The following is a 114,407-nucleotide window of genomic DNA, read 5'->3' as shown; positions in this document are numbered from 1 at the left end:
AGACCCAATGTAGCCAAAAAACAAATAAATGAATAAAAATTAAAAAAAAAAAAAGAATTATTGTCCCATAACGGAATGGTGGAATGGTAATAACTTGGAGTCTGAAGTCTTAGACTGACTCCAGACTGACACAGACACTTGTAAGTTTGAACAATTCATTTAGTCTTCTGTGCTTCAGCTTTCTCATCAGTAAAATGGATTCTTTTTAGGGTCAAATGTGATTATGAGTTTGAAACTGCTCTGTTAAGGACAAAGCTCTGTGCAGACATCGAAGGCAGCTTGGTGCAAGTGTAAAAGCTCTCCAGCTTTTTTTTTTTTTTTTGGCTGCGTTGGGTCTTCGTTGTTGCACATGGGCTTTCTCTAGTTGCAGGGAGCAGAGGCCACTCCTCATTGCCGTGTGCAAGCCTCTCACTGCGGTGGCCTCCCCCGCCGCAGAGCACGGGCTCCAGCCACTCGGGCCTCAGTAGTTGCAGCGTGTGGGCTTCAGTAGTTGTGGCTTTCAGACTCTAGAGCGCAGGCTCAACAGCCGTGGCGCACAGGCCTAGTTGCTCCTTGGCATGTGGGATCTTCCTGGACCAGGGCTCGAACCCGTGTCCCCGCATTGGCGGGTGGACCCTCAACCACTGCGCCACCAGAGAAGCCCAAGCTCTCCATCTTTATCTCACCTAAAACACAGGAGAGCCAAGATAGGTTCATCTTTGCAGTGATGAGGGAGGGAGAGGGAAGAAGTAATGGTGGGTGGTCCCCAGGCTCCCTTTCACTCACCTCACCTCTCCCCTTTCCTTGCACACATTAAGGCTCTTTCATTTAAACCTAGGAAGGATCCTCCCTCCCTTCCTGCACTTACAACTCCCTTCACTATATTAGTTTCCTAGGGCTGCCATAACAAATTACCACAAACTTAGTGACTTTAAACAACACAAATTGATTCTCTCAGTTCTAGAAGCCAGAAGTCTGAAATGGAGGCGTCTACAGGGCCAAGCTCCCTCCAAAGGTTCTAGGGGTGAATCTGTCCTTGCTTCTTACAGCTGCTTGGGTAGCTACCCGTGTTGCTTGGCTTGTGGCAGCATACTCCCTGCCTCAGTCTTCACATGGCCTTTTCTTCTTCTCTCTTATGAAGACACTTATCACCCTGGATTTAGGGCCCATTCTAATGCAGGATGATTTCATCTTGAGATTCTTCACTTAATTATACTTAATCTGCAAAGAACTTTTTTTTCCAAATGAGGCCACATTCGCAGGTTAGGATTTGGGCATATCTTTTGGGAGGCTACAGTTCAACCCCCTACTCTTACCATATCTGTAACCTGGGGATAATAACACCTACCTGGAGAGGTTGTTATTGGGACTTGAGATTATACATTTAAACTTTAGCTGATAGTATATACTCAATAATGAGGTTGTTCGAGACAATACTGTTTTTCGTCTGTTATCCTGGCATATATATATATATATATTTTTTGGCTGCATTGGGTCTTTGTTGCTGTGCACGGGCTTTTCTCTAGTTGCAGTGAGCGGGGGCTACTCTTTGTTGCGGTGTGCGGGCTTCTCATTGCAGTGGCTTCTCTTTGCGGATCACGGGCTGTACGCGCACGGACTTCAGTAGTTGTGGCACACAGGCTCAGTAGTTGTGGCTCGCAGGCTCAGCAGTTGTGGCTCACGGGCTCTAGGGCACAGGCTCAGTAGTTGTGGTGCCCGGGCTTAGATGCTCCACGGCATGTGGGATCTTCCAGGACCAGGGATCGAACCCATGTCTCCTGCATTAGCAGGTGGATTCTTAACCACTGAGCCACCAGAGAAGTCCCTGGCATATATTTTTAATGATGTTTCCTTTCACTCTCAAAAATGTCCTGGTTTGAGTGAAAAATCACATGGTTCCCTTATTCTTACATAATTTCTAAGATCCCTTCCAGTCTTAAAATATTAGACTTTTGATAAAACTGTCAAGTCCATGCAGATAAAACTGTCAAGTCCATGACCCCTTGTCAACATCTGAGGCCAAATCAAGTTGTATAGGAGAATGAAGAAGAGGGATTAGCAGGTAGTCCAGAGCTTCTCAAACTTTAAAGTGGGTAGGAATCCCTGGGGCTCCTGGGATTGAAGATTCTTCCTAGGGCTGGGATGGGGCCTGAGAATCTGCATTTCTAGGAGCTCCCAGGTGATGCTGATGTTGTTGATGTACAGACACACCTTGAGTAGCAAGCCCTTAGAGTTCGGACAAGAGGGGAGTTTTATATTTAACTGATGACAAAAGGCCATGGGAAAAACAAACATACGGTTACCAAAGGGGAAAGGTGGGAGGAGGGATATATTAGGAGTTTGGGATTAACAGATACACACTACTGTATATAAAATAGATAAACAACAAGGACCTACTGTATACCACAGGGAACTATATTCAATGTCTTGTAATAACCTATAACAGAAAAGAATATGAAAATAGAATATGAAAAATATATATATATTACTGAATCACTTTGCTCTACACCTGAAACTAACACAACATTGTTAGTTACTTCATGAATAAAACTAACTAAATAAATAAATAAACAAGAAAAGACCGTGGGAGTCCGGGTAAGTCTCCAGGAGCCAACGCAAGAAGAATTGATTCTGAAGAGCTCCTCCTTACCTGAGGACTTGTTGTATTATCTGCATCTTTTTCCATACCCCTGCTTTGACAGCAATTGTGAATGGAGGAGTTTAGGCTACAAAGCTTTGAGCAAATGTCAATACGCTCATGAATAGGTGCCTATGGCAAATAAGATGTCATAGTTGGAGCCAAATGGCAGATATTCATTTAATTTAAGAGGGAGGAATCCACGCTGGCAAAGGAGAAATCTGGGGGTGTAGCAGATTGCTGAAGCATTTTTTGAACAGGCAAGTCTTGCATTTCTTGTCTGCAGTCTCTGTGTGAGACCTCTCTTTTCTCTCATTTCACACCTTTCTTGGGCCTTCATCATACCCCACCTTGATTTGTGTATTTGCTTCATCATCCCACTGTAAACTGCTTAATACCAGGAACTGTGTCATTTATCTGTAGCTCCTTCCCGCTATTCTGCCCCTTCCACCTGCACAGAGTTTTACTTCATGCCACACTATTGTTCAAAGCCAGCAGTGACTCCCTAATGGTCACAAATTAAAGTCCAAATATATCGAATATCTTAGGCTGGATCTTAAAGCACTCCAACTTTAACTCCCTGACATTCCAGCAAAACCTTTCTCACCTTCCCCTGGTTTCTGCAGAGCTTCTTCTTCTCTGGGCGCTTGATCACATCACAGTGCCCCACCCCCACTCTCATCCTCCCACACCTTGCCCTTTGCACACCACTCTCCTGACCTCTCATCCAAATCTCTCACTCCACAAGTTTGGGATCCAACAGGGGGATCCTGACAGTCACTGAGTCTGTCTATTCCAATTATGCATCCCAGAACTGGGGAAATAGCCACAGGGTGGATTCGGGAATTCATTGGGCCCAGTGTTAGATGCACCTGAGCTAAAACCCCATTGTTCACCTGACATTCACAAGCTCCTATTTTCACTGATAGACCAGAGTGACATTTTGGGTCTCTAGGAGTTAGTGTCACTTCAGAAATAGTGTCCAGTAATCCCTGAAAAGTCTGATTATTTCCCTTTCTTCAAAGAGCAGTCACCCTCATAAATGGCCTTAGGTCCCTTTGTGGAAGACTGGGAAACAGAATAACAGTATAAAACTTTGGCAGTCTTCAGGGGACCCGGCCCCCCCTTCTTTCAAGTGGTTCTGGGTCTGTAAACTGGCTAAAGTTTGGGAATTAATCAAGAGATTGTGACTGTTTGGGGATTTGAGTTAGACATCTGTTGACTAACCTAGAACTTTTCCACTTATACAACTGAGAATTTAGTTGATTGCCATCTATTTCTTTTGATCAGTTATTCAACGCCACAGGTTTCTTTGAGTCAGACTATTCTGATTACTATATACTTTGACTCTGCTGCCCATTACAATCGTACTCACTTTGTCTTTGGTAATTAAATACAGCCACTTGGCACCTGGCTTCTTGGAGTCCTGTTATCCTCATTGCATTTAGGGACACTAGTTGAATGGTAACAGTTCCCACTGTAAATTCTGACCTACAGAGAAGAGCAACCACAGAGCTCTTCAAAGATTCTGGGGCTCCTCTCACAAATATGTTTCTCACAGTTGAGGTAAAATGTATGTCTTTCGACCTTCCAAGGGTGAATGATCAGGTCTTACATGATAAATCCACTGTAACATTCCATCTCCCTAAGCCTTTGGATGCTTCCTCTACAGTATACCAACACAATTCTGGCATTTGAACTTATTCAGTGTAGACCACTTATGGATCCATGTTTCAATAACAAATCAAACTGTTAGAGTTCTTTCTAACCCCTTGAGCTAAAACATGAAATCTAGAATTTCTGCTTAGTGGGTCCACCTCAATAAATTCCACCTGATCCAACTTTCTATTCCTTCCACCATGCTCTCACACCCTTAATATCCATTCCCACGCATATTCCCTAGATTTCTGCCTGTATAAACTGGAAAAATCATGCAGTTCTTTTGGAGCATAGCTCACCTTCTCATGGAGGTACCTCATACTTTGTACCTCACCTTTCAGGGCCTGCCGGGACTTGAGTTTAATTACACTTCTAGAAGCAAAGAGTGACAGAGTCAGGTCCTGAGGAGGATCATCAGTGTCTTGCAGGGCAGGTACTTCAGGGGAGGCCATTACAGGTTCTTTGGACAGAGGTAGAAAGCTGCTTCTACTGGAAAAGATGACTCAGCAGAATTTAGGGGAAGAGTTCAGTGTTCCTAGCTTCATCAAGATCTGCCCATAGATGTCCCCATGCCAATTTTCAGGATCCTGTTTCTTCCCAATCAATGCCCTTACTTTTGTGTTGTAGTTCAGCCACCGAAGGATGAGACTCTAGGTTTGGTTTTCAGAAATCTTGGCCCATAGCTATAGAAGATAAGGATTTCCTTCTGGGCAGATATAGAAGCTTTCAGACCATTTATGTAAAGTTCAACCTGAGAATTTGAAGCCTTTTTCTTTTCCCTGCTGGAGGGCAGTTAGGAGCAACTAGCCAATTTCATTATATTCCTCAGTTTGACTCAAATGTTCTAAAATAGCTAAACATGGTCACCCAGAACTTTGCCCTCTCCTGCTATTGATCAGAAGTATCCAACGGCCATATTTTGGGTATCTCTTACATACTATGAAATGGACTACCAGTGCCCTCTCTAGCACTGAAAATAGAGGCATTAGTGTCTTTAAGTTTAGTTAAATTAGAAAATGAACTGCAGAAAACTCTTTCTTAAGATTCTGTTCTTCTTTAACCAGACCCACCCAGGTTATCTAGGATTATCTCCCCTACTTAAAGTCAACTATGTACTTTAATCACTTATACAAAATAATGTCACAGCAGCACTTTGATTAGTGTTTGATTAAGTAACTGAGGAGCCTGGCCAGGTGTACACATCAAAAAGACCGTCAATCACACATGTGAGAAAATAAGAGTAAAAAAGGAAAATAACCTCTAAATATTACTATAAAAGCAGTTGTGACTTCATGCACCCCCTGAAAGGGCTTCAAGGACTTCTGGAATCCCTGAGCTATCCTTTGAGAACTACTGACCTACATAAAAGTATTTCTCCAACAAAAACATAACAGTGCATGGAGGCACATTACTTACAGTGAAGCTGCCTAATACCTCATGCCGTACTTTATGTCTCATTTAATTTATTTGAATTAAATTTTATGACTAAAATAATGAAAAGAGCCAAAATTGACTAGTAGGTAACATGTTGAGATGAGGAACATAAATCTGCTTTTCCTTCTGAAGGTCTCAGTTCCTGGGAGGTCTCTCAAAGTGTGAACATTTCCTCCACTGACTGTGATTCTGGTGTTTAATGCTAGAGTGCATGTTTTTAAGAGCTTAGCCCTGAAAATCAAGCAACTAGTTCATCTGTGCTCAGTCCAGGAAACAATGAACCTATTCCAATACTGAAGGAAAAACTGACACGGTGATAAAGTCTATCGGTCTCCATGATGGAGCATTCCCAGGGAACTTTTCAAGGATAATTTTGACACACCCAACTTTTTCTTTATGGATGGCCTTAGAACCTAATTCTTGGATCCAGGATGTGACCCTCTGAATTCTAATCTACAGTCTGATTGGGAACCACTATGATAGGACGTGATATCTGAACCTACAAATGTTCAGATCAAGTCTCCAAAGTAAGAACCAATGACGAAAATTTTTCATCCCAGGGCACACTGTTATGATATAGTGATATACTCAATGCACACTTGCTAAATTGAACAGAATGCCCCAAAAGGGCAAGAGTGTAGCTTCAAGGATTATGTACATTGGCAGAAAAAAGTCTCTGACAAGAAAGCCCAGGCTCTCCTCTTCCAAATCCATTTATTCACTGGTTATATGTAAATCAGCAATCAGAAACCAGAGGGCCTTTACAATGATCCATACAATATTTTTTAGAAAATTTGAATTGATTGCCCACATATTAAACTATTCACACTAAGATTAGAATTTCTGGATTCTCTTAGAATCAGGCAGCACTGAGCTCCCATTCCTATAGGACATAACCTCTCCTGTGTACTCTATGTCCATCCCCCTCGTGGTCTTTTGTCATCACCATGGCATTGATGTGTTTCTTATAGTAGAGTGGACTTAAGGAGAAAATGACATGTACTTTTTACTTAAGTACTTACCAAAATTTTTCTTAACCCCAGCCTACTTCCTCATTTTCATTACCTGCCCAGCTTCTTTCAGTAGCTATTTGAATTTGAATATAGATAAATTTCAGCTAGTCCTGATTAGTCAGAATTTCTTCCACCAGGAATTCTATTACCCCATCACCACCAAAGCTTTAGATTCCATTATTTAGATTTCAGTGTTCATCATTATTTAGATTTCATTATTTTTTTTTCTTTTCTCTTCCTTCTTCCTTTCTTTCTTATTTTATTTTTTGTTAGAAAGATTAAAGAAGGAGTTTGATGGCCAAGTGCCCTGTGTCTCCAGAACAATATTAAGACAGAAGACCCCACCATAGAATTTGGCACCTCTGGGGAAGGGGAGAGAGATGATAACAAAGGAAAATAAAAGTGGAGGATAATAAGAATGTGGGCAAAATTTTCCATTAAGAAATGGTTCACTTAGTGAGGGTCTTCTTCCTCAGACAGTTGTAATCACTTTTATCCCCAGTAGTATCCATAACTTATCAATCTTCCCAAAATATCTCTCCAATTTTGTAAGAATCATTACATTATTATAATAACCACTAAAACCTTTAATAGATTTTTAAAATTGACTTTATATTTGAATTTTCTGGATAATAACAACGTTTTGCTCAGATGCTGATACTTTATCTAGCTACTCTCTAGAGAGAGTGGGTAAAGTACTTATCTCTGGTGAAAGTATTGCACCGTATCTACATGCACACACACATGCACACACATATATGCATGTACATAGGTCTTGCTTGTTTGGTGATTCCAGGCATGGTTTCATGATGTATAATTCTCTAACGGTATAATCAATCCCACACCGAAATTCATTCATGACTGGAAAACTTGTCATAGAGATTGATTTTCTGTCTCTTTCCTTAAAGTATTCACATTTCAGGGAAAATTTTTAAAACTTTTAAAAATAAAGAATTTTAAAGACCAAATGCAGCTCTGAATTATATATTTGGGCAAGTGGTAATAAATGGAAACTAGTATTTTAAATATTATTCAGGAACATACCTTCCCTTCACTAAGGCAGAATAAAAATAAGTAGGTTAGTAGTTAAACAGTCAATCTTATCCCAGAATTAGTCTTGGAGTCTTCCATTCTGCGTGTTCATAAGTTAAAACCTTTTCAAATCAGAAAAGTTTCCTTTAATTAATGGATTGCTGTCACCACCCTGTAATATATAGTGCTAAAGTTCACCTCTGCATTTTGAGCAGAGAGCAACTGGCTGACAACGACAATAAAAAAGAAAACAACCTGCTGACTAATTAATAGCTTCAATGCACTCTGGCCTCTGTTAAAAATAAAATCTTTTCAACTACCATGATGACTGTTATAACACAGTCCGATTATTTATAATGCTTCACCCATTACTCTTTATTTGTCCCCTCCCTGGAGTCCTGAGGAAAAACACCACCCTTATCAAACCAGAGTTTAGTTGAGCAAAGCCTGATAGAGATAATGGTGCCAAGCACTTCCTGATTGATTTCTAGGCTTCAATAATCTCCACAATTCTTATTGTTATTTTAACAAACCAAAACGTTTTTGTTTTATTTACATTTTAGTCTGTCACGTATTGCTCTCGTTAAAAGACTAACAACATATTGGGCAGGACTTCAACCTAAATGCAAAGAAAACTGGTAACCCAACTTTGTCCATGAGTAAACAATCAGGTGAAGACCATCATCTCCCCAGTGCTTCTCAAAATGGTGTCCCTGGAACCCACGGGGGACACAGACATATTCTCAGGGGTCCATAAGTCCTCTGTGAGTAAGTAGTGGCCATCCAATTATTTTTTTTTAATTAATTTATTTACGTATTTATTTTTGGCAGCGTTGGGTCTTCTTTGCTGCGCGCAGGCTTTCTCTAGTTGTGGTGAGCAGGGGCTACTCCTTGTTGTGGTGCGCGGGCTTCTCACTACGGTGGCTTCTCCTTGCAGAGCATGGGCCCTAGGCATGCGGGTTTCAGTAGCTGTGGCATGTGGGCTCAGTAGTTGTGGTGCACGGGCTTAGTTGCTCCGCGGCATGTGGGATCTTCTGGGACCAGGGATCGGACCTGTGTCCTCTGCACTGGCAGGTGGATTCTTAACCACTGCACCACCAGGGAAGTCCACCATCCACTCTTTTATTCAATATTTCTTAAATTAGCCTAAACAAACATGTTAGAGATCTGAGAATTCTCTGGTTTGAGTACCCCAAGAAGATGGTGATATGGTTCTGAATCTGATGAACTTAAAACCAGAGGAAGTATTCTTTGGAACCAGGGAAAGCCCAGCCTATGAGTCTGTCACTAAAGACCTTAAAAAGCAGATGGTTCACCTACACATGTGTGTTGAATGAGTTAAAGAGAACATCAGCTTGCTTACTTTTGATTGAAGCTTCAGCCTCTTAGATTATCCTATTGACCTGCCTTTACAAAAGTGCATCTGGGGGGCATTTTTTCCATGACTCCTACCTGGAAAATACCATGACCCAGTCTCCCCAGCCCTCCTAAAGCCAAAGCCACGCCAATGACTCCACAGCAGAGATTCTGCAAGAGAGTCTGGGAATGAGCTACCCTGAGGATGCAGGCTCTTCCCCTAGCACTCCGATGGGGTTAGAGAGGATGAGACAGAATATCAAAAATGGGGACCCACCATGACCTTAGTGTGATCATCTCCTTTTGAGATAGCTAAAATGGCCTTTGGTTTTAAAGTCAAAAGCTTGATTTGGTCGGGCTTTTGTGGCCAGTTCATAATAATCAGATTCACAGGAGACTGAGGTACAAATCAGAATGCCAAGTGCCATGTACGATCCTATATATTTTTTTCTAGTAGCCAGAACATTTTCAAAATATAGTGCCTCTTCCTTCACTGTGTCAAAGGAATGGAAGGCCAAACTCACAATCAAAAGAAATGAGAGCAAGAGAGCAGTATAGTGTAGAAAGTTTTTTCATCCAGGGCCAAGAGAAACCTGAAGCAGAATCACTGCTGTGGGGCTGAAAGATGAGTGACCACCATCCAGTTCCCCCTCTGGTCAAGCTACATGATAGCTACGTGATGACACCCAAGTCAGCCTCTCTGGTATCTTTTCTTTTCTTTTCCTGATTTCACCTGGACTCCCTGCCTTCCTTCTTTAAACAGGTTTCTCAATAGTCAGTGAGGTCACAGGTTCCTTTCACATTAGTCATTTTCTGGTCATTCTTCTAGGACGTTTACTCTAGTCACCTTCATGGATGTTCCCCACATCTCTTTGGCAACACATTGACTGGTTTTTTTTCTTTTTTTCTGATTTTTCTTTTTTTTTTCCCCTGCTACCAATGGCTCACTGTGCATGGTTTCATTCATCCCCTCAAATCATTTTTGGAAAACAGGAGAATAAGAAATCAAGAAAAAAAATGATGAGCAAAGAAATATATATATACATTATATTCATTCTCAAGGATGTTCTTATTTCCAAATTCTGGTGATCTGAGGATGTCTTATTCCATACTCTACATAATGACCTTTAAAATAATTTCCTAATGAAAAAGTCCATTCATTCAATAAGCAAATATGGAGGGCATACTATGTATATGCCAGATAGTATGATAAATCTTGGAAGTTTGAGGAGGAATAAAATAGTCCAGTGCATGCGAAGAAATTAACTATCAAGGTCCATAAATACAGAATAACCGAGAATGAATCCACTTTTGCCCCTCCTGATCCGTTCTCCGCTCTGTTATTGGAGCAGTCATTTTGAAAGCAGTCATCAGCATATTTGGGGTTATGCGGTCTTAGAGTCGTGTGTAAGGTATCAGCATTCCAGCACAGATTAGGTTGTACCAAGTCCAGGCCTCTTCCCCATTACTGTCTCCTTTAGCATAAGGTGAAGTCTCTGGCTCTTTGGCCCTGGGACAAAAGCTCTGGATCTCCTGCAAGCAATTCTTGAATAAGCCCACACCCACCTCCTCAAGGGTAAGCCCCCTTTGCTGTAACCATCAACTCTAGGTATAAATAAAATCAAGAAACATTTCTCACCACAGAAGCAGATGAGTCTCAGTATGCAGTAATGATTCAATTATCTACAACTATTTAGAGTCCAAGCACTGATTAAGACTTCCATCTAAAACATCTACATCCTTGTTTTTCTTTCAGTTCTCTCCTAAAAGCAAAGGGTAAGTATTTGCTTTACATTTGTGTAATCAAAGGGTTCATTCAGGTGATTTCCCAGAATAAAGAAACATTTCACAGTTGAGTCAAAATAAGATTCCAAAATATATATTAGTTTTCTCTCTCAACTCAAGTAACCCTTTCCCCAAGTTTTGGTCAGGACTTCCACACCCCTGATGTTCCTTTGCCTGAGCACTGGTTCTTTCCCCGGCCCCTTTCCTTCCAAACTTTTAGGTCCTTGAGAAGACTTTTCCTGATCCCAACACTAGGGGGAGTAGGTACCTTAGCTATCCTTGCTTCTAGCTTTCTATATTTTTCCTACAAAGTGTTGATCAAAGTGTTGTAATTATGTCATCATATAAGAGATTATGTCTATAATGTTTCTGTCTCCAGCTAGATTATAAATTCCATTGGAGCAGACACCGTATGTATTTTATTATTCAATGTACCTTCAGTAGCTAGCAGGGTACCTGATTTAAAGCAGGTATTCATTAGGAGTGAATTCATGAATACAAGGAAAGTATAAGGCAAGATTCTTGCCCTCCAAGAACTTAGAATCTTACTGAAGGAAGAAAAAAATCCAAGAAACACCTAACTAGCCCAACAGTCAATAATTAAGAACCAAAATGTGTTCATTCCACAAATATTTATTTAGTGTCAACTTTGATCTGGGCCTATTCTAGGGATTGAAAATAAAGTGGGAGTTTGGGGAGAGATAAATAATCTCTATTTGTATGACGCTCACATTTTAGAAAAATGGTTGATATTGATAAAAAAAAATCTATAGGAGCAAAAATAACTTTCTACAATGGAGAAACTAGAACGCCAATAGGTGGAATGTAGATGTATAGAAAAGAGAGAAGACATGAAAGGGATTGCTGTGGCCTGAATGTTTGTGTGTGTGTCCCCCCACCACTCATAGTTTTAGTCCTAACCCCCAGGTGATGGTATTAGAGTTGGGGTCCTTGGGAGCTGATTGAGTCAGGAGAGCAGAGCCCCCAAGACTGAGATTAGTGTCCTTACAAAAGAGACCCCAGAAAGCCAACACATCTCTTCTGCCATGGGAGGGTACAGTGAGAAGAAGCCCTCATCAGACACCAAATCTGCTGGCGCTATAATCTTGGACTTCCCAGCCTCCAGAACTGTGAGAAATAAATGTTGTTAATAAACTACCTAGTTTATTGTATTTTTGTTATAGCAGCCTGAACAGACTAAAGCAGGGATATAAGAAAATAAAATGTTATAGAGAAAGAGCATGATCTTGGTGGAGAGTGGAGAAGAGGTTGTGGTTTAGGGTGGTAGAAGATTAGGTGTATTACACAGTGAGGCTTTTAAACAGCAGAATAATCTTCTGCTTTAGGAAATGAATTAATATGCTAGGACTGCCTTAACAAATTACCTCAAACCAGTTGGCTTAGATAACAGAAACTCACTGTCTCACAGTTCTGGAGGCTAAAAGTGCAAACTCAGCAGGGCACGGCTGGTTCCTTCTGAGAGCCAGGAAGGAGACTCTGTCCTGTGCCCCTTTCCTGGCTTCTGGTGGTGTTAGGGGAAACGCTGGCGGAAACTGCCCGCCCTGGCCAGGCCCGATAGTAACCACTTGCGTGAGTTCTCTTAGAACAGGAGGTCCTGGTAAGGAACGCGGAGCTAACAAGCTACCACCAGCCAGAAGAATTCGGAAAAGGCCAAAAGGAGAGAGGAGACGCCAGTCCATAGGTCCTACCAACCTCCCAGAAGCCTCCCCGCTGGAATCCACGTTGGCTGAGCCATGCGTGCACCACCAGGAAGGACCGTGACTCGGAATGATTGGCCTGAGACAACCCGGAAACTAATCCCATTCCCATAAAACCCGACACTGCGAGCCACGTGGCAGAGCAGTTCTCCTGGGTTCCCTTACCCTGCTGCTCTCCGCCTGGGTGCCCCTTCCCAATAAAGTCTCTTGCTTTGTCAGCACGCGTGTCTCCTCGGACAATTTATTTCTGAGTGTTAGACAAGAGCCCACTCTCGGGCCCTAGAAGGGGTTCCCATTCCTGTAACAGTGGTTTGCCTGCAATCTGACATTATTTGGCCTGTATTCGCATCACCCCATTCCTGCCTTCATGTTCACAGGGCATTCTCCCTGTGTGCATATCTGTCTCTTTACATGGCATTCTTTTGACAATAAATATAAATCTTAGGTGATTCTTAAGTGATTTGAGAGCCACTGATGTAGGAACCTAGTAGCGGTACACCTCACTCATAAGTGCTTCAAAACATTTTCTGTGGTTATGAATCATATATTGTATTTAGTTAATTCATGTTTATAAAAGCAAAGATTTGCATTTGTTTTCTCCCTACTTCATCTCTTCCTCAGTTCTGAATATATTTGTAGTATGAAACAGGTTCCCAGGAATGAAATTCCAATTTACAACATTGCATCTCTAGGAAATAAGGACTTGGTTGACTAAAACCTTTGAGAACTGAGAAAACTCTTTGCCTGAACACTCCATTCAAACCCCTGCAGTAGGAAACTCCACCAAACTTTTACACGGCTTCTAGCAGCCTAAGCCCACTCCCTGAGGCCATCCAGGCCCCTACTGAGTTACTGTATAAAAAAGTTCAAGGCTGCCAAAAGATTTACTGTTCGTTCCAGAGAAAGACAAATACTGTATGATCTTATATGTAGAATCTTATATGTAGAATCTAAAAAAGTTGAACTCAGAGAAACAGAGAGTAGAATGGTGGTTTTCAAGTGTTGAGGGGTGGAGAAAATGGGGAGATGTTTGTCAAAGGGTGTGGGGATCTAATGTACAATAAGATAACTATAGTTAATAATAAATGCCTGTGAAAGATAAATGGGGAGAGAGTGAGAGTAAGCGGGCAGAGGCTTCAGAATGCCAGCTCTCTGACACCTGGGAAAGAGGAACGGAAGGAAGGAAGACAGTGGAGGAGGAGTCTCAGGCTGCAGGGCAAACTAAGAAAATCTCCACCAGGCTGACGGGGAGTCCTTGAGCCACAATCCCCTGTTGAAGGACTCTGGTATCTCATAAGAATGAGCCTGCATTAGTTCCTCCAACATCTCATGGATTGATTGGAAGCAGCCAGGATGGGGGGTGGGGGCAGGATGGCCACAGAATCCACAGGGGCTGCAGGTGGAGGCTTTCCACCAACTGTGCTCCCGCAGTGAGTTCTCTTGAAGGAGACCTGACTGGAGCACATCCATGGCCATCACACACTCCATTCATTTTGAAGAAACTATATAAATAATGATATGCTGTTAAGATAACTTATTTTTTCCTTTATGATGCTCATTTATTTTTATGCATATTTGTTCAAAATTTGATGTCACGAGTGCAATCATTGCTTTCCATATTCCTGCTATGATCCTTTTTATGAGAAAAATAGATGTCTAAAAATGCAAATAGAAAGGTAAAAAATGCAGTCTTTCCTTGAAATGATTTGAGTTTTCATTAACTCATCTATTTAAAATGCCACAGATATTTAACAGAGATGAATACTATTGGATCCCAATTTAAGCAAGCAAGCACATGTCTCTGAAGCATCAAACCTATAACTAACATGATTCTAATAACACAGCTAAAGTGTCTCCCTATTTTTGTTATTCTTTGTTCTGGCTTTATTTGACGACTAGTTCAATAACTTACATTATTCCTAAAATTGTTATATTGTAGTGAAAATAAATCCCTGGCTTTCATAGGAATTCCAAACAGTATGAGACTATACCTCATTACTTATGTCCCTGGTGGAAAAACTGTAATATTACTATTGATTATTACATAGACCAATGTGTAGATATGAGTTTCTCCCATTTCAAAAAAAAAAAAATACACCAATGGAATTAAAAAGTATTAATCTACTATTTTGTCTTTTTCTGTACTCTAATATTTATTTTATTATTAATTTGATGTTTATTTACTTATTTTTCCTGGCATAATTATACATACAGTTCAATATTTTTAAAAGTTTCAACATCTGCAATTCTTTTCTGGACTTTATCATTATCTACTTCATTTTGTGATTATTACTGAAAATAATTTTGTTGTATAGAGGAAGGAATGTTAAAAAAAACAACATACTTGCTCCAGGTGTCAATTACACTAGACCCGCCACTGGGAGTTTGCATGCTGGTCCAGATTATATCATCAGCCTGGCAATCCCAGTTTAGCTCTCTCAGACTCAGAATGGTACTTTCAGAAAAATTAAGAAATAATTGGCTTTTCTTGGGACTAATTCAGAGACCTTTCACTTAGGTAGCATATTAGGAGTTTACTCTTGGCTACAATTAAACAAAGGTAGAAAGAGAATATATAGGGCTTCCCTGGTGGCGCAGTGGTTGAGAATCTGCCTGCTAATGCAGGGGACACGGGTTCGAGCCCTGGTCTGGGAAGATCCCACATGCCGCGGAGTAACTAGGCCCGTGAGCCACAACTACAGAGCCTGCGCGTCTGAGGCCTGTGCTCCGCAACAAGAGAGGCCACGATAGTGAGAGGCCCCGCACCGCGATAAAGAGTGGCCCCCGCTTGCCGCAACTAGAGAAAGCCCTAGCACAGAAACGAGGACCCAACATAGCAATCAATCAATCAATCAATCAATCAATCTTTAAAAAAAAAAAAAAGAGAATATATAAAGGAGGAGACAAGATGGGAGGAAAAAAGATAGTCTAGGAATAATGGGCCTATTTTTTTTACTTAAGTCAACTGATTGACTGGAAAGCATCCTTGAGGGCCTGTCTAGGAGTCCACCCTGGGGCATGCTGACTGAGTCCTGAGGGAAAACAATTTCAGTTACTTGCAGATTGTCTTGAATAGCAGCTCTCAAATGTTAGGGCAGGCGCTTGGAGAGGCTGTTGAGACACTGTGTGCTGTGCTCCACCACTTGAATTTCTGATTTCTTAGGTTTGGGGTGGGGCTGGATAATTTGCATATCTAACAGCGTCACAGATGCTGCTACTCCAGGAATCACGTTTGGAGAACGATTGCTCTGAAAAGTCATGAGAGCTTTATCTGTAGTGTGTAATGTCTGCCTTTGTTCTTCTGTTGGCACCTCTATCTTTGTTAAACCAGGATTATACCCCTTTCCTCACCAGAAATTCTCAGTTCCACCCTTTTGGTCAATGTCGGCTCCTAAAGGAACCAAGTTGTCCAAAAGAGCTGCTTTTTTTTTTTTTTTAATATTTATTTTATTTTTGGCTGCATTGGTCTTAGTTGTGGGATCTTCTTCGCGGTGCGTGTGCTCTTCGTTGTGGCGCAGGCTCAGTAGCTGTGGCAAGCGGACTCCAGAGTGTGTGGGCTCTGTAGTTGCGGCACGTAGGCTCTAGTTGTGACTCACGTGCTCAGTAGTTGCGGTGCGCGGGCTTAGTTGCCCCGCAGCATGTGGGATCTTAGTTCCCCGACCAGGGATATAACCCGCGTCCCCTGCATTGGAAGGCAGATTCTTAACCACTGGACCGCCAGGGAAGTCCCAGGGCTGCTTTTTTGACACAGTATTTTTAGTTGGAATTGCCTTGGGATAACGACTTCGTAGCAACATTAAGTGCCTGAATGTCAGACAATGGAGAAAGGCGAAAAGTGCAGTGACAATCAGCAATATCATAAGAAATATTCTGAACCTATTTTTATATCCAGTTCTTTAGCCAGCCTAGGACTAGCCAATTTGGATCATAGTCAGGGTTAAATTATGTATCACAGATTTTTGTTCAAGAACTTGTAGTCAGGTCAAAAATCCTTGCACAAACCAGTGACATGCAGCATCTTAGACCTCCCCTGGTAATTTATCATCTTAATAAAATACAAGCAACTGATGGGTTTATTTTGACTATTTGGAAAGTACAACTGACCACTGGTGCATGTTGTGTTCTTTGAAAGCCGCGGCTGAGATGGAATTTTGCCTGTAGGGCATTTATTAGGGACCAATGAAACCGAGCAGGACCCTGCAGGGCCTTCTTGGGTACAAAAGCCCCTCCATGTGCCCCGCTTCTTGTTTGTAGAAAACTTTTAGCCTCCTAGGACTTCCCCAAGTTCCAAAGACTGCTCTCAAGCAGTTAATAATTAGAGAAGCAAGGAAATACAGAAACAAAGGAAAAGCAGTCAAGAAACAACAGTGCAGTCATAAAGCAGAGTCACAGGACTCCTAGTTCCTCCTGAAGGGACAGAGATAATAATCTGAGGCACATCTTTGAGTTGTTCTGCAGAAACTAAGACCCCCCCCCCCACCCTGTGGAGGATGGTGACGATAAGCTGACCACAAGCACGTAGACCACAGACCGGTTGAAAGCAGAAGACTAATGGTTAAGATTCCCAAAACATCACCCTGTTACTTCACCACAAATTAATCAGAAGAATGCCCACAAGCTGATCAGATACCCTGTGACCCTCACCCCTAAAAATCCTTTAAAAATTGTTGCCTTTAAAAATCCTTTCCTGGGACTTCCCTGGTGGTCCAGTGGTTAAGAATCCGCCTTCCAATGCAGGGGACGCGGGTTCGATCCCTGGTAGGGGAACTAAGATCCCACGTGCCACGGGGCAACTAAGCCCGTGCACCGCAACTACTGAGCCCTCACGCCACAACTAGAGAGAAGCCTGCACTCCACAAGGAAAGATCCCACGTGCCGCAACTAAGACCCAACACAGTCAAAAATAAATAAATAAATTTAAAAAAAAAATCTTTCCTAAAAGCCATCGGGGAGCTTGGGTCTTTTGAACACTGGCTTTCCATTATCCCTGCTTGGTGCCCTGCAAAAAATGCTGCACCTTCCTTCACCATAAGCCAGTGTCAGTAGATTAACTTAACTGCATGTCAGGTAAGGGGACTCAAGTTTGGTTCAGTAACACCAACACCTGGGAGGCTGGGGAGTGGTGTGGGGGAATAGGATTAGGCAGAAGGTGAAATCCAACCGTCATGCAAGCCTGGCAAAGCCTCAACCAAACCAAATCCATAGGAAGCTCTGGGGCATATATGACCCACAAGAGTTGTCCCTCATTGGGCCAAAATGGCCAGGCCTTTATACCCCTGCACGATCAGTTAGATGTCAGCCACCCTAGAAAGGGCAGGTCCTTGGACAAGGTAGCTTCCTGGAGCTAAGAGAAACCTTGGCAGCTGAAACAGTAAATCTTGTTCACCAGAATCATGTCTAAGTTACAAGTTGCACTTTGATGAGGTAATCACAGGAAGAACTCTCCCAGGGATTCTCTCATTCAGGAGACAAAAATGTACAGCTTAAAGTATCAGTTGCTGTCTGAATTTTGTTGGTCTGATTGTGGAGGACAAATGCCCTGAATTGTATCAAATAAATCACATAATGGTTTCTATATGACTTGGTGAGAAAATAATTAGATAACAGCTTCCATTATTAATCCCTTGTCTCTTTCTATTCTTGATGTCTCTTGGGTTTCTTTAAGGCTCTGGAAGATAATAGTAATAGCAGCTAATTATTGGATGCCTATAACGCACTTGACCATGTAGATATGTTGCAGCTGATAATATTCCAGAGGGTTGCAGGGTCAGTTAATCCAATAGCTGCAAAGTCCAATGGTTGGAAAGTCCAATCCTTAGAAAGATTTGCAGTCACTTTGATTATTTGAAAATCATATTTAGGGATTTTAAAGTCCATCGTCAGATCATAGATCTTGATCCAAAGGTTGTGGGAGAAAGATGTTTATACTGAGAACTGCAAAAACTCTTGGCACAAAAGACTCCATCCAAACCCATGCACTAAGAGACTTGACCAAACTAAATGGCTTCTAGCAGATTAAAGTCATGTCCCTGGGATGACCCTGCTGCCCGTTGAACTTCTGTCTTGAAAAGCTGAAGACTGCCAAAAGAATTTGCTGTTTGTTCCAGCCAATACCGGATGATAGGCCCCTGACTTCCCTTTCTTAGAACATTTACTAAAAAGGGCTTACAATTATAAATCCTTCCTTTGTCCCTTTAGATGTATTTGTATTTCCTACAATCCAAGAGTGTCTTTCTCAAGGACCTGAAAACTATTCCTTTGAAATGTAATCATTGGGAGGAATAGGGTCTCTGTCTCCTAGTCTCTTTGGAAGGGTAGAAGCCTAGAAGAAATGCCAATTAGCAGGCACAGACGGTTTAGGTCTAATCATATTTACATTGACCAACCCTCTTACCCTCTTCTGGTAATTTTTCACCTCCCTGCCTCTGCTCAAGCCTCCACTCACTCCCCCTTCCTACTCCCTCATTCTTCCTTGAAAATGCCCAGTCACCTCTGCACAAATTGGAGTGGAGCTGAGCTCTTTCTCCTATGGTAGTAGTTACTAAATAAAATCTTTTTTTACCACTTTAACTAATATCCAACTTTGTTTATCTTTAACAATATCCGATGCCATCTTCTTGATACATAAAATGTTTGGCATGTAGACCTGAAACAAATAGACTGCCAGGTATTTCTCCAGCAAAGATGGGTTTATTCAGGATCGGCAGAGAAATACAATTCGGGGGTCTGCAGCCATGGCAAGCCACATGCAAGTTCCAAAACAACAAGGGAAGGAGCACACTTTTATAGAGAGGAAATGGAAATTGGGAGGACGATAGTAAACAAAGCATCTGTGGCTTTTCATTTGATGAGTCCTTGCCAGGAAAGAATGGTCTTTCTTCTTGCTGAGTTCTGCTGCCATCACAGGGTGTGAGAGCTCCCCCTTCTGGTCTCCCAACTTTATTTAATTGAGGTTTCTGTTTACTAATTTTTTACAGGAGAAAGCTTTCTACTTCTGGAAGTCATCTGTTTATAGAGACCATTTAATGAGCGTCAGGATCAGATCTCCAGTGAACTAGATATCTGGGGCTCTAACTGCATCAGGCTGGTGGTATGGAGTGAATTGTGTACCCCCAAATGCTTATGTTGAAGCCCTAACGAACAGTACCTCAAACTGTGACCTTATTTGGAGGTAGGGTCTTTAAAGAGATAATTAAGTTAAAATGAGTTCATTAGGGTGGGCCCTAATCTAAATGACTGATGTCCTTACAAGAAGAGAAAGTTTGGACTTCCCTGGTGGCGAAGTGATTAAGAATCTGCCTGCCAATGCTAAGGGACACGGGTTCGAGCCCTAGTCCGGGAAGATCCCACATGCTGCAGAGCAACTAAGCCCGTGCGCCACAACTACTGAGCCTGCGCTCTAGAGCCCACAAGCCACAACTGCTGAGCCCACTCGCCACAACTACTGAAACCCACGGGCCTAGAGCCCATGCTCCGCAACAAGAGAAGCCACCACAATGAGAAGCCCGCGCACTGCAATGAAGAGTAGCCCCCGCTCGCCGCAACTAGAGAAAGCCCATGCGCAGCAATGAAGACCCAACACAGCCAAAAATAAATAAATAAATTTAAAAAAAAATTTTTTTTTAAAAAAGAAGAGGAAGTTTGGATACACGATAGATGTTTGTGCACTGAAGAAGGACCATGAGAAGACACAGCAAGAAGGCCTCCACCTGGAAGCTAAGGAGAGAGACCTCAGAAAAAAAAAAATCCTGCTGGTACCTTGATCTTGGACTGCTAGCCTCCAGAACCGGAAATAATTTCTGTTGTTTAAGCCCCACAGTCTGTGGTATTTTGTTACGGTAGCCCTAGCAAACTAATACAGCTGGGAAGCATATTCCCACAAGAGTATGCATTGGTGCTCGGAAACATAATTAGGATCTAAAATGTTCTTTTCTAGTATGTTCTAAGGCTGACTTCTCTTGGTGTATTTTCTTTTGTCTCCTGGTGGTACATCAAGGAAGGGTATGTCTGATAATGTTGTTTTTGGAAACATATCTTGTACCTGTTGGACATCTACTGTGGAAATGATACTCTGAAAATACTTGGTAAGATTGGAATGTTGTAGGAGGAATCAATCATAGTAGGAGTCATGCCAAGCTTTATGAGCCTTCCTATAAGAATTTCATATGGTGGGACTTTATGGGGATTTTGAGGTAAAGATTGTATTATCATTATGTTGGGGTAAAACTTGGGCTGAAGGGAGATTATGCTTTCTAGAAATTTTAAACTATTTGGAGTTTATAATAGATTATCTCACCTTATCTTCTGAGTTTGGGGACTCAGAATGACATGGATAATGACATCTCTGATTCATGAAAGTACCTTGTATAGTTCTTTAAGTATTTCACCTGTAAAATGAGGTGTTTTTTTTTAAATTAATAGAATGTATTAAAGGAATCCCCAGATTGGAAAAATAAAATCCATGCTTTTTTTTTTTTTAAGCAAAATTTCGAGCATGGCAGGGAAAGTTTCAGTCTGGCCAGAAAATTTACATACTATTATTCAAACGTATTCAAAGCTAAGCAATTTGGGTAACTGGAGGAAATCTATTCGTAAGTTTTAAAAATAGTTCTTGAAGTGGAGATTTCAGAGTTGCTCTATTACTCAGGTTTTCCTGAGTTATCATATGTTAATTATAGAGAAGGCAGAATAAAATCTGGTAAAATTCTTTTCACCAATTGAACCAATTTGTCCCCGTCATTTTGGGTTATTCCTTGCAGCATTTGGTTACCTGTTTCTTTGGTTTTCTTTATTTTTTAATTTTTTATAAATTTATTTATTTATGGCTGCGTTGGGTCTTCGTTGCTGCACGCGGGCTTTCTCTAGTTGCTGCGAGCGGGTTCTACTCTTCGTTGCGGTGCACGGGCTTCTCATTGCAGTGGCTTCTCTCGTTGCGGAGCATGGGCTCTAGGCGTGCGGGCTTCAGTAGTTGTGGCGTGTGGGCTCAGTAGTTGTGGCTCGTGGGCTCTAGAGCACAGGCTCAGTTGTAGCGCACAGGCTTAGTTGCTCCGCGGCACGTGGGATCTTCCCAGACCAGGGATCGAACCTATGTCCCCTGCATTGGCAGGCTGATTCTTAACTGCCCACCAGGGAAGTCCCCTGGTTTTCTTTAATCTAGAACATTTTCTCAGCCTTTGTGTTTCATGCCATTGACATTTATAAAGAGTACAGGTCAGTTAGTTTATAAAATGTTCTTCAATTTGAGTTTGGTGTTTCCTCATGAGAAAATTCACTTTTAGCAAGAATATGGCTGAACTGATGTTGTCTTCTCAGAGCGGCATACCAGGAGGCATCTGATGTTGATTTGCCTCTTTACTGGTGATGTTAACTTTCATTATTTCATTATTTGATTAAGGTGGTGTTTGTAAAGTTACTTTTCCTCCTGTCATTCATAAATATCTTTGGTGGAAATATTTGGACACTACATAAATAGGCTGTTACTCAAACTTTACCCTTTAGTTTTAGTACCTGTTGCCTGTATCAATTATGATGATGATGATGAGAGTTGCCAAAAGGGATTTTCTAATTTTGTGATTCCTTCTACATTTATTAGTTGGTATTCATCTGTAAGGAAGAGCTTTCTTTTACCCCATTTATTTATTCATCCACTCATTTGTATCACTATGGACTCAAAGATTCTTATTTTATTCAATGGGACATAATTTATTATTGTTGTTATTTATTTTGATATTTTGTCTCAGATTTGGTCAGTATCAGCCGTTTCCACCTGACCTTTATGTCAGGTTGACATGCTTACCTCATTTTTTGAGTCCATCTTTATTTTCCGACACCAAATAACTATTTCAGGCTCATCTTGTATTTTCTCTTGCTCCAGCTTTCAAAATCAGCCTTTTCTCTAAGGAGTACTAGTTCCTTTTAGTGAAGAAACAAATTACCATTAAAAAAATATTTTTAAAACAATTCTATTGTTTGTATGGATCCGGTGTTTAGACTTTTGGTAAATGATCTCTGTTAGGGTCCCATTCCGCAAATGGCATTAGTCTTAGTTAGTAATTGCCTCTTTTTTTTTTTAAATTTTATTTATTTATTTTTGGTTGCTTTGGGTCTCCGTTGCTGTGTGCAGGCTTTCTCTAGTTGTGGCGAGCAGGGGCTACTCTTAGTTGCGGTGCACAGGCTTCTCATTGCAGTGGCTTCTCTTGCTGTGGAGCACGGGCTCTAGGCGCATGGGCTTCAGTAGTGTGGCTCGAGGGCTCAGTAGTTGTGGCTCATGGGCTCTAGAGTGCAGGCTCAGTAGTTGTGGCGCACGGGCTTAGTTGCTCCGCAGCATGTGGGATCTTCCCAGACCAGGGCTCGAACCCATGTCCCCTGCTAATTCAAGAATAATTGTTACTAATCATAAGACAGGGAAGTCTTCCTAAACACGATACATTAGAAAGATTAAGGGCATGAATAAAAGCTTTAAATACAAAATTTTAAAGCTTCTGTATTAAAAGTAATTTACCTTACATGCGTGTAAAATTTAAAAGCCATCTGGGAAAAAAGAAACACTTTCAATATTTGACAGACATAAGGTCAATACCTTTAATATATAAGTACTTTTAAGTCAATAAGATATAAAACAAGAAGATATCAGCTCTTCCATTTCTATACAGTATTCTCTCAATCTAATTGCAGCCCATGTTAGGGCTTCACCAAGTGGTGTTGGTGCCACAGTGCATGAGGCTCCTGTGTCAAAGTATCTCAGAGACTTCCTCATCCCCAGGCTCGTTTTACCTCCTCCTGTGCGTTAGATTTTGGGTCCTCAGTCAAGGGGTCCCGTTTAGTCAATCTTCATCTTGATTTGTATGCCTGACTATTGCCCCAGGCCATGCCAGGTCAGGTTTCTCATTGTATTCTTTGATTTCCAGCTTTTAAAAAATTCTTCCAAACTGGGGTAAATATAGCAGACTTGTTTGGTGCATTTTATTTTATTATTTTATAATTTTTTAATTTATTTATTTATTTTTATTTTTGGCTGCGTTGGGTCTTTGTTGCTGGGCGCGGGCTTTCTCTAGTTGCGGCGAGCGGGGGCTACTCTTTGTTGCGGTACACGGGCTTCTCATTGCAGTGGTTTCTCTTTGTTGTGGAGCACGGGCTCTAGGCACGCGGGCTTCAGTAGTTGTGGTACTCGGGCTCAGTAGTTGTGGCTTGTGGGCTCTAGAGCGCAGGCTCAGTAGTTGTGGCACACGGGCTTAGCTGCTCCGCGGCATGTGGGATCTTCCTGGACCAGGGCTCGAACCCGTGTCCCCTGCATTGGCAGGCGGATTCTTCACCACTGCACCACCAGGGAAGCCCGTTTGGTGCATATTAATATTGCGAGACCAACAGGGGGTCCATTTGGTCCACCCAAGCTCCTTTTCTCAACCCTATCAATGTACACTTTGTTCATCCCATTTCTTAACAACCTCCTAAAGATTTCCACCTTACTGAGAGAGTCCCTTGATTCTTCCCTCTGCCTTTCCCCATTTTCTTGTTAACTAATTTACTGTTTTTATTAGCCTATATAAGACCATGAGGGGAAGCTGAGACAGCGAATTTGATAAGGCTTTTCAGACAGTTCCTTGATTTTTCTCATAGAACCCTATTTTTCCATGTCTGAGTAATATTCCATTATTCCCACATCTTTTTGGGGAGAGGTTTCTCTTTTTTTATTTTGGATTATAGAAAACTTCTATAGAATAGGAAAATAAACCCTCATGGACTCATCACCCAGCTTCAACAATTATCACCTATAGATTTCTTATTATCTAGTTCAGCTATGACTGTATTATCCTTTAGTATTGATTAAATCACTCTTTTTTTAATACTTTTTGTTGATGTAACATTGGTTTATAACATTATATAAGTTTCATGTGTACAACATTATATTTCTGATTCTATATACCCTACATCATGCTCACCACCAAAAATTTATTTTCTCTCCATCACCATATAGTTGATCCCCTTTACTCATTTCACCCTCCCCCAGCCCTTTCTCCTCTGATAACCACTACTCTGTTCTCTGGATGTATGTATTTGTTTCTTTTGGTTTGTTCATTTACTTTGTTTTTTATATTCTACATATGAACGCAATCATACAGTATTTATATTTCTGTCTGACTTACTTTACTTAGCATAGGTCCATCCATGTTGTCAAAAATGGCAAGATTTCATCTTTTTTATGAGTAGTATCCCATTGTGTGTGTGTGTGTGTGTGTGTGTGTGTGTGTGTGTATGTATAAATATATATGTAACATCTTCTTTATCCATTCATCCATTGATGGGCACTTAGGTTGTTTCCATATCTTGGCTATTGTAAATAATGCCACAATGAACATAGGGGTTCATATACCTTTTTGAATTTGTGTTTTTGTATTCTTTCGATAAATACCCAGAAGTGGAATAGCTGAATCGTATGGTAGTTCTATTCCTAGTTTTTTTGAGGGATCACCATACTGTTTCCCACAGAGGCTGCACCAATTTATATTTCCACCAACAATGTATAAGGGTTCCCTTTTCTCCACATCCTCACCAACGCGTGTTATTTCTTGCCATTTTTTTTTCAAAGTAAAGGATAAAAACCCACTTCTATTTGGTCAATTGTAATTATTCAGTTCAGGTTGCTCTTGTCCACAGATTTTGATTCAGCATCTTATTTATTTATTTGGCTGTGTCATGGCGGTATGCAGGATCTTAGTTCCCTGACCAGGGGTCAAACCTGTGTCCCCTGCAGTGGAAGCAGGGAGTCCTAACCACTGGACTGCCAGGGAATTCCATTTCTTGCGTTTTGTTTTGTTTTGTTTGGCTGCGTTGGGTCTTCATTGCTGCGCAAGATCTTTCTCTAGTTGCGGCGAGCGGGGGCTACTCTTCGTTGAGGTGTGCGGGCTTCTCTTGCTGCGGAGCACAGGCACTAGGGCACGTGGGCTTCTGTAGTTGTGGCGCACGGGCTAAGTTGCTCCGCGGCATGTGCGATCTTCCCGGACCAGAGCTCAAACCCGTGTTCCCTGCACGGGCAGGCAGATTCTTAACCACTGCCCCACGAGGGAAGTCCCCATTTCTTGCGTTTTTGATAATAGACATTCTAACAGGTGTGAGGTGATATCTCATTGTGGTTTTCATTTGCATTTCCCTAATAATTAGTGATGTTGAACATCTTTTCATGTGCCTGTTAGCTGTCTGTATGTCTTCTTTGGAAATTTTTCTATTTAGCTCCTTTGCCCATTTTTTAACTGGGTGGTTCCGGTTTTTTTGTTGTTGAGTTGTGTGAGTTCTTTATATATTTTGGATATTAACCTCTTATTAGATATATCATTTACAAATATTTTTTCCCATTTGATAGATTGTCTTTTCATTTTGTTGATGGTTTCCTTTGCTGTGCAGAACTTTTTAGTTTGATGTAGTCCCATTTGTTTATTTTTGCTTTTGTTTCCCTTGCCTAAGGAGACCATCTAGAAAAATATTGCTAAGACTGATGTCAAAGAGTGCACTGCTTATGTTTTCTTCTATGAGTTTAATGGTTTTGGGTCTTACATTCAAGTCTTTAATCTGGAACCCCATTCTTTAGGGGTTTTAATGGAGGTTTCATTACTTAGGCACGGTTGATTAAATCACTGGCCATTAGTGATTTTGTTGCAGCAAAAATAGAAATGAAGTTTTCCCTCTCCTGAGAACAAGGAAAATAAAGGGAACAGTGAACAGGCTGGAGAAGAAACATACCCTGGCCTGAAAGAGTTAATCACGCCTAGGTTTGTTGTGTTTTTTTTAACTGTTACTAATCTGTAGTGTCTGTAATTAGATTTGTACTTCACAAAACTAACCTATTACTCTTTAACACTATGTGAATTACATCCTGCACTCCCTTGTAGCAAATCACCCCTTGTAGCATTTGCATTTCAGAAAAAAGGTCGCAGGCCTTTATAACCCAGAGACAAACGGACCCAATTACCAATTACCCGGCTGCCTGCAGCCGGCTGCAACTGTTCTGAAGTAATGCAGGAAGAAGAAGAATGCAAGACCTTCACTACTTTGATCCTTATCATATACCCTGGCCTGGGAGCCCCACATATAAAAATCTTCTCCAATTCCCTAAGGTGCAGGGCACAGTTCTTGAGGCTCTAGCCTGCTGTGTCTTCCCTTCTGCCTGGCAGAAAAATAAAGCCAACTCTCTCTTCCTCCAAAACCTCTGTCTCCGTATTTCTGTTCGGCATCGGTACACAGAGAAGCCGAGATTTCGGCAACAATTTAAACTCAATCTCCAGCCCCTCTCACCTAAGAGGTCAGGAGTGGGGCTAAAAGTTTCAATCCTCTGATCAAGACTTGGTCTTTCTGGAAACTAGCTCCCATCCTTAAGCTATCTAGTCTACCACCCTCCCTCCCCAACAGTCACGTTAGCATACAGAAGACACTATTATCACTCTGGAGACTCTAAGGGTTTTAGGAACTCTGTTCCGGGATGCAGGAACAGAGACCAAATATATTTTTTATTATACCATTGCTATCCTAATGGGTGTGAAGTGGTATGCCATTATGGTTTGATTTGCATTTCCCTAATGATTAGTGATGTTAAGTATTGATATCTTTTCATGTACTTATTGGCCTTCTGTATAGCTTCTTTAGAGAAATGTCTATTCAAGATGTTTGCTCATTTTTTAACTGGGTTTTTTTTTTCTGTTGTCATTGAGTTGTAGCTCTTTATATATATTTTGGATATTAATTCCTTATCAGATATATGGTTTGCAAATATCTCTCCCATTCTGTAGGTTGCCTTTTCACTCTCTTGATAGTGTCCTGTGATGGACAAAAGTTTTTAATTTGATGAAGTAAAATTTGTCTATTTTTTCCTTTGTCTTTGCCTTTGGTGTCACGTGCAAGAAATCATTGCCAAATCCAGTGTCATGAAGTTTTCCCCAATGTTTTCTTATAAGAATGTTATCATTTTAGGTCTTACATTTAGCTCTTTTATCCATTTTGAGCTGATTGTTATATATGGCATAAGTTAAGGATCTAACTTCATTCTTTTGCATTTGTTGAAAAGCCTGTCCTTCCCCAGTGAATTGTCTTGGCAACCATGTCAAAACTCTTTTGACCTTACATGTGAGGGTTTACTTCCACTCTCTTGGACTAACGTTTATTTTTTAATCCTTTAGATCATTACTATCCATAAAACACAAATTACGTGAAAATCTCTTCATATTAACAGTGATTATGCTGAAACGACAGCACGAAACAATTTTAGGGAATAAACACATAATCTTTAGTTCTACACGTCTTCAATGTGTTAGTCCAATATGGCTGCTACACAACAAAACCCAGAAATATGCAATATCAATTCAATTCAGTCTGATATTTTGCTGGCTTTCATTTAAAAACCATAGCTTTACATATAGTGTGTGGAAAATTGGCAAGCCCTGGTCTTCCTACTCCCCTTACGTTTATATCAAATGATCCATCACAGTACGTTTACACCTATCATTAAATTGTCAGAACAATGTTAAAAAGTCTGTATATTCTTTGAACTGAGTCCTCAATTTTCTAAAAGCAAGCAAACTGTCAAAGAAACCCGTTCCCCTCCCCCCCACTGCATGGGACGGGACATCGCTGGAGAGATCCAGAAAAGACATTCTCTGAAACGGTCGTTAGTATTCCAGAAGTTTCAATGGGTAACAGGCAGCATCTGACACTCTGAAAACCCCAAACGTGGCACTTCCATTGTGATATTATGCCACTAGGCAATGCCTCTATTCTGTCAGAAGTGTTCATTTATCACAGTTTTGCACATATGCCAGGGTCCCTCAGTAGCCACCAAAGCGCTGTCCGTGGCCTGGCGCTGGGCAGAGGTGCCCAACACCGAGAGGGACGGACCAAGCGCTCTTCTCAGAGCCGCCTCGCCGCCAGCGCCTCACCGGAGAGCCCCAGGGACTTTCCCCCCCGCCCCTCGGGGGAGCGCGCCGCGGCCACTGCGCCGGCGCAGAGCCCGCCTCCTCGCTTGGCCCTGCCTCGCCGCCGCGCCGCCGAGGACCCGGCCCGGTGCGGCCCGCCCGAGCCCTGTCCGCTCGAGCAGGGCGGCGGCGGCGGCGGCGGAAACATGGAAGGCGAGAGTACGTCGGCGGTGCTCTCTGGCTTTGTGCTGGGCGCGCTCGCCTTCCAGCACCTCAACACCGATTCGGACACGGTGAGCCGAGAACCGGGGCGGGATCTGGCGTCGCCTCGGAAAAAGACCCGCGCGCGTGCGCGCGGGCGCCGTCCCCGTCGTCGCTGCCCGGGTCCCGCCCGCGGGCTCCCGACGCCGCCGCGCCGGCTCTGTGCAGTCGGGGCTGCCTTCTCCCGCTCCCGGGCGGCCCCGGAGGTGCCTCCGGGCGGTGAGCCTTTTCCAGGGTTAGCCCTCCCTCTCGCAACCAGTGTTTATTTCCGCTCCCCGCCCGGAGTGTCCCGCACGCCCGCATTTCTCTCTTTCAGTAGTCCCCGTTTTCTGGTTCAGCTTGGTTGTGAAGGAATAGAAGGTTCACATAGCGCTCTCCCGCTACCGCTCGCTGGGAAGGTTGCCGGTTAACTTTCTCCTAACTACCGACAGTGGTTTTCGCAGACAACTCAATTTTCCCCTGCAGAGCAGCTACTGTGCACGTTTGTTGAAATGGAACGCTTGTAAAGGAATGAGAAGTGATGCATCTAGTGGCTATTTTGGGGGGAATCTTAGTAGATGAAGAAGATTAATTTCGTATATTGGATAGCTGACTTTTGTTTGCATTAGTATCAAATTTATTAAGTTGTAAGGTCTGAGCTAGTTCCTTGTCGGATGCTTTCTGTTGTAATTTAAACATTTAAGTTTATCCTGAAATATTAGATATTTAAATGCTTATTTCACACTTTTGCCTAGGTTCAAAACCTCTAGGTGAAGTTAAGTAGTGAAGTATTTTTTTAAAAAAAATACAGTACCTATTTTTAAAAACTTTCATTTGTATGAAATTTAAAAACACTGTAAAACTTTGAGTCTGAGAAGTAGTGTCCTAGAGTAAGTGCTTAGTAACTTGCTAATACGGTTTAGAGAATATCATACTGAACAAAACCTAGTGATTTCTGCTAAATTTTGTGTCCTTCATTTTATAATAAAGGCTTGCCTTATCCAAAATAGTTTTTTGGCGCAGTCCTAATAAGGTTGGAATTGCTGCCTTTCATGTATGCCATTTTAAATACGCTTGTAGATTAACACCTAGCAAAGAGCAGATATATGATTTAAAATGTGTGTGGCTGTAGAAATTACTTCGGAATACCTTAGTGTAAACATAACCAGAGTGGGACTGTAAGTCCTCTGTAGCTTAAAGGATTAGCACTTGCAAAGTACCGTAGTGTTAGAGCGGACTCTGTTCCTTAGATCTTTTTCCTGAAGTCCTTAAAAGGTGGTTTGATGGAGAGCTGTACTCGCATTGTCTCTTTTCCAAGGGTTTGTGTAGAACGCTAGAGAGTAGAGTTCTGGATTGTTCCCCTTTGATTCCAGCAAAGACTCACATTGTGGAAACATTGCTTGTGTTCTTCTTTTAATGAAAAAACCACCATTTTTAACTAAAGAAGTTATAAAGACGATAAAAAATTCATTGTCAAGTTCATTGGGTTTCTAAATGTGCCAAGAGAAATAATTGAATTCTCTGAAACTCAAAGAGATCACCGCTATTGTGGCAAAATGCCTGCATTTTAAAAAGAACCAGGGCTCACAGCTCCTCTTTTATACAGCAGACTCTAATATTGAATTACAGGTTTTTGATATTGTGCACATTCTTAATCTAAAAGCCCATCCTGTGTCATTTCATAGCTCAGAAGCCTCCACTGACTCCCAGAAGCATGTGCCATTAATCCAGACTCCGTGGCCAGTCATTCAGGATGGTCCATTATTGGTGCTGTTCATAGCTACCTAAGATTTCCTTACAGATGGGAGGCTTCTGTTCTCAGGCTAACTGCTCTACTCCTTGTTCCTTGAACACTGTGTTCTCATTTCTGCCTTTAAGCCTTTTATACTTCCAAGAGTGCTAAAGTCACAGTGGTATTTACAATCTCTTCTACTCGTGTTTTAATCTGGTTATGTTGCCCAGGTAAACTGGAATGCACCTGGTCTTTCTTTTGTGTGTGCTCCAGCTGGTAACACACGCTTGTACGTGTTGTAAAATTCTTGGGAAATACTGGTTAGTTAAGTGACTGAAATTGGTAATTCTATCAGTGTATTCCATATACTGCTTATTTTTATCCTCATAGGAAGGTTTTCTCCTTGGGGAAGTGAAAGGTGAAGCGAAGAACAGCATAACTGATTCTCAAATGGATGATGTTGAAGTTATTTATACAATTGGTGAGTCACTTATTTCTGTGTCTTCTATTTTGATAGTTTATGCTGAAAGGGGTCAGTATAAATTACTTTTTAAATTATTAAGAAATAGATATCAGGACTTCCCTGGTGGTCCAGCGGTTAAGACTCTGCACTTCCACTGCAGGGGGTGCGGGTTCCATCCCTGGTCGGGGAACTAAGGATCCCACATGCCGCGTGGTGCGGCCAAAAACTAAAACAAACAAACAAACAAAAACACCAGAAATAGGTATGAATTTTTAAAATCAAATTTTTAATTTTATTTATTTATTTGTTTGTTTATTTATTTATTTATTTTTGGCTGCATTGGGTCTTCGTGGCTGCATTGGGTCTTTGTTGCTGCGTGTGGGCTTTCTCTAGTTGCAGCCAGTGGGGGCTACTCTTCGTTGGTTTGCGTGGGCCTCTCATTGCGGTGGCTTCTCTTGTTGTGGAGCACGGGCTCTAGGCGCGCCAGCTTCAGTAGTTGTGGCTCGCAGGCTTAGTTGCTCTGCGGCATGTGGGATCTTCCCGGACCAGGGCTCGAACCCATGTCCCCTGCATTGGCAGACAGATTCTTAACCACTGCGGCACCAGGGAAGTCCCCAAAATCAAATTTTAAAGGAATATATTGCACTCATTTCTCAGTTAAAGTTATGGCCATGCCCTAGTCTAAAGCAAGAAAGAATATGAGACATAGGAAGCAGATTAAGATTACTGTGGGGAAAGGATGAAATAGCTCCTGTGTACATGTGAGTGGCAGAAGATGATCCAGCAAAAGTAAGAACCAATAAGCAAGACCAAGAAAAAAGATAAAACAGTTCAACAGAAATATAAAATGCTGCAGAAAAGTTGGAAGATGAGAACTGAAAAAACTCAGTGATTAAATAATTGGAAACCTTACATAATTTCGGAAGTGTAATGGGGAAAAAGCCAGACTGCAGAGGGTTTGAGAAGTGGGTGGTGAAGCAACTGTAGCTGGTGGCAGCTGTTCTTTCAGAAAAAAAGGGAAACGGAGCTTTAAAATACATAGGGAGTTTTCTGATTCTCTAACATATGCACTTTTTTTCTAAGCATATATATATTTTTTTTTTAACAAAATTGGTGGTATACTTTATAAAAAATTTGGTGTCATCATTTTCTCATAGTAAATAATCCTCTAAATATTATTTCTTATAACTGCATTCTATTCTCTATGGTCTTACTCTTATGACTGTATGTGATTTTAGCTGTCCTTTAAATAAATAAATTATAATCAGAGTTGTTTCCAGTTTTTCATTATCATAAATTATACTACAGGGAACACCTTGGTACATAAATATTCTACACCTATTATAGGTAGATTTCTGGAAATGGTGTTACAATGTCAAAGGGTATGAACATTTTTAAGGTTCTTGATCTGTATTAGCAAATTGCTTTCCAGAAAGATTATATCAGTTTATACTCATACTGTACTTTTTGTTTGCTACTTTAAAAAGGTAAAAATGGAAGTATATATGTAAATTTAGTATATATGTATAAAGTAAACATATAAATTTAAACTCACTCATTAAAGTCACCTCTGGGGCAATGACTTGGTTTCATGAGTGTTTTTTCACTCACTACTACACATAATACACACATATAAATGTATGTGTATTTTTATATTCATAAGTGGGATCATACTATATACATGGATAAATATCTCCAAGATATCATTAGTGCAGAGTAGTATGAATGTGTATAGTTTGTCATTCTTTCTGATGTCTTTGTATTCCCATTGTATGAATGTACCATAACGTACTTAACCAGCTGTGGATGACTTTTTATTTTTTTGTTAATACAAAACAATGTAACAATGCACATTTTATGGTGCATATATCTTTGTGCCTTTGAGTATATCTGAAAGCAAAATTCCTAGAGGTAGGCCATTACCTTTTGGAAGAGTCACGTCATCTTAGACTCCTCTACAATATGTGAAAGTGCCAGGGTCCCCCTACCCTTATCACCATTAGGTATTATCAAATCTTTTAATCTTTGCCAACTTGGTAAGTGAAAAAAAAAAACCATTTTAATTTGCATTTCTTTTTTTTGAAGTATAGTTTGATTTACAGTATTAGTTTCAAGTATACAACATAGTGATTCAATATTTTTATAGATTATACTTCATTTAAAGGTATAAAATATTGACTATATTCCCTGTGCTGTACAATATATCCTTGTAGCTTATTTATTTTATGTATAGTAGTTTGTACCTTTTAATCCCCTGCCCCATCTTGCCCCTCCCCCTTTCTAATTTGCATTTTTAAATTACAAATGAGGTTAAGTGTTTATGTGTTTGACTTTTGGGGAGACCTTTTTATTTGAAAAGAACAGGCCTGTTCCATGCTTTGACTATATTTCTGCTAGGCTATTTTGCTTTTTCTTACTGATTTGTAATGCTATATCATAACTTAAGGAAATTGGCCTTTTGTCATGTGTTACACGTTTATATTGTTTGTAATTTTATTTTCTTAATGTTTTTCTTCTCACATATGAGCTTTAAAAGCAAGCCCTTAGTAAGTCTTTTTTCCCTAATTGTAATTGGTGTGCTGCCCAAAGTATCTGACATATTTTAGGAGTTTAAATAAGCAACCATTTATCGAGCAACTCCACTGTGCTAGGAACAGTGCTAAGCTTCAAGGTATCTGGCAAGTGCTGTAGTTGCACTTAAGTATTTGCTTAAATTATTTTAAAATGTTGGATTACTTTAAAACAGGTGGCAAGATCTACAAATTACTACATTGCTTTGGTTAATGAGATTTTCATCATTTTATTATACTGTGCCTTATCTACACCAGATTATGTTTGGCCGGTTATCAGTTAAAGACTGTTTCTGTTCAGAGGGATTTATCTGAGGGTAACATATATTTGCTAGAAGAAAAATATCTGAAGAGGATGATCACTTTTCCAATTTTTTTAATAGCCTGAATTTTATAATAGTATATATATATAATAGTATAATATCAATAACTTTATACACATATCAAGTTATTGAAATGGTGACTTCATGTAGTTTTCTTCTTAAAGATGGCCTTTGCATGTACAAAGATGCAAAGATGTCTGCATCCTTCAGATGTTTACTTGAAAAGATTCTTCAACAGCAGTTTGATATTGGGATTCCTCACCTAGATGAAGATTCACAAATTCTCCATAATCAAACTGATGTCTTTGATTTAGGTGACAAATGAAATTGCTAGTACTCTGGGTAGGATCTCCCCAAGGAAGAGAACATCATAGTCACAGGAATTATCTGAAATAGGTGATTACTGCTACAGTGATCCTGTAAATGCTATTTGACAAAATTTGATTGTTGACACAGGGACACATAAAGATGGGATGCCTAGAAGAATTTGTATTGTCTTGATGACTTTCTGTGTGATCATATGTGAATGTTTCCTTTCACTGTTCCCTACTGAATCTTGAGGGATCTGAAAGTTTGGGATGATAGAGGAAACATCATATTCATCTTGATACTTTCATGATTTGTAATGATGTCTTGTGATAGAATTTAATCTGTTTGCACAGCACCTGCAGCAACCAGAAGTTAGATGTCTTTAGATGTATTAATTTTATTGACAGGAGAATAAAACTCACCTCTTCAGAGATGTTGGACTTTTTTTCTTTAGTCTACAATTAACATTGACATATCCTTTATGAAAGAACCAGTTGGAATAACAAAAGATAATTCCTTTAGCAGCTGTTTTTTATCAGTTGGGTAAAATTACAGCATAACCATTTCAGAACTCAGTGACTATAGCAACTGTGGCTTAATCTTTTGTGTGGCCATTACTAAACCTATTTAGAAGGAGTATAGCATTCTATCAGTAGTTATGAGTGAGGCTCTGGGTTTGAATTTTGGCTCCACCACTGGCTTGGGTGAGCCACTTCATCTCTCTGCCTGTTACCTCATCTTTAAAGTGGAAGGAGTGATAACATCTGTCTCATAGGTTTGTTGTGAGGAATAAACGAGATAATGGTAAAGTACATCCTGGCATGAAGTGCTCAATATATGTTATTCAAATGATACTTAATGTAATCATAACTAAAAATTCTTTTTTTCCAGACATTCAGAAATACATTCCATGCTATCAGCTTTTTAGGTGAGTAGTAAGAGCAAGTGAATGATCCATTGTGAAAATTATTCTCTGCAAGTGAATTTTTAAAACTAACAAAGTATCTTAGTTATACCTGGTGGTACAGATTAAAATGAAAAGACTTTTTTTAAGTACCTGAAAATTCACCTGTTCATTTCAACCCTAATAGTTCTTTCTCTGTATTTATCTGCTTCCTTTAGCTGGTCTTCACTGCCTCTCCCAGGTACCAGTTTACCTTGAGGATTGCTTTTCCTTCTCCCACCCAGTCACCTCATCGCATATTATAAATTCAGCAACACGTTCTCATACATCAACAGCAGCCCTTTTTTCTTTTTATTCCAGTTTATTTTATCATCTGTTTCTTCACTTATATTTTTTAGTGTTACCTTTTGTCTATTAACTGGTTAGGTTCTTTATCTAACCCGCTTCCTATTACTTTTCCAGGGTGGAAACTTGTACTTATAGTCCTACAGATAGTAGTAGTACTCTTAGCCCTGATAGGCTGTGATATTGTTAAAAACTTTTTATTGAGGTATTTACATAGAAAAGTACATAAATCAATGATGTTTCATAAAGCAAACAACTGTAACCATAAACAACATGGTGTAGTTTTGGTGAAATAGCTTTATGATTTATATAAACCATACATGAAAAATCAGCATTACTGTCTTACAGTCACACTGTATGTACCATTTCTAAGGTTGTGTAAAAGTTGCCATGGAACTTAGTATTAAGGTGAGAAACACCATTGGTAGGTGTGACAGAAGGCTTAGTGTGGTCTTAAACCGCTGTACCAGAAAGGGGCATAGCTCCTATATTGCCTAATAGACAGTGTGTATAAAAAATATCTGTTGAATGAGGGATTCTTGGTGGAGACTCATAAAAAGTACTTTCTTGAGGGACTCTGGGCCAGCAATGGATTAAGGAGGGAAAGTAAAAAAAAAAAGGTGATTCAATACCTTCTGGAAACTACCTTAAATAATTAGACCAACTTAATAGAGTCTTAGAGCCAAGGAAGCCATCTGATCCAGTGATGAGAAACCCATACCTAGGCCTTTTGTTTATTTATGTATTTGTGTATTTATTTATTTATTTATTGGCTGTGTTGGGTCTTCGTTGCTGCACATGGGCTTTCTCTAGTTGCGGCGAGTGGGGTCTACTCTTCATTGTAGCGCGTGGGCTTCTCTGCGGCAGCTTCTCTTGTTGCGGAGCACAGGCTCTAGGCGCGCGGGCTTCAGTAGTTGTGGCACACGGGCTCAGTAGTTGTGGTGAGCGGCCTCTAGGGTGTGTGGGCTTCAGTAGTTGTGGTGCACAGGCTCAGTAGTTGTGGCACGCGGGCTCAGTAGTTGTGGCACGCGGGCTCAGTAGTTGTGGCACACGGGCTTCAGTAGTTCTGGCTCGCGGGCTCTAGAGCGCAGGCTCAGTAGTTGTGGTGCATGGGCTTAGTTGCTCCGCAGCATGTGGGATCTTCCCGGACCAGGGATCGAACCTGTGTCCCCTGCACTGGCAGGTGGATTCTTAACCACTGCACCACTAGGGAAGTCCCTCAGCCTTTTAGCTTTACAAAATTAGGGGATGGGGGAAGAACTGGCTAGTGGTAGGGCAAAACTAGAAGAATCCGGATTCTTGAGCTCTAATCCAACAGCATAATACTATGCTGTTTCTTTCTTGTTTTAAATCAGGGGTCCCCAACCCCTGGGCCCCGGACTGGTACCGGTGAGCGGCGGGTGAGTGAACAGAGCTTCATCTGCCGCTCCCCGTCGCTCGCATTACCACCTGAACCATCACCCCCCACCCCCATCCGTGGAAAAACTGTCTTCCACGAAACCCGTCCATGGTGCCAAAAAGGTTGGGGGCAACTGTTTTAAATGATGTAGATGGAACATGTTAAAAACAAAGTCTTCTGATACCATACTTCATGGAGTCCGAGCTGGATAAGCTTTAATAACCAGTTTTATGTTTCTGATACAGAGGGTGGCAGAGTACAGCCCCATGGCCTGTTTTTATATGGACCTCTATGAATAGTTAATATATTTTTTAAGAGTTAAAAAAAAAAAAAAGAACAGTGGAGGAATATGTAACAGAGACTGTCCAGCAAAGCCTAAGATATTTACTATCTGGCCCTTTATAGAAAAAGTTTGTCAATCCTGCTCTGATACATTGTTTGCAAAGTTTTCCACTGAAATACACTGTTTCCCTTATCTCAGAAATCTAGGGGGAATCTGGAAAACAGCCCATTGAAGCCTAAAACTTAAAGTCACTTAAAAAAAATTGCGCAGTTTAACATGAATTCTACCGTACAGTATATCTATTTCTACAAAAAAAAAAAAAAAAACTGCCCCCCTTCCCAGAAGCTTTACATAAAAATCAGTGCTTGCACAGAAGATGTACACTTTTATCTTGTTGTTTTATACACCCTGGTGTATTGCATTATGTCCCAGTTTGAGGAGCTCAGGAGTGGACCATCCTAGAGAAACACAGGAATAAACTCTTGTATTTAGATTTTTCATGTTGGAATAAATAGGTAAGATGGAAGGATCTGTTCGATGAGCTGAATTATCCCCCTTCGGTAGGTGGAACACTTTGTAAGTTAAAAGGAAAAAATATATTGCCTATTAGGATATGTTTTTTCCAGTTTTATGTAACTAAATTTTTTCAGTGTGTAGATTAGAATTACCAGTAAAAACCTATTACAATGAATAGTATTTGTCAAAGATTTTGCATAATAGATATTTCATCATAGAAAAGAATATTGTTGATCTTGATGAATGTTAAAAAGAGGAGAATATTATTTGCAATCCCTGGAGGGGAAAGAAAGCTGAAAGTAAATGCTTTAGAATCTTTTAGAATTATTTTTCTATTCTCCCTAAATCTTTGACATTCCAACTACAGAACAGAGGTCACTAAACTAAACCAATACCTATCCTCCACCCCCCCCACCCCACAAAACAAAAAACAACCAACTCCTAAAGCACTTCTCTTAATTTAAGAATAGCTTTTGGAGGGCTTCCCTGGTGGCGCAGTGGTTGAGAATCCGCCTGCCAGTGCAGGGGACACGGGTTCGAGCCCTGGTCCAGGAAGATCCCACATGCCGCGAAGCAGCTAAGCCCATGAGCCACAACTACTGAGCCCACGTGCCACAACTACTGAAGCCCGCGCACCTAGAGCCCATGCTGCACAACAAGAGAAGCCACCGCAATGAGAAGCCCACGCACTGCAACGAAGAGTAGCCCCCACTCGCCGCAACTAGAGAAAGACCGCGTGCAGCAATGAAGACTCAACGCAGCCAGAAACAATAAATAAATAAAATCATAAAATAAATTTATAAAAGAAAAGAATAGCTTTTGGAATTAGCAATGAATAAATTGTCTTTTTGTTATTGTGCTGCTTCATTACTCACATTCTTTTGTATGTATCATAATTGTAAAAAAAAAGTTTTAATGAGTAAATTGTGAACTAGCTATGTGAACTTACAAATACCTGTATTTAATGGAGAGTTTGTTTTGTTTTAGGTTAAAAAAAAATGTGGTACGCAAACTTATCCTTTAAAGTTCCTCCACTCCTTTTCCTTTTTCATTGCTTATGGACCGCATATTTCTACCACTTTAAGTCTGTTAATTTGAGAACTTTCTCTCCTATTTAATTTAGAACTTCATCTAACAGGCAAGTAAGTATATGGATTTTGGTTGGGTAGTTGGGCTAGGAGTAACTACAATTAAAAGTGCTAATAAAATCATTCATATTTTTAGCTTATTTGAAATGCCTTTAATTTTGGCTTTTACAGCTTTTATAATTCTTCTGGTGAAGTAAATGAGCGAGCGCTGAAGAAAATATTATCAAGTGTCAAAAAGGTATTCCCTGATTTACCTTTCTTTTTTTTGTATTATATGTATTATTTTCAGCTTGTAAAAACATGTAATACTTTGACAGAACTTTTAAGCAGCATTTGTCTTCACAATGTCCTATGTAAAGCAGGTGAGGAAAGGCTTGTTCTTTCCAGAAATTCAAAGGGGTTTCCCTGAAAGCAAAGCTAGTCATTAAAAATCTTCATCTTTTTCTCATCCTCTTGACTATTCTGATTTACACTGATCTCATCCTCTTCTACATTCTAACCATACCCCTTCCCAGTACCACGTACTCTAGGACTTAATCCATTGCTGTTCTTTTACTTAGTTACAAGTTGCTATTTGATTTCCTATACAGCACCTAATTTGGATCCTCTGTAGCCCACTTGGTGTTCAGTTAAAACTTGCTGAATGATCAAAATAGATTTTTTTTTTCCAAATACATTTTTTCTTGGTACTTTTTTCCTCTTAAAACTTTTTGAGGGACTTCCCTGGTGGTGCAGTGGTTAAGAATCTGCCTGCCAATGCAGGGGACACGGGTTTGAGCCCTGGCCCGGGAAGATCCCACATGCCGTGGGGCAACTAAGCCCGTGCGCCACAACTACTGAGCCTGCGCTCTAGAGCCCGCAAACCACAACTACTGAGCCCGTGTGCTGCAACTACTGAAGCCCGCGTGCCTAGAGCCCATGCTCCGCAACGAGAAGCCACTGCAATGAGAAGCCCGCACACCCTAATGAAGAGTAGCCCCCGCTCGCTGCAACTAGAGAAAGCCCACGCGCAGCAACGAAGACCCAATGCAGCCAAAGATAAATAAATAATACTAACAACACATTTGTTTAGCATGTTATAATTTACAAAACCCTTTAATATGATCTTAATCTTGGAACCAACTCTGTGGGGTAGGTGATAACATTCCCATATAAATTTCAATTAAAAGCTATTGGGTTCAGTTTACTTACTTAGCAAACCAAGTATCCATACAGGAAGTTAACTAGTTTTCATTGGTGTTTTCTTCATTTAAATTTTGACTAAGGGTTAAAATGTTAAGACAGTAAATGCCATAAGAGAAACTAGAGGAAGTTAAGAATTTATTTTCTTTAATCTATATTGAATAAAATTGTAGCCTGGTAACTGAATGGAAAGTAATTTAACTGCAAGTCAGTTTGCATGCTTTATAAAAGGTAAAGTGTATTCTTAAGTGTACGTTTTGTTTAATATAGGCCCCAAATCTTGGTAAATACTAAGAAAGCCATTTAAAAAAAATTTTTTTTTTAATTTATTTATATTTGGCTGCCTTGGGTCTTCGTTGCTGCGCGCGGGCTTTCTCTAGTTGAGGCGAGTGGGGGCTGCTCTTCGTTAGGGTGCGTGGGCTTCTCATTGCAGTGCCTTCTCTTGTTGAGGAGCATGGGCTCTAGGTGCGTGGGCTTTAGTATTTGTGGCACATGGGCTCAGTAGTTGTGGCTCTCGGGCTCTAGAGCGTAGGCTCAGTAGTTGTGGCGCACGGGCTTAGCTGCTCCGCGGCATGTGGGATCTTCCCGGACCAGGGCTCGAACCCGTCCCCTGCCTTGGCAGGCGGATTCCCAACCACTGCGTCACCAGGGAAGTCCCAAGAAAGCCATTTTTAAGGTTGCCAGTTTTACTGCTTGATTATGACAGTAAGATACATAATAACTGTAACCATTAAGGTATACATCTGATGTTTTTCTATATTTTCTTTCAGGATGTGGTTGGTTGGTATAAATTCCGACGTCATTCAGACCAGATCATGACATTCAGAGAGAGACTGCTTCACAAAAACTTACAGCAGCATCTTTCAAGCCAGGAACTTGTTTTTCTGTTATTAACACCGAGTATAATAACAGAAAGCTGCTCTACTCATCGGCTGGAGCATGCCTTATATAAACCTCAGAAAGGGTAAATGTTGGCCAGTCACTGGCTGTTTTCAGCTAACAGAAAAATGTACTCAATATTTTTATTGTACTTTTTATGGCTTACCAACTATTTTCGTATATTGTTGCATTAGATTGTCACAATAACCCTTTTTAGCCTTTCTTACCATCAGTTCTTTATATGGGAAAATGAAGGTCAGATAAGGAAGTTAGAAGCCCAGTATGGAATGATGACTTGTGTTTCTGGCACTGAGGATTTGCTCTTATTTACCATAAGGTGGAAAAAATATGCATGCTTTAGGTATTGGTTGCTAAGGAATATAATGTAGAACTGAAGCCTGCATACCTGAGCAGCATTTCTCTAACCTCTGCCAGGAAGCAGGGTGGTTCTTGATGATCCACCAAAATGAGTTAATAGGACTCCCCGCAGGTTATATAGACAACATTTTCATGGAGTATGAGAATGAAGTTAAAAGAGTACCAAGGAAGAGTAGTTTTATCATTCATGGAAGATGGGATGAATCGCAACAATACTGCCTTTATTTTTACATGTGGTGATCAGTTAAAATAACCATTAAAGTATTTTTTCATACAGTTATCTTACACTATGCACATTTCACAGTTTTTAAAAGCTATTTGCCTCAAGTCAGTAAATTCTGTCATGGATAAGTAGTAAGGAATGGGGTTTTGTTTTTTAATCTTGTAGGGGAAAGGTAGTCTATATACTAATTAGTAGATGCTAATCTTTCACTTTATTTTAAATTTATTTTAAAAAATTTTATTTCTTCAGACTTTTTCATAGGATACCTTTAGTGGTGGCCAATTTGGGCATGTCTGAACAACTGGGTTATAAAACTGTATCTGATTCCTGTCTGTCCACTGGTTTTAGTCGAGCAGTAAAAACACACAGGTGAGATCCCTCAGCTGCTTCCCCACTAAACTTAACTCCTATTCATTTTTTGAAGTTAATTTGTTTTATTACACAAGAATAAAAATGAAAGGAAAACTGACTAATGACCACATTACTCAAGTAAACCAGACTTTTAATTTCTCAGTATTTCCTTCTAGCGCCTGTCCATTTATAAAATACAGAAGAGAGGGGCATTGTTGTATAGCCTACATATTTTAACATATTTATTCTAAGAACAAGGAGCTAGCCTCAAAATAATAATTTTCTAAGGCAGCAGTTCAGATTAAAGGCAAGAAATTAGATTGGATATGAAATAAAGACAAAAAATGAGGCTTTAGCCAAGACTTACACTGTAGACTGCTGAGCTATAACTTTTTTGTGGGCAATAAGGGAATAATTAATGTCAGAAATAACAACACTGTACTACAGGATACTTACTAAGTGTAAACTTTATGAGAATAATGGACTAGATTTTATTTATTTTTGTGTTCCCACAGTGCTTAACAGTGTCTTATAGAAATTGAATACCACATTTCATTGATACTAAGACACAGTTTTACATTTATCTCTAATTGGGATTTTTACAAAACATGCCTTAGAATTTTCTTTTTTCTTCGTGGTATATAAAACAATGTTGCCTCTTTCAATCAGTGATGACTTCAACTCAGTAAAATAATTGACTGATCCTATTGCCAAGAAAGAACCCCCCCCCCTTCAATCTTTATCTGTTTTCACTTAACCTCTTTTTTGAGTCCTGGAAATAGTACTTAGGAGGCTAAAAAGTTTGCTGAGGTGAAGATAGATAACTAGGTTTTCTGGTTGGTTTTACTTATTCTGTAAATAAGTAGGTTGACAAAATTATGGTCCCTACAAAGCCAGTAAAAAGAATCATCTATTGTTCCTCGACTACGAATAAATTTTTCATTGTATCATTAAAATGAGTTCTGTACATTTGCCTGAGGAAATGGTAATATTTTACAGCTCTGAATTTTTTAAAGAAGATGGATCTTTAAAGGAGGTACATAAGATAAATGAACTGTATGCTTCTTTACAAGAGGAATTAAAGGTAAGTTAAAAAAACATTTAAAGGTCACCTATAGAGTTCATATCACATTGCTCACTGAATATATGTTTAGGGATAACCTGACAGTTGATTAGACATAAATTTTTGTATTAGTTTAGCTTCAGTAACAAAGGCCTCCATCTTGGTGGGCTACAAAAACAAAAGTTTTCTCTCACTCACATTATATCTTGGCTGCAGCTCTGCTCCTGTTCTAAATGTCATGTTCATTCTAGGATCCAGCCCATCTGTGGGACATGCTCTTCTCATGACAAAGGGAAAAGAGCAAGAAAGCTGGTGGGAATTCACAACAGCTCTTAGAACTTCTGCTCAGAGCTGGCCTATCACTTCCACTCACATTTCATTGGCCAGAGGATGTCATGGCAATAGGCAGGGATACATAACCCTTTTACTGGATAAAAAAGGGAGCAAATATTTGGGAACAAAAAAGTCTACCACAGTACTAAGTTCTACCTCATTGTGTCCATTCAGGTCCCTTGAGGGCAGGGAGCAAGAGTGGCAGGGAGACTTGCAATGTAAGTCTGACACCTGAGGAAGGAGACAGGGAAAGGAGAATGATTGGGTAGGAAGAGCTTTAGACTGCAAGGCCTGAAAAATTGCAGCCAGGCTGATGGAGAGTCTTTGAGCAAAGGTATCCTACAGGAATAGACTTATACTGATATCCCCACTGTGCTCAGTCGGTGGCTAAGAGCAACCTAGGGGAAGCATGACCTAAGCACAAGCACAGTACTGGACCCAAAAAGATGGCACCTGGAACTGTCAGTCAACTCTGCTTCCTGCAAATGGAGATCTGAGTAGTATATTCCATGGCCACCATACTCACCAATATAGCACACTAAGAGAAATGGGGTTAATGCATTTTACACACTGATAATATTGCACCTTGTTTTTTAATATGATAATACAGGAATTTTAGAAAATAGGAAAACATCCAGAATCCTACCATTGTAACTTAACTCTTTGCACTTTGCAATTTTCTCCAGTTTCCCCCTAATGTATACATGCTTTTACATTGTTGACAGTGATGGGGACATAGAAATTTGTGTCATGATTTTTATTTGATGTACCATTAAACATTTTCCATATTTTAGTTCTTTTTAATAGCAGTATATTTCTTAGAGCAGTATATTAGAACTCTAATGTGAAAAGTACCAACTTGGGGACTTTCCTGGTGGCACAGTGGTTAAGAATCTGACTGCCAGTGCAGGGGACACGGGTTCGAGTTCTGGTCCAGGAAGATCCCACATGCCGCAGAGCAAATAAGCCCGTGCACCACAACTACTGAGCCTGCGCTCTAGAGCCCGCGAGCCACACCTAGTTAGCCTGCGTGTCACAACTACTGAAGTCTGCACGCCTAGAGCCTGTGCTCCACAACGAGAAGCAACCGCAATGAGAAGCTCGCACACCGCAACGAAGAGTAGCCCCTGCTCGCCGCAACTAGAGAAAGCCTGCACGCAGTAATGAAGACGCAACACAGCCAAAAATAAATAAATAAATTAACTTAAAAAAAAAAGTACCAACTTGGGCTAAATTAGGGAATGTAGAGGTATGTGAGAGGAACGGTGGGCAGAAGGCCACTGAGCTCTAGGAAGGAACTGGAACTAGGAGCTTGAATGCCATCAGAACTTTGTCTCCTGGGAGATCCCTGGTGGTCTTAGTGGTTAGGATTCGGCGCTTTCACTGCCATGGCCAGGGTTCAGTCCCTGGTCAGGGCACTGAGATCCCACAAGCCGCACGGAGTGGCCGAAAAACAAACTAACTCACTCTCTCCCTTTGTGTCTGCCTGTTGGTTTCCTTCATAGTATCTACAGATCTTGCTGTTTATTCACCCACTGGCTGACCAAAGAGCTAACCTATAGCTTCTGCATTTAATCTCTTCTATTCAAGAGATTAGGATTTGCCAATTGGTTATTGTAATTATCTCTGCTTGGGTCAGCTAAGGTGAAAGTTGGTGAAAGGGTTACTGGCGAACTCTTGTGGCAGGATGAACAAGTTCATGAGAAATAGGCTGGGCAGATGTGCCATGAAGTATCCACTAAAACTGGCTCTAACAACCCATTACACTATAATTGGAAATTAGTTACTTTTGATTTGACACTATTCTAAGAAACATCATCTTATATAAATTTTTGTTACTGGTTCAAGATATATTCCCAAAATGAAATCACTGAGTCAAAGGGTATTAGTACTTAAAAACTGATGACACATAAGGCCATTCTGCTTTTCCAAAGTAGTTTTACAGGAATTAAAATCTTCAGTAGTTTTTTGTAATAGTGAAAGTCACTTTGTTATTGGCAGTTTCTTAAATGTTTGCAATAAGTATGCATCTCAAAATAGTACAGTATTTTTTGTTTTGAAGCAGTTAAATTTTTTTTTTATTTCTGTGTATTATCTAGGAAATAACTTGAATGATAAAACTTTGTATAAATAGGAAGTTAATATATCTGGAAAGCATTTTGTAACCTATGAAGCACCATACAAATGCTTGTTGGTGAGTTCCTCCAGAAAATAGCAAAATAAAATAAAATTTTTATAAAGGAAAATATTTGATGTTATATACCATGAAGGATTTTATATTATTTGTGAACCTAGATTGTAGTATACAATTTGGAACTTTATCTATGCTCTTAAATTACTTTATTTTCCAGAGTATATGCAATAAAGTAGAACACAGTGAGAGAGCAGTAGAGAAACTACTAAAGGATGTAAACAGATTAAAACGAGAAATTAAAAAAAGAAAGCAAGCACAGATTCAAGCAACACGTAAGTAAAAAGTTCACATATCACTTCTTTCTGTGCTTTGAAGAAAAATTCTCACTGATTGGAATTACGGATGAGCTGGTTGCACTAACTGATCAATTTGTTCACCTTAGGATTAAAAATAACTTCCATTAATACTCTTAAATCCCACTGAACAAAGAACATGGCACTACTATAGCTATACTACCTTGATGTTAAAAAATATGACAACTTTAGTTTTCTCTGAGGATATTGTGGCATATAAATTTGGGATTATCATTTCTCTTAATTTAGATAATTTGATATGATTCTTTAAAGTCTCTGACTTTACTAACAAATAGATAAGTATAAAAGCTTTGTAGTAGAAATACTGTATGTTGAAATATTTGTTTGTTTCTTTAGGAGAGAAGAATGTCCAGAAAGACCCTCAGGAGAACATTTTTCTTTGTCAAGCTTTACAGACCTTTTTTCCCGATTGTGAATTTCTTCATTCGTGTGTTATCTCCTTGAAAAATAGACATATTTCTAAAAGTAGTTGTAATACCAGCCACCATCTCAATGTGGTAGACAACCTGACCCTAATGGTGGAATATACTGACACTCCTGAAGCTAGTCCAGCTGGTAGAGCGCTGCAAATGATTAAGCGTAAGGCTTCAGGTACAGATGGTGGATGGCAATTCAAGAAGTCACGGCTGTTAGAGATACAGAACAAACCATATAAAACAGACACTGATAGCAGTAACCAAGAAAAAGCATCCACAGTGAGCAGCCCAGAAACAGATGAAGAGATTGAGAAAATGAAGGGTTCTGGTGAATATCCACAGTCTCCTACCTTTTGATTCTTTTAGGCCGAAAGGAGATTTTTCATCAGATGAAGGGTAAAGCCAAACATGCCTATTGTTTTTACTATGTTCAGCTCTTTGCAGTAACACATAGGTAAGTTCTAGTCCATTTATTTTATGAAGTACTTTAAATTGAGTCAGTTCAGAATTTGAGTACAGAACAAAGCCTGGTAATGCAATATGTTTGGGATCAGCAGTTGGTTAGTTAGGTGAAAAGGCCAGTTAAGTGGGACTCAAATGATACATAAATAAGGTGTCTATCAGAGATTTCACTTTAACATAAAGCAGAAGTGTACATTCGTCAAACTTTTGTTGTAGGGCCAGGAACTTTTTTACGAATGTACTGGAGTTCCTATGTAAATCAAACTCATTACTTACCCTATATAATCCCCAATTTTAGTTTCTTTAAAGAAATTTGCAAAGCAACCTAAGTACAAAATGCTACTACGTTTTTTAATTTTCCATTCCCAATCTTATTTGTCCTAACCACACCTAATTTGACAACTATTTTTTTTAAAAAGCTAGTTACCTTTATCAGGTCTTCTCAGAGCATTTACTTGGTTTTCACTGCAACTGTAACTTTCTTTTTAATGCTCATATTCATCACTACAAAAATACAACTGATAAGGTCTGGGAACAAAATAGCTGACTCTTGGTAATGTAGAACTCAGCAGGTTAAGAGTCATGGGCTTCCATGTGATTTTTAAGGAGGATGTAAAGCCCCTGTTTAATCCAGTGAGTTGGTTAAGTGGAGGTTGGTTAGGAGAGCTTTTACTGTTTGTTTTTTCTATTTGTCCTTTCCATAACAGAATTTCCCATGAAGCATACACATCACATGAAGCCTTCATGCTTTACTCACTGGGTGAAATGCTGAACCCACATGTTGACCACTGCTCTTCCATCACTTATTTCCTAAATGATAGAGCAAATTCATAGCTAGTATCAAAAACTATCATCTTTTATCTATGTGTTAACATGCATTAGTTACCATGGGGTGTTTACGAAGCCCACATAATACCAGGGATGATTTGTGCAAATAATGAGTTGCTGTTGGGATTGCTTTACTAGTTACATAAGAAGCACAGGGCAGGAGAGGAAATGGGGTTCAGTCTGAACCCTAATTTTAAAATAATATTTTGATGTCCCAACTTTCAGGGTACTAAATGAAAAGGAGGAAAAGAACCCTTGTAGGACATTTTTTCTCAGTTATTCTCCATCTTTTGGCGATCGGTTTGTATCACTGGAGTAAGAGAAGATGATACAACAGATTGCTTATGGATCCGTTTATTTACAGGACACTACCAGTTCATGATAGACTAGTCCAGGAGTAAATGTTAGGTCCTGTGACAGCACCACTGTTCATCCCCACGTAACATCCCTACAGAGGGAAGACCCATAGTCCTAGCCAGGCATAATTTATTTACTTGTTAGAAAATCTTCCTTAGCAATTTCAAATCCACACCCTGTCATGTGGGATTTGTACATTATATAAGCATTCCACTTTCCCGCACCCATATCCCTACAATACTATTTACAACACAGAATCTGGGCCTAAAGTGAAATTCCAATACAAGTCATCCCTTCCATGTTTAACATCTCATTATCAGTGGTATGCTGTATGAGCTATTTGGGGGCCAGATATAAGTGAAAATCCCACAGTACCTTTTTTTAATTCATATGTATGTAAAATGTAACAAGTATTAACATTTTAAATAATCTGATTTACTTAATGAACATTCTGATATGGAGAGGAAACTTCATTCCTGAAACACTTTTTCCTCATATAATTTCAAATTATTAAGAATTAAAAACATAATACTTTATAGTTTGATAAGATTTAGCCTATCAGTTTTCTACTCAAAGGTTATTAAATCTTACAGTTTGAGCCAGTATTACCACCACACAACTGTAAAATAAATTTATTGATGAAAACTTTATAGAATTTACTCCCTGTATTTGATGTTACAAACTTTAGGGTCTTTGAGATATGCAGGATCCTTGTATGTAACTGGCATAAACCCTGTAAAGAGATAATGAAAGTTCTTCACAAAAGATAATGAGCAAAATTTTGGTTAGCATAATTCAGTTTTTCAGATGCTCTTACCCATTATTTGAGCTCTCTTAATTGCTTTTGTGATTTCTTTTTGTTTCTTCCCACAAAGACCTATAAAAGAAATTGCTTTCTTATTCGTAAAAAAATGCCAGTAATCAAAATGCATAACAATTGTCTATGTCATGGAAGGACTGGAAAACCTGTAAAGAGCCAGATAGTAAATATCTTAGGCTTTGTGGGTCATACAGTCTCTGTCGTCATTACTCAATTCTGCTGTTGTAGCTCAGACACTATGGAAACTAAGCTATTTACAAAAACAAGTGGCAGATCCGATTTGGCCTATAGGCAATAGGCCCCTGGTTTAAATAATAGCCTGGGGATAATTATAGTATACTCCCAAACAGCAAAGCAATTTTTTTAAGCCCAAGTTTTCTACATGTTGTCAGCCTATAGTTAACTGAGTATAAGAAGACATGCAAAATAATTATCCTTTGGCCTAAGAAGAGGCTTTCTCAAACTACCCATAGTATCTGGTGTCATAGTAATTTGTAGCACTATTTGAAAATCTGCCAGTTTCCTTAAATAACAGACATAGCTTTATATAAGTCTTACTTACATTTAAGTTGCTATAATATATAGAAAACAAAATACCTGTTATGTGCCTTCCATAAATGCATCCAGTAAATGGAGAAATAAACTGGGATAAAAGCTGTTTTGAGTTATATTTGAAAAGGAAAAAAATTTACATTAATACACTTGTTATTCAATCTTGAATGTGTAAGTTTAAAAAAAACCTTATGCCACACCTTCAAGTTATGTAAAGGTTTATTAATACATTTCAGATAGACTTCAAAATATGAGTAAAAACACTGAATTACGTTCATTCTATTAATAGGTCATCTTTTTAAATAACTAAACTAATCACTAAAGTTGACATCTCTTATCCAGTGTGTCAAAAAAGTCTATACAACAGATTAATGAGCATATTCTTTCAGTGCTAAAGCTGCTTTCTTGACTTTTCCACAGATAACTTTTCTCAAATACTGTTGCTTATAACAAGGTACAAAACATTTCATCTATCATGATAGGCTATCACATAATATCAGACTACAGTGAGGTCTTCAAGATGTACAGGTACATCAGGCCGTTTGCTGTTATTTATGTTTTATTAATTTAAATTCTTTAGCACTTTCTATGTACCAGGCATCATTCTAGGCACTATGCATAATCCTAACACGTTGCATTTTAACATTCCTTGGGTTTTCTCCCACCAAGGCAGCTATCACTTTATACTACTGTCAGTATACTTAGCTCCAGCACCATTCTCTCCCCTAAATTTGCCACTTTTAATTTGCTGAGTGCTTGACAACAGATAAAATTATATTTGAAATAGCAGAGATCAACTTCACCAGAGGAGCTTTTCCCAAACTACTGAACTCCACCAACTGAGAATCACTGCCACAGCAAGCTACTGTAAAGACATTTTGGGCAAAGAAAAAAGAGGAATGCTAAGCTGAATTAAGAGTAAATGAGGGACAGCCAAGGGGCTCTTATTTGAATAAAACAGATGCCTTGTATCGCTACGTATAAGTATAACGAGATCTGAAATTATGAAGTTGCTAAAACAGTCACCCTACACAAAGCCTGTTATAAAAACTGACTTGCTTCTCTACTGTATTAATAAAGGAGCAAAAATCCCAAAATCAAGTATCATAGTGAAGTAAAACCAGATCTCACCTGTACATTCTTATAATCTACACGTTTTCCACACAAGATACATTTTTTCAGAGGCTCCTTATAAGGATTTTCCATTGGATAAGGCTAGGATAAAGGGGAAAAAAATATGGTAATATAGTTTGTGTTAACTTTGAATCGAAAAAACTTAAAATCTTAGGTTACCACATTTAAATCTCTCCAAGGGATTAGTTGTACCTTTCTTACTGTGAAAGAGAATAAATAAAACAGCTAGGCTTGTAAAGGAAAAATCAGGCATTTCAGAAAAAGATTCACCATTTTAAAGGTTTCAGTGTACTCATATTTTGTGCAAGTGTCTTGTTTAAGTTTGGCTAAGGAGGAATTAAGTCATGGAGGAGGATTCTGGGATAAAATACAGTCTTTGGAGAAAAAAGGGCTTATGGGAGGGGGAAAAAAAATTCAAATCTTCGATAAATGATTCTCTCCTCAACTGCTTTGCCCAGACTGTAGGTGACTAAAAATTCTCAGATTTAAATCAAGAAAAATTTAAGCACAAGATACCATATGCAATTCTTAAATTATAATCCCTAAATACATCCCCATATTTCTCTAGATGTTTTATCGCTATTTTTCTTATAAAAAGACAATGCAGGACTTCCCTGGTGGCGCAGTGGTTAAGAATCCGCCTGCCAATGCAGGGGACATGGGTTCGAGCCCTGGTCCAGGAAAGATCCCACATGCTGCGGAGCAACTAAGCCCGTGTGCCACAACTACTAAGCCTGCGCTCTAGAGCCCGCGAGCCACAACTACTGAGCCCGTGTGCCACAACTACTGAAGCCTGTGCGCCTAGAGCCTGTGCTCCGCAGCAAGAGAAGCCACTGCAATGAGAAGCCCGCGCACCGCAACAAAGAGTAGCCCCCGCTCGCCGCAACTAGAGAAAGCCTGCGCGCAACAACAAAAAAAGCCAACGCAGCCAAAAATAATAAAATAAATTAAAATTAAAAAAGACAAGGCTTAGTATAATACTATCAGGTTCTTTGACTACAATTTTATGGCCCCAGACTGTTTTGTAAGTTTGTGTCAGCCTTTTTCGTTTTTCTTTGTTCGCTACTGCCTCTAATGCTTCTGTCACAAGGCCTCCCTCCTAAAATCAGTTCAGGTGTCTTCAGTATACAGATTCTTAATGTAGAAATGGCTATGGGAGGAGGGAGGGGCAAGATGGCGGAAGAGTAAGACGCGGAGATCACCTTCCTCCCCACAGATACATGAGAAATACATCTACACGTGGAACTGCTCCTACAGAACACCCACTGAACGCTGGCAGAAGACGTCAGACCTCCCAAAAGGCAAGAAAATCCCCACGTACTTGGGTAGGGCAAAAGAAAAAAGAAATAACAGAGACAAAAGAATAGGGACGGGACCTGCACCAGTGGGAGGGAGCTGTGAAGGAGGAAAGGTTTCCACACACTAGGAAGCCCCTTCGTGGGCAGAGACTGCGGGTAGCAGAGGGGGGAAGCTTCGGAGCCACGGAGGAGAGCGCAGCCACATTGGTGCGGAGGGCAAAGCGGAGATTCCCGCACAGAGGAGCAGTGCCGACTAGCACTCACCAGCCCGAGGCTTGTCTGCTCAGCCGCCGGGGCAGGCGGGGCCTGGGAGCTGGGGCTCGGGCTTCGGTGCTAGCCAGGAGGGAGTCCGGGAAAAAGACTGCAGCTGCCAAAGAGGCAAGAGAATTTTTCTTGCCTCTTTGTTTCGCGGCGCGCAAGGAGAGGGGACTCAGAGCGCCACCTAAACGAGCTTCAGAGACGGGCGCGAGCCGCGGCTATCAGCGCGGATCCCACAGCAACAGGGACGCAGAGGGAAAAACGGAGAGATTCCCGCACAGAGGCTCGGCGCCGAGCAGCACTCACCGGCCCGAGAGGCTTGTCTGCTCACCCGCCGGGGCGGGCGGGGCCTGGGAGCTGAGGCGCGGGCTTCGGTCGGATCCCAGGGAGAGGACTGGGGTTGGCTGCGTGAACACAGCCTGAAGGGTCTAGCGCACCACAACTAGCCGGGAGGGTGCACGAGAAAAAGTCTGCAGCTGCCGAAGAGGCGGGAGACTTTTTCTTGCCTCTTTGTTTCGCGGCGTGCAAGGAGAGGGGATTCAGAGCGCCACTTAAACGAACTCCAGAGACGGGCGCGAGCCGCGGCTATCAGCGCGGACCCCAGAGACGGGCATGAGACGCTAAGGCTGCTGCTGCCGCCACCAAACAGCCTGTGGGCGAGCACAGGTCATCCTCCACACCGCCCCTCCCGGGAGCCTGTGCAGCCCGCCACGGCCAGGCTCCCGTAATCCGGGGACAACTTCCCCGGGAGAGCGCATGGCGCGCCTAGGCTGCTGCAACGTCACGCCGGCTTCTGCCGCCGCAGGCTCGCCCCGCCTCCTCCGTACCGCTCCCTCCCCCCGGCCTAACTGAGCCAGAGCCCCCGAATCAGCTGCTCCTTTAACCCCGTTCTGTCTGGGTGGGGAACAGACGCCCTCAGGGGACCTACATGCAGAGGCGGGTCCAAATCCAAAGCTGAACCCCGGGAGCTGTACGAACAAAGAAGAGAAAGGGAAATCTCTCCCAGCAGCCTCCGAAGCAGCGGATTAAAGCTCCACAAACAACTTGATGTGCCTGCATCTGTTGAATACCTGAATAGACAACGAATCATCCCAAATTTAGGAGATGGACTTTGGGAGCAGGCTATATTAACTTTTCCCCTTTTCCTTTTTTTTGTGAGTGTAGATGTGTATGCTTCTGGGTGAGATTTTGTCTGTATAGCTTTGCTCTCACCGTTAGTCCTAGGGTTAGGTCCGCCCTTTTTTTTTTTTTTTTTTTTTTTTTTTTTTTTTTTTTTGGCTTAAAAATTTTTTTTCCCTAATAAATGTTTTCTTAATAATTTTTTCCTTATTTTCTATTTTTAAAAAAAATTTTTAATAAGTTTTTTCATATTTTTTATTTTAAAAAATTAAAAAATTTTTTTTCTTAATAAATTTTTTCTAAATAATTTTTTTCTTATTTTTAGTATAAAACTTAATAAATCTATTTTTAAAAATTAAAAAAAATTTTTTTTTTCTTAATAAATTTACTCTTAATAATTTTTTTTCTTATTTTTTATTATAATTGCTTTATTTTATTTTATTTTATCCTCTTTTTTTCTTTCTTTCCATTTTCTCTCCCTTTTATTCTGAGCCGTGTGGATGAAAGGCTCTTGGTGCTCCAGCCAGGCATCAGGGCTGTGCCTCTGAGGTGGGAGAGCCAACTTCAGGACACTGGTCCACAAGAGACCTCCCAGCTCCACGTAATACCAAACGGCGAAAATCTCTCACAGATCTCCATCTCAACATCAAGACCCAGCTTCACTCAACGACCAGCAAGCTACAGTGCTGGACACCCTATGCCAAACAACTAGCAAGAGAGGAACACAGCCCCATCCATTAACAGAGAGGCTGCCTAAAATCATAATAAGGCCACAGACACCCCAAAACACACCACCAGACGTGGACGAACCCACCAGAAAGACAACATCCAGCCTCATCCACCAGAACACAGGCACTAGTTCCCTCCACCAGGAAACCTACACAACCCACTGAACCAACCTTAGCCACTGGGGACAGATACCAAAAACAACGGGAACTACGAACCTGCAGCCTGTGAAAAGGAGACCCCAAACACAGTAAGATAAACAAAATGAGAAGACAGAAAAACACACAGCAGATGAAGGAGCAGGGTCAAAACACACCAGACCTAACAAATGAAGAGGAAATAGGTAGTCTACCTGAAAAAGAATTCAGAATAATGATAGTAAGGATGATCCAAAGTCTTGGAAATAGAATAGACAAAATGCAAGAAACATTTAACAAGGACGTAGAAGAACTAAAGAGGAACCAAGAAACGATGACAAGCACAATAAATGAAATTAAAAATACTCTAGATGGGATCAATAGCAGAATAACTGAGGCAGAAGAACGGATAAGTGACCTGGAAGATAAAATGGTGGAAATAACTACTGCAGAGCAGAATAAAGAAAAAAGAATGAAAAGAACTGAGGACAGTCTCAGAGACCTCTGGGACAACATTAAACGCACCAACATTCGAATTATAGGGGTCCCAGAAGAAGAAGAGAAAAAGAAAGGGACTGAGAAAATATTTGAAGAGATTATAGTTGAAAACTTCCCTAATATGGGAAAGGAAATAGTTAATCAAGTCCTGGAAGCACAGAGAGTCCCATACAGGATAAATCCAAGGAGAAACACACCAAGACACATATTAATCAAACTATCAAAAATTAAATATAAAGAAAACATATTAAAAGCAGCAAGGGAAAAACAACAGATAACACACAAGGGCATCCCCATAAGGTTAACAGCTGATCTTTCAGCAGAAACGCTGCAAGCCAGAAGGGAGTGGCAGGATATACTTAAAGTGATGAAGGAGAAAAACCTACAACCAAGATTACTCTACCCAGCAAGGATCTCATTCAGATTTGATGGAGAAATTAAAACCTTTACAGACAAGCAAAAGCTGAGAGAGTTCAGCACCACCAAACCAGCTTTACAACAAATGCTAAAGGAACTTCTCTAGGCAAGAAACACAAGAGAAGGAAAACACCTACAATAACAAACCCAAAACATTTAAGAAAATGGGAATAGGAACATACATATCGATAATTACCTTAAATGTAAATGGATTAAATGCTCCCACCAAAAGACACAGACTGGCTGAATGGATACAAAAACAAGACCCATATATATGCTGTCTACAAGAGACCCACTTCAGACCTAGAGACACATACAGACTGAAAGTGAGGGGATGGAAAAAGATATTCCATGCAAATGGAAATCAAAAGAAAGCTGGAGTAGCAATTCTCGTATCAGACAAAATAGACTTTAAAATAAAGACAATTACAAGAGACAAAGACGGACACTATATAATGATCAAGGGATCGATCCAAGAGGAAGGTATAACAATTGTAAATATTTATGCACCCAACATAGGAGCACCTCAATACATAAGGCAAATACTAACAGCCATAAAAGGGGAAATCGACAGTAACACAATCATAGTAGGGGACTTTAACACCCCACTTTCACCAATGGACAGATCATCCAAAATGAAAATAAATAAGGAAACACAAGCTTTAAATGATACATTAAACAAGATGGACTTAATTGATATTTATAGGACATTCCACCCAAAAACAACAGAATACACATTTTTCTCAAGTGCTCATGGAACATTCTCCAGGATAGATCATATCTTGGGTCACAAATCAAGCCTTGGTAAATTTAAAAAAATTGAAATCGTATCAAGTATCTTTTCCGACCACAACGCTATGAGACTAGATATCAATTACAGGAAAAGATCTGTAAAACATACAAACACATGGAGGCTACACAATACACTACTTAATAACGAAGTGATCACTGAAGAAATCAAAGGGGAAATCAAAAAATACCTAGAAACAAATGACAATGGAGACACGACGATCCAAAACCTATGGGATGCAGCAAAAGCAGTTCTAAGAGGGAAGTTTATAGCAATACAAGCCTACATCAAGAAACAGGAAACATCTCAAATAAACAACCTAACCTTGCACCTAAAGCAATTAGAGAAAGAAGAACAAAAAAACCCCAAAGCTAGCAGAAGGAAAGAAATCATAAAGATCAGATCAGAAATAAATGAAAAAGAAATGAAGGAAACAATAGCAAAAATCAATGAAACTAAAAGCTGGTTCTTTGAGAAGATAAACAAAATTGATAAACCATTAGCCAGACTCATCAAGAGAAAAAAGGAGAAGACTCAAATTAATAGAATTAGAAATGAAAAAGGAGAAGTAACCACTGACACTGCAGAAATACAAACGATCATAAGAGATTACTACAAGCAACTCTATGCTAATAAAATGGACAACCTGGAAGAAATGGACAGATTCTTAGAAATGCACAACCTGCCGAGACTGAACCAGGAAGAAATAGAAAATATGAACAGACCAATCACAAGCACTGAAATTGAAACTGTGATTAAAAATCTTCCAACACACAAAAGCCCAGGACCAGATGGCTTCACAGGCGAATTCTATCAAACATTTAGAGAAGAGCTAACACCTATCCTTCTCAAACTCTTCCAAAATATTGCAGAGGGAGGAACACTCCCCAACTCATTCTACGAGGCCACCATCACCCTGATACCAAAACCAGGCAAAGATGTCACAAAGAAAGAAAACTACAGGCCAATATCACTGATGAACATAGATGCAAAAATCCTCAACAAAATACTAGCAAACAGAATCCAACAGCACATTAAAAGGATCATACACCATGATCAAGTGGGGTTTATTCCAGGAATGCAAGGATTCTTCAATATACGCAAATCAATCAACGTGATACATCATATTAACAAATTGAAGGAGAAAAACCATATGATCATCTCAATAGATGCAGAGAAAGCTTTCGACAAAATTCAACACCCATTTATGATAAAAGTCCTGCAGAAAGTAGGCATAGAGGGAACTTTCCTCAACATAATAAAGGCCGTATATGACAAACCCACAGCCAACATTGTCCTCAATGGTGAAAAACTGAAACCATTTCCACTAAGATCAGGAACAAGACAAGGTTGCCCACTCTCACCACTATTATTCAACATAGTTTTGGAAGTGTTAGCCACAGCAATCAGAGACGAAAAAGAAATAAAAGGAATCCAAATCGGAAAAGAAGAAGTAAAGCTGTCACTGTTTGCAGATGACATGATACTATACATAGAGAATCCAAAAGATGCTACCAGAAAACTACTAGAGCTAATCAATGAATTTGGTAAAGTAGCAGGATACAAAATTAATGCACAGAAATCTCTTGCATTCCTGTATACTAATGATGAAAAATCTGAAAGTGAAATTAAGAAAACACTCCCGTTTACCATTGCAACAAAAAGAATAAAATACCTAGGAATAAACCTACCTAAGGAGACAAAAGACCTGTATGCAGAAAATTATAAGACACTGATGAAAGAAATTAAAGATGATACAAATAGATGGAGAGATATACCATGTTCTTGGATTGGAAGAATCAACATTGTGAAAATGACTCTGCTACCCAAAGCAATCTACAGATTCAATGCAATCCCTATCAAACTACCACTGGCATTTTTCACAGAACTAGAACAAAAAATTTCACAATTTGTATGGAAACACAAAAGACCCCGAATAGCCAAAGCAATCTTGAGAACGAAAAATGGAGCTGGAGGAATCAGGCTCCCTGACTTCAGACTATATTACAAAGCTACAGTAATCAAGACAGTTTGGTACTGGCACAAAAACAGAAATATAGATCAATGGAACAGGATAGAAAGCCCAGAGATAAGCCCACGCACATATGGTCACCTTATCTTTGATAAAGGAGGCAAGCATATACAGTGGAGAAAAGACAGCCTCTTCAATAAGTGGTGCTGGGAAAATTGGACAGGTACATGTAAAAGTATGAAATTAGAACACTCCCTAACACCATACACAAAAATAAACTCAAAATGGATTAAAGACCTAAGTGTAAGGCCAGACACTATCAAACTCTTAGAGGAAAACATAGGCAGAACACTGTATGACATAAGTCACAGCAAGATCCTTTTTGACCCAGGTCCTAGAGAAATGGAAATAAAAACACAAATAAACAAATGGGACCTAATGAAACTTAAAAGCTTTTGCACAGCAAAGGAAACCATAAACAAGACCAAAAGACAACCCTCAGAATGGGAGAAAATATTTGCAAATGAAGCAACGGACAAAGGATTAATCTCCAAGATTTACAAGCAGCTCATGCAGCTCAATAACAAAAAAACAAACAACCCAATCCAAAAATGGGCAGAAGACCTAAATAGACATTTCTCCAAAGAAGAGATACAGATTGCCAACAGACACATGAAAGAATGCTCAACATCATTAATCATTAGAGAAATGCAAATCAAAACTACAATGAGGTATCATCTCACACCGGTCAGAATGGCCATCATCAAAAAATCTAGAAACAATAAATGCTGGAGAGGGTGTGGAGAAAAGGGAACACTCTTGCACTGTTGGTGGGAATGTAAATTGATACAGCCACTATGGAGAACAGTATGGAGGTTCCTTAAAAAACTAAAAATAGAACTACCATACGACCCAGCAATCCCACTACTGGGCATATACCCTGAGAAAACCATAATTCAGAAAGAGTCATGTACCAAAATATTCATTGCAGCTCTGTTTACAATAGCCAGGACATGGAAGCAACCTAAGTGTCCATCATCGGATGAATGGATAAAGAAGATGTGGCACATATATACAATGGAATATTACTCAGCCATAAAAAGAAATGAAATGGAGGTGTTTGTAATGAGGTGGATGGAGTTAGAGTCTGTCATACAGAGTGAAGTAAGTCAGAAAGAGAAAAACAAATACAGTATGCTAACACATATATATGGAATCTAAGGGAAAAAAAAAAAAAAAAAAAGAGGTCATGAAGAACCTAGTGGCAAGATGGGAATAAAGACACAGACCTACTAGAGAATGGACTTGAAGATATGGGGAGGGGGAGGGGTGAGATGTGACAGGGTGAGAGAGTGTCATGGACATATATACACTACCAAATGTAAAATAGATAACTAGTGCGAAGCAGCCGCATAGCACAGGGAGATCAGCTCGGTGCTTTGTGACCACCTAGAGGGGTGGGATAGGGAGGGTGGGAGGGAGGGAGATGCAAGAGGGAAGAGATATGGCAACCTATGTATATGTGTAACTGATTCACTTTGTTGTAAAGCAGAAGCTAGCACACCATTGTAAAGCAATTATACTTCAATAAAGATGTTTAAAAAAAAAAAAAAAAAAAAAAAAAAAAAAAAGAAATGGCTATGAAGTCCCTGAACCGCTGTAGTTGTATGCAAAATTTCAAATAAATGGGACTGTGTGCCTTTTTCTGGGAGAGCCCATAGCTTTCATTAGTCTTAGTGGGTTTAATGACCTAAAGAGCAGCTCTCGTAATTTCCTTTACTCTCTTGACTATGGTGTGAATTAGATGACCGAGATGGACGCTCAGAGGGACCAGAGGGGTTCTTCTGTTTTTTTCCAACTCCTCAAATGTTCTTAATCCAATTTACATTCAGCTTACCTGTAATGACTGTGTTCCTTCTCTACACTGTGCAAAGTGCTTTATATGGTCTGATTAGTGTCAAATTATCTTTGCATGTAGCAGGAAAACCTACACTGCCCAAGTCTAGTGATAGTACTTGAAACCCATAAAAATACATCTACAGTTTAGAAGAGACTGTACTTAATGTCCTGGTATAAAATTTTAATTTTGATCCCACATTTATTAAAGCAGCCCCCCCACCGCCGCCACCCAGCCAAAGTGATGAATAGGAGGAAGACAGAACTGAATTTGAAATGAGGAAGAGAGCCAAGGTATATGTAAACTTTGTACAATCCCTTTGTTAGGTTTTCTGCAATTACTGCATGCACCAAAACTACCTTTTTAAATTCCCGAAGCACATATCTAGGAGGCAAAATACGGTGTTACAGAAGCCATGCTTCTTGCTAGGAATCTAGGGATTCTCTTACTTCAAAGTTCACTTAAGTAACTCCTCAATAAATTATAATTTTCCAACTCAGACTAATGATTATCATCTTAATTGTTTTTGTCCTTCAGCTGAACTCTATTCAAATAGCAAAGACATAAGAACTTGGTCGTATTTGCAAATGCCTTATTAAAAGTAAGAAAAAAAATTCTTACCAGGTCCTCATTGCTGGTTACCTGTTTATACTGTGAACAACTTCTTCTCCACAGCACTGCAATTAAACAGAAACAGCAACGAACTAATTATTTTTGTTAGCTGAGCAGCTAAGGAAAGATTTTGCTTCTGTGGAGGTGAGATGAATTAGGGACATAAGAGAAAAGAAGGGTTTTCTATTCATTATACTAACAAGGTTAAATGAAGATTAAAAGTCTTCAGATTTGAGGCAGAGTTAGACTTAGGATAAATGTGGTTTCTGGGGCTTTGGGAAAAGGGCATATATATCCCTACCCATACAACCTCTCACCTGTTCTGGGAATTTATATTCCCTTCTCTCCATGGGTTAGAGACAGATTTTAATGCAAACTGAAAGGCATTGTCATACCAAAGGGAAAATGAAAAGATTCTTTACAGAGAAGCACAAAGTAGATAAAAGTGCAGAAATGATAGATACCAGGGCCCATGTCACAATTTCGCCCTGATCTGGGCCCTCAGACGTCTGGAATTTGCTGCTAGGTGACTGAAAATGCTCCTTCCTTACCAAGTCTACCCGAAGATCTTGGGCAAGTCCCTGCCTCTTTTTAAGAATCACCCCATCACTCTCCTCGTACGTTTAAAAAAAAAAAAGTACTGGGCGATATTTCACGCCCTCTTCAGCTTTAAAATACTAGTCACGGGCCATTACAGATTCCCATTTACCTTGGAGAAAACTGCCTAGACACCGGGGTCCTTTACCTAACAGTGACGACTCCACCGACCTAATTAGGGCTAAGCCAAACGGCTGCAATGCTATAAAGGAGCCTAGGATATGGAAACTTTACCTGCATGAGTCCCAGAATCTGTGAGGCAGACAGCAGCCGTTACGAAGTGCATTAACGTTCTCCTTCCTAGCCCACTGCAAAGGGCTACCATAGCTGCCATGGTTCGTTGCTCCTCCTCTTCCTTTCCTTTTTCCAAATCGTCTGGACAAGTCACTTCCGGTATGCTTCCCCTGTTGGCCCAAATACTCGGTTCAAAGGTTCCGAAGGCGAACGCTGGGAATCCAAGGAAAGAGCAGGTGGGGATTTCTACGCACCTGCGCAGTACCTTCCCGTTCTCCTCCTCTCCCTTTTGCCGCGCCGCAAGCTGGGAACCCACACTTACGATTGGACGAAGAGAGGGCGGGCTCCTGCGTCTGTGCCTCCGCTTCCGGCCCCAAAGCCCCGACAATTGGTTTGTGATCCTTCTCAAAGGTGGATGGAGAGGCGAGCGTAGTTTCCGCCTGTTGCTACCCTCCCCCTGTTGCTGCGCTCACCCCTTCACTGGGGTTTGGCGGCTGGATCACGCGGAACGACGTTCGGGCAGGGCCCCCAGCCCCTGCCATGGATGAAGGTTGTTCCCGCATCCGCCGGCGGGTGTCGGTCCGCAAAAGGAACCGTCCTAGCTTGGAGAACGTTTTTGCCGCCCCCACCGCGGCCGAGCTTAAGCCCGGCGATGAGGAGGAGGAGGAGGAGGAGGAGGACGAGGAGATGGTGGCTGGGAGCCGGCGGCGAAAAACCATGGACGTGCAGCCGGTCGAGGTACAGCCCCGTCACCTCTCAAATTCCCCGGAGTTCCACGTTCCATTTCCCACCTTTGGGGTGATGATACAAATCCAGGTCTCCCACTGCGCATGCTCACTGAAAGAGGCGTGGGAGACCAGCTGAAGAAGGCGTGGTTGGAACGCCAAAAAAGTTTGGCAGTTCCCTTCCCAGGTGCAAACAATTGACCAATTATTTGCTAGCCTTCGTGTGCTTACCTCGTCTTTGTTATCGCGGTTAATCCTCACCTGTGAGGTGTTGCACTGTTAGCCCCATTTTTATATAGATATGAAACCGCGAGACAACAGTTGTACACGCACCGAGTAAGTGGCATGACCGAGACGCAAACCTAGACTTACAAGTTTCTGCTGCTCCTTGTACTAAAAATCTACCATTTACTGCAGACTTATTATGTGCTGGGTACTTTGTTAAACTATTTACGTTATCTAGATTTTACAACAGAAATCTGGCCCTGAGAAGTTAAGAAACTACACTTCCTACTCCAAATCTTGGGTTCTTAATCACTTCCCTATATTGCTACCTCCAAATTACATCTCTTCTGTTTATAGACCATACCAAGTCAGACTCTCCCTTTCAATTCCAGATTTCTAAGAACAATCTCCTTGGAGTGTCCAGTGGTACAAGCATGATTTTATTACAGGCCAGTCTCTGCAGATTGGAGTATCGGAGGTGAAACGGTACTGCGGTTATCAGAAACTTCTCCCCTTCCAGTAGATGGTTATCGGTCTTGCTGCCATTTTTAAGGATTTAGCCCTAGCTTAAGAATTAGGATCCCAGCATCACTAGAAGGACAGTTTATGCCAGTCACTTAACCTCTCTGGGCCTCCATTTCTTGATCTGTAAAATGGGATGATAGTATCTATTTTATAGGCTGATTTACATTTAGGTCTGTGATCCATAAGTGACCATATAATTATATGCTTGGTAGAGCCCTCAGCTGAAACTTTTATTCTTAATGAAGCTAGAATTGACCATAAATCTTTTTGTTTTCTTTCCAGAATATTGACAGTGAAGAGGACCTGTTTGGTGACTATGATAGCTTTGCTGAAAACTCTTTTTTAGCTCAAGTTGATGACCTGGAACAAAAATATTTGCAACTTCCTGAACATAGGAAACATGCTACAGACCATGCCACTGAAGATCTTTGTTCAGAAAGCATTAAACACAACACACTCAGCATGACTACTGTAGGCGACTGTACTGAATTAAAAATAGATGAGCACACGAAGAACCAGAGCGGGCATGAAGAGGTCTCTATTGAACCTGCAACTGATGTTTTGTATGATATACCTTCTTCACAGGTTTTATTCTTTGAAAATTTATATAACTCTTCAAATGATTTGGGTGATCCATCTACTGAAGAGAGGGATTGGAACTCATCCTCTCACAAGACTGTGAACAAGGAATTGCCCATTAATAACGTAGAGCAACCACAGCAAACTGATGAATCCTCTTCTAAAGTCAGAACTAGTTCAGATGCGAATAGGAGAAAAAGTCTTAAAGATCATCTAAAAAATACCATGACTGGAAATGCCAAGGCCCAAACACCAGTATTTTCTAGGACTAAACAGCTCAAAGAGACTCTCCTATCTGAAGAAATTAATGTTGCTAAGAAAACAATTGAGTCATCATTAGATGACCTTGGTCCTTTTTATTCATTACCCAGCAAAGTGAGAGACCTTTATGTTCAGTTCAAGGGAATTGAAAAATTATATGGTAATGTTTTTTGCTGGAATGAAAATAATTTACCATCATTACCATAATATTGATGCAAATCAAAAGAAAACTGATGCTTCCATGGTCATATTTCTCCCCTTAAAACAAATCGAAACATCAGTCCTCTCTGAGCCTTCCATCCCTATCCTGCTACTATTGAACTTCTTTCCTTCCCTTCGTGGTCACACTTCTCCAACGTGTTATCCTTGCTGCCTCCCTTTCCTCACTTCAGATAATTCCCAGTCCACTCCAACTCTGGGTTCTGTGCTGTCACTTAAGATATAATGACTAGGGGGTCGCAACTCAGTGATACTTTTAGTTCTTACCTTCTTTGACAGTTGCTTACCTGACAAAATTGACCAAACTCTTCTTGAAACACCGATTTCTTGACTTCTTGACATTCCACTCTTGGTTTTTTTTCTCTGATTGTCTAGCTGCTCCTCAGTTTTCTTAGCTAATGCTTCCTTGGCTGGCTCTTACTTTACTGCCAAAACTTAGTTGCTGAAATTCCATTGACTACTCATATGTCTTGAGTGAAAGAAGTCAGTATTTGTAAAACTGAACTGTTTAGTTTGATTAAACATTTTTAAGGACGGCTAACATTAGGATTTAAGTGCAAAGAAATAGTATTAATAATAATTCATTTGTCCTGTAACGTTTTTCAGAAATCCTGGGTCCTTGCATATATTTCAAATATGTGTCATTTTAGACAGAAGGGACACTTGTTTCCATCCCTGAAGAGCAGCCTATCATCCAATTACTTCATAATTATTTCTGAAACTCCTAAGTATCTTATGAACCGCATGAAAACATGAGTTCTCATCTCAGGAGAAGACAATCAGGTTGGAGAAATAGGACTACAGGAAACAAAGTCTAATATAAGGCTCTACAAGAGTCTAACAAATTCTAAATTGCAAGGTTTGCAGTTTAAGAGCTACAGGTGTATATTGCCCTTGAAGTAGATGTTAACTTTCTTCCCTCTGTTTTTCTCCTAGCACCTTGTTTTTTGTCTAATCTGCATCTCCTGCCAGAATGAGTACCCTGAGGGCAGGGCTCTATCTAACTCATCTTTTTCTTATGTGACTAGCACTGTGCCTGGTACACTCTGGTAGGTTCTCAACTGCTGGGGTATGTCAGCCTAGTTATGAATTCTGGCCGTGTCACTTAAACACAGGTTTTGCACTCTGAGCCTTAGTTCCTGCTCTCTTAAAAAGGGATAATAATAATAGTTGTTTTTCCAGTTCTGTGTCAAGGACATGCCAAATTAGACGTTGGTAATGACTGTCAGTAATTATATTGATTGCTTCTAAGTAAGAACTTCAGTAAATAACTTTTTTTTTTTGGCTGCGTTGGGTCTTAAGCTGCAGCATGCAGGATCTTCGTTGCAGCATGCGGGATCTTTCGTTGTGGCGTGCGGGCTTCTCTCTAGTTGCAGCACGCGGGCCTAGTTTGCCCTGCGGCATGTGGAATCTTAGTTCCAGACCAGGGATCGAACCCGCGTCCCCTGCATTGGAAGGCGGATTCTTAACCACTGGACCACCAGGGAAGTCCCAGTAAATAACTTTTTAAAATCTCTTTTTATTTGTAAATCTGGCTTAAGGATGACCAAGTTAAAGCATAAATATGTGTGCTACTTTTCATTGAGCTAAAGCAATGCTTCTCAAGGTGCAGTTCCTACTGCAGCATCAGTATCACCTGGAAATTTGTTGAAATGCACATTCCCAGGCTCCACCCTAGCCCTCCTGAATCAGAACCTTGGGGTGGGACCTGGCAATCTGCTTTAGTAAGTCCTCCAGGTTATTCTGATGTGTGGAAAGTTTGAGAGCCACTGAGCTAGAGAACTTCAACCTTATACCGTTATTTTTGCCTCTTAAGCGTAGAATTATGCTTAATTTGTTTTATAGAAATGTTGGGAACTAAGTTAATGTAATTTTTTTTTTTAGTGTGTGAAGATAGATGTTATTCCTAAATATTCATTATTTTGGTCATTTTATACTTTAAAACTCTGAGTTGGATAAAATGTGGATATGGTCAAGTTGTATTTTCACACAAACATCTGCAGTTTGATAACTAGTCGGTGATACTAGTCTGAAGTATTTTTTAATATTTAAGTATTAAATATTCAGTTTATTTAAATATTTTTGAAAAATTTTTATTTAAGCATAGTTGATTTACAATATTAGTTTCAGGTGTACAATATAGTGTCTCAGTATTTTTATAGATTATACTCCATTTAAAGTTATTACAGGGGACTTCCCTGGCAGTCCAGTAGGTAAGACTCCATGCTTCCACTGCAGGGGGCACAGGTTCGATCCCTGGTCGGGGAACTAAGATCCCACATGCAGCACGGCACAGCCAAAAGATAAAAAAATAAGTAAATAAAGTTATTACAATATAATGGCTATATTTTCCTGTGCTGTAAAATATTGAGATACTTTTAAAGTAAAAATACATAGTCATTTGCAAATATTTCAGGCTGCAAAGAATTACATCATATGATTGTGCAATAATTCAGTCTTTACCCCTTGATGGCTCTTTGTTATATATAAACAATGCTATGGTGAACATCTTGCACAAAACCTGTATATATATACCCTTGCTTTTATTTCTGTAGGTGTAGAGTTCTACAGGCAGTGTGCAGTTTTATTTTTGATGCTGCTAGATTGCTTTCCAAAAAGATTGTAGCAGTTTATGCTTTCATCAACCACACACAAAAATGCCTGTTCGTGTCCACTCTAGTCAACTCTGGATTTTATGTTGGGGGGGGCTTTTTTTTTGGTAGCTGTTTAACATTTTTTATTTGTTTATTTTGCCAACCTAATAGGTAACAATAGAGCATCTTTTCATGTATTTATTAGCCATTTGCATTTCTCCCTGGTGTGAAATGTCTTGTCATATCTTTTGCCCATTTTTCTAGGAATAAAAATGATGCATATTTTGAAGACTTTTGATGATCCACATTGTCAAATTTTCCTACAGAGTAGTTATACTAGTTTTCACATTGTTTTGGATCTGATGCGATCCTTTTCATAAATTCCACCTTGCTAAGCTGTAGAAATCCTGGATGTCCTAGTTAATAATCCTAGTCTTTTATGGTTTAAACTGTCTCATCAATCAGTTTAAGGTGGCATTCAGGCCATTCAAACTTCAGCTCCCTGTGAGAGCTGGTTGAATAGTCTTTCTTAGTTTGTGTAAAACCTCATAAATTTTATTCCTCCTCGCCCTGTTTCTCTCTAAGATGGTATTTGGGTGAATGAGGAAGGAAGCTTACACAGTGTCCTTGCAGAACATAAGAGGAAGGCCTTAGAATTCACACAGATCCTTGAAGTGCCCGTTAGCCCCTCCGATGTCCCAGGTGACATCTCTTGTCCAGCAGGCGCTGTCTGCCCTGTGGAATCTTAGACCTCAGCCTGCAGCTGGCAAATAGGTGGGCTAGTTGCCCACCTCACTGACCAGGCCTGAACTAGAATGCACACCATGCATTGGGGATTTTGACGATTAACATTGATATATAGTTACATTTATCACTATGAGAAGATGCTACGCAGGGTAAGATTTGATTTTTTCTTCTTAGAAAACTTTGTGATTGTAGAAAGGGAAAATAAGCCTTTTTTTTTTTTATCACTATGAGAAGATGCTACACAGGGTAAGATTTGATTTTTTCTTCTTAGAAAACTTTGTGATTGTAGAAAGGGAAAATAAGCCTTTTTTTTTTTTATCACTATGAGAAGATGCTACACAGGGTAAGATTTGATTTTTTTCTTCTTAGAAAACTTTGAGATTGTAGAAGGGGAAAATAAGGCTTTTTTTTTTTTTTCAATTCCACAGAATGGCAACATGCTTGCTTAACATTGAATTCTGTGCAAGAAAGAAAAAATTTAATATATTCCTTGCCAACAAGTGGTGGAAAAACCCTCGTGGCTGAGATTTTAATGCTGCAAGAACTGCTTTGCCGGCGAAAAGATGTTTTAATGATCCTACCATACGTGGCAATTGTTCAAGAAAAGGTGTGATTTTTTTTTTTAACAAGTGGTATTTGCTAATGTAATCTCCACATTCAGATATAAAAACTAGCATAAATGTAACAACTTTTTATTGACTGAGAAAAGGTATCTCTATTAATGATGGAGAATTATTATTTTTAGGATGTGCAAATGCAGTGTGGAGTACTTAACCGAAAATCTCTTCTAATTACCTGTTTCAGAAGGGGTTTTATTTTTTTCTAAACCTGTGGATTAAACTCCATTTTACATGTTGTATTGATATTTAGCCTGCTTTTTCAAGGAGAAACTAACCAATTATTTTATCAAAATAAATGAGTTATTTTGATTTTTTTTGACATCAGAGGAGACACTTAAAATTTATATTTATATTATCTAGTTTAAAAGTGGCATTTATTTGCAAAGATTAATACATTAATTATGACAATTCTTATATATATATATAGGTATGTATTATCTGTGACCTTGTTCCCATTGTTTGGTATTAAACACTATTTTAGATTTTTTAAATCCCTGTGAACACTTAATAATTAGGATTCTTATCTGATTTTTTTTGTTTATTTTAACTAATATTCTAGATTTCAGGTTTGTCAAGTTTTGGTATAGAACTGGGTTTCTTTGTTGAAGAATATGCTGGAAGCAAAGGAAAATTTCCTCCAATTAAAAGAAGGGAAAAGAAATCACTATATATTGCTACTATTGAAAAAGGACATAGTCTGGTGAACTCCTTGATTGAAACCGAAAGGATTAACAGTCTGGGTCTGGTTGTTGTAGATGAGGTTGGTTACTCCATTTATTAATTTATCAACATTTTTATTATACTAACATTTATTATTATGTGGATCTGCTTAATACCTTTATGAGAATAAGTAATTTATTTTAATATATAGATAACACAGATGAAGACGTTTCATGCATGGTAATCTTTTTTTTTAAACATTTTTTATTTCTTTAATGTTGTATCTATTTTATTTATTTTTGGCTGCATTTGGTCTTCATTGCTGCGCGCGGGCTTTCTCTAGTTGCGGTGAGCAGGGGCTACTCTTCGTTGTGGTGGACAGGCTTCTCATTGCTGTGGCTTCTCTTGTTGTGGAGCACAGGCTCTAGGTGCGCGGGTTTCAGTAGTTGTGGCATGTGGGCTCAGTAGTTGTGGCTCGCGGGCTCTAGAGCGCAGGCTCAGTAGTTGTGGTGCACAGGCATAGTTGCTCCGCGGCATGTGGGATCTTCCTGGACCAGGGCTCGAACCTGCGTCCCCTGCATTGGCAGGCGGATTCTTAACCACTGCGCCACCAGGGAAGCCCCCATGCATGGTAGTCTTAAATTCAGTTTTGTGTCAAGTGTTTCATGAAGAGTGAATATATGTATATATGTTCAGTTTTATAATAGTACTTATGAATTCCAGATGCCAGAATGTTGTCCTCGGGACAACCTCATTAACTTAAAATACCAGTGAAATAAAGTATGTGTACCTAGTTGCCATAACAAAAATGCTTGAGTTATAAAGCAAAGATTGCTTCTTCATTTCATCAAATGTATGCTTGTTTTATATAGGTATTCTATGCAGATTTACTTTTCTCCCTTTTTTTTTTAAATCTCAAAGTTGCACATGATTGGTGAAGGAAGCCGTGGGGCTATACTGGAAATGACTCTAGCAAAAATCCTCTACACTAGCAGTAAGTATTCTTTCAAATGTGGTCACTAATTGATTTATAATCAAGAGACCTATAAAAGACTTAATTCTATCACTAGCTAGATTATGTAACCTAGAGTAAGGTACTTAAGCTTTCTGCCTTAGTTTTTTATGTCTAAAGTAAGCTTATAAATTTTTGTTGGAAGAATGGATGAGTGAGTAGAATTGTGAAGATAAATGAAGTTAACATTTGAGGATGTCCCCTATCAGTGTCCTCCACTTAACTAGCTATGTGTGCTTAGGCGTGTGACTCAACCTCTCTTTCTTCATCTGTAAAATGGGGATAATAATGGTACCAACCAGATGGGATTGTTGTGAGGATTATATGAGTTAACACATGTAACGGACGCATTCAGCCATGCCTAACACGTAGCACAATAAGGGTTTGCTGCTGTTGCCACCATCAGTATGATCATCATACCAAGAAAACATTGTATATGAATAGTCACTTTAAGGAGCTATTTTACAACATCAGATAGTGTTTAAATGTATATGAAATATTCTAAATATCTTCTCTATTATTTTTTGATATGCTATTGCAATAGCTTATTAGTTGTTATATATTGTAATAGTTTATATACGGAAAATTATTAATCATAAAGGTCAAATCTTAAGAATTATTTTTAAAATTTTGATAACAGTGGTATTTAGTCAGGTTATAGCACTTTATAATCATTTATTAAAAAAATATTTATTGAGTACCCCCTGTGCATCAGGCCCTGCCTTTATCAAACCTATATTTTAGTGAAAGTGAACAGATAATAAGCAGATAAACAAGAAAACATACGGTGTGTCAGATGGTGACAAATTCTATGGAAAAATATAAAGCAGAGGAAGAGGGGAAAATGATCATCTACTTGTCAAATCCAGTGTACACTGACTGTCCTTGTCTTAATTTCTCTTCAGCATTTGATTATTTATCATTCATTTTTCCTTTGGATGCTGAAACATCATTCTGTCTTGGTTTCCCTACTATCTGTCTGTAAGACTGATCATGTGTTAGCATTGAGAGATAGCATAGCATAATGGCTAAGGGCAGACTCTGGAGCTGGATTCAAATCCTGGCTCACTTTTAACTTTGTCTGTGACGTTGGGCAAGTTATAGTAACTGTGCCTCATTTTCCTTATGCATCAAAAATGGATGATAGTAATAGAACCTTCCTCACTGAATTGATGTGAAGATAACATGAGTCAGTCTTTGTACAGCATCTAGCATAGTACCTGCACATAATGGACATGTCTTTGCTACTGCTGTATACTTATTTGTCCTTCTGTCACCAATGCCTTACACTTAATAGATATTTGAATGAAAGGAATCTCTTTAGTTTCTCCTTTTGTTCTCCTTTGTGACACTGCTTTCTAAGCATATTCATCATGTACATTGGTGTTACCATAGATTCATCTTAGACTCTTCTCTTGTTTCTTGCTTCATACAATTTCTGCTAATTCTCATCCATACTCATGACTTCAAGGGCTTCTTGTGTTTGATGGCTCCCAATCTGTGTTACCAGCTTATACCTCTCTTCTGAGTAATATCATCTGCCAGATTAATACTCTGGTACTCTACAGTTGACCGTTGAACAACACAGGTTTGAACTGCATGGGTCCACTTATATGTGGATTTTTTTCAATAGTAAGTACTACAGTACCACATGATCTGTGGTTGGTTGAATCCAGGGATGCAGAACTGAGGATATGGAGGACCGACTATAAGTTTTACATGGATTTTCGACTGCAAAGCAGGTTGGTACCCCTAACCCTCGTGTTGTTCAAGGGTCAACTGTGTTGGTATTTTTCTTACCTGCCCCCTCTTTCTCAAATCACTCAGGAAGAATAAGAACACTAAAAGTTTGCTAAAATTACTGTTATGATATACTAAGTAACACATTTTCCTCAATACTTTGGGGTTTTTTTTTTTTTTTTTTAGAAACAACTCAAATTATTGGTATGAGTGCAACATTAAACAATGTTGAAGACCTACAAGAGTTCCTGCAAGCAGAATATTACACGAGTCAGTTTAGACCAGTATGTACCTAAGGTTTGGTTTGTTATGTATCATCTTCTATTTAGAAAGAAAAGTAGCAAATGTACTGTATAAAAATTCTAAGAGTAGTGAAGGAACATAATGCCACTTACCATGGCTGAATGGTAGCAAGTTTGTGTGTAGAGGTCAGGGATCTTGGCTTGGGTCAGTACTGTATGGGTAACACCTGGAACAGTGCCTGACCCATGGGCCTTCAATGAATATTTATTGAATGAAATTTTTCAGACCCATTCTGCTTTTCTACTTTATATTCTGTAAGGTAAATTTTTTCATTCAGTGAGAATTTAATGATTCATGTTTCAAGTTATTGGCACATAAAAAAATTTATCTTAAAAGTTAAAATATTTTCAAATATTTATGCTTTGGTAGTTTTAATGCTTTTTCTAAATAAGTTAAGACTTCACATGGATTTAAATTTAAACTCCCCAATAACAGCATTCCTAAAAGACTTGAAGAAAGTAAATAAATGTAGTTCATAGTTATTCGAAAGTAACTTATAATGTATATATACTCTGTAGTTTCTGTGTCTAAATAGGTTTTCAGAAAATAATTTTTTTAGAATCACCAAATTTTAATTTGAAGTTTAGTGTTTTTACATTTACACCAAATATGAGAATTTTCAAGAGATATTTTCTGACCTTAATTGTCAAAGTAGATGCTGTTCTTTTAAAAATTCAATGAGCTGTATTTACAAACTTTTTTTGTCTACAAATAGTTAAATTAATAATTTGGTCATTTTTAGATTAAAACTGATGACTAATGCAGCTTTAAATCTTGAGGAATATCACAAATAACTCCTTAATAAAAGATAGAGTGTGAACACTTGACTCATTTATACTTCCTCTTGTGACACATACAAGTATCTGATTTTCTTTTAGATATGTGTCTATTCAATTCATAAGTATTTCTTCAAGGATATTAATCCCTGTTTTGATTTAAAGGGAAAAATAAACTTAGATGGGAAAGAAATAACTTTTAAGTTGAAGCATTCTACATACCTTAGAAAAGCTAAAATTTTTGTATATCTTTCCTTTTTACAACATATTTTACAAAATTTGATACTCTGGAAAAAGGAATTTACATATGATATTAATTGCAAATGTCCTTTTAATTCGAGGTTGAATTAAAAGAGTATCTGAAAATAAAGGACGCAATATATGAGGTTGACAGCAAAGCTGAGAATGGCATGACTTTTTCACGTCTCCTTAACTATAAGGTAACCTTGATAATCCCTGAAGGTGAGGTTCCCAGACTTTGTGCCCAGCTTCCCTGGGGCACCACAAAAGAGTTGCATGGGTACCATGGGGTAGTTTAGTTGTTTCAGAGAAACAGCTGATGCTTGACAACTCTTGGACACCACACAAACAGTGTGGTGTGGTTCAAGATAGGCAGTTTCCAATGTCAACATTAGATCACACTACATTCCTTTCTATGATATTGTACCTTTGTGAAGTTGGGGGTTGTTTTTGCACTTACTGTAAGCAAATACCATGTGAAAATCAATGTGGGACAGGAAATGAGGATTTCTAAGGTTTGAAAGACTGCAGGGCCCAGTGTGTGCACATCCTGTTAGTGGGCTCTGATGGTTATTTAAGAATGAAATAAAAAAATTTTTTATTCAGTTGATGTGTATTATTTATTTAGATGGCTACTAATTTGTGAGGAAATACATACTTATTAAGTTGTTTGGACATAACTACCTAAGAATCAGAACTGTTAGTTATTTCTTTTGACCTTGGGGCTCCAGGAACCAAGAAGGTTTGGAGACCTCTCTCATAAATGTTTATTCATTCAGCAACAACAGCAAAACAAGAAGAAATATTTGTGGGCTGTATAGCTCAGATACTGGTGTATGAAAATGTTAATGTATACTATGTTAATGTTCTGTGATTTATGTGAAGAACATTAAAAGGGGAAGAAAGGGATTTTACAACAGTTTTAGAATTCTATAAAGGTATATTATTCTAAATCTGTATCTTAATTAGTTTTCAGTAAAGTCGAAGGAAGTGAGGAGATTTTAAATAACTTTACATTTTTCTTCATGTTCTTTGAGTTCTTTGCATCTGCTTGATAAATATATTTTTTATTTCTGAAAATATGTCCTGTAGTATGATTGAATCTATGTTTTTGAAAACTGTTAGTAAAGCAAGAGGTTTAGCTTATTTATGCAGTTCTTTGACTATTATTAGGATCAATGTGTGTTTCTCTCCGTGGACTTTTTCTGCTTCAGTGGAGATGGGCGTGCGGTGGGCTTATTAATAACATTAACTATTTTCACTTCCTTTATTTAAAACTAAATACACCTAACGAAACCCTAATAACCCAAGAGAAAAGTGGGACTTAACATTTTGCTGTTTAATATAGGTTGTATCTTTTCTTTTAAATGATCATATTTTAAATGAGAAGTTCAAAATTATGGTTGGTTTACTTACCTTTCAAAGCGTACCTTTTTACTTACCCTTTACACTGGTAAAATGAAAGGCTTTCATGGTTGCTAACTACCTTGTTCCTAAATCTTGTTGTGCAGTATTCTGATACTCTGAAAAAGATGGATCCTGATCACTTGGTAGCATTGGTGACAGAAGTTATTCCCAATTATTCCTGCTTAGTTTTTTGCCCCACTAAGAAGAACTGTGAAAACGTAGCAGCAATGATATGCAAAATTTTAAGCAAGTATGTTACTCTTTTAAAAATATTCTGTTTTATTTTTATTATGATTTACATGCTGTATGTTCTGTTTATTCAACAAGCACTAATTACTTCTTGCAGAACATTATACTAAGTTGTTATAATAGATTCTAAAGGCCCTGACCTTGGAGAAAGTTGCACTGTGAAATTCACATATGTGAAATGGCCAGAGAAAAATTCTACATGTAAGAGAATGCTGACTAATATAATGGCTTGGCTGCACAGTGAATCGTCTTGGGGCCTTTTTAAAATTTCAGTGCCCAAGCTACATCCAAGACAAATCAGAATATATGGGAGTGGGACCCAGGCACCATTATTTTGTAAAGCTCCCAGGCAGAGTCCAACATGCAGCCAAGGTCGACCGCTGGCCTACATGATCAGAGGACAAATCACTGATCACTGCGTGGATGAATCATATCTTCAGCTTACCTTTCTTTTTAATTAAGTACTGTTGCCTTTGTTTTCTTAGTAAACTTCACACTTAGGTTGTGTGGACATTTGAATTGAATTTCCTAAATAATTAAGAAATGTATTAGTTTGTAATTTTATACTATAAAATTTTAATGTTGGTTCTGTTATGTCATAGAGATAAGTATAAAATGAACTTAAGTATGAACAGTTTAGTTTTTTCTGTACCTTTTTGTCCCATGTGTAGTTTTATCATATTTTTCAGACTTCTTTTTGACCCCTGAGCCAGTGCTATATCACTGTTCACAGACCAGTACTATGGATTCTAATCTAGCCATCCTCCGCCTCCCCTCCCAATCCTGCTGTCATCATGGATTGATCTAATATAGAGTTAAATTCATTGACTAGCACAGAGATGCAGATGTTTGGGATAAAGTTCAGGAGTTTCCCATTTCAGTAACAGAGTTTGCCTTTACAGTGATGATGTAGATTATAAAAACCTAAAGAGATTAAATTATCATTGAGATATTCTCAGTAAATCAGTTGTTTTCTTAGAATAAGGTAGTGTAGCACTGACTAAGTGATGGGGAAACTTAGAGACAAACTTTTGACTGGGAGATGTGAGGTTTATTATTAGTCAAGTTATATCCTTGACTTATTTTGCTTTTTGATGATAACAGTTTATTTGGGTCATAAATATTGATGTTTAATATTGAATTACTTAAAAATTTGGTTCTCCAGAACCCTTAGTTAATGAATTATTGTGGACACTTGATACTTTCTTAAACTCTTTCTGAAGGAAAACTTCCTCTAAAATACATTTTCCATATTACTTGCTGCTTTCGTAAGGTGAATGTTCTGAGTATAGCTTAGCCCCCTTTTTTGGTGGCTGTTGACTAAAATGTCATGTTTAGAGCATACTTTTTTATATTATTCTATAGTTTACATGTAGATGAAGTAAAATCTGGGGCTAAATGGTTTCTGATCTCAGTATTGTCCTTAAAACATAATTTCATGAGAGTCCTGGAATATCAGCCTATGTCTTAATGATTTGCCTCCTAATCATAAATTTCATGTGAAGCAGGTATAGTAAAATCACCTAGAATATGCTTGTATGTCTAAGTGCAAAGAATGAAGCAGATTTTTTCCCAAGTGATTGTCTCAATCTCAAGGAAAATTATCTTTTTTATAGCTATTACTGCCTTTGACTTCTAAGTTAAGGATGTCTTTTAAACACTATTTGCTGACAACTGCCAGAGCTCTGGTCATATCACTTTCCCTAAAAATGTCCCTGAAAATGATACCACAGTGCTTCTTAGCCTAGAATTCATGCTAAGGTAATGACTCAACTTACTTTTCCCTCCTTATTTCTTCCTTTCTTCATCCACCCTGCACTTCATCCAGACTGAACTACTTGTCTTCTTTGTTTATTCTTGAACTTCCCATTTCCATGCCTACAATCATGCTTTACCCTCTGCCAACACTGCACTTTCCTGCCCCGTCATTGCTGCCTCTCTGACACCTGTTCTTCAAGGCCCAGCTCACATCTCAACTTCTCCCACAAAACCCTTCTCCATATAATTATGTCTTATCTGGTCAGTTACAAATAATGTCTCCCTTCTCTACAATTATGGGGTGATTATCCGTAAGTCTTAATTCCTTGAGAAGGATTCATCCCTTTCAGGACCTCAAACACTGGCCGGAAAGTAGTAACATAAAGTCTGCTGCCCCCTACTCAGCGGCCACTTCTAGTTCTTGCACTGATGACTCTTGACCACTTTCTTCCCAATTCTTCATTGTCTCCTGGCCTCCCATTTCCCAACTTCGTGTGAAATTACTGTCCTTGTGCAGTTAGCACCAGCCATAGCTCTCTATGCTTTCCATGAAGCATGCTAAAACAACATAGGGCTGTGTGTATTATATTTATATCTTGGACTATATTTGTTTGCTACTGGTATTCAGAAGTTGTTGCTTTGTAGTCAGTTAGTAGTTAGTTGTACTTAGTCTTTCTTTCCTTTTTTTCTTTTCTAGAAGGGAATTTAAAATAATAGGTGCTTCTAGGTAAGGAGACATTGGAGGATATTACTGAGGCTTCTAAAATGCTAGAGTTTAGACAGTGTTTTACATATAATTCATATGATTTAATAATATATGTTTTCATCTTCAGAGAAGAAAATTTATGACTTAAAACAAATCATCTTCACTAAAGATGTATGTTCTTGTGAAAAAATAATTGTAACATCTAGAGCAGGGGTCTAAACCTGGAGTTCATGGATTCATAGGAGGTACAGGATTGAACTTCAGGAAGTTCATGAATCCTTGAAATTATATGCAAAGTGTTGTGTTTATGTGAATATTTTTTTCCTTAGTTTTAAGCAGATTTTCACAGGGCTCTGTGATCCACAAAAAGTTCAGAGAAACTGCCTAATAGCTAATGAAGTCAAATCAAAATTCTAAGAACATTCTATGTATTTATATCAATAAAAGTAATATGTTCTTTTAAAAAAAGAATGTTTACATGCACCTACTGAAATTAAAATTTTAGGTACTTTGTCACTAGAAGATCAAGGGTTCATGTCTAACATCTTTTTCCCAGGGAATATCTGAAACACAAAGAGAAAGAAAAACATGAGGTGATTAAGAACTTGAAGAATATCAGCAGTGGCAACCTGTGTCCTGTTTTAAAGCACACCATCCCATTTGGAGTTGCTTATCACCATAGTGGCTTAACGAGTGATGAAAGGAAGCTCTTGGAGGAGGCCTACTCCGCAGGAGTTCTCTGCCTTTTTACCTGCACATCCACCCTAGCAGCAGGTGTTAACCTACCAGCTCGAAGGTAAGATATAAGTCATTGTTGGCCGGTCTCAAAACTTTCCAGTTCCTAGCTTGCCAACAGTTTTTTTGTTGTTTTATTCTTTCTCAGTAGTGGGTGAGAATTTATCAAATGTTTTTTTCAGCATTTGCTGAGTTGATTGTTTGGTTTATTTACTTTAATAGTTTAATGAAAAATAACACTAGTACATCTCTTGCTGTTAGAATTCCTTCTTTCTTTGTTACTCTCCCTATCTGGTTTTGATGTTATGGTTTATTATCCTGGTTGTGTAGAAACAGTTGGCAAGCTTTTGACCATGTTTATGATCTGAAAGAGTTTATTTAACAGAGATTTCCTTGAAACTTTAGAGAACTCATCCGTAAAGACTTTTGAGTCTAGTATCTTTTTTTAAAGAGTAGATCCTTGATTATCTTTTTGGTTATTACCAGTATAATTGATTTCCACTCTTTGTCATTTGTGACATTTTTACAAATAAATGGTCAGTTTTTATAAATCATCCATGAGATTTAAAAAAATACGTATTTTCTGTTGGGTGTGTAGTTTCTTTTTTTTTTTTTTTAATTAATTAATTTATTTATTTATTTATTTTTGGCTGTGTTGGGTCTTCGTTTCTGTGTGAGGGCTTTCTCTAATTGCAGCGAGCGGAGGCCGCTCTTCATCGCGGTGCGCGGGCCTCTCACTGTCGCGGCCTCTCTTGTTGCGGAGCACAAGCTCCAGACGCGCAGGCTCAGTAGTTGTGGTTCACGGGCCTAGTTGCTCCGTGGCATGTGGGATCCTCCCAGACCAGGGCTCGAACCCGTGTTCCCTGCATTGGCAGGCAGACTCTCAACCACTGTGCCACCAGGGAAGCCTGGGTATGTAGCTTCCTATAGCTCAATATATAACAGTTATTAGTCATCAGCTCCTCCTTTTTCTTTGTGATTCTTTGATTTGTCAATTTCAGAGTCTCCCACTGTAATTATGGAGTTGTCAACTTCTCCTTTTTACATTTTTAAAAGTTCTTGCTTTGTATTTCAAAACTAGGTATATAAAGGTTTACTGCAAATACCTTATTGCTGAATTATACCTTTTATGAATAGAATACATCCTTGTTTTCTTCATTTAGTGATTTTATTTTGAATACTGGGACTACATTTTTTGCCGAGTATATTTTTTTCTATTCTTTTATTTTCAAACTCTGTCACTGGTTAAGTTTTCTGGTTTTTCAGACAATTGTTGAAATAAAAAAGGAAGTTATGTATCCTCTTTCTCTTATTTCAATGGTTACTCTTAAATTTTTTAACAGTTGTAAAACTGTTAAAAAACGCAACTGTGTTTTTCTATCATTTTAGAATTAATCAATAACTATATCCTCTGCTGAACATAACAAGAGTCTTAGCATTTGTGTATTTTTCTACACCGCCTCATGTATTGTTGCAGTTACCTGGAATTTTAGTTCTAGATTTTAAATTTTCTTTCATCTTATAATCAATAGTTATTTAAACTTACCTGTAAATTATATATATATATATTTTTTTTTTGCCTACCACTGCCTCTTGTGTCTCACATCTTCCTTCTATGATCCATTTTTTATTTTGCCATCCTTGGGTAATTATTTTTTAAATGCTGCATTGGGAGTAAAAATTTTTGAATCTTTGCGTAGCTGAAGATGTCTTTATTTTAGCCTCACACTTGAACACCTTGCTAGGAACAGAATTCTAGGTTCAGTTTTTTTTCTTTGGGGCCCTTGTAGTACTCTTCCATGTCTTTTAGGAGCGAGTGTTGGTCATTTTTGTTTTTGCATAGGCTTGCTGTTTTTCCCTTTCCAGAAGCTTTTAGACTTTTCTCTTTAACCTTAACATTTCGTCGTAGTGTATAATAATAATTACAGCCATTACACGCCCTCACTCATGTCATAACAGCTTTACATGCATTGACTTAATAGATCCTCACAACAGCTTTGTGAGGAAGGTCGTATTTTATTATCCACATTTTATAGAAGGGAAGACTGAGGCACTGAATAATGAAGTAACTTACCCAAGTTCACGGCCAACAAATGAGATTCAAAGCCAAGGTTTGAAACTCAAGAAACTGAGAAATCTAATTCTGCAATCCTAACTCTCCCAGTTTAGCTACTACTTATTCATAGGGCTTAGCCCTTTGGTACATGCTTTCAATCTAAAGTTTTATGCCTTTCTTCATCTTAGAGTAATTTTTTTTCAGTTATTTTATTATTTCTTTTCTTCTGTTATCTCTGTTCTCTGCTTTTGTAACTTCAGTTAGACAGTTGAAGCCTCTTAAATTGAGCTTTCATCTCTTAATTTTTCTTACACATTTTTCAATCTATATGAGCTATGTGATTTCTTCACCTTTACTTTCTATATAACAAAGTCAGTTTTTAACTGTATTCCATTAAATATGTTTCATTCATTATTCAGTTGTTCTATTGTTTAAATTAATTAATTTTTTTTAATTTCTAAGAACTCTCTTTTATTGTCCCTTCTTTATAACCATCTCCTCTCATAGTATGAATACAATACCCTTTAGAATTTTCTGTGGATACTAATTAGAATTTTTTAAAGTTCTTTTCTGCGTATTATCTGCTTCTGTCAGACATTTTTTCTGTATGTTCTCATTGTTTTTCTTTTATGTCATTAGTTTTCTTCATGTATTTGGTAATCTTGGCTGTCCATTGAGATTTATAAATAAAGAGGTAGGCTGATTGTTTTAGGTAAATGACAGGTTTTCTCTCACCTTTGGATAGGAAAGCTGGCTACAAACTTCTGTATATGTGAACAGGATTGAAATCACCATGTTTGTAGGTCAAAATCAGTTGAAATCTACAATTTTATGTTGACAGTATTGTAAGCTCATAAATGAATATGCATATGTTGGTGGTCCATGGTCAGATTTTTCATTTATGGAGTATCAAATCAAAACTATTTTGAGATTATTGCTCTAGTGGATTGACCATAAGTTTTACAGCTAAGCAGACTTAAGTTCAAGTTATGGTTCTGGTAATTACTAATTTTGTGAGTTTCGCTAAACGACTTAACATGTATATATGCTTTAGTTAGCTCCTTTGTAAATAAGTAAGAATATTATCACCAAGAGTTTTGTAAGATTACAAATAATGTACATAAAGAGCCTAGGATATCATAGGTTCTTGGTAAACAGTAGTTGCCTATTATTTTGAGTTAATATGTTACTAAATTTAATATCACATAAATATAATGAAAACTTTAAAAAATAGATGCTATTGCTATAGATGGAGTGCCACTTTTAATTAATTTTATCAATTCCATAGAGTTATTTTAAGAGCCCCCTATGTTGCTAAAGAATTTTTAAAGAGGAGTCAATATAAACAGATGATTGGCAGGGCTGGCCGTGCTGGAATAGATTCTACTGGGGAGAGTATCCTTATATTGCAAGAAAAAGACAAGCAACAGGTAATAATCTGGTGGATGGTTGGTCATTTTGTTGTCTTTTCTTGGACTTTGGTCTAGCCCTTTTATGAGACTGTCTTTTAAAAATTAATTATTAATATTCCTTTAAATAATGTTTTCTTCTCCCCCATGATTAAGAATTAGAAAGAGTAGTTCGAATACTTTTGTATTTCAGGCAAACAATGAAAAGTATTTTCCTTATTTATCTTCTTCCATTTTCATGAGAACACCTGCTAAATTCTTATTTTTTTGTCTTTATGTTTTTTATCTCCCCCAGCCTCCACACAATCTATGCAAAATATAAAATTTATATGGAACACCATTTATTTTTTATAATAACACAAAACATAAATTTATTTTTTATAATAACGCTTTAACTCTTGTAGGTATTGGAGTTAATAAGCAGACCATTGGAAAACTGTTATAGCCAACTTGTTCAAGAATTCACCAAGGGAATCCAAACTTTGTTTCTCTCTTTGATTGGTTTGAAGGTATTTTTTAATATTTTTATATCTTATTGCTATTACCTGAGATAATGGAAGTTAAAAAGTTTTGAAAACTACAAAGTGTGAAAAAAATGTTAACTTCTAATCTAATGTGGAAAAGAACAGTCTGTGACATGATAAATCTGAGTCTGGATTTATATGTGCATTTTTAATCCTGAAGAATGTGAAAAATCAACAGATCATAACTGGGCATCCATTACAAGTAAGAAACTTTGGTGGATACTATGGAGGATAGAAGGAGCTCTAAAGACATGGGTCCTGATGTGGGATAATCCAGCATCTCTGCCATTGTTAAAAATAAGGTTCATTGTAGTCCTGTGACCATAAACATTTGTCAGATCAGTATAGCCTTTATCAGGCAGAAAATTTAAAAAAAAAAAAACAGTTGGGTAGGGCATAATGGGAAAACACTCTTTTTTTCCTAAGATTAGAAATTAGCTCCCTTTTTTAGGATATCTCTTGAGCTAAACCTCTTTTTTAGGGTTATCCTTAAGTAAATTTTAACTTTGTGCCCAAATCACTCAGCCCCAAAGTGGCAAAGCCAGGGTTTGAATTCAGCTTTCTCTAACTACAAAACCAATGTTCTTAACCTATCGTGCAGTCTCTCTTCAGCAACCTGAATGGTTTAAGTGAAAATCCAAAATTTAATTGACAAATAAAAGATATCATGAGACAAGTTTTGATTACCTTGCAGATGAATGGTGTAATATTGCAGTATCCCCTGGCCATTTACAAGAGTGAAAGGCTACAAGAAAGACAAGGAATTAATGCTGGGTATTGAAGGACATAGAGGTTTAGATAAGCAGAGGGAAGGAATGAGCCATTCCAGGTACTTAAAATAGAATGAAAGATGAGAAACTTTAAGATGATGTGGGGTAACAGTCAGTAGACAGATATTATAGCTGTAGAGGAGGACTGAAGATACCAAAGAGTAGAAAGTTGGGTGGAAAAAGTTGGGCCAGAGTGTGTGCTGTAGATTGGGGAAGACAGGAGAGAGTGCTTAAATAGTAGACTCAAGAGTTGTGACACAGTCACTTATCAGTGGAGAAATAGTCAAAGTGTTCTGTGGTCATTTCGAGCAAGGGCTCTGATATCACACATATCTGTGTCTGGGTCACAGCTCTGTCTCTTGTTATCCTGTGTAAATTACTAACTCTCTCTTAAACCTCACTCAGTTGCCTTATCTGTAAAATGGGAATAATAGTATGTAGAAGTATTGCAAGGCTAGTTTGGAAGCAACTGTAGTAATCCATGTATAATGTAATAAAGACCTGCAATTGGAGGGTTGCCAAGGAATTAATAAAGAAGGGAAAGAGATCATGAAGATCATTGAGTCTTATTACATTTATATATTGAATAAGGTAATAGAGAATTCGTGATTAGTTTAAGGTCATTCAGTGTGTTCTGTTTAGATGAGATTATAATTCAGGTTCCTGCCTTGCTGGCCTGTACTCTTTCCAGTATGCCATTGTGTATGTGGAACATTCACTAAGTGCACTTGAAAACTCACCAAAATAGGCCATATTCTGGGCCATAAAATAAGTATCAATAAACTTAAAGGATTGAAATCATATAAAGAATGGTATCTAATGACAACAATATTATAGTATACATCAATAATAGAAAGGTAGGGACTTCTCTGGTGGTCCAGTGGTTAAGAATCCACCTTCCAGTGCAAGGGATGCAGGTTCGATCCCTGGTCGGGAAACTAAGATCCCACATGCCTCAGGGCAGCTAAGCCCTCACGCTGCAACTGAGACCCGATGCAGCCAAATAAATAAATAAATAAATATTTTTTTAAAAATAAATAATAGAAAGGTATCAGGAAAATACCCAAATATTTGGAAATTAAATAGCATACTTTTATGGTCAAAGTAGAAATCACAAGGGAAATTAGAAAATATCTTGAATGGAATGAAGATGAAAACAGATATATCAAAATTAGTGGCAGGCAGCTAAAGAAGTGCTTAAGGGGACATTTATAGCTTTAAATGCTTATTAAAATTCAAGGAAGATCCAAAGTCAGTGATCTAAGTTTCACCTTAGGAAGCTAAAACAAAACAAAACAAAAAGCCCCAGAGTAAGTAGAAGGAAGGAAATAATAACAGATAAAAGCAGAAATCAGTGACAAAAAATAGACAAACAAGAGAAAAAATTAATGAAACCATAAGCTAGTTCTTTGAAAAGGTCAGTAAGATTATTGATTGAATTGATCAGAAGGAAAAGAGAGTACACATGAATTACCAATATCAGGAATGAAAGGAGGGTCATCACTGGATATCCCAGAGATAGTAAAGGTAGTAAGGAATTACCCTTGAATAGCTGTATCCTTGAATACTGAAAAATGAATTCAACAACTTGGATGAAATGGGGGAAATTCTTTTTTTTTTTTTTAATTTACTTATTTTATTTATTTATTTCTGGCTGTGTTGGGTCTTCGTTGCTGTGCGCGGGCTTTCTCTAGTTGCGGCGAGCAGGGGCTACTCTTCATTGAGGTGCGCAGGCTTCTCTTTGCTGTGGCTTCTCTTGTGGAGCACAGGCTCTAGGCACGCAGGCTTCAGTAGTTGTGGCACGGGGGTTCAGTAGTTGTGGTTCGCGGGCTGTAGAGCACAGGCTCAGTAGTTGTGGCGCACAGGCTTAGTTGCTCTGTGGCATGTGGGATCTTCCCGGAACCAGGGCTTGAACCCACGTCCCCTGCATTGGCAGGCAGATTCTTAACCACTGCGCCACCAGGGAAGTCCAGTGGGGAAAATTCTTGAAAGACACAATTCCCGAAATTGAAGAAATATAAAATCTGAATAGTCCTATATCTATTAAAGAAATTGAATTTATAATTTAAAACTTTCCCACAAAGAAAACTCTAGGCCCAACTGACTTCACTGGTGAGTTCTAACAAACATTTAAAGGAGAAATAATATCAGTCATACACACATTCTTTCAGAAAGTAGAGGAAGATGGAACACTGCTCATCTTATCTTATGAGACCAGCATTATGCTGATACCAAAACCAGACAAATATATTACAAGAAGAGAAAACTACAAGCCAATGTCTCTGGTAAACATACATATAAAAACCCATATCAAAGTACTAATAATACTACAATACATTATAAGAACAATATACCATGATCAATCAGAATTTATTCCAATAATGCAAAGTTGGTTTAACATTCAAAGTTCATCAATGTATAGATAATTATCCATTTGACAGAACTCAACACTCATTCATGATAAAAACTCAACATACTAGGAGTAGAAAAGAACTTCTTCAATCTGATAAAGGTTGTTTATTTAAAAAAAAAAAAAAACAAACTACCGGTAACATCACACTTAATGGTGAAAAACTAAATGTTTTTTCCCCTAAGATCAGGAAAAGAAATCTACTCTCACCCTACTAATCAACATATATCAGAACTTGTAGCCAATACAATAAGACAGGAAGAAAAAATAAAGCAAACAGATTAGAAAGGAAGAAGTAAAACTGTCTTATTTGCTGATGGCATTGAGTTCAAGAAAAATCCAAAGGAATGTACAAAAAAACTAGAGTGTAATTAGTGGTGTCACAGGATACAAGGTCAATATACAAAACTCAATTATATTTCTGTATACTCACTGCAAATAATTGGAAAAACAATGCCATTTACAATAAATTCAAAAAAAACATGAAATACTTAGGGATAAATTTAACTAATATGTGTCAGACCTATACACTGAAAACCATAAAACACTGCTGAGAGAAATTAAAGAAGACCTAAATAAATGGAGAGAGATAGCATGTTCATGAATTGGATCACTCACTTTTGTCCAGATGTTACTTCTTCCCAAATTGGCCTATAAATTCAGTGCAATCCTAATCAAAATCTCAACAGGTTTTTTTTGTAGAAATTTCAGACTGGTACTAGAATTTATTTGGAAATGCAAAGGAATCCAAAGGAATCCTGTCCTGAGGAGGGCAGGCCATCAGGGTTCCTCCTACTCCTTGGGGTAGGGCTTCACAACAGGGCTGTAGCTGTGGAAGGAGGCTGGAATTACAGACCGGGTGGAGAAGTGGGAAAATCTTTAGAGTTAGAACTGAAGCAGAAGTCAAGTCCTCTGGACAGGAACAACCAGGTGGGATAGGGGTGAGAGGCAAGAAGGGCAGTGTGAGGTCAGGAGGCAGGAGGTAGAGGTGGGCATCCCTGGAGAGACTAGGTCCAGGGTTTGGTGGAAGAGATGGAAACTCCAGGAATTAATAAGAGATCATAACAGTTGTTGGGCCATGGGATACAGGGAGCCTCCAATTATTGTTTCTCACAACTATGTTTCAGACGCTCTGCTAGACACTTTATATGTTTTATCTCTGATCTTTGCATACCTTTGAATAAAGTAATATAACTGTGCTTTCACAAAAAAAGAATCCAAGGCAAAAAGGTAGGTTACGTAGGCTGCTTGCACACTGTGGTGCATGCTACTGCGGTCTTGCCTGGATCACTGTAATGGTCTCCCAGTTGGCCTCTTCGCATTCACTCTGTCTGCCCTACCTTCCCACATCCCCTCCAAGTAATTCTTCAATAGACTGATCTCCGCAAAATATGAAATCCGAATGTGTCACCTCCTTCTGCTTAAAATTTGTCACTGGTTGTTTCCTGTTGCTGTTAGGATTGAGCCCAAATTCCTTATCATGGTCTACTGTGGTAGATTTGGCCTCTGCCTGTCTCTTCATCCTCATCTCTCACAGCCTTCGTATACTCTGTACTCCAGACATGCTGGCCTTCTATGACATTTCTCAAACATTCTATACTTGCTCCTACTGCAGTGTTCTGTAAGCCTGGGACTCGCCCTTCTTACCTCCCCATCTCCAGTTTCACCCTCACCCACTCCCACTTAATGGTCAGACTTTCACTTTACCACCACTTCCTCAGGGAAGCCTTCCTTTGCCACTGAGTCCTGTCAGTCTATTGTATGCTTTGTAGAAACACATTTCTTTCCTTTAATAGCACCTATCAGTTTGTAGTTGTATTCTTGTTAGTGCCATTATTTGGCTAATAACTTTACCCCAGTGGAATGTAAGCCCTGTGACAGCAGGATCCACATTTATTCTCATTTAGCACTGAATCCCCATGACTAGCACAGTGCCTGGCATGTGGTTGGCACTTGGTAAACACTTGAATTAATGAATGGGTTGACTTTGGAGTTGGTCATGGCTGAACTTGCAGGTTGGGGCAACAGTGAAGAACCCAGCTTTGAGAAGCCAGAAGCAGAGGCTATACCAGTGGGTTTAAACCACTATGTCTAAAAGTTTTCACAGAGGGCTAGAAAGATAACCTGTTGGTAGCCAGAAGGATCAAGTAAAGGGTTTTGTTTGTTTGTTTACTCCCATGGTTAACTGTAATCGGCCAACCAAAAAAACAATATAGAAACGAAGTATGTTGATAATCTACAAAGCGAGTATCTTAAAAGTACAATTTGGCCTGAATGAATACTATATTAAGAATGATTTTTATTAAAAGGAGAAACAATAGGAAATGTCTGTGCTCCATATTATTTTCTGTTATCACTTATAATGGTTTAATATGAAATTACTAGTTAAGTTTTCCAGTTGCAATATCATCAGAGTTGTGAGAGAGAGAAATATGCTTATTGATTGACTATATTTTAGTATAACTTGCTGATTTCATTGAAATTGGCTAATATAAATTATTCTAATTCAGAGACAGCTCTACATCTGAATACCAAGTGGTGAGTTAAATATTACTTATGATTGCCATTATAAGTTTTAAATAGTGAGTAAGTGGGGAGAAAAAAAGGCAGCAAAAGAACAGGAGAAGGAGATGGGAATGATAGAGACAAAAAGCAGTAAAAAACTGTTATCTATTTTTAGGTAATATGTCAGGGAAAGTATTGCCTGATCCTGTTTTAGTGGAGGCTTTCAGTTGTGTTTTCCATGTTTTTTTTTTTTTTTAATACAATTTTTAAAGCTAAAGAATGTTTTCACATGTGGCTGGAAAGGGGTGGAGGAAGGATTTCTGAAGGAGGCTGAGTGGGAATTAGTGATAATTGAGGAGTAAACAGAGAGCACATCTTTGGAGGTATTGTGAAAAATTATTCAGAAACCTAAGGGGTTTTTGAATGAGAAATGTGTAGGTGTTTTCAGTATGAATATGATAACTGTCTTCTCCCTTAAATTGTTTTTTTCTTGTGATTTTAAAATGTTGTTATAAAATTACCTTTATGCAACTATGTAGATTTTATAATAATTTTTTATTTAAATAGACTTGCAGTATGGAAATGAGTCATCATCTTGATTAATTATTCATTCAGAATGTTGCCTTGAATTAGGGAAGATGCTCTAATGATGTCCTGAATTGTTTCAGATTGCAACAAATCTTGGTGACATATATCACTTTATGAGTGGTACATTTTTTGGTGTTCAGCAGAAGATTTTGTTGAAAGAAAGAAGTCTCTGGGAAATAACTGTCGAATCACTTAGATACTTGACAGAAAAAGGACTCCTACAAAAAGATACTATTTTGACAGAAAAAGGACTTCTACAAAAAGACACTATTCATGGGTCTGAAGAAGAGTTCCAATATAGTTTTCACATTACAAAGTTGGGACGAGCTTCTTTTAAGGGTAAGAGTTTACCTAAATCTCATTACTAATCTGAGGAAATGCATTGGAAAAAATAGAAATTATTATGTAATGTTAAGTTGGATTTTTAATTTCATATTAATAATATTAATCTTATCTTACAAACTGTTAGACTACTTCAACTTTAAAAAGTTGAAAAGTGTTTTGAAACAAATAATTTAGAATACTGTAGAGGTATATGGAGAAAAAGGTGGTCATCCCTCCTTCATGCTCCCCTCCCTCAGCAATCATAAAATCATAATATCTTACCAAGAATAACAATTTGGTATATATTTTTGCAGACATTTATCTGTAAATTTCATAGCAATTTGATACATATATCCTTCCAAATATTTTTGTGTGTACGTGTATATGTGTGTGTGTATATATATATACACACACACATACAGAGCTTGCTTTTCTCACTTATAAAATATCATAGCATCTTCACATGTTAATCCCTTTAAATCTACCTCATTTTTCTTTCACTACAATAGTCATCCATAGTATGGATACCATAATTTATTTCACCACTCCCCTATTGATGGACATTTACACTGTTCCTGATTTTTCTCCATTATAAACAAGGCTGCTTGGGCATCTCTGTTCATGTATTTTTGGATATGTGTGGAAATGTTTCTCTGGGTTAGATTCCCAAGAATAGAGTAGTTGGGTCAGAAGGTATGTACTTATTAAATGTTGATGGATACTATCAAAATGACCTCCAAAATAGTTGTGTTAAGTTACATAGTAAGAGATTTTAAAGACTTTTGTAGTTAACTCCTAAACTAGACTTTCTTTAAAGTCACCTCTTTACCCCTTTGGTGATTATGAAATATGAACTATTCGTGTCTTTCTTTTAGGAACTATAGATTTGGCTTATTGTGACAGTCTCTACAGAGACTTGAAGAAAGGTCTTGAAGGACTTGTGCTTGAAAGCCTTCTTCATCTAATTTACCTAACAACTCCCTATGATATGGCTTCTCAGTGTGACCCTGATTGGATGATATACTTCAGGCAGGTGAGACGATAAGATTCTGCAATACAGGCTACAATAATGAATCAGGATATGATTTTTGTCAAGTGATTATTCACTTTTTTCTGTATTAAAATATATTTGAAATTGGGCCCTTTGTCTTTGAGTTTTTGAAGTAGTAATATGGCAATAACATTTTTTGTTTGTTTCACTTAAATATTTTCTGTTAAATATAAACATGTTCATTATCAAAAAAATAAAGAAAGGTGCAGAAAAGAAAAAAAGGTCATCCCTGGTCCCATTTCCCCAAAGGTAGTTTACTCTTGTGATTTGGTGACCACTACATTTTATAATGCCTGGAATATAAAGAAAACCATGAAAGCCATCCCTGATGATTGATAGTTTAATTACATGAAAGCTCTATTACAGTCACACGTGATGTAACATCATGTCACACTACACCCGGTGATGTTAATACCTGAGAAGGAATATCATCTTTATCAACAGTAGCAAGGTGGAACTGGCCATACTTGTTATAAAACCAAGTGGTAGAGTACAGTCTATTATGGTTTTACTGTGAACAGGCTAGATGCATGAACACATATTAGGCAGAAGCAATATGCAGCTTTTAATTGCAGGAAATTAACTTTCTTTTTAATGTCGTATTTTAAAATTGTTACTCTAAGTTTTTCTAAGTGGTATTATACAATGCGGTTACTTTCAAAAGCTTTACCTCTTCTCTCTTCCCACAGACATCTCCCGTATTAAACATGAGCCCATAGTCCATGGAAAGCATAGTCCATGGTCACAGTATTTGTGGCCGTGTCTTTAAGTCATTCTACTAAAGTTTGTTATATTGGGTTGGCCCAAAAGTTCGTTCGGGTTTTTCCGTAACAGCTTACGGGAAAACCCGAACGAACTTTTTGGCTAACCCAAATATTTTAATAATATATCTTTTAAGCTTGCAATATTTGTAAACAAAATATGTGGGTTTTTTCATATCTTTTATAATAATGAAAGTGTGATATGACTAAATACTGGATTTGGTTAATGGCAGACTTTTTAAAGTTACAATTTAATTTTTCTATATATTTATACTCTTTTTCTCTGTAGTTTAGCCAGCTCAGCCCAGCAGAACAAAATGTGGCTGTTCTGGTTGGAGTCTCTGAGAACTTTATTGGGAAGAAAGCATCAGGTCAAGCTATCAGGAAGGTAACCTAGTCTTTTTTTCCTTCCTAAATAACTAAGTTCATAAAACAAAATTAATGCTGTTGTATCATCTCCTTTGTTGACTTGATCCTTTTGGTTCACTTTTTTTCTCTTTAATATAATTCCCATTTCACTGTTTAAAACATCTAAGGACCAGAAACTTAGGTATTTTTTTTTAAACAGTATTTATTTCTGGGTGGTGTGATGGCCCTTTTTTTGTGTACCTTTGTATTTCTAAAATAGTCATGCACATGTAAGTCTTTATCAGAAAAGGTAAACCTTATTTATCTATTTTTCTTAGGCTACTTATTCTGGCTTAAATTATATAAGTTGTAAAATATTTGTAGAATGTTTTCACAGTATTATGGAATCCTGAAATAAGTTCAGTTCAAGGGAGAAAAAAATCTTCTAGAAACTTTTTATTAAGCATTCTACTTGGTATCAGGGATTCTAAGATAGGACGAGTTTGGGATTTTTGTTTTTGTTGTTGCTGTTGTCCCAAAGAACTCCCAATGTACTTGAAGTACATAAAGCATTTCAGAAGGTTGAAGTGGAAAAGCCAATACTCTTGTGTGATATCTTATATTTTTGTGTTTTAAAGTTTAGTCAGTAAACATGAAGCAAGTGTTGAATGCACACACTAACCTTAAGAGAAGTGGAAATAATTCTGTGGCAAACATGCATTCAAAATCCTTAAGTACATATAATCTTCCACCTCATAATACACTTTTTTTTCATTTTTCATTTTCTTTGGTAATCTAACCTTCCTTGAAACCTAATTATCTTACCTACCATTTCCCCTATATCTTTTAAATTTATATAGATTTTACTGATTTCATTTTGAAAAATGGAAGGTGGTGTTTACTTACATTTGAATTGAATGGTGCAGCTGTCCCCTGTATTGATATATCATAAAATTATAAATATATAGCACTTCAGTATTCATGTTGTCAATATTTAGATTGGGTCTTTTACCTCAGAAATGACTATGTTGTTTAGGCCTTCAAAATGTTGAATAAAGATATTTCTTAAAACAAGCCTTTTGTATCAAACTCTAAAATATAAAATAAAAACAAAATCATATTAGTTTGGAACTCATTACCAAATAATAAACATTTATAAAACCTTATTAGAATAATGTATCTTTTAAAACTTGAATCAAAATTTATTTTTGTTACGTTTTATGAAATATAGTCAATAAATGTTTGTTCAATTTATAATTAAATATTTTAAATAGTATGGGCATGGATTTGTCTCAATTACAAATGGGTTAGTTACTAGTTCAGTGCTTTAGAAGTATCTTTTTAAAAAACTTCTGCAGAACATGATGTTTACTTAAAATCTAATTGATGGGGGGCTCCCCTGGTGGCGCAGTGGTTGAGAATCTGCCTGCTAATGCAGGGGACACGGGTTCGAGCCCTGGTCTGGGAAGATCCCACATGCCACGGAGCAACTAGGCCCGTGAGCCACAACCACTGAGCCTGCGCGTCTGGAGCCTGTGCTCCGCAACAAGAGAGGCCGCGATAGTGAGAGGCCCGCGCACCGCAATGAAGAGTGGCCCCCGCTTGCCACAACTAAAGAAAGCCCTCACACAGAAATGAAGACCCAACACAGCCAAAAATAATAAATAAATAAATAAATAAATAAATAGGTAACTTACCATTTAAAAAAAAAAAATCTAATTGATGTCTTCACATTGAAAAAGACCTTTAAACATTTTTTGTAAAAATCTTGAAATTGGCATAATGTGGCTTATCTTGCCATGTAATATAATTATATCATTTTTCTTGGCTTAGAAAATACATTCTAAGCAAAATCTACATTGACTCAATTTATAGTTAATAATGAAGATGCACTAAAATTGGGAAATTAAAAGGTAATCTTTTCCTACTTGTTTTTCAGCTATCATGCTTTTTCAGCTTAATGCTTTTTAAAAGGGTGATCCAGTACAACATGCAGAATCTGTCATTCTTATATCCTTCAATGTGCCACCCTAAGTACTCATCTTAAACATTCTTTTACTGTAGTAAAGGATATAATTTTATATTTTAAACCTACCTTTTCTCTTTAAAATTCATCTTTTTTTTCCTCTGATTTTAAGCATGAGTTACTCAGTTTCTGAGTTAGCTTAATATTAGCTATGAAATTCTTTACCCAAAAAATAATCACTAGGCACCACAGGCAAAAGCACATATACAGAATAGAAATAGTCAACTACAGGAAGCATTTTTCTTTCAGTGTTTTAACTTTGGAAACATTAATTATTTATCATGACCATGTAGAAATCATAGAATCTAGTATTTACTTTGTAAACTTATTAACATATTTATCTAAACAAATGCATTTGTCTAATTTATAATCACAGTCACACATATATATACCACCTATAAATACTAGAGTAAATGTAAAGGTTTCCCCAACTCCTTTCCTTCCTGTATTCTTTCCTAAGGCTACCATAACAAATTAGCACAAACCAGGTGTCTTAAAACAACAGAAATTTATTCTGGCACAGTTCGGGAGGCCAGAGATCTGAAATCAAGATGCTGGCAGGGCTGTTCCTTCTGGAGGCTCTGAGGAAGAAACCATCTTGCCTCTCTCCTAGCTTTTGGTGGTTGCAGGCAATCCTTGTAGATGCATCCCTCCAAAGTCTGCCTCCATTTTCACATTGCCTTCTCTGTGTCATTCTGTGTCGTCTCTCTTGTAAGGGATGACAGTCATTGAATAATGGGCCCTTAAGGGCCCCCTGTACATCCAGGATGATTTCATCTCAAGATCCTTAACTAATTACATCTGCAGAGATCCTATTTCCAAACAAGGTCACATTCAAAGGTACCAGGGGTTAAGACTTGAGCATATCTTTTTTGGGGAACAATTCAACTCACTACACTCCCTATAGAAGGAACTTTAAATTGGGAACAATTTGGCATATCTCTCTTTTTACACTTGGAAAAACGGTAATTTGAACTAATCTAAAGTACATTTGTTAGAACTTAGATTTATTTCTGTGGAACCATTCTATTCTTGCTCTCCTTTGGTACAACTTCATGTGCTTTACATTTTGTCCATTTTGAATGTAATGTACATTTTTTAGCAGGTCCAGTACATAAACTTACTTGTGTCTTTCTAGAAGGTGGACAAGAATATTGTCAACAGACTATACCTGTCTTTTGTTCTTTATACCTTGCTCAAAGAGACCAACATTTGGAGTGTGTCTGAAAAATTCAATATGCCTCGAGGATATATACAAAACCTTCTCTCTGGAGCTGCCGCATTCTCCTCTTGTGTGTTACATTTCTGTGAGGTAATTCCACTAAATAGATGATATATGCTGTGTGCATCTTCTGCTTTAACTGTTACTAAACTCAAAAACCAGTTAGTATGTTCTCTTGTTTCTTCTGTTATTACAAAGCACTCAAAATTTGTTTAAAATATATCTTTGTTTTTATCCACTTACAAAAATACTATATACATGCATGTAATAAAGGTATTACAGAATGACAGAATCAACTAAAACGTATAATGAACAAGTAGAAAGTCCTTAGTTATCCCTACTTTTAGAACTATCATTAATAGTTTCAAGTATTTGGAATCAACTCTTTTTTTTTTACTCTTTCTTTTTGTTGTTGTTGTTTTCTCTTTTCTTTCTTTCTTTATTTTTGGTTGCGTTGGGTCTTAGTTGCTCCATGAGGGATCTTTGATTGCAGTACGTGGGCTCTTTGTTGTGGCACACAGGCTTCTCTCTAGTTCTGGTGTGCGGGCTCAGTAGTTGGGGCATGCGGGCTTAGTTGCCCCGTGGCATGTGGGATCTTAGTTCTTCAATCAGGGATCAAACCTGCGTTGCCTGCATTGTCTAAGGTGGATTAGACAAAGGTGGATTCCCAACCACTGGACCACCAGGGAAGTCCCTGGAATCAACTCTTATAATAACTTTTCTCCATTGATGTAGATTCTGTGTAGGTGTCTTTCTCCTGAGTGGTAACTGTGTAAAGTGTTTGATTGCTATGTTACCAATATCCAGCAGATACCTGACTACTCAGTACCATGTTCTTTTGATTACCACAGTAATTTCCCATTTTTGCTTTCAGTGTCAGGCAGCTACTTTAGTTTCTACATCAAATGTATATTTTATAAAATAAATCAAGAAGAAAACTTAATTTTGGCCATATACATTTGAGATCGATTTGTTTAAGACTTTACTAAAAGAAGCTTTCAGAATTTCCTTAAATAACACAACAAAGCTTACCAGAGTTTTCTACCCAGACAGTTTTTTGATGAGTTTATAAGATAAGCCATTTTTGCTGCATTGAAATTTATTATTTTTGGGTGGCATAGTAATATTTGTTTCTGTACTTATTTTTTTAAAACTTTTTTCCACAATGAATTCTACTTTTAAACTTAAAATCTACTTCATTTGCCCTATCTTAAGCCTCCATATTCTGTGTGTGTATATGGCAATTTGTTCTATCATATACGCTAATGGAGTAAATAATCCAAAACAACTTGGCTTTGGATTGAATGATAATTATTTTAGCAAATTTACCTTTCTAAATACCTTTTATTTATGCTGATTTTTAAATTTTAGCTTATATTCCCTAATTACATGGTAGCTAATCAGTACACAAAAATTATGGATAATAAGGAGAAGCTGGCCTTTAAAATGTATTTTCTTAAGTTTACTGTGTTTGTTCTTCATATTTAAAAAGGTGTTCCCTGATAAGTCTATCCCTTTGTTTTACTTAGAACTATAAGGATGTGAGCCTTACACAATTGTTCAAGTGAAAGAATCTATAGGTTGAACTTCAAAAGCAACTATAATTTGATGGTTGATCCTAGGGTCAGTCTACCCGACAACTCTCATGAATGTATTTTCAATATTTTAAAGCATTTTTTTCTTTATAAAAAGTTATGTAGGACTTCCCTGGTGGCTCAGTGGTTGAGAATCTGCCTGCCAATGCAGGGGACACGGGTTCGATCCCTGATCTGGGAAGGTCCCACATGCCGTGGAGCAGCTAAGCCTGTGCACCACAACTACTGAGCCTGTGCTCTAGAGCCCGCAAGCCACAACTACTGAGCCTGCATGCTGCAACTACTGAAGCCCGTGCGCCTAGAGCCCGTGCTCCGCAACAATAGAAGCCACCATAGTGAGAAGCCCGCGCGCTACAGCGAAGAGTAGCCCCCGCTCGCTGCAGCTAGAGAAAACCCACGTGTAGCAACAAAGACCCAACACAGCCAAAAATAAATAAATTAAATAAATAAAAACAAAAAACAACAACAAAAAAAAAAGTTATGTAAGTGGAATAAAATAGTACACCGATCATATTAGTTAAGATACTTTTAACTGCAAGTAACAGAAAAATTCCATAGAAATTTAAACAATAAGGGAAAATGATTATCTTATGTAGCAGGAAGGCCAGAGCTAAGGCAGTTTGGGATTGATTGATTCAGTAGTTCTATTCAAGGTTTTCTTTTCTTCTTTTTTTGCTGCCATACTAGTGCATTGACTACTTTCCTAGTGGTCACAAAGTAGCTAGCTAATGTTGTTCCATGCATCACAAATGCTCACAGTGATACCCAAAGGTTAGAAAGGAAACTTAAAAAAAAAAAAAACCAAACAACTATTACAGAAAATTTCAACCATATATTTAAAAAGACAAGATAATGTAATGAATACCCGTTTACCCACCCAGCTTTAAGAATTACCAATTCATGGTTTCTAATACTATTTTAAATATTGCTGCATTGAGCATCATCTTGTAGTTGAATCCTTCCGTATTCAGTATTTTGTCTTCAGGATAAATCTCCAGAGGTAGGAATTGTTTTCAATCATTTGGGAAAGAAAAACTATGCAATCACTTGCTGATGTTTTGTTAAAAATAAATAGAACTCTTCTTATTGACTTCTTTTTCTTTTTTTTTTTTAATTGGGGTATAGTTGTTTATTTTTCAATTTTCAATCTTTTTCCTCATCGTAAAACTATTCCATCAGATTCCTCAGTCTCTGCCATGTTTCCTTGTAATAATTTTGCTTGGAGTCATTGTTCATCTCTGGCTTAACCCAACTTCCAGAATTTACAGAAGGGAGAGTCCTCTCTGAGCCCTCTACCATGCAAACTAGATTTTGAAATAACTTACCAGATTTAAATTCTGCATATTTCTTTGTGTTCTGCAGGAACTTGAGGAGTTCTGGGTTTATAGAGCCCTTTTGGTAGAACTTACCAAGAAGTTGACTTACTGTGTAAAGGCAGAGCTAATCCCTCTCATGGAAGTGACTGGAGTTTTAGAGGTTAGTAGCTTCCCAGTTTCCCACCTGAGATGATTTCAACTAACAGAAAAATCAGGTTTTACTGTCATGTCACAGGGTAAGTGACAATAGCCTTATTGTTCATTTATCATGGGAATCTTTTTTTTAAATTAATTGCTGCCATGGTCTCCCAGAAATCCCTGTTAATCTGGAAGAAGTTCTGATGAAAAATCACATTTGTGAGAAAAAGTAACAGTAGGGATAGGGGTGACTCTCCCCAAGTATGTGTGTCATTCTTAACATCCCTTCCTTCCTCTACTCCAGTGAAGAATCACCTTCTGTCAGTTTAGACAGTGCTTGTTGAAGGTGGTGGTGACTTGGTGGCAGTGAGGGTCATTTACATTTTCTAAGGGAGTGAGGAGAAAGTATCCTCAGCTGGTTTCTTAGCTTTCTATTTTTGACCAACCCTTGATTTCAGTTTATCCTCTGTTATTCAGTTCTTAAATCAGAGGAGTTCTGTTTGGGAATGCAGACACACACCCCACACACCCCTACCTCAGAGGTCCCCTGAGTAGATGGTAAGAACATTTTAGGGATACTGGACTAAAACATTTGATTGGGGATGCCCCTAGCCTAAGTGCCCTAATGGGTTTCTTATTTCTGATTGCAGCACATATCAGCTCACTTAAGCTGCACAGAAAACTAGCTATCTTGCAGTCAGATTGGAACCACCCAAATGCATCTTTTAAAATTCCTCAGGATTCTGATGTGTTATCTCTTCATATTTATCATCTTAGTTTATTCCTGTCTCTGCAAGTGAATTTTTTCCCTTCAGTAAGACACTTAATTATTTTTTCCTAATCCCAAATTCTGATCCTAATGATTTTTGTAATACTTTTCAGGGTCGAGCAAGACAGTTATACAATGCAGGTTATAAAAGTCTGATGCACTTAGCTAATGCAAATCCTGAAGTGCTGATAAAAACAATTGATCATTTATCAAGACGCCAGGCCAAGCAAATTGTTTCATCAGCCAAGGTAAGCAAACAAACTATTTTTTAATCTTTATGATATATATATATATTTTAATTAATTAACTTTTGGCTGTGTTGGGTCTTCGTTGCTGCGCACGGGCTTTCTCTAGTTGCAGCGAGCGGGGGCTACTCTTCGTTGCGGTGCACGGGCTTCTCATTGCGGTGGCTTCTCTTGTTGCGGAGCACGGGCTCTAGGCGTGTGGGCTTCAGTAGTCATGGTGCACGGGTTTAGTTGCTCCGTGGCATGTGGGATCTTCCTGGACCAGGGCTCGAACCCGTGTCCCCTGCATTGGCAGGTGGATTCTTAACGACTGCGCCACCAGGGAAGCCCAATCTTTATGATATTTTGTAGTGTAATCTCCTTATACTTTAGACATAAAAGCAAAAACGTTTAACTATATATGCAAAAGTTTATACTCACAGTATGTGGGTAAAAATAGTACACGTGTTATGATACAAGGCTTGCTAAAAAGAGGAAAAGAATCTCCTAAAAAATAAAGACGCTTTCAAGAGTTCATTGAAGTACGAGGAACTCTGGAACTCGCTGAACTCTGCCTCCCGCTACTCTTGACACAGAAGTCCTTTCATCAGCATCCCTGACATCTGGTCTTTTCACCTTTAAACACCTTCACTGACGAGGAACCTACAACCTCAAAAATTAAGTAGTTCTATTTTTGGACCCCTAGTGTTACAAAGAGCATCCCAATATAATGAGGCTGTCTTAAAATGTCTACCATGGCATCGTAGAGTACTACGCTGTGGAACTAGGCTGTTGCTTTGTTCATTTGGTAGCTTTTCACATACTTGAAAACGGCTCTTCTTGCCTCCAAGGGCTTCTCTTTTCTGTTTCTTTCACCTGTAGTAAATAACCTAGTTTTAGGCAATTCACTATCCTGGTTACCCTTTGCTAGACGCAATCCACTTTGTCATTACCCTCCTGCTCCATGTGGGTAAATCCATTACACAACAGTTTGGGATTATTTCCTTCTTGATCTCAACTATAGTTCTATCCTTGTGGTCTGAAATCACATAGTTTTTTGTTTTTTTAACTTCACTGTTATACTACTGTCATATATAGATCAGAACTGGCTGAAAAGTAAATTTCCATCTTACTTTTTTGAATGGTGCTCACATTGTTTGTATTGCTTTGATTGATCTTTACAACAGTCCTCTAAGGTGGACAGAGTTGGTGTTACATTCAATTTACAAATGAAGACACTAAAACTTGTTCCATTAGATTAGGAGTTCTTTGGGTTGATAGGGATGAAGTTATAATTATTTCCATTTCTGTAGCAGCTAGCACGGTATTCAGCCTATAGTAGATATTTAACAAATATTTGAATAAATAAATAAATGAGATTGGGGCTTCCCTGGTGGCGCAGTGGTTAAGAATCTGCCTGCCAATGCAGGGGACACGGGTTCGAGCCCTGGTCTGGGAAGATCCCACATGCCACGCAGCATCTAAGCCTGTGTGCCACGACTACTGAGCCTGCACTCTAGAGCCCACGAGTCACAGCTACTGAGCCCGTGAGCCACAACTACTGAAGCCCGTGGGCCTAGTACCCGTGCTTGGCAACAAGAGAAGCCACTGCAATGAGAAGACTGCGCACCACAACGAAGAGTAGCCCTCGCTCACAGCAACTAGAGAAAGCCCTTGCACAGCAATGAAGACCCAGCGCAACCAAAAATAAATAAATAAATAAATAAAATCTATTAATAAATAAATAAATAAGTTAGATTTAAAGAAATTGATTTACCCAAGGAAACACAGCTAGTCAGTAAGTAGTAGAGCAGGACTATAGAGTTACACTGTATGTTATTAAGGATGCAAAGGGAGCTGTGGTAACGATGGCCAAAATAAGTGACTTTAAATGTTAAAGGTTTATTAGTTCAAACACAAACAGTTCACAGCTGATATGAGGAATCAGTTGTGTGTCCAAGGACCCATACTTCCCCTGTCTCATTGCTCAGCCACTCTTAATATATGGCTTCCATCTTATGGACTGAGGTACACGCTCTCCTTCCCACCATCCCTTCTGCTTTTCCAGTAAGCTTGAAAGAGTAAAATGGATATTCCTTGCAGGATTTTGAGTAAAAGAGTGGGTTAGAGGTTGAAAATAGGGGAGCAAGAATGGAAGTAAGGAAACCAGTTAGGATTATATTGAGGTTAAACAGGTTTTTGCAGGAATGCCACAAAAAAGTTGTGTGTCCTTAGTACATCAGATCAGGAGCCACAGGATGTCACTTTATCACATTGCTGATAATGACTTTGATCATTTGGTTAAGGAAGTGTCAGCTGGCAAGCTTTTCCACTGTAAAGTTATTATTTTTCCCTTTTTATTAGTATTTTCGGAGTGGATACTTTGAGACTATGTAGATATCCTATTCTTCATTAAACTTTCACACGCTTTTTTTAGCATTCATTGATGATTTTTGCCTCAGTTACTTCTGTGATGTTTGTCAAGTGGTGATTTTCTAACTCTATTATTCCCTCTATATTTTTTATTGGCATTTTACTATGAGGAAAAGCTATTCCTTCCTCATTTATCTTTTAATTCATTTATTTATATCAGAGTGAACGATGGGTTCATACTTATTTTGGTAGTCAAATGGTCTCAGAGTTGGCCAGGAAGAGCCCCTGCAAACTGGCTCCCGTGTCTTTTTGGCCTGTCCCCATCATTATTGGTGTACTTTCTTACTTTTTGGTTGTATCTGTCAGGGTCTAATCATTAGGAACAGAAACCACACAGTAATTTGAACAGGAAAGCTTAATATAAAGAATTAGTCAGCAATGAAGACCCAACACAGCCAAAAATAAAAATAAAATAAATTAAAAAAAAAAAAAGAATTAGTAACAGAGGTTACTAGTTGGCCTCTAAGGGGTAAACAGAACACTTCAAGTCATTTGGTGTTGGTGGTGTTCTCTGTATTCTAGTAATGTTGACATGTGAGTTTTGTATGGTTTACTTATTGTTCTTGGTGATCTATAGAGTGCTTACAGGATGTGTTGGTAGATTCATTTTGCATGGTCACCATTACCTCAGTTACTGGAAAGCTTACCTAATTACATTTTTTTTTCTTGACTTCATTGCTTTATTTTTTTTTATATTTGAAATTTCTTTTTTTTAATTAATTTTTATTGGAGTATAGTTGATTTACAATGTTGTGTTCATTTCTGCTGTACAGCAAAGTGTCAGTTATACATATACACCCTAATTACATTTTAGACTCCTTTATATAGTGCTAAATAATGTTATGCTTTATATCAAATTGGTAGAGAGTGGTTTTTTTCCTCTGTATGATTTTGCTGACCTTTTTATTATAAAAATGTTATAAGAGAAATAGTGCAAATATTTCACAGCAATATACTCAAAACCCAGATGCAACAAATACGAATATTTTATTTCTGGCTTTTTTAAAGAAAGGGGCGAAATCGTTATTCAGCAAACATTCATTGACATCTACTATGCGCTGGGTTTAGAAATACTTTCTTTGCTCATTATGCTTCTTTTGAAATAAATCATGTTAATTTTAGGAGCTTGAATAAAACTTTTCTTTGAAACACTGATAGGCTTTTAAAAGATAGCATACTAAACTTTGAGGAATAGTTAAAATCCATATATAAAGGATAACATTTTCAAGAACTAATTAAATTTTTGCAAAAGTGTCTTAAATTTTATAGATTAAAAGTTAATTTTTAAGTGGCTGAGTCTTCAATAAAACAAATCTTTGAGAGTATTAAAGCTCCCTTATTTTTGGTATACCAAATGCAGTGATCAGCTAAAATGGCTTTAACTAAATGCCTCAGCTTCATTAATTGTAATCACTTGTTCTTAAGTGGCCATTTTTCAATCTCATTATTTTAATGTCTAGTTTGCTGGTATGTAAGGATTCAGGTGTCGAACAGATGGTGGTAAAATGTTAGCAGTTCTCTAGAAATTGGTGTTTTTGCCTCATGTCTTGATTTTTTATTGTAGTTGCTGTTGCATGAGAAAGCAGAGGCTTTGCAAGAAGAAGTAGAAGAGTTATTGAGACTGCCTTCTGATTTCCCTGGTATTGTGGCCTCTTCTCTTGAAAAGGCATGAAACTGTCAGATGAACATTTTTAAGTATGAATTATTTATTGTACATATGTTTTATTAAAGATTCCCTGTAATTTATGAGAGAAAAAAATATATTTTAATTATATATTAAGAACTGTGGATGATGTTTGAATATTCCTGTCACCCATAATTGCATACATAATTATGCATTATTTCTCTGCTCAGAAATCTGGTGTCTACCACAAAATGAAATCCAACTTTCTCAACATATCCCCAGCCTACCCTTGTAGCCAGATCTTTCATTATCCTCTTACCCACTTCTTTCATCAAACTGGACTATTTGAAATCCCAGAATTTTCCCTGGGATTTCCAAACCCTCTCTTTCCTAACTGCCTTATGCTATTCCCCATGCATGGGAAATTATCTTTAAAATGTACTAAATACTTCAAGTTTCAACTAAGAATGCTCGAATACTATCTCCTCTAAGAAATTGTCCAAGTTCAACCTCCTCCCCGCCCCATACATGGGTTCTTACCCTCCTATAAGTATTGTGAGTCCCTCATTTATGCCCATGTCTTTTTTTTTTTTTTTAATTAATTAATTTATTTATTTATTTATGGCTGTGTTGGGTCTTCGTTTCTGTGTGAGGGCTTTCTCCAGTTGCGGTGAGCGGGGGCCACTCTTCATCGCGGTGCGCGGGCCTCTCACTATCGTGGCCTCTCTTGTTGCGGAGCACAGGCTCCAGACACGCAGGCTCAGTAGTTGTGGCTCACGGGCCTAGTTGCTCCGCGGCACGTGTGATCTTCCCAGACCAGGGCTCGAACCCGTGTCCCCTGCATTGGCAGGCAGATTCTCAACCACTGCGCCACCAGGGGAGCCCCGCCCATGTCTTTTTAATGTGACTAGTTTGAAATCTCCTGGAGGGCCAAGACCTTTGTTACCATCTTTGTATCCACACAGCACCTACCCCAGTTTATTGCACAAAGTAAGAACCTCTGTGAAAAAGGAATTCTACTCAAATTAATAATTTAAAGATTCTCTTTAAACACAACTTATATATTGCCTCTCCCCCCTCCCTTTTCAGATTAATAGTTCAAATGTAGATGACTGGTTAAACTAGAAAAAAAGTAATAACTAGCAATATTTATAAGTACTGAACTGGTTTAGTTAAAGTATTCCTCACCTGTCTGAGCGACATCCATTGGAAACTTTGCAAATAGATCCACAGTCTAAGTTCTTTGTGCCTTAACATTGTAGACCATTATAATATGGGCACACCTCAGAAATATTGTGGGTTCGGTTCCAGACCACCACAAAAAAGCAATTATTGCAGTAAAGCAAGTCACGTGAATTTTTTGGTTTTCCCACGCATATAAAGTTATGTTTACACTGTACTGTAGTCTGTTAGGTCTGCAATAGCGTTATGTCTAAAATAAAACAATGTATATATCTTAATAAAAAATACTTTATTGCTAAAAAAGGCTAACCGTCATCTGAGCCTTCAGTGAGTTGTAATCTTTTTGCAGTAGTAACATCAAAGATCACTGATCACAGATCATCATAACAAATATAATAATAATGAAAAAGTTTGAAATATTGTTAGAATTACCAAAATGTGACATAAAGACACAAAGTGAGCAAATGCTGTTGGAAAAGTGGTGCCGATAAAATTAGAGTAACTTGCCCAAGGTCAGTACTGTTAGTGGCAGAGCAGGGATTCAGACCCAGCCAATCCCAATCTAAAGTCTCTGCACTTAACCAATATACAGTATTGTCTTGGTAGAATTTTTCCCATTTTGTCCTTCCTGAGTGTCCCTTTCACCTTGCTTGATTTTGTCCCTAGCATTACATCACATTGTCACACCTCACCCCTCCATATGAGGCACAGTATGGCATCCTAATGTCCTGGTAGAATCCTGAGCTGTACTGCACATGTTCCATTTACTGCAGCTAAAAAGACTGTAAAAGAGCAGCTGGCCCACCTACTGGCTGCTTGGGTGCAGCCACTGAGGTGTGCCCCAGAGGTCCATAGTCAAGCCTTCAGTGTTTTAAAATCTAGGAACCCCAGTATTGTTAGTTTGCTCAAGTGAGCAAGTCTCTAAGTGAGCCCTGATTCTTGCTAACCAATTTATAAGAGACTGATTAATAATCCCAATTTATTAATTTAAGATTCGAGATGGCAAGTTGGAGGGGTACCTTTACGGAAACTAGAAAACCTGTACCTGCAGTCTGGGACCATCTCCCCCTCCCCCAATCAGTGTCTCTCTAGGCCAGTCCAACTGAAAGGCTGTAACCAAGGGTAATGATGGGAGATTAGCCCTGAAAGATATTAAAATGTAAAGAAATTGAAACAGTTCAGCTCTAGAGAAGAAGAGAAAAGTAGATTAGTGGGAACAGAGTGGAGAGTAAAAATAGATTCAAAGATATTTAAGAACTTAATATATAATAAACGTGGTTTTTCAGTTTTGATTGATAGAAACCCAGGTATATCTAGCTTAAACAAAAAAGAAAATTTAGCAGCCACATTCTCAAACCATAGCAGCAATAGAACTGGCCTTGGAGTAACTGGAGCTGGAGACTCAGCACCTCAGGACTTGCCACCTCTGCTTTGTCGGACAACTCTAGACTGACTGACTCAACGGCTTCAAGATCAAAGCAAAATGAGCTCTCTGCTGCCATTCCAGGTAGAGAAGTTGCTGGGAGGGATTCTCATTGGTCTAATTGGTCCTTTGCCCACCTCTGTGGCCAGGGTGTAGAGTTTTTGTTTTGTGTTAGTTTTTTCAGAAGCTGGAGGGGAGGGGTGGTAGGCAGAGAAATCAGTAGCTAATACAGGTGACACTTGAGTCACAATGGAAAAGATGGATAACTCAGTGAATGGAATTCAAACAATGGCTACCTCATGTTTTAGGAAAATATTAAGCTGAATCTCTGCCTATGTTCCTAAACCAAGTTAAATTCTAGGTAAATGAAAAGATTTGAATGTGGACTTTTTGATGGTATCATCTGACTGCACTGAAGCATCAAGGAGTGTACCCACAGTTCCTTTGTATCAAGCTTCAAGACATTAAAATTTCAGCAAGTCCAGGAAAAAGGAAAAAAAGGGAAAAAATTTTCCTTTTTGTATTTTTTTCAAGCTATGAGCAAGCTTGCCCATTTCTAGAATGTTTAACTTCACCAAGATCCTGATAATGTCCTAGCTTCTTTGGATTTGCATTATAAGCTTAAATAACCACCACCAAAAAAAAAAAAGGATTTTTTTTTTTCTATTGGGTACATCAAATTTTTGGTCAAGTTTAAGCATTTCAAACCCAGCTATCCTCTCAACAAATATCAAAACTGATATTTTTTCAGTCCTTTCAGGAAGGACTAACGTAAGACTCTCGGCTTTCTGCTTCCATTTGTAAGAACCTTCCCACACAAGAATCACTACAGCTTTTTAATTCCATACTGTTTTCCTTACAGCCATCTGAGGTACATGTTGTTTTTTACCCTATGTTACAAATGAAGAAAGTGTGGCTTGCCCAGGATCACTCCATTAATAAGAGACAGAGCCTAGGTCACACCTAGGTCACGCTGATAATTCTTTCTTTGATTGTGTTTATTTGCATTACAAGCTACCCTATGTGTGTTTGGAAAGGAGTTGATCAAGATGGCAGACAGCATATATCAGTATAATAGCCCCTCCTCCTGCCTAAAATCCTATGAAGTGATTAAAAATACAAATTTGATGTGATGGATTAGCATGCTTCATTTTTCATTTTTAAAATAGTTTTTTGATCCTTTTCTTCAGTAAGTGGTTACCCAAGTGATATGTGGTCACTTGGAGTAAAACTTAAAGATGTGATAATTCTCCTTCAGGAGAATTACATGCATCTCTTTCAGGATGTTTGTAATGTATAAAAATTTTGCTATTAGAATTAAAACTACCACTCTAGAGGAAATGAGTGATTTTGCTCCAGCTGAACCAAATGTATTAGATGATTAAACCTCCCCAAAATGATCCATATGCACGGAGAGGGCAGTAGCACTTTAGTCTAAGGGCTGCACTAAAACATATGAACCTGGCAGCACAAGTTAATACACTGGTGGAAGGGACCTCAAGCCAAGGTATGCAGGCAGCCTCTAGAAGCTGAGAAAGGCAAGGGAACAGATTCTCTCCTAGAGCCTCCAGAAAGGAACTCAGCTCTGCTGACACCAGCTGTTAGCCCGTTGAGACCTTTTGAGACTTCTGATCTCCAGAACTGTAACATAAATTTGTGTTGTTTTTAACCACTAAATGTGTGGTACTTTGTTACAGCAGCAATAGGAAACGAACACATCTGAAAATAGCCTGGAACACAATTGGGGAGCTACCATTCTGCAGGACCCCTTCTGGATCTTAGCATACGAGCAGTCTCAGTTAAATGTGTTAGGCCCATTGACAGGATTATTTTGTGTTCCTGAAAACTATAGAAATTAACTGTGGTGAATGCCTACATTTTTTTTTTAATAAATGTATTTATTATTTATTTATTTTTGGCTGCTTTGGGTCTTCGGTGCTGTGCGCGGGCTTTCTGTAGTTGCGGTGAGCGGGGGCTACTCTTCGTTGCGGTGCACGGGCTTCTCATTGTGGTGGCTTCTCTTGTTGTGGAGCATGGGCTCTAGGTGTGTGGGCTTCAGTAGTTGTGGCACGAAGGCTCTAGAGCTCAGGCTCAGTAGTTGCGGCTCGTGGGCTCTAGAGTGCAGGCTCAGTAGTTGTGGCGCACGGGCTTAGTTGCTCCGCAGCATGTGGGATCTTCCCGGACCAGGGCTCGAACCTGTGTCCCCTGCATTGGCAGGTGGATTCTTAACTACTGCACCACCAGGGAAGTCCCCCTACCATTTTTATTAATTGCATTTCTCCAGTGAAAAGATTTCTTTTTATTTATCCCTTCAACAACTTAAGTAAAAAAGTCCTATCCCTAGTTGACTAAAACAAAACGACAACAAAAAAGATCCAATTACCACAGAGATTGGAAGTTTGAATCCCTAACTTCTGAGGAGTTTTATGAGCCATCTAGTCTATAATATTTCCCCAGACCTTGTTTTCTGTCTTCAAAGGGGCATAAAAGTATGTTATCCTGATAAAGAGATATGTATAAAACTAGGAAAATGTAGGCTAACAGCAATGTAAGTATAAAGAACTAGCTATTATAATGCTGCATGCTAAATGATCCTTTGTAGTAAAATATAGTATTACTGTATGATCACACATAAAATTGGAAAAAATCTACAGACAAGACTACTCACTCTACATGAAGTACAATAACACTAGTTTACTTCTTTATAAATGTGTAAGCACTTTGAGAGTCTACTGCCCAGCCTAGAAATGATGAAGGAATTCAACATCATTTTGCTGAAATTTGTCAAAGTCATCTGAAAGCTCAATGAAAATATTTACATGCATTTTAGTGAATAGTTTTGATGTGCTTAGCCTGATGCTAGACGCTGGTGGAAAACAAGAGGGAATATATGGTTTTTGTTGCTTTTAGGAGCAATAAAGCATAAATACGTGAACTATGAGCCACGGATGGTTACATCGTGAAGCACAGTGTACAAAAGATAAATGCTTATAGGCACTAGAGACAGAAGTGGGAGGTGATGGGAATGTCTGAGACAGAGGGAGAAGGGCGGGTGGGAGAGGGGAGAACATGAGCGACAACAGGAAGGTTCTCTTCTGGCCGAGCTATACAGAGTGAAGGCTGCAAGCCACACCATCTGTATATTTGCACTCTTAAAGCAGTAATGAGGAACCAGAAAAGCAGCAGCAAATGATGTGTGCCGAGCCATCTCTGTGTGCTCATCGGGTTCACCTTGTGATCAATGAAAGGCCCTGGTGAAACACCTGACAGAGGTGGACACGTGTGACCACAATATGGACAGAGCCATATGGAGATCAAGTTCATAACCTTGGCCTTGTTAGCACTGTGTTCTGTCTCGTCCTTGCTGCCGAGGACAGATAGAAAATGTAGATCTGAGCTTTGTCAAACATAAGCTGGACACTAGGTAAAGCGGTAAGGATGGAATTTATTCAGTACTAAGTGCAGAGGTGATGGGCGTTTTCAAGGGAGAATGGGGGAGCAGGAGGGGAAAGAGCGGGCCCTCCAGCAGAGACTGGGTTTATTGATTGGTGCTTATCCAGAGGAGAAGCAAGCTTCTAGTATGTCTATGACAGGAGGTAGTGGTGTAAGTCAGAGCAAGCCCCCCAGAGCCTTCTAAACGGGAATGGGGGCCGTGCAGGGGCCTATCTGTCTATTACCAGGTTTGGGCTGGAACAAACAGTAATCCTCCTGGCAGTTTTCTCAGGCAGACAGTTTAAGGGGGGAGTAGGGTCATCCTAGGGGTGCAGCCTTGAGCTGTTAGGAGCTATGTTAGTGTTTGTTCAAATCTTTTAGTGGGGGCTTGGGACTGGGCAGGGAGGAGGGGGACGGAATCATTTGTGCTGAGAGTCTGCAGTTTTTCTAGGCCAGAGTTAAGGCCTGGTCGAAAAGAGGGCTCAGATGAGCCCATTTAAAGTTTGGTCAAGAAGAGAATCTGTCACTTTCCAAGGTTTGTTCCACATGCACCACTTAGCTCACTTTAAAACATGCCATCACTAAGATTGATATTTGGTTTCCTTCAATCTACGTTACGAAACCTAGACCTTGGTCTTTAATATTAGTTCCTGGTTCTTTTTCTCAGCGTGATCACAGGGGAGTAGGAAGGGGGTTTTGCATGAGTTATTCCAGCTCTTCACATAGCTCTTAAGTTCACCTTTCAGGACTCCTGCAGCAGGAGGAAGCCTTCAGAAACTGGAGCGACCTTGAAAAGCTTTGTCTACCCACCACTTGGGTTTGAGCAGGTTCGGTCCAGAATGACCTCAAGGGGGCTTGAACTTTTACAGGCAACAGACTGCACTTTATTTGTTCCAGACTGTGCAGACGTACTAAATCAAAATTAAATGTTAACGATGGTGGTGTCTGTGCCACTCTGCTGGGGAAACTAAAATGCAGAGAAACGAGGCTCTAACAGCTGTCAGTAATTGGGTCACTGCCTTCCCCTGTGCCCTGGCTTCCTAGATTTACGCCGGCACCTACTATCGTTAATGGCCCTGCTGCCAAAAAGACTTGCCTTTGCCAAGACGTTCACTGGAGGAACATGTGTTCTCGCAGGAGAAGCTGAAAGTTCTTGAGAGAAGCACAAAAGGAGGACATGAATCCACACATAGAAAAAGGTGAGCGTGATGTCCTGCCTCACCAAATGGTCCCACATGCAGAACAAGAAGCTCGGCTGTGGCTGCGTCTGCCCTTCTGTTACCAAGGGCAGTGCGTACTTCCGGTGGAGGCTGACTTGTGAGGTGACCTTTTTGTTATCTTTTCCTGCGAAATGAGCAGATTCTAGCAGATGCTGCCGAAACCTCTTTCTTGTCAATTCAGCAGAGAGAAAGCGTCTTTCCCATTATTTATTCCAAATGCATACTTGGCATGTTCCTGATTCATAATGGCTAGTGGTTTCATTCATACACAGTGGTCGATTGGGTTCCTATGGCTGAGGCAGGCCGCCAAGCAGGCTAAGATCAAGGCATCCCATCTCAGATTTCTGCTCCTCCACAGTGAACTTCAGTGATCTCTGTTGAATGAGAAGCTTGAATTCTACTCCTGGAAACAGGTGCCCTGACTGGTCTCTGCTGGAACTGTAGGGAAATTGTTCTGAGACAGGCTGGGACCTGGGACCCTTTGCTGCAGTGCTGCAGTGCTTGGACCTGGACACACCTCTCCTTGAGCAACAAAATACAAAGAAACTGTATGGGACTAAAAGTAACTGCGTGCATGCCAAATTCTGGACTCAAAAGATGCAAAGCGACCAAAAAACCCAACTGCCGCTTTTGAAGAGCCCGGAGCAAAAACAGGGTGTTGGGAGCAAAAGCAGGGTACTGCGCATGCCCCCTGCACACACCACCACCAAAGGGGTGGGCAAAACACCTAAGCCACCCCTCTGGCCTGACCCCTGGACACACCCCTACCCTCACCCCATATAAGGAACAAGCTTGCCTCACCCCTCCCCCAGGGAGCGAGCAAGCAAGGGAACCTGTTGTTTGTTCTCGCTCCCCACTGCTGCAGCAGGGGCCCCACTAAAGCCTCGCCTGAATGTCTTGTCCGGCCTCTTATCAATTTCTATTGACTGGGGAAGGCCAAGAACCCTGGTTGGTAACAGTTCCGTAGGTAACTCAAATTGTTTGGAAAAGAATGAGCTCTACTCCTTTTTTCTGGGGCCACTTGTCACATCCATATTTTGAGTTAAGAGGCTTCCAAGTGTTATTTGGGTATTTTACTTAAGCACGTCAATTTGATGTTGCTTATAAACCAACATATAATTATATTGATAGTTTTCATGCATGTGGCCGCTGGGGGCATGGTGGAGGTCTCTCCAATGCAAAGAAACATGGACTGTCTGGCAAAGAAAGTGACAACTGAGCTATTTGGCCATCGTGTCTGTCCATAACTATGAGTAAGGAAGACAGAGAAAGGAAAGATGGAGTCCAGAGGGCTAAGGGGGAATAAACAGGCCCAGTTTCCGGAATCTGAACACTGCTGAAAATTTCCCTCTAATCTTACTGTGGAAACCAGAAGGGCATCAATTTAAGATACATGTCGATCACAGAGTTTGGTACCTGCTCAAGTTGCTTTACACAATCTGTACTTTCTATTGAGGGGCAGCTGTGTGCTGCAGAGGATGTAAAGGTGAATCTGATAGGATCTGGTCCTTAGGAAACATGTAGCTTAGTAGCAGAGAGAAGCCATCCGTATAAATAACTATAACAAAAGTGATTAGGAGAGGAACTTCAGAGCAGAGGTAGAAGCACACTTCTGAGGTAGGTTAGAAGAGGATGTTAAGACCCCAAGCTCTTCCACCTCCACCTCCCTGATTCATTTGGGAAAAGAGGAAAGCATGGAGAGTCTGTGAGTGCTGTGTGCCACTTGCTTGCTGAATCCCCAACCATGGCTTTGATGGCTCACATGAACAAACAATTCAGAAGATGGCTTCAGGCATGGCTAGATCCAGGACTCAAATCTTCTCCCCAGGATACTGCCTCCTTTTATCTTAATTCTGCTTTCCCCTGAATTGCTTCCATTCTCAGTCAGGCTCACCCTCACAGCTAAGAAAAAGAATTCCTCTTTCACACTTTTTCATGGTGGCGAAAAGGATGAGCAATTGACTAGGCCTTGGATACAAGACAACCCCTAAAGCTACAATGGTTTGGGTCATAACCCCCCTCCCTGGACTAACTGAGAAAGATAATTAAGGTGGTGTTACTTTAAAAAAAAAAAAAAAAGAGGTTGACTCTGGGCTGGTCAGAGATGTCTTCCACTAAGAGGACTGACTCTAAGTTCCTCTAAGAATTGCAGTGGTCAGCCCACAGCAACCATTACTGCAACATGCGTCAGACAGGTGTGGCTCATGGAGTGAGAACAGGATTATTGGCATCCCAGCCCAGTCTGGGCTCAACAATTGGGCTGTGTGTCTTGATAATTTGTCTAGGCCAGGACTTTTCAATGGAGGATGGTTCTCATCCCCACGCCACCTGGGACATTTGCCACTGTCTGGAGACATTTTTAGTTGTCATAGTTCGGGGGAAGGGGATGTCCTACTGGCATCTGGTGGGTAGAGGCCACGGATGCTGCTAAACATTCTAGAGTGCACGGGACAGTTCCTACCACAAAAAATTATCTGGCCCCCCAAATGTTAATAGTGCCACACTTTAAAAACCCTGGTCTGGGCAATCAGAAAAGAGTATATTTCTGCTGTTTTGCCAAAAAAGGAAAAACTATAAACCTGAAGTACTGAATTATTTATTTATTTATTTTTGCTCATTATTAGACACAAATTGAGTTGGTAAATTACCCCATAGTATGTGTGAGGGCAAATAAGAGGCTTAATTCTTGCTGGAAAAACCCCCCTACTTTTCCCTTTTCTTTAAAAATTTCTTGCTCTGTATGTAAATCTTTTTAATGGCTAGATAAGCCTCTTCTTGGTCTCACAACTCGGGAGTATTTCCCAAGAACCTGGGAGCCATACCTAAGAAAGTTGCATCAAGGAAGACATCACCCCATCTCCCACTTTCCCAGGAGGAGGTGGGCCTAACGTCAGCTGTCCCCGACTGCAAATTGCAAAACCAACCTAACGCCATGGGCTGCACCCTCTCTGCTGTGAGTGTGAGGTGGCTTTCTGTCTCTACCATCTCTTAGCAGATGGCCTGACATGTGAATCGCATTCCGGTTGATGCTTATTCAATAATAACAATTGTTTTCTTTCTTTTCTTTGTAGAGGGATTTTCTGGGCTGTGAAGAGGTTTTGTTTTTAATTACATTTCCCCAACAAATGCCAATTGATTAGTGAGATTAAAGGGCAAACTCTTTAAAACTCAGACATGTGGAGTACACATTTCTCCGTGGTTTCCTAATAAGGATATTTCACACTAATACACTGTGATTTTCTTTTCATCTTGATTCAACTCAAGATTAAGTTCTCTGTTGTTTAAATGTTCTTATAAGCTGTCCTTAACCAAATTATAATGTTAGTATTGTTTTCAAATAACTTATATGTGGTCTTACAATCACCTTTGTTTCAAAAGGAAGTTTTACTGTTTCATATTCCTTTCCAAAAAATCATTCTATTCATTTCTTTTTAAATTTTCTCCTTTCCTTTATTAATAGGAGCTATACTTAATAAAAATAATTCCCATAGCTGAGCTCTAGAAAGAAGTAGTGATTAGCTGGCGTATTTTTTTGCAAAAAAAAATAAAATAAAGTAAAATGAACTCTAGTTCCAGATTTGGGAGGCAAATGTTGAACCTCTGCATAGACTGCAAAATCCCAGAGGAAATGACTTTACGTTCTACTACTAATGTAACCATCCAAAGAGTGAGGAGTGCTGAATATGCAGTAAATGCTTAAAAAACAATGTCAAATCTGGATAGAAGGTAAAACAAAAACAAAACAAAACAACAACAAAAAACCAGCAAACGAGTGATCTAGAGGACATTGCCTATCTTACATGTTTAATCATTTATTTTTGTTTTTATTTATTTATTTATTTTTAAAATTTTACTATTATTATTATTATTTTTTTTTTTGGCTGCATCACAAAGTATGCGGGATCTTAGTTCCCTGACCAGGGATCGAACCCATGACCCCTACAGTGGAATCACGGAGTCTTAACCACTGGCCCACCAGGGAAGTCCTGATCACTTACTTTTGTTTTTTAAATAATATTTATAGTGGAGAAAATAGCTTTTTAAAATTATAATATTAATATTCATTGCTGAAAATTTAGAAAATAAAGCCCAAAAAAGGAAATTTAAAAATGATCTCATCCAGAAATAACTCATGCTGGTATGTATTCTTTTCTTTTTCCCTTGCAAGCATCTACATTTTAACACTGTTAATGAATGTGCTGCCTATTAGTCCTGTGTAAGGGAGAGAGGTGTCAACTGTGGACATCTGTGGTTCAGACATGGTCCAGCCCATCATCAAAAAATCTACAAACGGGGCTTCCCTGGTGGTGCAGTGGTTGAGAATCCGCCTGCCAATGCAGGGGACACGGGTTCGAGCCCTGGTCTGGGAGGATCCCACATGCCGTGGAGCAACTGGGCCCGTGAGCCACAACTACTGAGCCTGCGCGTCTGGAGCCTGTGCTCCGCAACAAGAGAGGCTGCGATAGTGAGAGGCCTGTGCACCGCGATGAAGAGTGGCCCCCGCTCGCCGCAACTAGAGAAAGCCCTCGCACAGAAATGAAGACCCAACACAGCCAAAAATAAATAAATAAATTTATTTTTTTTTAAAAATCTAGAAACAATAAATGCTGGAGAGGGTGTGGAGAAAAGGGAACCCTCTTGCACTGTTGGTGGGAATGTAAATTGATACAGCCACTATGGAGAACAGTATGGAGTTTCCTTAAAAAACTAAAAATAGAACTACCATACGACCCAGCAATCCCACTACTAGGCTCATACCCTGAGAAAACCATAATTCAAAAAGAGTCATGTACCACAATGTTCATTGCAGCTCTATTTACAATAACCAGGACATGGAAGCAACCTGAGTGTCCATCGACAGATGAATGGATAAAGAAGATGTGGCACATATATACAATGGAATATTACTCAACCATAAAAAGAAACAAAATTGAGTTATTTGTAGTGAGGTGGATGGACCTGTCTGACCTGTGGCAGAGTCTGTCATACAGAGTGACGTAAGTCAGAAAGAGAAAAACAAATACCGTATGCTAACACATATATATGGAATCTAAAAGAAAAAGAAAAAGAAAAAAAAATGGTTCTGAAGAACCTAGGGACAGGACAGGAATAAAGACGCAGACGTAGAGAATGGACTTGAGGACATGGGGAGGGGGAAGGGTAAGCTGGGACGAAGTGAGAGAGTGGCATGGACTAATATATACTACCAAATGTAAAATAGATAGCTAGTGGGAAGCATCCGCATAGCACAGGGAGATCAGCTCGGTGCTTTGTGACCACCTAGAGGGGTGGGATAGGGAGGCTGGGAGGGAGACGCAAGAGGGAGGAGATATGGGGATATACGCATATGTATAGCTGATTCACTTTGTTATAAAGTAGAAACTAACACACCATTGTAAAGAGCAATTATACTCCAATAAAGATGTTAAAAAAAAAAACAGACATGATCCAGCCGTTGCTAGAAGCTGATGAGAGTAATAATGATCACACCTTTTTTGGCAGAATCATCCATCCTTGTTAAGATAATATGCTGGGATGTTTGCATTTATACATAGTCAAGCCACACAGCCACAAATGAAAAAATAGCTCTTTTCCAAAGCCTTTATAGGGAAGGAAAAAGTTTTTTTCACTACCCTCTTATGTTTAGTGCCTGGGGCTTGTGAATTAAACTGACAAACGATTAACAGGAGAAAAAAGGTTTATTGGTATACACACAGAAGCCAATAAAAGAAGCAGCTGGCTAGTTAAGTGGTTCAAGTTAGAGGCTTGTATATCTAACAGCTTCTATGCGAAGAACAAATATATTTCTTTAGGACAGACAAATGGATTTTTAGGAGAAAAATCAAATGGGAGATAAGAAAGTTTGTGCTAATGTTTGTTTATGCAGCCAAAGAGAGATTTTAGGGCAGCCTCATTTCTCAGAAGTTTCTACTTTTAGTCAGATAAGGGGAAGCTTGGAGAAGGCTTCTTTCTACATCTGTTGAATCTCAAATGTCTTCAGCCTAAAATAATCTTTAGAACAACTCTGAGCATTCTGAGTGGGTCCCCCACACCTTCAGAAACGGAAAAGCAGCAAAAGGATGTACGCCAACACTTTCTGAATCATGGCACTGGGCTGGGTTCTTTACTCACAGAAGTTCTACCGGGTTGGATTTGATTAATCCCATTTTACAAAATAGCAAACTAGAGGCTAAGAGAAGTTAAGTAATGGGCCCAATGATCTGAGCCAAACTGTAATATTTGAGGGTCTTAG

The 114,407-nt window shown here is 38.9% G+C and overlaps 3 protein-coding genes and 1 pseudogene across 8 annotated transcripts; 2 read left to right on the top strand and 2 right to left on the bottom strand.

Annotated features, from left to right (window-relative positions):
* Positions 1 to 28,631: 28,631 nt before the first annotated feature.
* ABRAXAS1 (abraxas 1, BRCA1 A complex subunit) lies at positions 28,632 to 51,116 on the top strand. 3 transcript variants are annotated; one of them, XR_009701125.1, is made up of 10 exons: positions 28,632 to 28,803; positions 30,873 to 30,963; positions 35,039 to 35,075; positions 38,854 to 38,920; positions 40,635 to 40,828; positions 41,594 to 41,713; positions 42,695 to 42,779; positions 45,443 to 45,557; positions 45,936 to 46,469; positions 50,767 to 51,116. XR_009701125.1 is itself a non-coding variant. In XM_061192452.1 (9 exons), exons 1-9 carry the CDS (start codon positions 28,717 to 28,719, stop codon positions 46,370 to 46,372), a joined length of 1,233 nt encoding a protein of 410 aa, XP_061048435.1. In that variant the 5' UTR covers positions 28,632 to 28,716; the 3' UTR covers positions 46,373 to 49,225. The 3 variants fall into 3 exon arrangements, 2 of the variants coding, with proteins under 2 accessions (XP_061048435.1, XP_061048436.1); XM_061192452.1 differs by lacking the exon at positions 50,767 to 51,116 and having other exon boundaries at positions 45,936 to 49,225; XM_061192453.1 differs by lacking the exons at positions 28,632 to 28,803; positions 35,039 to 35,075; positions 50,767 to 51,116 and having other exon boundaries at positions 30,881 to 30,963; positions 45,936 to 49,225.
* LOC133092482 (E3 ubiquitin-protein ligase RNF138-like) lies at positions 34,045 to 34,885 on the bottom strand (annotated as a pseudogene).
* Positions 48,268 to 61,527, bottom strand: MRPS18C (mitochondrial ribosomal protein S18C). Of its 4 annotated transcripts, none has more exons than XM_061192454.1 (7): positions 61,046 to 61,527; positions 60,724 to 60,936; positions 59,902 to 59,957; positions 50,166 to 50,249; positions 49,080 to 49,137; positions 48,480 to 48,539; positions 48,268 to 48,395 (listed from the first exon to the last, which is right to left on the bottom strand). In XM_061192454.1, the coding sequence occupies exons 2-7, from the start codon at positions 60,821 to 60,823 to the stop codon at positions 48,319 to 48,321; spliced, it is 435 nt and encodes a 144-aa protein (XP_061048437.1). In that variant the 5' UTR covers positions 60,824 to 60,936; positions 61,046 to 61,527; the 3' UTR covers positions 48,268 to 48,318. The 4 variants fall into 4 exon arrangements, with proteins under 4 accessions (XP_061048437.1, XP_061048439.1, XP_061048438.1 ...); XM_061192456.1 differs by having other exon boundaries at positions 60,724 to 60,893; XM_061192455.1 differs by lacking the exon at positions 61,046 to 61,527 and adding an exon at positions 60,978 to 61,029 and having other exon boundaries at positions 60,724 to 60,893.
* On the top strand, positions 61,056 to 101,017 carry HELQ (helicase, POLQ like). The gene is given in 19 exon segments (XM_061192458.1): positions 61,056 to 61,512; positions 61,515 to 61,594; positions 62,492 to 63,198; positions 67,027 to 67,205; positions 67,778 to 67,978; positions 68,800 to 68,872; positions 70,817 to 70,914; positions 72,051 to 72,149; positions 73,461 to 73,606; positions 76,626 to 76,865; positions 80,149 to 80,290; positions 80,674 to 80,778; positions 87,147 to 87,405; positions 88,266 to 88,423; positions 89,492 to 89,590; positions 92,715 to 92,888; positions 95,756 to 95,869; positions 96,730 to 96,864; positions 100,838 to 101,017. Coding segments are annotated over 19 exon segments (3,366 nt in total). The 5' UTR covers positions 61,056 to 61,263; the 3' UTR covers positions 100,946 to 101,017.
* The last annotated feature ends 13,390 nt before the right edge of the window (positions 101,018 to 114,407 follow it).

The sequence above is a fragment of the Eubalaena glacialis genome, chromosome 5 (assembly GCF_028564815.1).
Source record: "Eubalaena glacialis isolate mEubGla1 chromosome 5, mEubGla1.1.hap2.+ XY, whole genome shotgun sequence".
In the NCBI taxonomy this organism is placed as follows: domain Eukaryota; kingdom Metazoa; phylum Chordata; class Mammalia; order Artiodactyla; family Balaenidae; genus Eubalaena; species Eubalaena glacialis.
This window is presented reverse-complemented; position numbering and strand designations above follow the sequence as displayed.

What these genes read in the sequence shown, in the direction of transcription:
- ABRAXAS1 (XM_061192452.1), top strand. Translation starts at nt 28,717, where the DNA reads ATGGAAGGCGAGAGTACGTCGGCGGTGCTCTCTGGCTTTGTGCTGGGC. An exon ending in TGAAGTTATTTATACAATTG is followed by an intron (nt 30,964 to 35,038) that starts GTGAGTCACTTA and finishes CTTTTTTTCCAG; the next exon opens with ACATTCAGAAATACATTCCA. An exon ending in CGAGCAGTAAAAACACACAG is followed by an intron (nt 41,714 to 42,694) that starts GTGAGATCCCTC and finishes AATATTTTACAG; the next exon opens with CTCTGAATTTTTTAAAGAAG.
- MRPS18C (XM_061192454.1), bottom strand. Translation starts at nt 60,823, where the DNA reads ATGGCAGCTATGGTAGCCCTTTGCAGTGGGCTAGGAAGGAGAACGTTA. An exon ending in AGATTCTGGGACTCATGCAG is followed by an intron (nt 59,958 to 60,723) that starts GTAAAGTTTCCA and finishes GTTTAATTGCAG; the next exon opens with TGCTGTGGAGAAGAAGTTGT. An exon ending in TTATGGAAGGCACATAACAG is followed by an intron (nt 48,540 to 49,079) that starts GTATTTTGTTTT and finishes TTTCTTTTATAG; the next exon opens with GTCTTTGTGGGAAGAAACAA.